Source organism: Polyodon spathula, unplaced genomic scaffold, assembly GCF_017654505.1.
Source record: "Polyodon spathula isolate WHYD16114869_AA unplaced genomic scaffold, ASM1765450v1 scaffolds_1601, whole genome shotgun sequence".
NCBI lineage: Eukaryota > Metazoa > Chordata > Actinopteri > Acipenseriformes > Polyodontidae > Polyodon > Polyodon spathula.
This window is the reverse complement of record NW_024473078.1, coordinates 1-125,000: the sequence shown is the minus strand read 5'-3', so window position 1 is coordinate 125,000 and position 125,000 is coordinate 1. Positions and strand designations below refer to the sequence as shown.

General features: G+C 44.8%; 4 protein-coding genes across 6 annotated transcripts; all 4 read left to right on the top strand.

The window, feature by feature from the left end:
- The first annotated feature begins 4,141 nt into the window (after positions 1–4,141).
- Positions 4,142–27,891, top strand: LOC121309965 (CREB-regulated transcription coactivator 2-like). Of its 3 annotated transcripts, XM_041243163.1 has the most exons (15): positions 4,143–4,327; positions 9,500–9,601; positions 9,815–9,928; positions 11,345–11,406; positions 13,160–13,234; positions 16,297–16,397; positions 17,020–17,046; positions 17,303–17,385; positions 17,545–17,594; positions 18,541–18,773; positions 19,905–20,392; positions 23,418–24,134; positions 24,981–25,067; positions 25,365–25,581; positions 26,467–27,891. In XM_041243163.1, exons 1-15 carry the CDS (start codon positions 4,172–4,174, stop codon positions 26,667–26,669), a joined length of 2,715 nt encoding a protein of 904 aa, XP_041099097.1. In that variant the 5' UTR covers positions 4,143–4,171; the 3' UTR covers positions 26,670–27,891. The 3 variants fall into 3 exon arrangements, with proteins under 3 accessions (XP_041099099.1, XP_041099098.1, XP_041099097.1); XM_041243165.1 differs by lacking the exon at positions 13,160–13,234 and having other exon boundaries at positions 4,142–4,327; XM_041243164.1 differs by lacking the exon at positions 17,020–17,046 and having other exon boundaries at positions 4,142–4,327.
- A 20,965-nt stretch (positions 27,892–48,856) lies between these two features.
- Positions 48,857–86,006, top strand: LOC121309963 (DENN domain-containing protein 4B-like). Its single transcript, XM_041243161.1, has 29 exons — positions 48,857–49,023; positions 49,388–49,702; positions 50,619–50,871; positions 52,649–52,718; positions 53,591–53,760; positions 56,316–56,557; positions 57,743–57,809; positions 58,362–58,420; positions 61,434–61,578; positions 62,371–62,546; positions 62,711–62,811; positions 63,220–63,435; positions 65,333–65,478; positions 66,350–66,483; positions 66,811–66,925; positions 67,865–68,071; positions 68,717–68,845; positions 69,401–69,551; positions 70,095–70,250; positions 71,359–71,566; positions 72,223–72,505; positions 73,191–73,295; positions 74,191–74,366; positions 74,868–75,036; positions 75,429–75,674; positions 77,977–78,082; positions 79,001–79,166; positions 82,228–82,286; positions 82,665–86,006. The coding sequence occupies exons 1-29, from the start codon at positions 49,016–49,018 to the stop codon at positions 82,808–82,810; spliced, it is 4,524 nt and encodes a 1,507-aa protein (XP_041099095.1). The 5' UTR covers positions 48,857–49,015; the 3' UTR covers positions 82,811–86,006.
- Positions 86,007–87,859: 1,853 nt separating this feature from the next.
- On the top strand, positions 87,860–93,265 carry si:dkey-6i22.5 (polyamine-modulated factor 1). Its single transcript, XM_041243159.1, has 5 exons — positions 87,860–88,197; positions 89,839–89,944; positions 90,240–90,340; positions 91,605–91,800; positions 92,194–93,265. Exons 1-5 carry the CDS (start codon positions 87,938–87,940, stop codon positions 92,209–92,211), a joined length of 681 nt encoding a protein of 226 aa, XP_041099093.1. The 5' UTR covers positions 87,860–87,937; the 3' UTR covers positions 92,212–93,265.
- Positions 93,266–104,033: 10,768 nt separating this feature from the next.
- Positions 104,034–122,463, top strand: si:ch211-57n23.4 (immunoglobulin superfamily DCC subclass member 3). Its single transcript, XM_041243162.1, has 14 exons — positions 104,034–104,121; positions 106,257–106,562; positions 108,070–108,214; positions 109,292–109,422; positions 109,755–109,892; positions 110,197–110,355; positions 117,310–117,475; positions 118,071–118,321; positions 118,411–118,575; positions 119,335–119,523; positions 120,184–120,300; positions 120,974–121,103; positions 121,792–121,927; positions 122,383–122,463. The coding sequence occupies exons 1-14, from the start codon at positions 104,034–104,036 to the stop codon at positions 122,461–122,463; spliced, it is 2,202 nt and encodes a 733-aa protein (XP_041099096.1).
- Positions 122,464–125,000: the final 2,537 nt, after the last annotated feature.

The following is a 125,000-nucleotide window of genomic DNA, read 5'->3' as shown; positions in this document are numbered from 1 at the left end:
GAATGGAATTGGTTAATATAAACTTGTATATTTAAGAAAAGGTTTTGATTCAAGGCGGCCATCATGGTAAAAGTGCTGTAACACAGTATCAATCTAGACAGTTAACTTGTGTCATTCTGTCCCTCTTGCAACTAATTTCCTTTCCAGTATAAATGTTTCTAAGTGGGAAGGACTATTCAATAAATGATTGAAGGGTACTTGTACTTTGCACAGGAATGTTTGTAATCTCTCACTAGATGTAATCATTAGTATTTTACAATGTATTACATTTGTTTTTCTATTATATTTGCATACTCTAACTGTTTAAACATTATCTATAGCCTACAGTTTAACCTATCAGGAATAGATAAATAATATTTTACCAATACAACACAAGAATATTCATGTTAAGTTGTTGAAGGGCACTGGTCTCTTAAAACCCTGAAGTGAAAGAGCTGATAAAGGTCTTTATTGTATTTTTTTTTGCATGTGATAGGTGAATAAAATATGTTGAACTCTGCCATTCTATTCATTTTAAGGTCTATGCATATATTATATATTGATGGACATTGCATAAGCTAATGAGCTGTCCTTTGTTTGGAATACCATGTTCCTTCTTAAAAAGGGTGTTTTAATATTAACCTTTAACAAAGAAAAACGCCTGCTTTAATGAATTGTCATGTATATAATTCAGTGCAAATTAGTTGCTTCATTGTAATAAAGTAATCACCCTTTTTATTTTAAAAAAAAACATTTCAATTTGATTTCTGTTTCTTAAAAAAATAATGTTTTCTGGCTAAAAGTAAAAAAAACACATTAACTTTGATTCATGTCCTAAGGGTTACTCTTAAATGAATTCACGATCTAGTTCTGGTGTACATTTTTATGGTAAACTGAGCAGGACCTAAAAACTGGGCTGTCGTCTGTAAGAGAACATCCCAAAAACTGGGCTGAATTCGGAAATGCACAGCGGTCCAGAATTTGGGACGTTATCTGAAAATAGAAAGAGGCCCAGAATTTGGGACGTAGCCTGAGAACAGGGGCAGTCTTTGTGTAAACTGTGATTACATCAGAGATAAACGAATGTATCCTGTAACAAAACTGTAATACTCTGCAGGGTATACATTTGAAATGAAAATAAATCACACAAACGATTATAGATATGTGCTATCTGAAAGAAAACACACCACCACAGAAAGCCAATTCTTACATTTGTGCATAACATGATCGTTTATATAAAGTATTGGTACAGCAAAATACCAGATTATATTTTAATTAAAATGTTCTGGAAAGCAAGTCTCTCTCTCTCTGATCGCAATGTTAAATGCCTCCGAGCTTTCCCAATGTGGTGACGTCAAATTCCTCTGACAGACCTCTGACCAATCAAAACTGGGCCTGTGTCATACCTCCAATTAGTAACCAATTCGCATCTAATAATAATCAGTCCACTGACTGCTGGCATCTGAAACGCTGTGTCCTGCCAGCTACACTTACCATTCCCTTTCACGCCTTTCATTCACTGTATCCTTCTTAGCACTAATCACTCTGGCATGCAATTAAAAGACTTGGCCTGCGCTGTTTGGGGATTTACTTGGTTGCTCTCAACTCCTCCACTTATGGGTTTAGTGGTTTTATAAAGAGCTTTTGCACAAATTAATGCCTTCTGTGTTCCCTCCGGATTGGGTTGTAAATTAAAATATTGAAATGTGTACCCACTGGCTGTCTTTCACTGTGCTCAATATACTGTTGCCCGCTGTCTGGGATTGCAATAAACCTAGTGTATCTATTTCAGTTTTTATGTAAGCTAACATAGTCAGGACTGTAATTATTAACAGAAGGGTGTTACAGTAGCGATGGGGAAAAAACGCATTTATGTTGATTCCTGCATTCTGTAACTTACAATTATATAGCAACCGTCTCCAGACAACTGAACGAAACAACATCAGATTTGACTATTCAGACTGTATCTTTTTCCCATTTTAAATTTCAACATGTTAACACACACAGTTGTAGTCAAAAGTTTACATACCCCAATGGAAATGTATAATTTCTAGAAATTTCTCGAAAACAAAGAATTTTAGGAGAAATCATTTGTAGCAAAAGTTTTGCTTTTGTGGATGAGGAAAAAAGTTACAAGGAATAGTTCTCTACAATTATTTATTTCAGCAATTTTTTTGGCAAAACTCCAAAAATGTTAATTCAAAAGTATTCATAGCCTTTGATGCTATGATAGTGTAATGGAGGTGTATCTGGTCCGTAACGGAATAAATGAAGACAGCACAGGTTGCAGTTCAAAGCAGTTCATACTGCTATTTGTATTGAAACTGGAATGGCAGGCAAAAGGACGCTCTCTTAGCAAAAGGATAATTACCTCAGTTAGGCAGCGCCAACAACACAACCACAACACAACACAACCCTGTGCTGCGTGCAGGCAGCTTCTAAATAAGAATTCCCCTGGAGCCCTATTGACTCACACACACACGGGCATTCTATAAAGAGGTCACTGTAAAGCGCCTGACACACAGGAAGGTAAAATCACAACTCTGCATATCCTTCCACTGTAGTAACATGCTTAAACATCAACCCTTTAACTATCACTTATCAAAGTAGGCATCTGAGATACAAAACAGCTATATTAACTTGTTGACAATTCACAGAACAAAACTTGGCAAGAAATACATTGTCAAATAAAACAATTAAACCCTGGCATAATTCTCAACCACCTGGCTGAGCAAACAGACACAGGTTTAAAAGCAAGAACAGGGCATGTTTTCTATTGCTGTTCTGCTGCCTGTCAAGCTTGACAGGTTGAAGTTGTGTTTAAAATTGTCCATACTGGGAATGCTCTTCACTTAAACTAATAACATCTGCAGGAATATATGTGCTGGCGTATATTCCCATTCAAATGCCTTGAAAATTGCATTTGCACCAATTTAAAAATTAATTAACAGCCAGATTTACTTAATGAGCCTTTCTTTTTACTCCAGCAAATGATGTGTTGCACACTTAAAATATTTGAACCCAAAGTTTGTGTTGAAAGAGTCATATTTCTAACACTAAAACAGTAAGAAGAAACACACACGAGTGAAGAATACTGCCCTCTTGTTCCTGCGTCTTCCAATGAATGCTACAATGTGCGCTTGTACTTCATTAGCACTTTCATATGTGATCGTCTTTTTCAAGTGATATAAAAACACAAGCATCTGAAACCCTCCGCTACAAAACTTGGTTTAAAGCACAACTGGACGTTCCAACAGGACAACAGTCCAAAGCACAAATCAAAATCCACTTCAGAATAGTAAAGAAGAATAAAATCAAGGTTCTGGAATGGCCTCGTCAAAGTCCCGATCTAAAACCGATTGAGAATCTTTGGAGCTGAAGGAGGCTGTACACAAGAGAAGTCCTCGGAGTTTCAATGAACTGGTACAATTTTGCGTTGAATGGTCAAGAAATCACTAGAATCATGCCAAAAGCTCATTACAAATATCCCAATAGTTTAAAAGAGGTTATTATTGCTAAAAGTGCCTCAGCTAGCTATTAATTTCATTTTTCTCGTCAGGGTATGAATACTTTTGAATTAGCATTTTTGGAGTTTTGCAAAAACACATTGCTGAAATAAATAGTTGTGGACGTCTATTGTAACTTTTTTTTTTTTCCTCATCCAGGAAAAGCAAAACTTTTGATACAAAATATTTTTTTCTATAATTATTTGTTTTCTACAAATTATACGTTTCCCTTGGGGTGCGTAAACTTTTGACTACACATGTATATTAATTGGTGCCCAGGAAAAATTATACACGATGGACTTTGAGTTAAATGATTCATTGTTAGTTTTTTTTTTTTTTTTCCCCAGTACAGTATTGCCTGCTTCGGGCTACAGTTTTTTTTTTTTTTTTCCAAACGATTACACCCGAAGACGACACGACTGATCGTCACCAACAAGCTCTCCTATGCAGCTGTAAATAAACTACATTTCCCAGCACCACCCTGGGGCGTTTAACTGCGAATGATCGGCCTCCGCGCAATGCGCTCTTGGGACTTGTAGTCTTTTTAACTCGCAAACCCCTCGTCTCACAACGAAGCTCCCCACAAAATGAACTACAAACCCCATGACGCCCTGCGCTGCGTTTCCAGGGCGCTCCCCCGTCCCTCCCCGCTGCCCTCTCCGTCAGATCGCTCTCTCAAGTTAAAGATGTCTGCAGCAGGCGAGGGCGGTAACGGACCCGGTCCCGGTTCGGGACCCTCTAACCCCCGGAAGTTTAGCGAGAAGATCGCCCTGCACAACCAGCGACAGGCGGAGGAGACCGCCGCCTTCCAGGAGGTGATGATGGGCATCACCTCGACCCGGGTAGGAAGACGGGAGTGCGGATGGGTGGGAGGAGGAGGCGGAGGAGGAGGGAGAGACAGTGCGAGAAGACAGGCCTGTGCTTGGGGTCTGATGAGCTCCGAGCCGGGGCGCTGCCTGGTTTCCGTGGCTCGGTTGAAACTCAGCCGCATGTGCTGTGAATAGTTCGTGAATTAAAGTATTTGGCGCTTGTTGACTTACTCGGCGAGGGCATCTTGCTGCGATGGTGACAGAATAGATCGAGTAAGAGCCCGAGTGAAGATCCCCGCCGCTGGGTTCACTGTCCAGCTTTATTCTGAGTAACCAGCCTGTTGCTTGTCTGCCTGCCTGCCTGTGTGTCTGTTACCTTATTTGAGGTTTGCAGCAGTTCAGTTTAACATGGCTATTTTTACACGCAGGAGGGGTTGTTTATTATTTTATTATTTTATTATTTGGCCAGCCCTAAAAAACAAACATCTCAGTCCCAGATTACACCGATTAGAGAGAGTTATAATTTTCGTGTTGTGCAGTCGCGGTGTCATTCTGCCGTGTTGATGAATTACAAACATCCGAGAGATACAAAATATTAAACATTTAAAAAAAAAAAAAACTGCGTTAGTCTTGAATGGAGTTCTGTTTTTGTAGCATTTGTTACCCAGACATCACTCGGATTTGAATTCTTTACAGCGTGTCGGCGAGTTGCCAGATTTTAGTAGCCATCATTAGAAAAAGACAAAATGCAAGCGCCGAGTTCCGGGGAGCGCTTATTTATATATATATATATGAGAATACCACCGATGACTTCACTAAATGTACTCTCCAGGAAAAGTTTTAAAGGCGAGTGCACACTTGATAGTTTCGCAGTGTGTTTAATTAAGCCATATGTGCGAGACAGTTACTATAGTCCATACAGAGGTGCTAGCGTCTTCCTCAAAGCAATCTGGAGAAAGTAGTATACACGAACCCCATATAAACTTTGACTCAATTAACAAGAACACCATTGGTCATTTGCACATAATTGGAAAGACTTCCCGTATGGTTTATTGGTGATCTAATTGTCTACAAAAACCCAGTGTATACAGGTTTCAACAGGGCAAATATATTGACATGACTCAATAATAATCACTAAATACTTACAAATTAAACTTACATTAAATATTAATTTTAAATCAAAAAAAGGAAAAAACAATACAGAGAAAGCAATACCGTAAAATTCAAAAAGCAGCTAATAATCCTGTTATAAAGGATGTAATTACTGTGATTACTTCAATGATATTATATATATACCAATAACAACTAGAGAAAGCTACAGAAACAAGACTAAGTCCTTCATTAAGTCCCCTTGCTTCAACAGTATCCAGTGTGTAAGTCCAATAGCACTCGCAACATTGTCATTTATTAATCAAGACCCCGTCTCTACTTGAGAGACTAATCTTCTCTATACCATAGAATATTAAGGAAGATGGCGTGCCATGATTTGCTGTAATATAATATCGGGCAATAGCATAATCCATATTTATATTATGCGTAGCTGCTTTGTGCTCGGCTATTCGTAAGGGCTCTTTCCGTTTGGCCTGTAGACACAAGACCACAGGGCATTTAAGCACGTAAACGACATGTATCGTATTGCAGCTGATAAAATCTCTTTTATATTTAGTGCCCTTGTGGGGCTGGTGAAGATCTCTTGTATCCGTTGTATTAGCGCAGTGTGTGCAGCGGCCACAGTGAAAATTACCTTCGGGTTTACAGAGTAAGCCAGTCGTTTGCAAGAGATTGTGGCGAGTGTAGGGTATGTACCACCCTGTCTCTGTAGCGTGCGCGTCTGAAAGTAATCCTAGGAGGCGAGCAAGTGAAAATATTAAGTTGTTTGTCACTTTCCAAAATGTGCCAGTGTTTTAAAAGGATGTTTTTGATTGCACTGGCTTGTTGATTATACTTGGTGGAGAAACAGAGGCAATGGTTGTCCACAGTTTTAGTTTCTTTGAATTAAAGTTCATCTATCAGTGTGTTTAGCTCTTAAATATACTCTTTCGATATCGTATAGTCTATAGCCCCTCTGTGTGTGAACTTCTCCCTCATCCTAATGGGTTTCGTTTCACACTCCCCTACTGTACTGCAGTTATCCATGACGGCCTCGTCCTGCCCATGGATCGAATCAGAGCCTGGATAACATGCCGGGGAAGGGAAACCCACTCTTACTCAAGTGCCTGGAAATGTTTTTTTTTTTTTTTTCTCCTGAAGCTACCAAGGCATAGCTACCCCTTGCATTCAATTGTGGTGCACAAGGTTTTCCTTAACTGCAATGATATTAAAATAATCACGTTGGGGGAGGGAGAGGAATGGCACGACACTGTGTGTGGGCGCTACAGTCATCGGTATTTATTCGAATGATTTCATTTTGCGTGCCCAATAAATCGATTGCTATTTGGAGGCTTAACTCGCAGCTGAGGTTTGAGAAGCTGTTGTACATGAAACAGCTTTTAAGAAAAATGCTGGATGGATTGAGGCTGTCTTAAATTTGGTACCTGTTGGGTTTCACTGGGGTTCCGAAGGACCATCTGTCACATCTCCACAGCACTTTGCTTTTGGGTTAGATTGGATAATTGAGTCCAAATATATTCCTCTGTGCTGTTTTCTAGAACTTCGGTTTAAAAAGGTATACTACCTCTAACCATTAGAGCCACACTGCTTCCCTCTCTCCCAGTCCCTCCTCGGCTCCACTAGAGCCACACTGCTTCCCTCTCTCCCAGTCCCTCCTCGGCTCCACTAGAGCCACGCTGCTTCCCTCCCTCCCAGTCCCTCCTCAGCTCCACTAGAGCCACAATGCCTCCCTACCTCCCAGTCCCTCCTCAGCTCTAACCACTAGTCACACTGCTTCCCTCCCTCCCAGTATCTCTTCGGCTCTAACCACTAAAGCCACACTGTTTGTTGTTCTTGTGCATACTGGCATACTGGTTCTGATCATATGGCCTCATATTATTGCAATAGATTACCAGCAGTGTGTATTGGTTAAGTTTTCTTGTGATAACTGGAAGCCATAATATACAGTACGTGTTTCCACTGTCAGGGGTACTGTTATAGCAATGCCATTCTCATCCCATTGCAGCTGCCTTTGTGCTTCCAGTCACTGCAGTCCAGAACCACATTGCACTTCCTCTGCAGTATCACTCCTGCATTGCCATAGATGATTGAGCAGCTGTACCACGAGCGCTTGCTAGTTTGACGTTTTTACAAAGAAATCTGTCTGGCTCGTAGCGACAGTGTCCTCTAGTCAGCTTAGACCTTTTAATTTAAAAAAGCACATTAATAAAATACTGTCACTAAGCTTGTTTGTTTAATAGTTTTTCTTTATTAGCTCAAAGCGGTTATTTGCCCCTCGGGGCAGTCCGGGGCATGTTTGCATGAGTTCCAAGGCTGATGAAGTTAAACAGCCCCCCCCACCCCCTCTTTAAACAACCTCCCTGCTTTGGTAGAGCTGCACAGCTGTCAGGCACAGTCTGTAATATCTGCAGGGCTGGCTCGAAGGACACATTGTGAAAGTGCTTCAGAGTGTGTTCATTGTACTGCACGTCTCAGGGTGGTATAAAAAGCCACTTTGTGACTTGGTGCGAGCCCCTCAGGTACATAGTGCTAGAGTTTCCAGTGAGTCTTCACTAGGAGCTATTGATTGCCACCACATGTCCCTATATGAAAAATGCACACATTATGGTAAAGGCGAATTGGATTTCTTAATGGTCCTTTATTTGCAGCTTGCAGGTACTCAAATGCTACCCAGCTGAAGTTATATGAAGGAATTAACATTGAAAACACACCGGTCGAAGCAGCGATCATTACTCGAGCCGCTGTTTCTCGCTTCTGGGATTCTTTTAAACAAAGCAAATGGTATGTTTTCAAGAGTCATTGTCTTAAAAGAAGAAAAAAAAAATCGGAATTGAAACTCCCAGAAGCAAGTCTCGTGTGTCGGCTGTGTTCCTTCAAAGAGAAGAGCAGCAGGAAAATAGTGCAAGAGACAGCCCTGTATCCCCTATGAGAAGTAATATTAATACCAGGTTTCATCACAACTGAATGAGCGGGTTTCTGTAGGAGAGGTATGAAGGTTTCCACTGTCTCCCTGTTGCTGCAGGCTTCAGTACTGCAATACAGTGCTCTCCTGTCTGCATGGGCTGTGGATGCACAGTTCATATCAAACTGTTATATTACTCTTACATGAATCTATCCCTGTTTTCAATACATGGATGCAGCAGGATAGCTTCAGAAAGGAGACTCAGTCAAGAAAGCTGCAGTTTAGCGCTGTCACGCAGGCACAGAGCAAACAAAACAGGCACAAGGGCCAAAATAAACGCTTTAAACAAAACAATATGCTCTTGTAGGCTGGGCATTCGCCTTCACTACAGATGTCAAATAAAACACAGATCAGAAACCGTCACTGAACTCCCTTCACCAAACAAAAGCCTATGCAGGTTGGCACCTACCCGGGCAGGAGCCGGTGTCATGCGGGTCGGCTACATGATTTCACACTGCTTTTGATAAAGCAGGGTTGACCTGGGTGACAGATACAAGCGCACAGCGCGCGTATCAATGCCCCGGAAGCAGCTTGTTACTGACGCTTCCATCCAAGCTTCTCTGGATTGAATCATCGGCCCAGATTTTGATTAGAAAATGTTTCTTCATCCCTGCTGCAAACTGACTCATGCTGTGTCTCAATTAGCAAAACTGTGGCTAAGCAGAATAAACAGAAATGTTCCTTGCGGCAGTGAAGCCTTCACGCAGGGGTGGCTGTTTGTCATTGCGCCAGCTTACAAGCGGCCATCCTGCATTTCGTCTCATTCAGCCCGGGTCAAAGCGCGTCGGCCCACATCCTGAGGTACATGGTTTCACACTACATGAGATTGTGACCCGGGTAGCCAGAACCCAGATACAGACCCTTGTAGGAGTGTGAAAGGGGCTAACGGATTTTGCTCCCCTTTTGTTCATAGCCACACCTGTGATTGTTGACAGAATTAACCCTGTCCCTTCCAGCCTTACTCCCAAAACACACCCTTTACACAAGCAGGGCTTCTGCCCCGCCACAGTGGATCTTTAAGAATTGAAGGTGGTTTTGTGGCATTGCATTGTAGAAGAGGTGGACTGGTCTGGAAGACAGTTGAATCGGAGCCTTTGTATTTGATTTGATAGTTTTCTCCGTTTTGTCTTCAGTTACAAGCCCAGAAAGTGCGGCTCGCCCGGTGTCAAGGCACCTACTATGGGGGTTCCCTTCCTAACGTCAACCAGATCGGGAACAGCACCAGCGAATTCCAGGTAAGCAACACTTGCAGCCCCCGGTAATCTCTCCGGGGGCCTGTTTTTCAAAACTTTGGGAATCGGATTTCCGTGTTTTTGATCTGGATTATATTGTGCAATTGGGTTTTTCAAAACATCAAAATGCGATCCTCTTTTGGTAATCCGATCGAACCATGGGGTGGAAGCTGCTGTGGCGTGTCTGACTGGTTCCTCTCTCCGTTGTGCAAGCAGGGCCCGTTCCACTTAAACCTGGATTCGGCTCGCGGCGCGCGGCACCATGGCCTGCTGGAGAGAGTGCCCCGGGAGCGGCGTCTCGTGTCTCCCCTGCGGCACTACCGCCGGCAAGTATCCTTCCTGCAGGAGCACGGGCGCGACGGATTGGCTTAGATTGAATGAAATTTGCCTGGGAATATTATATGGATCGAGCTCTCTACAGAAATCGGGCGCTGACAGTCAAGCGAGGGTCACAGCTGCTAATTTACCATTCTGAGTGAAACATGTGCAGAAGCGGCCGCGTGGGTTTGTGTGGATCGCTGTTGTCCGCAGAGTGAGAGAAGCAGAGCTCGTCACGAACCCAAGCAGCTGTTTTCACTCATTTTGTGTGGCATGCAACGTCAACCCAGTCAACAGCAATGACCTTCACCTGCTTGTCAGCACCTCTTAATGTGGAGAGCGTAATCACATCATGGTTTTGTGCAGCACTATACTGAAACCACATTGAATTTTGTACAGGTCATGGAATTTAAAGTTGAAGAAACATGTTTTGGGGTAAAACTAAGTACAGTTGTCCCACAGTCATTCTCCATTGCATTAAATCAGAGATCTGGGAAAGAAATTTAAAAGATCAAAACTGATATTTTGTGGGATGCTGCCGACACCTTGCAAAGGACCATACGGACAGCTGGAAATAAATAATCTAACTGCATTGCTGAAATCGTGGTGCACACAGGAAGGCTTCACCTTCCTTGATCATTGGATCACATTCTACAACAAGGGCTATCTATATAGGCGGGACGGACTGCACTTAAATAGAGAACCAATCTATGGGAGATACTGAAATTGAAGAGGGAATCTATGAAAAAGACCTAGGGGTTATGTTGACTCGGAAATATCTTCATCTAGGCAATGTGGGGAAGCTATAAAAAGTCTAAAAAGATGCTCGGATAGATAGTGAAAAGTGTTGAATTTAAATCAAGGGAAGTAATGTTAAAACTTTACATTTCATTAGTAAGACCTCATCTAGAATACTACGTTCAGTTCTGGTCACCTCGCTACAAAAAGGATATTACTGCTCTAGAAAGAGTGCAAAGAAGAGCGACTAGAATTTAAAAGGCATGTCATATGCAGACAGGCTAAAATAATTGTTCAATCCAGGGCATTCAGAACAGAAAATAGGAGGCACTTTTTTTACACAGAGAATCGTGAGAGTCTGGAACCAACTCCCCAGTAATGTTGTTGAAGCCGACACCCTGGGATCCTTCAAGAAGCTGCTTGATGAGATTCTGGAATCAATAAGCTACTAACCTCCCCTCACGTTTGTAAACTTTCTTGTATTTTAAATCTGAGGGCAGTAAATGGTAAAATAAATATCCCATCCCCGCCATTCTGTTTCAAGGCTGGTGACACCAGAGTTTTCATCACCAGTGTGTGCATATGCATTTTGTTTTTATTTGTGTGAGAATTCCCTTTCTGACAGTAGGCTTGTGCTAATGATCAGCTGTTGTTCCAGTCCCTGCATTGCCCTTAACTGCAGTGATTCAGATTGACAGCTCCCCCTACAGCTCGGCGTATTTATCACCGCCTCCTGATACCACCTGGAGAAGGTAAGAGAGGATACCCTCTTTGTAATGCAGGGCAACTGTTCAGAGGAACATAGCCTTCTTTTGCTTTCTTCTGCTGTTCTGTTGTCTGTCTGGCTGCTGTAGCAGTGGCTCTTTGACCTCTGCTGGTCATATTCTCCTGGTTCCTTAAATAAACAGCTTTCCCGTCTTGGTTCTCAAACATGCCTTCTGTCAGCTGGAGCACCAGAGTGTAACAGTTAACCAGTTCCTCTGCAACGCTCTGCAACGAGTGGATGTAAGAAAGACATCGGGTAGAAATGTCACTAAGAACAAATGTGCTGTTTTATTTTTCATAGACTGGACAGGATGTTGCAGGTGGACAGATTAAAGGTTACACGCGTTTGGTTAAACAGAGTCTGGCTTGGCAGCTGGTGACGCCTTGCTCTGAATGCCAGCCTTCATGACGTTTGTTTCTCAAAGTTGGACCTGTTATCACAGGACACAAGTTTGAAATTTGCAGAAATTGGATATGTGCACAAGATGGGTTTGGCTAAGCGCCGTGGGGGGTGCAACTTCAAAGCAGCGTGTTGGTCTTCAGCTCTCTGCTGTGGGGACAGAGTTTATAGTTGCATCAGTTCCCACTCGAGGACTGAGCAGTGGAAGATGAACGGTCTGATCAGGATGTCTCCTCTTGCATTTTCTTCTTCTCCTCGTTTCCTGCTCCTCTCTTTCTTTTCTCTGGGACGGGAGAGCTTTTTCCTCTTGCCCCCCGTCTCTCAATTCTTCCTCGTTTTTGAATTTTGCGATCAGCCTGCCTGATTTTAGAAGCATGTTGTAAAAGTGATTAAGAAATGGTTACCTGAAATGTGGCCTGAACACACGTGTGTTTTCATCTCATTGGTGTTGAATAAAGCAGAGGGCTTGCAAGTAGACTCAGGGTGCAGCAGTCAGAATGGGACACCCCATCCTGTAAAATCCAGCTTCCTTCATACAACTGGGCAAAAATTAAAGTAGATTGCCAGCACCATATAGTGCACAGCTGTGTATTCTTGTGAAAGTTTCCCACAGTAAAAGCATAGTGCAGTGTTATAAAAGCACAGGTAAGCATTGTAAATCCCAGAGAGGTCTGGTAAAGCATAGGGAAGCATTGTGAAGCACAGAGAGGTCTGGTAAAGCATAGGGAAGCATTGTGAAGCACAGAGAGGTCTGGTAAAGCATAGGGAAGCATTGTAAAGCACAGAGAGGTATGGTAAAGCATAGGGAAGCATTGTAAAGCACAGAGAGGTCTGGTAAAGCATAGGGAAGCATTGTAAAGCACAGAGAGGTCTGGTAAAGCATAGGGAAGCATTGTAAAGCACAGAGAGGTCTGGTAAAGCATAGGGAAGCATTGTGAAGCACAGAGAGGTTTGGTAAAGCATAGGGAAGCATTGTAAAGCACAGAGAGGTATGGTAAAGCACAGGCAAGCCAGTTAAAGCACAGAGAGGCATGGTGAAGCAGAGAGAAACCTTATAGAGCGCAGAGAGGTGTAGGTAAGCGTTATAAAGCACAGAGAGGTATAGATAAGCATTGTAAAGCACAGAAGCATGAAAATGGAATCTAATGCTGCACCACACCTGCTGTGTGTCCTGTGAAATCAATTGATTTATTTATCAGTCACCAATCAGATGAAAACTGAAGACAGCAAAACATACTTTGAGTACGCTGCCCAGGCAGAATCTCTTTTCAGGAGTCGATTTCTTAATTGCCTTTCCACGGATCCAGTCCCTTAATGCCCTGTTTCTGTTCATCACAAAGGAATTTGCAATGGCCCAGCAACTTTCCAATGGACAAAGGACAATTGTTCAGACTGCCTTCCTCCGCTCTCAACAGGTGAAGCAGTTTTATTTGTGCTTAAAGGATAATTCCCCCTCGGTGAGAGAAATGGGGAACTTTGCAGAACACTGTTCACAAGAAACACATGCCCTGATCCGACTCCCGCGTGGTCTGTATCGCAGAACTATGTGTTTTTTAAAATATTTGTATTTATGAATTATGGGTCACGATTTCTCCACTTGTTCGCAAGGAGAGAGATCATTTCTCTTATGAGCACTGTAGTGTATCCAGATCAGTCCTGGTGCTCTGACAGAAATGAGTTGTGTGAAGAGAGAGCCAGCATTGCTGCAGGAGAGAGTGTGGTCTGCACACAGTGCCGTGCTTAGAGACATGTCTGCTGGGGAACGCTTCTGATTAAACAGTTGATTCATTTTAAAAGAATGTTCTTTCCCCAAATCTACTCCTCCTACTTTCTAGACTGTTCTAGAGACAGCCAGCTAGAACACTCCTGGGTATATCGGTCTGTATTTTTAATCCATGAATCCAGAATTTGAGTACTAATCCAAATCCGTTCAGATTAGTGATTTGTACTGATCGTAGTCTGTGCCATACTAAACATGCCTTAGCCTGAGTTTTTATGATTTTCTATTTCATCAGACAAACAATAACCAGCCTTGCTGTACATGTTTATGTAACTTGGTGCCGTGAAAAAGTATTTGCCCCCTGTCTGATTTTCTGCATTTTTCACATTGTATTTGGTCAGATCTTTTTGTGTGTTGTAGTAGTATATAGAGGGAGTCTGAGAGAAAAAATGACACCAAAGTTTGGTGCTTCTTTCATTTGTTTGGTGTGCAAGGTAATCAAACATGCAATCTTCAGGTGTGAAAAAGTTATTGCCCCCCCTAGTTAACTCAACCCAATTAAATGATGATTAGGGTCAGCTGTTTGAATACTTTAGTTAACAATCAGGCCTGATTTGGACCACCCCTGCCTAATATAAATCTGACTAAGTTTGGCCCTTACCATCAGAGTGAAGTTGTCAGCACACAGGTTCTAGAGGCACATCATGCCACGATCAAAAGAAATTATTGAAGACCTCTGGGGAAAAAAAAGTTGTTGATGCCTGTCAGCCTGGAAAGGGTTACGAAGCCATTTCTGAGGCTCTGGGGCTCCACCAGACCACAGTCAGAACCATACTGTCCAAATGGAGAAAGTTTGGGACAGTAGTGAATCTTCCCAGGAGTGGCCGTCCTGCCAAAATCTCTCCAAGAGCAAGGTGTAAAATCGTCCAGGAAGTCACAAAGAACCCTAGAACAACATCCAGGGATCTGCAGGCCTATCTCACCTCGGCTAAGATCAGTGTTCGTGACTCCACCATCAGAAAGACACTGAGCAAAAATGGGATTCATGGCAGAGTAGCAAGACAGAAACCACTGCTCACTAAGAAGAACATGAATGCTCGTCTCAAGTTTGCCAAAAAAGCACCTGGATGATCCTCAAGAGTTCTGGAACAGTGTCCTAAGGCCAGATGAGTCAAAGTTGGAACTTTTTGGCCAATAGGGCCCCGTTATGTCTGATGAAAACCAAACACTGCCTTCCACAATAAGAACCTCATACCAGCGGTCAAGCATGGTGGTGGTAGTGCCATGATTTGGGGATGCTTTGCTTTATCAGGACCTGGATGACTTGCCTTCATTGAAGGAACCATGAATTCTGCTCTGTGTCAGAGAATTCTACAGGAGAATGTCAGGCCATCCGTCCGCGAGCTGAAGCTGAAGCGTAGCTGGGTCAGGCAGCAAGACAAGGATCCGAAGCACACAAGCAAGTCTACATCAGAATGGTTGAAGAACAAGTTTTGGAATGGCCTAGTCAAAGTCCAGACCTGAACACCATTGAGATGTTGTGGCAGGACCTGAAATGAGCAGTTTATGCTCAAAAACCCATAAATGTCACAGAGTTGAAGCTGTTCTGCATGAAGGAGTGGGCCAGAATTCCTCCACGACGCTGTGAGAGACTGATCAATAACTACAGGAAGCGTTTGGTTGCAGTTATTGCTGCTAAAGGTGGCGTAACCAGTTAGAGTCTAAGGGGGCGATTAATTTTTCACACGGGGGCATTGGGTGTTGCATAACTTTAATAAATAAATGAAATAAGTATCAAAATATTGTGTTATTTGTTCACTCAGGGTCCCTTTTATCTAATATTAGATTTTGGTTGAAGATCTGATAACATTCAGTGTCAAAAATATGCAAAAATGCAGAAAATCAGACAGGGGGCAAATACTTTTTCACGGCACTGTAATTTAGCTCTTAGGCATTTTAAGGTTATTTTTGGAATGATGACTAAGCTTTTTACTTTAGGAAATCCTGAGAGTAAAGGGTCTTGACTGTCGCTCTGAGCAGCTCAGTGTCTGATTCTGCAGCTGCTGACCGCGCCCATTTCGTTTTGACAGAGTGGTTAGGAGAATAGGTCAGTTGCTATTAGCGTGTGCCTAATTGTACATTCCAAATGTTATCCTCTGTTGAAATAAGACCCCATTCGTTTTAGTGGACTTTGTTAATGGTTATTGTAATGCGCTGGCAAATGAATCCTTCTGTATTAACCACGTGTGAAATGCGGAATCATTCACTTTGACTACATGAATTTCCACGTTTACTGAAAACCTGTTCTTGATGCTCTTCCCCTTACCTTTTTATGGTGTTTCTTGTTATTTGGAGTCATTCTTATTGCAATTGCTCATTCTGTTATATATAAAGGTGCTTTAACTACTTTAAGGAGCTCTTCTTCTATTCCAGTTTCCTGCCATAGACCTGTGTAGCGCAGGCTCGATCAGCCCAAGTATCTTTATATTAGTAAGTGCCAGCTAGTGGACAGCAGTGTATAGCCAGCAAAACAGATCTTGAGGTGCTGGTGGATCAGTAGGGCGCTGGCTCTTACTTTAATGAAGCAGCATGTGGGCTGAAGGGCTGCTCCTGAACTCAGGTGAAAGCACCTTTTAAACAGACAGATTATGAAACTAATTGCACTAAGAATGATTACAAACATCATGCAAAGTTTGAGGTGGCTTGCTGCTTTTGCAACGGGAATTCACTGAAAGTGTTTGCGGCTTTCCTCTTCAGAACAAACTCTGACTCTGCACTGCACACCAGCGTCATGAACCCCACCGTCCAGGACTCTTTCAACTGCGGCCCAGGGCTGGCACCCCAAAACAGGAGGAGCGGTGAGTCTGGCTGCCCGAACACTGCAGAGAGACTGAGACTCCGAGGGCTGATCTGGGGTCACATGAAAGTAACGGAGATTTACTGTTGTAAACTGCAGCATCCTGTATCCCAACCAGTCACAAGAATCCTCTAGCTTGTAGCACGTCCTGGACAAAGCATTTGAAACGTTTAAAGCACAACAGGTTCTGTATAAACAATATATATATTTATATACCAGTGTTGCGCTCATTCTAAATAGCCCTATACAAGCAAAGACATTCAACCCAAGGAAAGACTGGAACCTGCCCTGGATCAGAGTCTCTATAAACTGGCCCCAGATCAGCTCAGGGGAGCAGCCAGTCCTCTGAACATGACAATATAGCAGGAGCATGAATTATTCACATAGCCATACTTTCCTACAGAGACCCAAAGCTAAAACAATGTCCGTCCTTTCACACTGTGTATCTCGCAGATAGTCCTTTGTGTTCGGAGTGGAACTGGTGATCCAGTTTATCCAGTAGCTATTATATTTCTCCCCTGATCCAGGGTGTCCAGTATCCATTATATTTCTCGGTGCTAGAGCTTGGGTCCTACAGGTGGGGATTGTTAAAAGCTTGGATCTTTTTTTTTTTTTTTCTCCAGAGTTGGCAGATGCTGAAAGTGGCAGAAGTATGTGGTTTTTATTACTTTCTTTCTGATTTCTATTCACTTTGACTGGGGTGACCCTTCAGAAACATTCTCATGGGGAGCTAGTCAGTGTTTATGATGTGGTTTGCTTTCTCATTAGACTTTTAGCTAAGAAGTTCAACTAACATGATGTTGTTCACCCATCTGGTTGCACGGTCGAGAATCTCTCTGTTTAGCCTTTCACAGTGCCCTTTGAAGCTCGGTCCTTGTAAGTGTGTGTCTCTCTGTCTGTGTGCAGTGTACCCCTACCCAGTGCCCCCCATAGAGGAGAACGTGCTGGATGAGAGGAAGCAGCTACTGAAGCCCTGGAACACGAAGAAGGTAAGGAGAGTGGGAGAGCAAAATATAGGATTAGTTTACCACCAGTCATTGAAGAAGGTAATTGGTGTGGGGTTGCCAGAGAGCAATATGTACATTGGTGCCTGTTGTGTGTGTGCGCGCGCTGGGTGACGTTTATTAACTATCTTGTCTCTGCTTCAGTTTCCAATCCTGTCTTCTCGACCGAAATCCTGTGAAGTACCTGGCATCAAGTAAGTGTCACCCGTAACGATTCAAACGCTAAATTAAGAAACCCTAAAAATAAACGTCATGTGTTTTTATGACAAACGTTTTGTCTAGTTCTGCAATTGCCTCGGAAGTTCCAAGTTGCCTGCCGTAGATATATGTAACACAGGCTAGATCAGCCAGAGTGTCTTCATAGAAATAAGAGCCAACGGCATCTAGTGATCTGCCGCTTTGCAAACAAGTTTCCTTTTGTTTTGCTGGCAATACACTGGCTGTGCACTAGATGGCGCAGGTGTTTACTACTATAGCTATGGCTGCCGACATTGCAACTGGAACTGAAGAGTAACTCCTGAACCCATGGTCAAAGCAACAGAGTGTATTTTCAAAACCGTAAAAAGCACAATATTTGAGTAATTGCAATAAGCCAACGTCATAAAAAGGTAATAGAAGAAAACTAAGAAAACGGCATGTGATGCGAATATCCAGACGGGCAGTTCCTTGTATACCTGAAGACTGGTCCAGAACGCAGCTGCCACGCTGCTTTCTCACACTCGTCTTTCTCAGCATATTACTGCATTGCTCAGGTCCTTGCATTGGTTACCAGCGATTAATTTTAACATTGCTGTAAACACAAGATTCTTCATGAATTAGGGCAGAAAATGCAGAACTTTTAATTTTTCCAAAAAATCGTCTCAGATCGGCTGGAGCTGTTGTGCTCTTCGCTTGTGGAGCTCTGTTCCAGTTAACATTAAGCAGATTGAAACATTTGATTCTTTTAAGTCTAAATTGGAAACATTACTTTTTTAAAAGTGCTTTTCTATAATCGGTTGTAGCTGGAGAGTGTTGTACATATGAGCTCTCTGTTATGTTTTGAACTCGTGATGGGCACTGTATAATAATAAATGTGTATTGTATTGTAGCCTGCAAATGAAGGCTCTGCTTGCCAGTAATGCAGCCTCTCCTTCTCTTCAGTATCTTCCCGTCTCCGGAGCAGCATTCCAGCAGCGCCCTCGTCCCGTCCGCCCTGAACACGGGGGGCTCTCTGCCAGACCTGACAAACCTGCACTTCCCCTCCCCCCTGCCCACCCCCCTGGACCCTGACGAGCCCCCCTTCCCCAGTCTGAGCGGGGGCAGCAGCACGGGCAACCTGGCCAGCACCCTGACCCAGCTGGGCTTCGGAGTGGAGCCAGCCTTCCACTCGCAGGGTAAGACACCCCCGGGCTGCCCTCATCCATTCAGCAAGATTCCATCTGTTATGAAACAGCAGCTCGGTGCGGCCGTCAAATAACAGGCAGGACTTCATGCCGAGGGTCATGACTGCCGTTGGCCCCATACTTCAATTCCTCCAGCACTGTCCGGTAGAAAGCACTTTGCTACACAGCAAGTTCTAATGGAATGGCCTACCAGATGAAGTAGGACTAGTAAGACTAGATTGTGTTCTTTCAAATTAGTCATCCCCCCCCTGCCAGTAGGGGAGAATGGTGTGCTACCAAGGGCAAGCCTTGCTGGGCCAAAAGGCCTTTTCTCTCGTTCCCAAACTTTTCTAGTTTTATAAGGCGGAACACAAACAGCAGCCTTGTAAATATGGCTCCCAACTGCAAAGAGAGGCCATTGTATTGCAGTTGTCTAATGCTTTCTAAGAGTTCAGCTGGTACACCAGTGTGTAACTGTTAACCTGTCCTCCGGAGGACAGAAGAAATGCCACGTTGGTTCCTTTGTGATATTTCATATCGATATGATGCTGTGATATTACACCCCTGTGCCGAGTGGCTCTGTAAAACCCTATGACATGTGCTCTCAGTTTTAAATATTTTCTATTTGTAAGCCTGTTTTGTAAGCAGCAGTAGACAATGTACGCATGCTAATACAGCTATGACCAAAAGCATCACCTAGAATTTTAAATATTTTATTAACCCTTTACGGTCCTATGTCGGACCTGGTCTGACATTACAATTTTCCCTTTCCAGTCATCAAAAAGATGTCAAGCACAGGTCTCTAGTCGTTTTTTCTCTGGAAAAAGCCTTTCTATGGCCGAGTGAGACCAATAGGAGTGGATCTGAGCAATACAGAGAGCCCCTGCACCACAGCGATAACACAGACACAAAAAGAGGAGATAGCTGCGTCTGCAGCCATTAAATTTGGGATTGGGATGATGTGGGAACAACTTTAACACCATACTGGGTGCAACTAAATGCAGCAAAAATGTTTGAGTTAATAATACCAAATGACCAGGGAGTAGGCATTTCACGTAATGCCGAACTACTCTTTTCACAATGTGCCTGTAATATTTATTTATTTATTTATTTGTTTATTTATTTTTCTGTCTTTCTCTCCAGGGCCATCATCATTACAGGGTTCCTTTAGCAACCCCTCCCTTCAGTCGTCGCTAAGCAACCCCAACATCCAATCCTCTCTCGGCAGCCTAGCCTTCCAGACTTCCTTTAGCAACCCCTCACTGCAGTCGTCCTCCCTCAAGTCCTCCTCCCTCCAGTCATCGCCTAGCAACCAGTCCCTGCAGTCATCACTTAGCAACGCCTCCCTACTCTCCTCCGTCAGTAACTCCTCCCTTGGAAGTCTGTCCATCCAATCGACTGGCAGCAACCCTAGCTACAGCAGTGGGGTTGGCTCCTCCTCCTCTTCCTCCTCCTACTCTCCAATGATGATGCAGAGCCAGCAGCAGCCCCCGGCGGTGTCACTCAGCACATCGCCACGGAGACGGGCTCCGCTGAGCCCCCTGCTCCTCCCACTGGGCGGAGATTTGAGACGGCACCACCCCAAACAGTTCTCTCCTACCATTTCCCCTACGCTGTCCTCCATCACACAGGTAAATGGGGCAGCTTGGGGTTCGTGAAGAAATATATACTGTGCTGCACTGCATCTTTATACTGTACAGCACTGCATCTTTATACACCCCTGCATCTATATACTGTGCAGCACTGCATCTTTATACTGTACAGCACTGCATCTTTGTACAGCACTGCAACTTTAATTCTTGGTCTGATATTAAGAGTGGTTAATTTAGTGAAGTATATGAATAGACTGACAGAGAGGATATACGCTGGTTACCTTTACTGCTTAACCAAAAATATGCAGGCTGAATGTAGACGGCAGCTTTCATGTTGCTGTTTATTTTCTGTATTAAATTCTTCAGAAGGGTTGTTGGGTTGTTCGGGCTCAAGGGGACGGTGAGTTATTTAAACTCGTATTTGAAGGGTATCGTTGGGGCTCTAGGGGACGGTGAGTTATTTAAACTTGTATTTGAAGGGTATTATTAGCCTGGATCATTCCCCACATGGAGGAATGCGAGGGCAGAGTGGGTGGAAGTGGGCATTCTCCCCAGCTTCAGAACCCTTCTCACCGTGCCAGAGCACGAGCTCCACAGCTTGGCACATGGTTTATCTATCATCAACCACGCGTGGAGGGAACTGCAATCCCGGGTACAGGATTATAAGAAGGACTAACGTTTAAACACACATTCATTCATACATCACTTTATTATATGTATGTGTGTCCATATATCTAGGACATCTATCAGACATTTTTATTTGTTTTATTGAAGTTTCTAAGTCTGGGCATATGAGGACATGATTGGCATAAGTGTGTGAGTCGCACTTTCATTGTTTTTATTTTTTTTAGACAACCACTTGCTGTACTGGGGATCTGAGAGCCAGCTAATTCAATACAGTCTAGTGTAGAGAACTCAGTGCTGTACTGGGGATCTGAGAGCAGCTAATTCAATACAGTCTAGTGTAGAGAACTCAGTGCTGTACTGGGGATCTGAGAGCAGCTAATTCAATACAGTCTAGTGTAGAGAACTCAGTGCTGTACTGGGGATCTGAGAGCAGCTAATTCAATACAGTCTAGTGTAGAGAACTCAGTGCTGTACTGGGGATCTGAGAGCAGCTAATTCAATAGTCTAGTGTAGAGAACTCAGTGCTGTACTGGGGATCTGAGAGCAGCTAATTCAATACAGTCTAGTGTAGAGAACTCAGTGCTGTACTGGGGATCTGAGAGCAGCTAATTCAATACAGTCTAGTGTAGAGAACTCAGCGCTGTACTGGGGATCTGAGAGCAGCTAATTCAATACAGTCTAGTGTAGAGAACTCAGCGCTGTACTGGGGATCTGAGAGCAGCTAATTCAATACAGTCTAGTGTAGAGAACTCAGTGCTGTACTGGGGATCTGAGAGCAGCTAATTCAATACAGTCTAGTGCAGAGAACTCAGTGCTGTACTGGGGATCTGAGAGCAGCTAATTCAATACAGTCTAGTGTAGAGAACTCAGTGCTGTACTGGGGATCTGAGAGCAGCTAATTCAATACAGTCTAGTGTAGAGAACTCAGTGCTGTACTGGGGATCTGAGAGCAGCTAATTCAATACAGTCTAGTGTAGAGAACTCAGTGCTGGGGATCTGAGAGCAGCTAATTCAATACAGTCTAGTGTAGAGAACTCAGTGCTGTACTGGGGATCTGAGAGCAGCTAATTCAATACAGTCTAGTGTAGAGAACTCAGTGCTGTACTGGGGATCTGAGAGCAGCTAATTCAATACAGTCTAGTGTAGAGAACTCAGTGCTGTACTGGGGATCTGAGAGCAGCTAATTCAATACAGTCTAGTGTAGAGAACTCAGTGCTGTACTGGGGATCTGAGAGCAGCTAATTCAATACAGTCTAGTGTAGAGAACTCAGTGCTGTACTGGGGATCTGAGAGCAGCTAATTCAATACAGTCTAGTGTAGAGAACTCAGTGCTGTACTGGGGATCTGAGAGCCAGCTAATTCAATACAGTCTAGTGTAGAGAACTCAGTGCTGTACTGGGGATCTGAGAGCAGCTAATTCAATACAGTCTAGTGTAGAGAACTCAGTGCTGTACTGGGGATCTGAGAGCAGCTAATTCAATACAGTCTAGTGTAGAGAACTCAGTGCTGTACTGGGGATCTGAGAGCAGCTAATTCAATACAGTCTAGTGTAGAGAACTCAGTGCTGTACTGGGGATCTGAGAGCAGCTAATTCAATACAGTCTAGTGTAGAGAACTCAGTGCTGTACTGGGGATCTGAGAGCAGCTAATTCAATACAGTCTAGTGTAGAGAACTCAGTGCTGTACTGGGGATCTGAGAGCAGCTAATTCAATACAGTCTAGTGTAGAGAACTCAGTGCTGTACTGGGGATCTGAGAGCAGCTAATTCAATACAGTCTAGTATAGAGAACTCAGTGCTGTACTGGGGATCTGAGAGCCAGCTAATTCAATACAGTCTAGTGTAGAGAACTCAGTGCTGTACTGGGGATCTGAGAGCAGCTAATTCAATACAGTCTAGTGTAGAGAACTCAGTGCTGTACTGGGGATCTGAGAGCAGCTAATTCAATACAGTCTAGTGTAGAGAACTCAGTGCTGTACTGGGGATCTGAGAGCAGCTAATTCAATACAGTCTAGTGTAGAGAACTCAGTGCTGTACTGGGGATCTGAGAGCAGCTAATTCAATACAGTCTAGTGTAGAGAACTCAGTGCTGTACTGGGGATCTGAGAGCAGCTAATTCAATACAGTCTAGTGTAGAGAACTCAGTGCTGTACTGGGGATCTGAGAGCAGCTAATTCAATACAGTCTAGTGTAGAGAACTCAGTGCTGTACTGGGGATCTGAGAGCAGCTAATTCAATACAGTCTAGTGTAGAGAACTCAGTGCTGTACTGGGGATCTGAGAGCTAGCTAATTGAATACAGTGTAATATAGCTCTTTATAGAATCTAGTGTTAAAGGGTTGGTAACATTACTCGTTTCCTTGTAAGATTTCTGCAGGGCTCCTATTTTGCCATTTCTTTTCTGAAACACTGATAACTTGACCTATCTCTACTACTGCAGGGGGTTCCGCTGGATACCAGTAAACTGCCAATGGACCAGAGACTGCCACCGTACTCCTACAGCCAAACACACCAGCAGCCAATGCAGCAGCAGCCTTCCCAGCAATCCTTGCAACAGCAGTTACAACAGCAAAATCAACAGCAACAACAAAGGCAGCAGCTGCAGCAGCAGAATCAGCAGCAGCTGCAACAGCAGCAGAATCAGCAGCAGCAGCAGCAGCAGAATCAGCAGCAGCAGCTGCAACAGCAGAATCAGCAGCAGCAGCTGCAACAGCAGAATCAGCAGCAGCAGCTGCAACAGCAGAATCAGCAGCAGCAGCAGCAGAATCAGCAGCAGCAGCTGCAACAGCAGCAGAATCAGCAGCAGCAGCTGCAACAGCAGAATCAGCAGCAGCAGCTGCAACAGCAGAATCAGCAGCAGCAGCTGCAACAGCAGAATCAGCAGCAGCAGCTGCAACAGCAGAATCAGCAGCAGCAGCTGCAACAGCAGAATCAGCAGCAGCAGCAGAATCAGCAGCAGCTGCAACAGCAGAATCAGCAGCAACAACAAAGGCTGCAACAGCAGAATCAACAGCAACAACAAAGGCAGCAGCTGCAACAGCAGAATCAGCAGCAGAATGCGCAGGAGCCAATGCAACAGCAACAGTTTCAGTATCAGAATCCGCCCCGAACGCCTCAACTCAGTCAGTCCCTCGTCTGTGATTTAAACCTGTACAACGTGAGTCTCGTTCCCTGCATGTGGTTTTTGTTTTAGCTCTTGTGTGCCGTGGTAAAGATTCCAACTTTATCTGTTAAAAATCTATCTCTCTCGTACCTGCCACTTTGAGATATTTCCAGATGAGAGATAATAGGGTTCAACTGTTAAAACACACGTTTGTCCAGAAGTCTTTCTCGATGTCGTCAGTGTAAGTTCAGCGACAAACGTTTTGACCAGAAGTCTTTTTCAATGTCTGGAGAATTTACAGACGGAGCTTTTAATAAGACACCTGATTGTTCCAGCATCTTATTAAAAGTGCTTCCCTTTCAGTAAACAATGCAGAGTGTACTGAAACAACTTACAGAAGTGGTTGAAAAAAGACATGAATAGATACATGTAACCCAGGCTAGATCACTGTGTTAATAGAAGAGCCAGCAGCGCCATCTAGTGAACAGGTATTGCCAGCAATACATAAAGGAATATCTGTTACTGGATGCCCCTGGCTTTTACTTCTAAAAAGACACTTTTGGTTGACCTAGCCTGGGTTACACATGCCTGTGTCAGGAAACTGTAATTCAATATCAAGCTGGTGACGTCATCCTTTTGAGAATGTGAGAATAAAGCAAACCGTTCGGAGCGATTGGCAGCTTCCTCAGTCTCTCGTGTAGGCAACACGACAGAAGGATCTGATCCAAAGTGTCAGATCACTAGATAGCGCTGACTCTCACTTCTGTAAGGGCATGTTCTGTAACGGGTATGTATGGCAGGCAACTAGAGCCTTCGCATAGACTTGTATAGCTAAGTTGCCTGTGTGAGGTGCTGTAAAGTAGTCCAGCTGAACCGATTTATTTTCTTCTTCTTTTCTAGGAGTCGTCTCTGCTGAGCTCTCTCTTAGACGACCCCTATCTGGGGCTGCAGCTGACGGCCAGGCAGACTCAAGCCCTCTCCCAACAGGTACCTCTTCCAGGGCTCTGGCGGTTCAGACCGCTTCTGTCTGCAGTCTGCAAACAGACATTGCGCGCAGTCTGGATCACGTTTTATGTAGAATTGCTTTTTTGCAAGTGAATGCGCAGATTTTTAAAACCTGCTTCTCACGTTGGTCGCTTATTGGGTAGCCTCCACCATGAGCGTGAAGAGGTGGAGTTCTGCCAGCCCTCAATCCTAACTGGGACTGATGGAGACAGAGAGACGGTCCTGATTCTAATGGGTTTGGTCAGTCCTGATTTGAGTCTGTCGCTTTGTTTCTTTCAGATGGAGCAGTTCAACATGGAGAGCCATGCAGGGAGCCTGTCGCTCAGTAATAACAGCAGCGGAGGAGGTGGGTTCCCGGGGGAGCTGCAGGGCCAGGCCTTCTCCCCGCTGGAGTCGGGCAAGCACAGCAACCTGCAGGACCCCCAGCTCCTGAACAAACAGAGGCAGAGCTACACAGGGGGGCGCCATGGCAACGTGCCCAGCATCATCCTCACAGGTACGTGTTGCCTCTCGTGACTCCGGCCCTGTGCAGGGCGCAGCAGTCAGACCCCTGGCCGGCCCTGTGCAGGGCGCAGCAGTCAGACCCCTGGCCGGCCCTGTGCAGGGCGCAGCAGTCAGACCCCTGGCCGGCCCTGTGCAGGGCGCAGCAGTCAGACCCCTGGTGAATGAGCTGCTGCTTTTCAGAAATGTGTAGTTATGCCTGCTGTTTGGAGCGCGATCAGATTCCCTTCTCTGCACGGCTCACATTCTCCTGTATGAAACACAGATTATGGCATTACATTTTATCCTGACTAATTTTTATTAGACCTTTTTATTTATTTATTTATTTTTTGACAATGTTTCAATCATTCAGTCAAGTTCTGCTTCTTGCAGTTACTCAAAGTGTTTATTTATTTTTTTTTGTTAATGTTTTGATCAGTCTGTGTTACTCTGACTAGGAGTTCAGGAGCAGCACTTCAGTGCTATTGGCCTGTCATAGACATGTGTAACACAGGCTAGAACAGCCATACCCCAGCACCTGCTAATGCACAGCCAGTGTATTGGGAGCAAGACAGGAAGATACTTGACACTGACTGTCGCTTCCTTCTCGCGAGACACTTTGGCTGACCTGGCCTGTGCTGTGTCTATGACAGGCAACTGGAACTGAAGAACAGCTCTGAAAGGATGGCTTGCAAAAAAATTCCTATAACATGGTGTAGTACCAGCAGTTTTAAAATGAAAATGTCTATTGATAAAAACATGTTTTTTTCATAAGTGCACATTTGAGTTCTAGGAATGGCTGGGCACTAGCGGAGAACGTTCATAGGACTGTTTTGCTGGCTGCTTTAAATTGCCCTGCGATTGGCAGCGCTGGTTGTGACTGTGTGTCCTTTCTGTGCAGGAGACTCTCCTCCAGGTCTGTCCAAGGAGATCGCCAGCGCTCTGGCCGGGGTGCCTGGCTTTGAATTCGGCCAGTTCAGCCTGGATGATGCCCTCAGGATGGAGCCCCTGGCCCTGGAGGGGCTGGGCATGCTGGGGGAGGCTGACCTGGTGCTGCCAGACCCCTCCGTGGAGGATTCCTTCCGATCGGACCGGCTCAAGTGACAGAACCAGCAGCACTGAACGACCCATTCAGACAGTCAGTCAGAGACCTGCACGCTCACTCCTGGCTTTCAGAACTAACCTCGCTTGTATTTAGCATTTTATTTTTCAGAGCTCACTAAAGCGCTCACCTCATGACAGCCGTTTCTGACCAGCCGGAGATATACAAAGTCAAAGCTGCAGATCTTGAACCTTTGGCAAGCCTCTGAAGGATGCCATGGATCAGCATCAACGGCATGGCTAGGTAACCCCTTCCACCCCCTCCTCCCCACTCTGTGTGAAGAAGAGTCTGCTGCCGTCTTGGGCCATCTGTGTCGTCTGGTCCTGGTTTCTGTGCTGCGCTTAAAGCACCGGTCAGGCTTTACTGTGTTAAAGGTGTCGGGTATTAATTTGCTGTGATTTCTTAGCTTGATTTTCTCAGCCCCGGCTGCATTTGGTCAGCTGCTGGTCAGAAGCCAAGATTAAATAGAAAATGATCAAGCAGCAAAGCCATGTTACACGTGTTTGGTTGTTTTTTCTTGACGTTTTCAATCTCAAAATAGATTCATTTATTAGGGTATTTTGGGGGCCCCTTTTTTAAAGGGGCCGGGACATTGAGTGCTTTTAAATGTTCTTCCCCTGTAACTGCATGAAAATCCCCCAGCAGTAAACCTACAGGCGAGGCTTATCCACACTGTGATGAGGAGTGAGGTCAGTCCAGGCTTAGCAGGGGTCTGACTGCTGTTAGGGCTTTTCTACCTGAACCAGGGGAGTTCTGAACCCCAGGACTGGGTGCAGCAGCAGGGCCAGTATGAGTTGAACCCTGCATTTACTGTAATATATACTATTACAGGTTCACTTGTGTAACTAGAGTTCTCTGTAAAGCTGTGGGCTTTGTTCACATTTGGTTTGTTTGGAACCTAAATTCAGTTTTTGAAAGAAGAACTCGAGTAGCTAGTTTTTCTTCCACATTTCTCTGAACTGATTTAGCTTTCACATTGCAGTGAAACACAGACCCCCCCAAAGCTCTCTGTTCGGTGTGATTAAACCAGCCCATGAATCAAACTGTGCCTGGCCACCTTGTCAGGGCGTGTGTGCCTGTTTCAGGGTTGTAGGAATGCAGCTGGAAATCTACACAGCTGAACCCTTTCTGTACTGCATAAATATTCAAATTGCATAAATATTCAAGCTGTCTGGATGTTCAGTGCAGTGGGTTTGAGGAGCTCAGTGGTTAGATAAAGAAAGCGCTGGGCTGCAGTGTGGAAGGCAGTGGGTTTGAGGAGCTCAGTGGTTAGATAAAGAAAGCGCTGGGCTGCAGTGTGGAAGGCAGTGGGTTTGAGGAGCTCAGAGCGCTGGGCTGCAGTGTGGAAGGCAGTGGGTTTGAGAGCTCAGTGGTTAGAAAGCGCTGGGCTGCAGTGTGGAAGGCAGTGGGTTGCAGTGTGGAAGGCAGTGGGAAAGTGCTGGGCTGCAGTGTGGAAGGCAGTGGGTTTGAGGAGCTCAGTGGTTAGATAAAGAAAGCGCTGGGCTGCAGTGTGGAAGGCAGTGGGTTTGAGGAGCTCAGTGGTTAGATAAAGAAAGCACTGGGCTGCAGTATGGAAGGCAGTGGGTTTGAGGAGCTCAGTGGTTAGATAAAGAAAGCGCTGGGCTGCAGTGTGGAAGGCAGTGGGGTTTGGTAAAGAAAGCGCTGGGCTGCAGTGTGAAAGGCAATGGGTTTGAGGAGCTCAGTGAGTGCTGTGCTGCAGTGTGGAAGTGAAGCGGGTTCCAGCTCTTGTAACTTAGAGCTTTGATGTGATGAATTGTAGTTGATTTCGTCGGCTGGGCTCATGAATCGCTGGTTGTGTCACTGGGAGTGCAGACGAGACTGTGTGTCGGGGGGAATCTGGGGAGCAGACCCCTAACCCAGGGGCCTCTTTATAAGCCTGTATCCCACAGGTCTATCCTTTTCATATGCCTGTATGGAATTGATTTCCTATTTCCTGTCCACCAGCACTTTGAAAACACACAGCGATATTGTTCAGCCCAGCCCTGTGTTTTTCATTCAAGTGTTGGATGGGGTTGCTCTGACTGTTTCCTCTGTGCTCTTTGGAGCGGCGAGTCCAAGCGTCCTAATGTTGCACTGATTTGAGCAGGCTGTAGGTGCTCCAGTCCCTCTGGCCACCAGGTGTTGCTGTTGAGCAGCAAAAAAGAAAAGTAGTCAGGTCTCGTTTTGTTTTTTAATGTTGTATTTTGGCTGACTGTAAAATAATGGAAAATGGATTGATTTGAAGCCATTGGTGAGATTAGCTATCATCCCAGTCATAAAGGAGTGCTTACCCAGAATTTTACAATCCATTTGCTGTGCTATTATTTCTGGTCCCCCTTTGATGTTTGTTGAAGATCTTTTTGTTTGGATCGATCAGTTTATATCAGTCTTTGTTGAATCCGTTACCGGGTTATTGGAGAGAAGTTCAAGGTGCAGCAGCGACTATAGTGCTGTGACATCTGCAAATGAGCCCCCACGCTGTCCCCCAGACTCTCACCGGAATGACAGCATTCCTCATGGATCCCACATAAGCAGTAAAAATAAACCCTGCTTTGTACACAGGTGCATTCTCACCGTATAACTGTAATGCACCTCGCGGACTCGTCCAGACAGAATCACTGCAAAGAAAAGTAAAGATACCCAGGCTTCACAGCACAGGTGTGAGGCTGTTCTCTTCACACTCGGATCATTTATATTTAAACTTTATTATGACTGGATTATGAATGCAGTCTAATGAAAGCTACAGTAACACACCCTTGGCAGCTCTGCTAAATGTAACGGTTTATTTTCGTTTAGTGCGAAGTGTAATTTGAGCATGGTGTTGACTGTCAGTTTGTTTAGCGGAGACTGCAGTGTGATGGCCTTCTTGTTCTATCGGTTTTCTTTCAAAAAGTTATTTACAGTTTTCGGTAAGGTGTGTAATTATGATTTGTAACAACGACGGAAGCTTGCGTGTGCAGTGTCATGTGCGCTGGAGACATAAACCCTGTAGCGTGTGTGTTAGAGTTCAAATGCTTTGTCCGGGTTTTGCTACACATATTCTAGGGCACCGCGTTCAGTCTAAAATTGAGTATAAAATGCAAAGAACCAAAAGCTCTTCGATAGAAAAGGGGGGCCAGTGATCATATTCCTGTGAAATAGAGGGTCGCAGCCCTTGGGCAGCACTCCCTTAGCAATGCTATAGATGCCGGTGGAAATCCCATTGCACGGAGAACAGATGCAGCGAAATATCAGGTTCACATTCTTTGTGGGCACAGCCAACTAACATGGAAGTATTTCAACTTTTCCATTTAAAATTAACAAACGCATCCTTTTTTTACTTTGCTTTTAGGGATAATGTGTACAAAATGGCCTTAAGTGTTATTTGTATATAGTTTTTCCACATGTATTGTTGAATTATGCTTCAGGGGGAACACAACAAAGCATGATTTCATGGAAGAAGATTTTTACTAGATTTTGTTTTATTTTTTTTTATAAGGGTTTTAAACTAACAAGGAAATAATTCACTTGTAAATATTGAAGTGGGAGGTGTTTTCTAAAAACCTAACAAAGTATATATAAAAACGTGTTTTAGATAAAGCTTGTATATTCACAATATTTTACGAGAAACAATAAAAAGAATTTATTTTTTTGGGATATCAAAAAAGCACTTACAACTTTGAACGGTGTTCTCTGATTGGTCTAGTGAGATGTTTCACATGCCCCGCCTCCTGTTGCTAATTGGATGCAAAGGGAAGTGAGGTCAAACCTACTGCTGCCCCCTTTACCTTTGTGTGATGTGTGCAGTCATCCCAAGTGCTTCTTGGTGCAGTTACTCGAACTCTGGACTTGAATCCGTGCTGCTTTTACCCAAGTCCAGCAACAGCTCTTCAGATTCAGTGGCCTGTCTTTTTGTATAAACACCAGCGCCATCTAGTGCTCAGGTCTGTGTTGCCAGCAATGTGTTATTAAACTTACCAATCACTAGGTAGCACTGGCTGTTGCTTCTTATGTTGGCTGATCTAGCCTTGGATAAGTGTACAGCAGGCAACTAGAACTGAGGAGCAGCTCCTGGGCAGGGGTGAAAGCACTTTGACCCAGGCTTAACAATATTTGAGCAATTGCAAAAAGAGCCACTCACAGTGATTGCAATATCATAAAATGGGAAGGTGACCGTGAGTACCATAACAGATTTGCATTCAATACTAAAGTGGTCCTTGCCAGTTCGATTAATGAGGACTCTTGTTCTCCTATAGAAATCGACAGAAGAGCCTCATCGTTTTGCATTCGTAACGCAGCGTTCGATCTCACAGCAAACTCTTTTTAAACATCCTTAACCTTGTACAAGATTAGCATGCCAGGTCTGAGACCATGAGAATGACACTTGCTACACAAACTTGCTTGGATGCGCACCCCTATGCACCCTTATGCACCCCTCTGCACTCCTCTGCACTCTTATGCACCCTTATGCACTCCTCTGTGTGCTCCTGTCCTTCCTGTGCAGTTGTGTGATGTTATTTTGTTGTGTATTGCCTGTGTTTCTGTTTTTGCAGTATTTCACACTGTCCAAGGCTACTTTCAGGCCACACGAAAGCATGTAGCCCTGATATTGTCTGCCTGTTTAAAGACTTCACAGACAAAATCAACTGAATTAAGTGTTTTCAGCAATAGTGGTATACTGGCACGAAAAATAATTCTGACAGTTTTCAGACTTTCTTTATAGGCTTCTCTGAATACATAATGGATTTTGTACCAGTACACGTGTTGTGAGTCCTTGTATTCTGTATTGAGAAAATGCCTAACTTAAAAAAAAAAAAAAAAAAAAAAAAAGTTCAGTTTCTAATTTATTCAAATTTAATATAATAGACAGAATTTAAATATCATTGCCTGCATCAAAATTAAAATATACATGCCTATTCTTAATTGGTCTCGAATGCAGTCAAAAAGACATCAAAAATATGTTGGTGCTTGTAAAGCCTACTAGGAATTTATTAAACTCGCTCTTCTCACAAAATAAATAACAGATTTGTTTGAAGGTAACGTGGATTCCTGATTGAACCTGCATGGCTGGGTTCACTTTCAAAGTTAGGGGAGCTGTCCTGGAATTATTTTTGGTGCAACAGCCACTAGGGGGCGCTGTATGGCAGTTGTTTGGATTTTGAATGACGGTGTTGTAATGGGACAGGCCGCCGGTCAAGAAGATGAAATGTTTACTGTGGAAATAGTTTAACCCTTAATGGAACTACCATTAAAAAAAGAAACAACTTCCACAGTGAAGATTTCATTTCTAGCCGGACCGGTATCCTTTTTTTTGTTTTGTTTTTTTGTTTCATCTTCTGTATCGGTGACATTTTATTTATATTTTCTATTGTGATAACTTCCTTATTGCAGGATTAGGACATGTGGTGCACAGCTGCTGTTTTGTTATTCCTGACGGGGGTCGTGAATAGTGACCCTTGTTCTGGCTTTAGTCTTGAGGATCTGCAGTAGAAGTCTAGAATTGCGCCTCCTTTTACACTCCAAGAAAGGGCATTGTATTTTAATTGTAAATAAAGTCTATACATATATGAATATATTTTTTTGTAAAGAAATGCACTCTGCTCGTATAACTGTCTTTTTTGTTAGCTACCAAGTAATTTTGTATTGTTTTTTAATGAGGTGCAGTGAAATGGGAGGCTTTTTTATGTGTATTTTAAGTTGCTCTCTGTATGTGATTAAATGCAGCTTAAAGAGTTTTGAGAGTCTGGGTACTTTCATTCATGCCAGTTATCAGGAGTAGGTCTGGGTTCTGTTGCTCTGAATTTGAGTTATAATTTCTCTCCAAATCTTCACCTGGATTTAAACTTGCTCTGGAGAACCCGAACAGCCAGCACTGAACTGCCTTCCTCTCCCCATTGTGAGCTCAAATTGAGACCAAGAAAAAAGTAATGCAATATAAGGGGGCAGACAATGCCAGACCGACTCGGACTGATTGCAAACGCCCCAAAGTGGTAAGGAGAATGTAAAAAAAATAAATAAATAAATAGTGTGTGATAAGATTGCTGAGGGTTTGAGGACAAATAACGTGTCTGAAATTCCGCACATCAGGTTTGAATTGTGGTGTAGTACTTCAGGTGAAGGTGTGTTTGAAAATGCCCGAGTTGTGCCCACTGCACGCAGAAGGGAGGGGCTGGTGAACACATGCAGAAGACGGTTCTTTTTATGTATTGTCAAATATTCGAGAGAGATGGTATTTGGAAAAATGTTTTTTTATTAAAATATTTTAAATAAAATGTGCCTTTTCACTTTGTCTCTGAACTCGACTCTTCAGACTGTATTTACAAGAACCACATCGCGCTACCTTTGTGTCCCGGGTTATATTTTGACACCTTGACTCTTGTGAAATGCTGAATCACACATGGGTCATAAACCAACTGGGCAATACATTTCCCATTATTTACTCGGGAGCGTTTGCCAGGAGAGAGAGAGAGATTTTCTTCTAAGGGCTGCAGTGTATCCAGATCACACTCCCCCCTCCTGTAACAGAGCTACTGTTCTCTTCCCACAATACACCGCTCGCTTCAATCCGCAGCTCTGATACAGGAGGGAGCATGAACTGTATACACTGCAATGTGCACGAGAAACATGATCTTTTCTAGTGAATGTTCCAGAGTAAAAGTTTATAATTAAAAAAATAATCCATAGTATGAACAAAAGCATCGAAACAATTACTCTTCTATTATAATATTAGAGACACTACACGCACTGCATCTGTGAGATATGAGAGACGGTCCAGTTGCACAAAACATATGGTCTGTTTGTCCAGCTTCTACTCCAGTCATAGTATATCTGCAAAATGACATTCAATTACTGTAAAGCACGTTTTCTAAAGCTGAGGGAACATGAAGCCACTTTTTCAGGAACAGTGGCTTGAAACCTGGTTCCAGGAGAGTGGGAGACCTAGTTTGAGGCAGCTTTGCTGCCTCAAACCCTGGTGTGCCACACAGTGGCCTGAAACCCAAGTTCTAAGCCACAAAGTGGCTTTGTGTTCCCTCGGCTTAAGTGTGAGGCGTCTTCCCTTGATAGAGTTGCATTTTTCGCAAGTCCGTTCTTTCGGACAAAGAGTGCAAGAGAAGTACACTCTCATTTTGATTAGAAGTAGCTGCCGAACACTTGGAAACATTAAATCCAAAACGGACGCAACGCTAATTTACCGTGCTTGATCTGTTTCTGTAGAACCTGTTGTGGTTTACACTTTTCAAATGTCTTGTCATTGACATTCCGAGTGTGAGGTCTACACTCTCTACTGTTAGTGTAGCTGCCGCTAACAGTTTCCAGTTGACTTATAACTGTCTCTAGTCTTGCTACAGTGTGATGTGCCGTCATATATTGTGTCACCACAAAGCTCATGAAATCTAAAATAGGCCACAAAAAATAAAAGCAGTTGACCTGCTTTTCAACCCCCCACAGATAGGGAGTTGAATTCCACACTCAGGCAAGCAGAGTTGAAAGGTCACAGGGTTTGAAAGAAATGAGTGCCTGACTGTTAAGATTCTCCAAACAAGCTCAAAGCTAGGTAAAGACAGGCACAGAGAAACATGGTGCTAAGGCAGTACTGCAGGACTCAATATGTTGCCTAATTTTAGTTATTGATATCGAACAAGCTACAGAAGTAACTGAATCCTTGAAACTGCTGAATCAAGCCAGCAGAGAATTTCCATAATCGCTTCTGGAGGAAATAAAAGGCAGGATTCAGGATGTGGGTGTCCTGCTGGACAGCAGAGATCCGTGCCCGCCAACATTTGAGAGCTGTAAATAGGGGCACTTGAGTGGCATTAGGAGAACAAGCAGCTCACAGTGTTGGTAATAGTGAGTGACCTGCTTCCACTGGGGTCTGGCGACATGCCCCTCTCAGAACTAATGAAATGTTAACATAAAATATGCAATTTCTGGCAAATTAAATTAGTATTCTAATCATGTGTTCCCTTCAGGATAAGAGATAAATGAGATGGGTTAAGATGAAGAACTCCTGAAGGTTCATGCCTGCTGCCAACAAGACTTTTCACCTCACAAAGACTCCTTAAAAAATTTTTCTTAATATCTCTTCAGTTTTTAAGCTCCAGCACCCAAACCCATGTGTAATAATGTTTAGAATTTTTACCTTACATATTTTGTCAAGAAGTAATGGACCAAGCCATGAACGTGGTTCTGACTGCTACTGCTCCTGCTTGGAAATGAAACAAACAAACTCTAGAATAACAGCATGTCTTTGAATGGACTGTCTCTCTGAGAAAGGAAGAGGACCCCAGGGCTTGTACCAGCGCCAGGACAGAAAGGTGCCTACAACATTAACAACGGTTTAGAAGTGATGGAATTTTTTACGTTATGAGCTTGTAAGCTATTCCATGGTGCTGTATTTACATTTGTTTTACACATTAACTGAGATAAAGAATTGCATGTTAAAATACAGACCTCAAGCAATTAATTATTTGAAGAGTGTGTCATACATCAATGAAAACAGCGCGCCGCCCAGCCGATGAGGAACCGTGCAGAACACACACGAGGTTGTAGGAAGCCCACCCGCCTGCCTCCCCTCCTCCAGCATCCCAGACAGTGCACTGTTTTTTTTTCTCAATGAGCCACTTGCCCTTTTAATGTCCTCTTGCACGTTAGACGTCCCGTGTACTGCGGAGAGCTCTGGATCCCACTGACATGCCGCTATTATTATAACAGGATCGGTCAGTTTTAATCGTGAATTTTCATTTTGGCTTACACATTTTGTCCCCCGTAATATCTAACTTACAATAATAAAGGGCATTGTTTCTGTCTAACATTCTGGCTGCTTCGCATTGGCAGGTGCGATAGACGTTTTGATTTGATTAGGCTTTTGTTTTGCTAATCGCTGGTATAGAATGCGTGCATCTTCGCAGTGGCGCCGGGTAGCCTATTTACTCTGACATCCAAACATTGCAACACGGCCCGGGCATCAATAAAAGGTGAGGATCGGGCCAGTTAAAGATTATAATGGGATGAAGAGGAGCGTAGTCTATATACCGCTATACCGGAGGAGAGAGCGCACCTCAGTACTGGACTTCACATTGGCAGGTAGGTTTTTTTTTTTTTTGGGGGGGGGGGGGGGGTTGTATATACGTTTTTTTGTTTTTTTGGTGTTACATGATAAACTACAGGTAGATTGTACTGTAAAACACGAACGTGCTGATCTGCTGTGTAAGACAAACTTCAAATGACTTCACGTGTACCAAAAAATGTGGAAAAAACTAAAGCAAACACGAAATATTGTCTATTTTACGCACGACCAATCTGTGAATCTACTTCAGGTGAGGACTTGTTACGCAGGTTATGAAAATATTGCGAATGTCTGTATTGAAAGAAATATTAATAATAATAATAATAATAATAATAATAATAATAATAATAATAATAATAATAATAACACACATGCAAAATGCACCGAGCTTCTCCTTAAAAAGCACTGGAGTTATGTCGGGGAGGTGAGAGGTTTGTTAAAAGCGAGGTACATTGAATACCAAAGGCTTGATCTGTTCTTTTTCAGATCGTTTACACGTTTTACTTTTAAAGTAAAACAAACTGAAGATGAAGCCATGCATCTATGGACTTGTCAGTAGTATTCAATTCTGTAGGAGCTGTTCATACCAGCCACAATCACCTCAGGTATATTCATGACGCAAAATCAAAATAACAATTATTTACGACCTATTTATCAAGAGGGGTGTGTGTGGTTAAAACGACATCTCTACAACAGTGTCACGCCCGAAATGCAGGACACGCACACACCGTATTATTATTATTATTATTATTATTATTATTATTATTATTATTATTATTATTATTATTATTATTGTGCTTTTGCAAGGTTATCATAAGACACAGTAAACCGGTTTAAGCTAATCTTTCACTTCTAAACATTAAACAATGTTGTTAATATTATTACCTTTTTCGTTGTGGAAATACGACCCTTTTATTACCAGCAACTTTGGTTTTAAAACAAGAACATCTTTACCCAGCGGAACAATACATCTGTAAAAGCGGTTGAAATCGATGAGTTTTTCTCAAATACTCTATTAAACCCCATTGAGGCCAGGACACGACACTGCAGCTAAAATTGCAAACATCGGAGTCCTGTGGATTATCGATTCCCAGTCGATCATGCATTTTAAAATCGGTTCAAATTATCAACGTAATCATGTTTAGCAAATGAAAGCAGCTTTTTATTAGTCTAAACTACAATGCAGAAGGGCCTGTTATCGTCTGCATTCGTGGTTATACGATCTGTAACGTCAGTGCCTCACACAACCTTGGCCGATTACATTAGTTTATACAGATCTGTAACTTTAATGTGAGTAAGCATTAACTCAAAATAAACAACGTGAACAGTCAAACTTAAAAAAAAAAAGGTCATTAAAAGAAAGCGTGACCAAACGAAACGATTAGCCAAAAGGTAAATCAACGGCTGTCAAATCTAAACATAACAGCGGAGTGGCCCGGACCGCTTGGCAGTACAACCTGCACTGCGCCACGGTTTTGCTGGCACGGTCGTAATGCCCTGTCCACACGCCAGAACCGATCCCGTGAACCGTACTCGAACCCGTTCCGAGTAAAGCGGCCACACTGCAGTACCGCTTCGTGTTCAATCGGGAGTAACGCGTACACACACTAATAGAAAAGATCGGCTACTGTTCCTAGCAGCGCACTGGACAGTGGAAATGAATACCATAGCATCCCACCAAGCATTTCTGAAAAAAAAAAAACAAACAACAAACAAGTATTTCAGAAAAAGTAAATGTTATTTGAAACAGAGCTGACAAATTATCTGATTGGTTCATCCCGGATCCTACTTTCAATTCACGTTTCATTTTTGCTGTCGTCTAATTTAACGTTATGTTTTTGTTTTTGTGTTTTTTTTTTTCCCCCACTAGTTTAACAAAGATGTCATGACAGTTTTTTTAAGTATAAAAACGAAAGGGGAAACACTTTTTACACTTTGTTATTTTCCTCAATCTGGTGTCATGCTGCGAGGTTCTATTCCTCGCTATATTGAACAATAACTCTTCACGTACAAATTGATGTTTTTTTTTTTTTTTATTATTTCAGCATAGCTTTATTCCAGATATGATATTTAGACGGTTGAAAATGCGCCGGTCACCTGTGACACCCTGCCCCGTACTGGGGTTGGCGGTCACAGCGTACGTTCTGTGCACAATGACAGAAAAAGTTGTATTTTTACTTTGTATGTGAACATAAAAAATACAGACCTATATATATTTGAAATGTTGACCCATGCTACAGAATAATACCACAGCCTCCACAGAACCAGACGACAAACAGTAAATAATTTAAATAAGCATTACACGGGGACTCATCCCACATTTTGGTGTAAAAAAGTAGAAAGAAAAAATATAAGCCTTCTTCCTATAGGATTTACTTGTGACAACCGACCCCCTAAACTATGTGACAACCTGCCCATGCCAGACTTTACAAGAGTATTGAATTCTCTCAGGACTACTGGAGAGAACCTACTGGTTTTCTTTTTACATAAAAAGATATCTGGTTCTATTTAACATGGCCACCAGTTCAAACAAACTCCAATACTACTAAGAGTTATAACATCAATAACAAGACATGCATTTCTTTTTTACTTTGGGTTTGAAAAAAACACACATTCAGTGTTAGAATCACCTGTCTGCGCCATCTAGTTTCATACCTATGAGCACTGTGACAACCAACCCCTGTGACAACCAACCCGTGTGACAACCAGCCCCGGTCTCCCTTACCCATTGCCAGTATTTCGCCAAACATACTACAAAGCATTTGGGGATATTGGAGGATACACAAAGAAATGTGGTTCGGTGTTAGCGCGTCCACACTTCTGACAAACCGCGCTACCCGATGCAATCGAATTAGAACCGTGTTATTAAACGCTGCGTAGTGAGGACGCAATTACTTTTGCACTTTTAAACCGGTTTAAGTGCAACTAATAGATACGCTGTAAAGGCATAGTGTGGACAGGACACCGCAGGCCACAGAGTGCTACCGTGGTGACTCAATTGGTAAGGCACGACGGCGTGGGGTCCAGGGGAGTCAGAGAGCCGCGGGAGCGCAGGGTCTAGTCTTACTCCAGAGGCAGTGCGGTCCAGTGGTTAAAATGCAGGGCTTGTAACCAGAAGGTTACCGGTTCAAATCCCACCTCTGCTACTGCTTGACTCACTGTGACCTTGAGCGAGTCACTTCACCTCCTTGTGCTCCGTCCTGCAGATGAGATGCTAAATCAGTGTCCTATTGTAAGTGACTCTGCATATAATGCACAGTTCACAGCCTCCTCCCTCTGTAAAGCGCTTGGTGATGGTGGTCCACTATGAAAGGCGCTATATAAAATAAATATATTGTTATTATTATCATACGTTGTTTTTACAAGTTGACAAAACATAAGCAGTATTTTTCGAGTTTGAACTAGTTCCTCCATGCCGACAGTGGTCACTGTTTGCTTCGTCCCCTACTGTCTGTGACGAATCTGGTGTAAAGGGAAACGACGCTTGACCCTCCCCGTGGTTTGGTTACATGTAGATTCCCTGTAGGCGTAAGCGATCGCAGAGACAGGCAGAAAAAAAAAAAAAAAAAATACCCGTGCAACGCGAACATGGGAGAAAAATAAAACAACATGACCTAACAACTTTAAAAGCATGACAATCACGCAGGCGAATGGACTCTGCAAATCTGCAATAACCGGTAAGGGCGCCGCCTCAAGCCTGTATCTGTGCGTTATTGTTGGTTTTGCGTTCCAGCCGGCACACGGGTACGCTGTCAGTGCGCACACCGGAGCAGCGGTGAATGCTTCAATACTCGCACCGCGGCTCCGGGCAGCGTGCCTTCTCTTTATTTATTCATAAAAAACCCCCACTAACACGTTCTCTGGAGTGTGATTACCATGGTTCAGCAACCCGTTTAAACGGAGAGCGTGGTGTGGCTGTTTTTGTGTCTGGTGTTTTATAAAGAGTATAACGGTATCGTGAGGAAATGGTGCTCATGAAGTCACCCACCAGCAGTGAATTCCCCGTGTAGAAATAATCCAAAATAGCACGAATACACGGAGCACCGTGCATAACACGTCTTGCGGGCTTTTTCTGTGTTTATTTATGTATTTATATCTTAACCTAGCGGTTTCTGATAATAATAATAATAATAATAATAATAATAATAATAATAATAATATACCCATTTATATTTAAAGCACTGGGGTTTAGCATTTTTGAATTTGTTCATATAATGTTAAAGTACTGTATGCTAGTACAGAGCTGGCGTACAGTATTTTAAAATTATATGAAGAAACGCCTATAATACAGTATGTGAATGCGTGCTTATTATTGAAATGTAGCAATATACTGTATTTGGAATATTTAATTTACCGCACAAGCTGTGTGCCAATCCATACATTAATTTGATTTTTATTTATTTATTTTTTAGTGTAGGTAACGAGGGGTGAAAAAAAAGGCATTTTAATTCATTCCAAATCCCCGAGTCTAGTCGTGTTATGTAACGTGTCGAGCCTGATTGCTGCTGGAGAATGCGGGATCGATCCTTTGGAAACGGGACGCCTGCAGGAGCGATGCGTTAAATCGACTGGAACGAGTGGAGGTCTCCAAACCGATACGGGCAGCTGAGTCAGGGAGACGGTATGTTTGTTGTCGGACGAATCTTTTTTGTTTTGTTTTAATTGTTTTTAGTCCATTACTGTCTGTCTGACTGGTCATTTGCTGTAAATATATACCTGTGTTTTATTTGCTGAAGTGTTGGTACTGCGGGATCGCATTCCTATGTTTTTAAGCGTAGTGCTTTTGTAATGGTGTTTTGTTATAGTTTTATGACAAAATGTAGAAGCCTGTACACAAAAACGCCATGAAGTACTGCAAGAAGCCCGTCATTATTGAGATCTCTTACTGATTTCAACTTTGGAGGTCTATGACATAGCGTAAGCTATATAGCAGGGCTTCTCAAGCTCGGTCCTGGGGATCCCCTGTATCTGCTGGTAGCCGAGCTCGCAATCAATCAATCAATCAATCTTTATTTTATATAGCGCCTTTCATAGTAGACCACCATCACAAAGCGCTTGACAAGATGCAGTGACAACAAGAAAATCCATATTTCAAATAGAGAAATGCATAATAAATGATACAGTGGGGGGGAAAAAAAAAACATTATATACAATTACTTAACTATACCCTTAATTGAACTGATAATTAGCTTCGTTGTACATTTTTTTTTACTTGTTTTCAGCTGTTGAGCAGTTTGCATATTTCAAGTTAGCTATAACATTTTATAAGTAACTTGAACTGCAAGAAAACAATTAAAAAGGTCTAATTAAGCACATGATCGGTTCAATTAAGGGTCTAGTTAATTAATTGAGAGCTCAGTTAGAATGAAAACCAGCAGCCACAGGGGGTGCCCAGGACTGAGTTTGAGAAGCCCTGCTCCATAGTGGATGTTTTCTGTTGCTCTTCAAACGCAAATACGACACCCACCCGATATATATCGCGGATGTCGCGGTCCAATATAAATCCATTATATATCGAGGGCCGCGATATAGCGGGACACCCATAGAAAAACAAACAGGCTAACAAATAAATACTGTACAACCACTCCCCCGTTTTAATCAGCGATGTCAGGCTTCAGGACAAATCTTGCGTGCAACCTGCTTCTTCTCATTTTCGTATAAAAAGCAGCACGCTGTTTTAATTCGTACAGCGGACAGTAATTGCTTCATCAGCTTGAGGCTTGCTCTCCTTTCTCAAATGCACAAACCCGCTGCATTGAAGCAATGCATTCCCAGCAGAGGCTTGGTGCTAGGGAGCTGACGTCACTGCCTTGTAGCGTTTGCTGGTGCATTGCTGCCACACGTGAACACCTCGTTTGCTAAAATGCAAACCGCTTCTGCAAGTAGATATTTAATTTGCTCTGTGTTACTGTGCAGTGCGTGTGTATATGCTAGCAGTACGATATTAATGCCTTGTTTTTAATTGTTCTGTATATTGTTTGTGATGTGCAGTACGAAATAAAACAAACAGTAATTCTAAGTGCCTATGTATGTTGCAGCAAAGGATTACGGAGTTAGACAGTAACAATGGGGAGCCAACTCCAGGACCGTGATATATCATAATCCGCAGTATAGCGAGGGGCGGTATAACCGGGGGTGGGTGCGTTTTTAATTGCCATGTCTAGTTTTGGTGTCCCAGGTGTCTTGCATCTCTAGTGTAGCCTTATAATCTGGACGGGACGTATTGTACAGTCGAGGGCATTTGTGCGCCTCGAAAGCCAGTCTTTCGTTCGGCATCTCTCACTGTACACAATGCAGATAACATCACACCACAAGGGTTCATTTGATTGGTCTGGGTGAAGATTTGCACCGTGGTATTTAAAATCGCTCTGGTTTCTATCCCGCGCGTTTTTTTCCGCCGTGCCGGTTCTCCGTTCAAAACAGTGGATTATTTTATTTTGTTGCCCCACAGTTTACCGCATTTTGCTCCCAGTGTAATCAGCCCTTTACTCTCCAGGGGCACGATGCAGTTATTTATTGAGTGCAGGGTTTTAGCTGCCGGATCCCACACCCTGTTCCTTTTTATCTGACTGGTGAGAATGAAACCGTTTTTAAATAAGGAACCATGTAAAAAAAAAAAAAAAAAATTAACTGTAACGATATGTTTACAAGTGTGAGTAAGAAAATGACTTTTTATTACAAGCGCCGTAAACGACGGCAAAAACCAGTAATGCCGTCGCTCCTGTTTATCAGATTAGTCAGCCCGCCGCTGGTATTGTTCAAACCCAAACATTGTTAAAACACGGCGAGGCAAAGGTGGGCATGCAGCTACCGACACCAGCTATAAGGTCTTTCACGCATTCAATATTGAAAAAAAGTTTAATTGGAAAATTTGTTTCAAAATTTGCTTCTCGTTGCTTTATAGGAGGGGAAAAAATGGCACCCTCAGGTCATCATGCATCATTGCATCTTCCATCTACCTATCTAATCTATCTGTCGGTCGATCTATCTGTCATTGCAAACACACACACACACACAAAGAGAGTGTTTGTATTTGTCCACAGCCATGCCATGCATGAAAGGGTTCAGGAACTCAGCGCTTCAGTTCTAGTTCCCTGCTATTGACATCTGTATCGCAGACTAGATCAGCCAAAGTGTCTTTTAAAAAAAGTGCCAATTTGCATCAAGGTTTCTTTTGTTTTGCTGGCAATACACTTGCTGTGCACTAGATGGTGCCGGTGTTTACTACTATAAAGACACTGGCTGTCTGCGTTGCACCTGTCTATAGTCACCTAACACTACAGATAAACTGCTGCGTCCTGGTCCCTGCGATGCGTGTCGCATGGTCTGATTGCAGCGCTGGTGTGTAGTGTGATATCTGCAGTGCTACACGTTGCATTGTGACTGTAGATACACCCTGTTATTTCACAAACCTCCTTGCTGTAGCAGTTTACTGGGGAGAATGTTCCATTCAATCTGGAATTCCCCTCTGAGCCAATCGCCTGTGACACAGAGGTACTGTAGCTATGGTTACAACTCGTTCTTGTTGAGCAGCACCAAAGATTCTCGAAGCAGTTTCCTTCCTCTTTGGTGAGCTTTGTGTTCCTGACATTTCATAACTAGGGAAATGTGCAGAAATTCTAAACTGCCTGCAGACTTAAATCCGTGCTGCCAACGGTAGTCCTGTACCCTATTGACAGTGTTATGGCAGGTGTTTCTAATTATTTGTTCACCCCGTACCCTGACGTATCCTCTCCAATGTTTACTACAGCCTCGTTCCCGGGAGGATATATTTATCCGTTGCACACATGCTCCCCATGATTACAAAATCAGCTCTGGTTGGTGCTCAAAATAAACTACCCCCCCCCCCCTCACATCAGCTTTCTTAAGGAAGTCCCTCCTTTCTCCCCTCCTGCTTGTGACCTCTGATTTCTTGAGGAAGTCCCTCCTTTCTCCCCTCCTGCTTGTGACCTCAGATTTCTTGAGGAAGTCCCTCCTTTCTCCCCTCCTGCTCGTGACCTCAGATTTCTTGAGGAAGTCCCTCCTTTCTCCCCTCCTGCTTGTGACCTCTGATTTCTTGAGGAAGTCCCTCCTTTCTCCCCTCCTGCTTGTGACCTCAGATTTCTTGAGGAAGTCCCTCCTTTCTCCCCTCCTGCTCGTGACCTCTGATTTCTTGAGGAAGTCCCTCCTTTCTCCCCTCCTGCTTGTGACCTCTGATTTCTTGAGGAAGTCCCTCCTTTCTCCCCTCCTGCTTGTGACCTCAGATTTCTTGAGGAAGTCCCTCCTTTCTCCCCTCCTGCTCGTGACCTCTGATTTCTTGAGGAAGTCCCTCCTTTCTCCCCTCCTGCTCGTGACCTCAGATTTCTTGAGGAAGTCCCTCCTTTCTCCCCTCCTGCTCGTGACCTCAGATTTCTTGAGGAAGTCCCTCCTTTCTCCCCTCCTGCTCGTGACCTCAGATTTCTTAGCTTCTGGGTCATCTTACTGGCTGAAAGCATGTCAGTGAATGGAGGGAAGCAGCTGATTGGTTGATAACAGCAAAGAAGCCATTCAAGAGGTGGGGACAACGTCACCCTCCAGATGACAAGCAAGCGCAACACTAATTGAAAGCATAGCTTGCAAACAGAGGTTGCTTTAACCAATATCAGCTGTCATTTTTACAGTATTATAACACGTGCTTCTTTCATAATAAGACTGAAGCAACGAATGGAAGTGCACAGCTGGTAAGATGTGTGGAATTATTTGCCCCAGTGAACCTGCAATGATATGATCACCTGATATTTATTAAACGTTTTCATTTTGTCGAAATGCTTATACCAGAATAGACGTTTCTTCAGGGATGAGCTTGGTGTTTTGTGTCCAACACTGAGTGACTGATAGAAAGGCTGCCTGGAGTCTCAGCTTGCTCTGTCTGATTGCCGTTTCAAAAACCTTTCAAAAATGCATTTCAGCATTGATCAACTGTTCCAAACAATGTGACAGTGCGGACAAAAATGAAATGTTTACTTTGGCTGTTGTTTCCCCTTTAATGGAGCTGTAGCACAGGGTAAGTTGCCACATTCTCCTCATTTTCACATTCAATCCCCCCCCCGATCAATTCTTGTAAAGCGAGTGTCCTCTTTTAATAATCTCTCCATCACATCTTAAAATGCTGAACGTTTACAGCTACTGTCTTAGTTTTAAAGGTAAAAAAAACCGGACTCCTTATGCACTGATCCCATGTGTCTGTCACTCTCTACACGGTGAACGTGAGAGTTGTCTTGATTTTTCACCACGCTCTCCCAGCCTCCTCTAGACGTTTCAGATCGGGCTCGAAGCCGATAAGCCCTTGAATTTTATACAAATATATCTAACCTGTACATTCACTCTTTCTCATGCGTCCTTGTGCTCTGGCATTCAGACTGCTGTTGTGAAGCCTCCCCTCCTCTCAGACAATATTAAACTTGTGATAAATGAGACATTTGAAACGTAACTTTTATCAGCTGTCCCATTCAGGTACTCTGTGATTTGAGTACCCCCTGAATGGAGCTGCTCTGAACAGCCAAGTTATCTGGAATAAGGAGCCTTGAATTGAAGAGCATTTGCAGTGAAACCAGCCCTGGCGAGGGGTTTAACTCAAGTTTGAAATGAATTGCACTGTGCTGTGAAACCCCCAGGCAGGGTTTGAAATGAATTGCACTGTGTGTGCTGTGAAGCCCCAGGCAGGGTTTGAAATGAATTACACTGTGTGTGCTGTGAATCCCGCAGGCAGGGTTTGAAATGAATTGCACTGTGTGTGCTGTGAAGCCCCAGGCAGGGTTTTGAAATGAATTGCACTGTGTGTGCTGTGAAGCCCCAGGCAGGGTTTGAAATGAATTGCACTGTGTGTGCTGTGAAGCCCGCAGGCAGGGTTTGAAATGAATTGCACTGTGTGTGCTGTGAAGCCCCAGGCAGGGTTTTGAAATGAATTGCACTGTGTGTGCTGTGAAGCCCCAGGCAGGGTTTTGAAATGAATTGCACTGTGTGTGCTGTGAAGCCCCAGGCAGGGTTTGAAATGAATTGCACTGTGTGTGCTGTGAAGCCCGCAGGCAGGGTTTGAAATGAATTGCACTGTGTGTGCTGTGAAGCCCCAGGCAGGGTTTGAAATGAATTGCACTGTGTGTGAAGCCCCAGGCAGGGTTTTGTTCAAGTGGGAATAGTTTCTCTGCCTGCCAGCTGCTGTGTGATGTCAGTGGTGAAACGGGACAGGTTAAAGGAGGAACGCCCTTTCATTGTAAGTGATATCCGTGTTGGATCGCAGGGAGACGATGTGAATGCCTGCCTGTACTTGTTTTGACTGGGCTGCTGGTACCTCTCATGCCATGGCATTGATCACAACAATACTTTTCCTAGATATTCTCCCTTTCACTCTTACACAGAACCAGCATTACTGTTCATTTGATCCCTTCACTCTCCTCTAATTCTTGAGTGAAGAATAAGTGTGTTTTGTGGTTGATATGAATGTGTGCTCTTGCTAACTCATCTCATTTTTGTATTTTTACAAAACAGCCCATCGTTTAATTGATCACTCGATCCTAGCGTGCATCATACAAGTAGCCAAGCAGGACCGTCGCGTGCGTCGTGATGCGTGTCGTATCGTGACATCAGTGTTACACCCATACCACACCTCCAGTGCCAGTGTGGGGTACAGATTGTATTGTGCCCCTGTCTGTAGAGGTGAACTCTTGACTGCACTCTGCTCTTACTCATTTTCTGAGTCGGTCTAATTAACACAGGGATGGCAGCTCCCATTGCATAGCGGTTTGATCCATTCCTGGTTTTACTAGCAGTTTAATATGACACACCTGAGCTTGTTACCTGTACACACTTTTACTAATAGAGCTGGTAGGAAAACCTGGAATGGGTGAAACTGCTGTGCAATAGGAGTCTTATTCCCATCCCTGTAACATGCTAAACAAGGGGCACCCTAATGCACTGGGACTGTGTCACACAGTGAACACAAGAACTGCACCAGTCTCCATCAAACCGGTATATCTTTTCAGATTGCGTCTGACTATAATCCGATGCACTCTCTGTGCTGCGCGGTTGTTGTACGATCGCGAGGGCCCTCTGTGTGGCGCACCCTGGTTTATAACGTGGAATGCGTTTTACCTACTTTCTTGTCTTCTGTTTTTGCTTGTGCTTCTGTTTTAAAGTCGCACTGCTTTTGGCTTCGTTTCCAAAGGGTTTTGTGCCAGCGCAGGCATTGATGTTGCTCCACGCTGCAAGGGCAGAGAAGGGTACGCTCTCTATTACTGCTGGACCTGCAGAACTGCAGGCTACAGACTGGTGAATATGCCTCTGACACTGAGCTGCAAACCTGCAGCCACAGTACACTTCAGCAAAATCAGAGGACAGCTGCAAATGCATATTGCAGTAGGGATCTACTAGAAGGGTCTTTGTGACGTTCTTTAGCGCATTGAGAGAATCTAGGCATATAGCAGGAGCCTATGTACAGCTGTGGCGAAGTTTTGCATCAATTTTAGGATCAGGGGATCATTATTAATAAAACAATTAACAAATGTAATTAAACAATAATTGAATTAGCGCTTTCCAGCCCATGTCCTTCTGGGTGGTGTAGTCCTGTGTTCCACAGGACTACACTTTCTCTGTTCCTTGTCTGTGTGTGTATGTATATAAATATAAAGGGGCGGAGCACTCCACCGATTGGTGTGGAGGTGGTGATGATGAATGCGTTGCTCAAGTTCATCCCGCCTGTGCTCGATTTGGATTGAGGTCCTGTTGTTTGGGAGGCGTGCGAGGTGCCTGGAGGCTCTGCCGTGCCCCTTGAAGGATTCACACACTGTTCTGGCGCGGTGGACGGGCGCATTATGTCGCCCATTCTAGGTTTTACTACAAGCTTGATTAGCCACAGTGTGTACAGGGCACAAGGTGTGTCTTATTAAACTCACAGTAAAACCAGGAATGGATCAAACTGCTCTGCGATGGGAGTTATTTCCATGCCTGTACAGTATCTTTGTGTTTAAGTGTTTTATAGAGATGTACACTGTCAGTAATTATCATTCATTTGATTCTGTTTATTAGATTAACTTTCAAAACCTCCAAAAGTCATCTCCAAATGTCAGTAGAAATCCAAAGAGAAAAGTTAACCGTGTTACACTGAATTGATGTCAATTGCTTTTTGTACAGGTGCCATCTAGGGTCTTATTATCTAATGCCTTATTAAACTCGCAGTAAAACCCAGAGTGGATCAAACTGCTGTGCAATGGGAGTCTTATTTCCGCCCCTGTTGTTTTTAGGTAAAGTAGTTCATGTTCAGAGCAACCTGCCAGGTGAAGTGTATTGAACACTGGGAACTTGAACGTCTGTCCCATTAAATTCGATGCCCTTTGTAGGGAAAAGTGGTGCGACAGGAAGGGACGAGCCTTGACTAGCCAGTCTTCACTGTAACAAACTGTTCGATTGTGTTTCTGACCTGCTTTTGATCCAGCATTCAGCCCCTCTCTCTGTCTCAGTGATTCGGGCTGGTTTTAACCCCGCCCCTAACACAGGAAGTTGACATCAGAGCAGAAAGTATGCCTCATTTCTGACGCCCGTTCCGGCCCTGTCGGGCACTTCATTTAGAAACCTGGCAAACTAAGAGTCGCGGGCGTGTTGATGTTTGTTTGTTTTTGTTTTGTTTTGATGTAGTAGCGCAATAAAGGGAAAATGATGGCCTAATGAAACAATAAACCCTTGTTCTAGTTGCCAAAAAGGAAGACCAAGTGAGTTCTAAGTTATTCCCAGTTATGTATTGACAGAGACAGAGCACTCTCTGTTCAGAGAGTATACAAGCCTCACATTGTCTTTCTCTTTCCCTGCTGCAGCTGCACAGAGGGAGGCTGTTAATCAAGTTCAGAGGCGTTGGGAATAAAAACACCCGCTACACAGTGATCGAGGGAGAGAGAGGAAGTGAAAGTGGCGATAGCTAATCGAAACTTATTCAAAGTTTGGTGTAAAACCTGCTTTTTCTGGATGAGACTTTGAAACAAGGTGCGCGCAGACAGGAAACATATGGTGTGGTCTTCCTGTTTCCAGTCCTTGTGTGTGTGTTAGAGTTGAACCTGATTATCTGCAGTAACTTGAAAACAGTGGGGGGGGGGGTCAGTCAATTGCAGTGCGCTTCCGTACGAATCTGGGAACTAAACGACATGCTATCTGAGGATCAGCGGCAGCTAATCCCAAACTGTGTTAATACCAATTGCAATGTAAAAACACACCGTGCTGACTTGAGCATCAGCTGATCTGGAGCTTCAGCACAGACCTCGGGGTGACACCGATGATGGAGTGGGGGAGGGGGCAGACTTCATGATTACGTATGTCATCTCTGTTCCCTCCTACTTGTAAAGAAGATCTGTTACCAATGGTGCACTATTGCTGAAATACATTCATTCTGAAATTTAAAATTATCAAGACCTGTTGTAATTAATACATTGATTTCTTAGCAATAATTAGGAGAAAACAATATTAAATGAATGAATTGCTAATTGTACAAAGTTACCCACTCCGATGGGTTATATTACACCAGATCTCTTTAGCTGCATTGTCTCGTTTTTATCCACGCACACTCCAAATGCAATTGCTAATTAACCCCTGAATTACACTGTAGTAAAGGTTTTCTTTACAGTTTAGAAAATGTTTTTGAAGCGGGCGTGGCTGACGCTGCTGCTGTCTTTGCAGGGGCTGGCTCTCGGGCAGCATGACGGAGGAGACATGCCCCCAGCTGGTGGATTACTTCGTGGTGGCTGGCCTGACGCCCGGCTCCAAGCCCCTGGACGAGGAGGGCCCGCAGCGGGCAGTGCGCCCGGTGGAGGCCGTGACGGAGCTGGCAGTCATCGCGCGCTCGCTGGGCGAGGACGTGCCTGAGGGCTTCACCTGTATCGAGAAGACTCCGGGCGGGCACACAGCGGAGCTGAGCGCGGGGCTGCTCAACAACCCACACATGTACCTGTGCTACAAAAGAGGCAGAGACAAGGCGCCGATACTCGACCTGGGGTGAGGGGCTGGCAGAGGGGCAATCACTTAATGTTGCCTTTTATTTTGCCTAAGTTGAACAATCCCTATTTGGAGTGTCGCGTATCTTGCCACTCAAACACATGCTTTTCTGTAGAGTGAAAGTGATTGCACCTAACAGAGTCGTTCTCAATCATGCATCCTCTAAAAGGTCTTGTGTGCTTTTTTTTTTTTTTTATGAAGACAGTAAACCTCTGTTTTTATGTTAAAACATGATATCTGGTATCTAAAAAAATAATCTCTTTGAAAAAGCACCTGGGTAAAGAAAGCCTGGTTTGCAAGCCCTTGCCTTTAGATAGCATTACACTTCCTTGGTCACCCGAAGCGTGGAATTGTCCCCCACCGTCCCTTCAGCGGCTTCTTTCCGTTAACCAACCAGCTGCTTCCCCTATCGACTGACACGCTTTCAGCCAGGGACCCAGATAACGCTGAGGTGACCTAGGAAGTGTACCAGAATTTCTTAGAATTCCTAGTGTGGTACCGGGAAGGTAAAAGGTAAGTAAGATATAAAAGAGAGGAGAGGGTAGGGGAGAACTGTAGGTTTGGTGAGCAGTGGGAAATATCTGGTATAGCGGTGTTTAGTTCATTCTCAGTTACGTGTGCTATTAAGGGCTGATCCATTGTCTTTCAGCAGTTTGGTAGCAGATGAAACTGAGCTGTGTGCGTGCTTTTTGAAACAGTGAGACTGGAGTGGTCTTGGACTCCCAGTGCAGGCAGCCACATTTATGCTATGGAATCTGGTGGTGCTGGTTTGCAAACAGTTTCTGGTTCGTTAATAACAGGATCCTGTGGCTGGCAGTTGTGGTGGTGTTGGCCTGTTTAGTGTACGGATTCAGACAGATAGTGAATGGCTGGATAGAGCTGAGTAGTTACCCTGACTCTCCCACCCCACCCTCAGGGTCCTGTATGAAGGGAAGGAGACCCTGAAGCCAGGCTGGCATGTGATCGAGACCACTCCCTACAGCCACTCTGCTAACCTGGGATCTGGGGGTCCTGGGACCCAGCGCACCTTCATCACCTACCGGCGCGCCCCCGACTCGCAGGCCCTCAACACGCTGGGCGTGACGGACATCTCCCTCATCCTGCCCAGCAAGGGGGAGAGCGCCCCACACACCTACTGCAAGGTGGACAAGAATCTCAACACGGGCCTGGTGAGTGTCCCGGCTGCCAGCCTGCAGCTCTGGTGAGTGTCCCGGCTGCCAGCCTGCAGCTCTGGTGAGTGTCCCGGCTGCCAGCCTGCAGCTCTGGTGAGTGTCCCGGCTGCCAGCCTGCAGCTCTGGTGAGTGTCCCGGCTGCCAGTGCAGCTCTGGTGAGTGTCCCGGCTGCCAGCCTGCAGCTCTGGTGAGTGTCCCGGCTGCCAGCCTGCAGCTCTGGTGAGTGTCCCGGCTGCCAGCCTGCAGCTCTGGTGAGTGTCCCGGCTGCCAGCCTGCAGCTCTGGTGAGTGTCCCGGCTGCCAGCCTGCAGCTCTGGTGAGTGTCCCGGCTGCCAGCCTGCAGCTCTGGTGAGTGTCCCGGCTGCCAGCCTGCAGCTCTGGTGAGTGTCCCGGCTGCCAGTGCAGCTCTGGTGAGTGTCCCGGCTGCCAGTCTGCAGCTCTGGTGAGTGTCCCGGCTGCCAGCCTGCAGCTCTGGTGAGTGTCCCGGCTGCCAGTCTGCATACCCACTTGTAATTAAACTATTCATTGCATGTCTTACTCTATAGCATTCTGTATATGCTGTTGATATACACCATGTGACTGGATCATGCTGGGAGCTTGCATGAAAAGCAGGATTATAAATGAACCCCATCCAGGACGTGTGCTGTGTAGAGTGTACAGCTATGGGTAAAAGTTTTGCATCATCATGTAGAATTAAGTAATTTTGCTTCATGAAGTCGTGTGAAACCTGCTGATTAATGCTACATTTTGAATTACATACTGCTTTGTAGTTGAAGTTACAATATACCGTATTCTTTCGAATTTAAGACACAGCCTAAATTTCCCACGCTGTATTTGAGGAAAAAATAAAACATCTAATAAATATGCGTTTACAAATATACAGCCTCAGTTACACACATGGCAGTCTGCGGCCGTCTGCTCTCACACAGGGCATTACAGTTATTGCCTCTTCTCATTACTCACAACTGTTTTTATCCCGGTTTGTGAACTGTGGCATTGAAAAAATACAGGGGTCTGATCAGCATTTCCGATCTGTCCTAGCTGGTGCTGTTTGTCAGAAACGCTGAAATTGTAAAAGCTTCTCTTTGAATTCCTCAGGAAGTTTAATGCCGCTTCTTTGAAAGTGGCTGCCTGTATGTCTTGGATGATTCGAGATCGGGCAGTAACGATTTGGTTTGTCTTTTCTCGGCAGTCCGTCACGTTGCTGTTTGTGTACTCGGGTAATCTTCCGTTTCTGATTTTAATACAAGCATCGCTGTACTGTACTCGAATTTAAGACGCAGGGTATTTGAGAAGCAAAAAATACAATTATTAAATATGTCTGAAACCAAACGTTTTAGGTAATGCAAAACTTTTGGCCGTTTTTAAATGGATTTAAATGGAATGAAGCAACTGGTCAGTGCTGCCACTTAGGGTTCTCCAGACAAGCCCAGAGCCAGGTAAAGACTTTAGAAACCTGATACCTGATTATAAGAGCAGCACAACAGTTGCAAACCATTAAACAGTAAAAACAATATCGGGGTGCGTTTCAGAGCAGTCCTCACGCCAGCTCATGTGTAGGAGAGCCCTATGGAGGCCACGGGCCGCTTGGACTTTGTGAGTTCGTTGAGAATCCCGTGCGGAGCTGCACTGATCTGGGATTGAGCTCTGATTTAATGTGTGGCTCCAGTGCCAACACTCTCCTTCTCCAGGCTGGTGTTTTCTGCCTCTTCAGTGCGAGTGAACGAAAGCTGTAACCCCCACGCTCTTACCCACAGTGTCCTGTTGTTTTGCAGTGGGGTCCAGCGCTTTACCTCTGCTACAAGAGAGCCGTCGCAAAGGCCAACGCCCTGCTCTACGAAGCTGGTGAGTGGAGGCTGTTTGCAAAACCCATTGCTCTATGAAGCAGGTGAGTGGAGGCTGTTTGCAAAGCCCATTGCTCTATGAAGCAGGTGAGTGGAGGCTGTTTGCAAAGCCCATTGCTCTAGAAGCAGGTGAGTGGAGGCTGTTTGAAAAGCTGATTGCTCTAGAAGCAGGTGATTGGAGACTGCTTGCTACTTCTAATGCATCAATGCACTGATGTCACATACAGTATCTGTACTGCCTGGCCACTTTATTAGGACCTCGTCTAATATCAGACTGGACCACCGTCTGCCCTGATCACTTTATCATCTTGAAAGTAGGCATCGCTGTCAGGAGCAAGCGCAGCATTGTGGGGTGAACTTAATCTGCAGGAATGTTTAAATAAACTACAGCATTCATTTAACCTTCCAGAGTAATCGGGAAGCCCAGGGTCTACCAGGAGAACACCAGGGCGATGCCAAACCCAATCTGGGAGACAGGTGCACAGCCCTAGCCAAAGGTTGGGCATCACCCTGTAGAATAAACACATTTTGCTTCATTAAGTTGAATGAAACTTGCTGAATAATGTTACGTTAACATATTGAATTACATACCGCTTTGTAGTTTCCCATATACTTATCAACAAACTGACAGCTTGAAAAATTGACATTTCCGGCTTCCGGTAGACTTTTGCAATGTCATTTTGTTACGTGGTGTAAAATTAAAATTCAAAATCTACGTTCATATACATCTTATTTTTTTATTGTCTCGACCCTAAAATTGCAAAGCTTTTGGCCGTAGGTGAAAGGAACACGCGCTGCAGCTGATGCGCTTTCATTGTAAAGCATGCTGGGCGTGTGTTTTGAAGGCTTTGTGTTTTGTGTGCTGTGTTTCAGGGCTGCTCAGCCGCTACCCCGAGGAAGACACCGCTTCCTTCCCCCTGCCTGACTCTGTGCCAGAGTTCTGTCTGCCCATGGGAGCCACCATCGAGAGCTGGCCCCTCAACACCAAGTACCAGCTCCCCGTCTTCTCAACATTTGTGCTGACCAGCGCCTCTGCAGACAAGGTAGAATAGTGATCTCATCAGAATACATCACAAACACAGAACAGGAGATCAACCAGGTTAGAGATTCACCTGGTAGTGATCTCATCAGAATCCATCACACACACAGAGCAGGAGATCAACCAGGTTAGAGATTCACCTGGTAGTGATCTCATCAGAATCCATCACAAACACAGAGCAGGAGATCAGCCAGGTTAGAGATTCACCTGGTAGTGATCTCATCAGAATCCATCACAAACACAGAGCAGGAGATCAGCCAGGTTAGAGATTCACCTGGTAGTGATCTCATCAGAATCCATCACAAACACAGAGCAGGAGATCAGCCAGGTTAGAGATTCACCTGGTAGTGATCTCATCAGAATCCATCACACACACAGAGCAGGAGATCAGCCAGGTTAGAGATTCACCTGGTAGTGATCTCATCAGAATCCATCTCACACACAGAGCAGGAGATCAGCCAGGTTAGAGATTCACCTGGTAGTGATCTCATCAGAATCCATCACACACACAGAGCAGGAGATCAGCCAGGTTAGAGATTCACCTGGTAGTGATCTCATCAGAATCCATCACACACACAGAGCAGGAGATCAGCCAGGTTAGAGATTCACCTGGTAGTGATCTCATCAGAATCCATCACACACACAGAGCAGGAGATCAGCCAGGTTAGAGATTCACCTGGTAGTGATCTCATCAGAATCCATCACAAACACAGAGCAGGAGATCAGCCAGGTTAGAGATTCACCTGGTAGTGATCTCATCAGAATCCATCTCACACACAGAGCAGGAGATCAGCCAGGTTAGAGATTCACCTGGTAGTGATCTCATCAGAATCCATCACAAACACAGAGCAGGAGATCAGCCAGGTTAGAGATTCACCTGGTAGTGATCTCATCAGAATCCATCACAAACACAGAGCAGGAGATCAGCCAGGTTAGAGATTCAATATCAAAGTATTCATTTAATTAGTTATTTTTTGACAGTATTTCATTTTTCTAAATGATATGTTCTGTAAATGGGGAGCACTGTTTTAGGTCATTTTCGCACATTAGGTGGGAGTTGGAAGGTCAGGGGAGTACTTTACCAGCGAATCAGGAGTGTATATTGGTTGTTAAGGGGCAGGACAATGCTGGTGAGGCAGTTAAATACAAGATTGTTAAGTAGATGTTTTTCTGCGCCAGTGTCAGCTTGATTTCTGTAATACATCCTACTCGGTTATTTTTTTTTCTCACTGTAAGTTGCATGTTTGTAATTTCTTTGACAGAGAAACCAAAACTAAATCTCATAGATAGTAAGCACACAATGCATGTTTCTTTATTGAGGGCGGCCTCTATTATAAAGCTGATCTATGACCGCAGCGTTTATTCGAGGGTGGTTCCAAATTGAAGTAATATGGTATTTGAGTTTTAAACCACTTTTTCCTTTTCAGTATCTTTTCAGTTTAAGAGATTTTTTTTTTTTTTAGAGTTGATGCATATGTAAAACGGAGCAGGAAGTCTTTGCAGCTTGGCTGTGCTATTTATATAGCATTTTTGCGGAACGATATTAATGCAGCTCAGAATATTCGTTGGTCACGTTTTTATTTGTTCGTCTCAGTTTCGTTCTAGTTTTTAAACATTTTTGTTAAGGAAAATGTTTGTTTTTTTTAGTTTTTCTGGTTATAAACAGTAGCGAAAGAACATAAAAGCAAAAGTATAATTATTGCAAAAGCAAAGCAGCCCCGTACAGTTGGGGAGACAGGCATAGAGAGACAGACAGACCTGGAAAGACTATATCCATTGCAACTGCCTAGAAACAACAGCAAAAAAACAATGGCAAAAATGTAGAATAGTCTTATTCTTTCTCATCATATTCCATAGCTGTTAATAGCATAATTAATAGCATGGTTATAGATTGTTTATAATGACTTGTAACATGTTTTTAATCACTTGTAAAGTGTTTCCCATGTAGTTTAAGCGTTTTGTGTACATGTTTATGAATATTTGTGTGTTAGAAGGCCTGCTGCAGGTGTGCAGTAGTGATAACACTAAGAGCACAGTGGAATAGCTCTTTAAGAGCAGTGGTATATATTGTAGAAATAGTTATAATAGAAGAGGTGATGGTAAAAGTGGCAGGAGTGGTACTAGTTACAATATAATTAGACTTGCTACTATTTGATTTTTATAATCCCTATAGCTGTGCTAGCAGCAGTAATCCCTATAGCTGTGCTAGCAGCAGTAATCCCTATAGCTGTGCTAGCAGCAGTAATCCCTATAGCTGTGCTAGCAGCAGTAATCCCTATAGCTGTGCTAGCAGCAGTAATCCCTATAGCTGTGCTAGCAGCAGTAATCCCTAATCCCCTATAGCTGTGCTAGCAGCAGTAATCCCTATAGCTGTGCTAGCAGCAGTAATCCCTATAGCTGTGCTAGCAGCAGTAATCCCTATAGCTGTGCTAGCAGCAGTAATCCCTATAGCTGTGCTAGCAGCAGTAATCCCTATAGCTGTGCTAGCAGCAGTAATCCCTATAGCTGTGCTAGCAGCAGCACTCAGCAGTAACACTCCTCCCCTCTGCCCCTCCTCAGGTGTACGGCGCTGCTCTCCAGTTCTATGAGGCGTATCCACGGGAACGCTTGAAGGACAAGCAGTGTCTGCGGCTGGGATTGGTCAGTGTGATCGACCGCCGGCCAATCACCAGCCGCATGGTGCAGGTGAAGAAGAGCATCTGCGTGCTGTCCCACTGGCCCTTGTTCGACGTCTTCCAGAAGTTTCTAACCTTCATCTACCGCTACTCCATCTCGGGTCCCCACGTCCTCCCCATAGAGAAGTGAGTGTTACACTGAGAAAGAGGCAGGCATGAGGCATGGAGACTGAACTGCTCCCTCCCCCCCTAAGAGAAAGAGTGCTCCCCCAGTCCAGGGCAGGCTTGAATCGAGACTGAACTGCTCCCTCCCTACCCCCCAAGAGAAAGAGTGCTCCCACCAGTCCCCATGGAGACTGAACTGCTCCCTCCCTAGCCCCCAAGAGAAAGGGTGCTCCCTCCAGTCCAGGGCCTTGTCCAGGGCAGGCTTGAGGCATGGAGACTGAACTGCTCCCTCCCTAGCCCCCAAGAGAAAGGGTGCTCCCTCCAGTCCAGGGCAGGCTTGAGGCATGGAGACTGAACTGCTCCCTCCCTAGCCCCCAAGAGAAAGGGTGCTCCCTCCAGTCCAGGGCAGGCTTGAGGCATGGAGACTGAACTGCTCCCTCCCTAGCCCCCTAAGAGAAAGGGTGCTCCCTCCAGTCCAGGGCAGGCTTGAGGCATGGAGACTGAACTGCTCCCTCCCTAGCCCCCAAGAGAAAGGGTGCTCCCACCAGTCCAGGGCAGGCTTGAGGCATGGAGACCGAACTGCTCCCTCCCTAGCCCCCAAGAGAAAGGGTGCTCCCTCCAGTCCAGGGCAGGCTTGAGGCATGGAGACTGAACTGCTCCCTCCCTAGCCCCCAAGAGAAAGGGTGCTCCCTCCAGTCCAGGGCAGGCTTGAGGCATGGAGACTGAACTGCTCCCTCCCTAGCCCCCAAGAGAAAGGGTGCTCCCTCCAGTCCAGGGCAGGTTTGACCCATGGAGACCGAACTGCTCCCTCCCTAGCCCCCTAAGAGAAAGGGTGCTCCCTCCAGTCCAGGGCAGGCTTGAGGCATGCAGACTGAACTGCTCCCTCACCCCCTAAGAGAAAGGGTGCTCCCTCCAGTCCAGGGCAGGCTTGAGGCATGGAGACTGAACTGCTCCCTCACCCCCTAAGAGAAAGGGTGCTCCCTCCAGTCCAGGGCAGGCTTGAGGCATGGAGACTGAACTGCTCCCTCCCTCACCCCCTAAGAGAAAGGAAGCTCCCCCAATTAGCAGTGTCGCTTTTAAATGAACAATAGAATTCTGCAGGAAAGGAATGGACCCGTCGCATTGAGATTGAATAGAGGGTATTGGTTCCAGTAGCAGTGATAGTGGCTTCTCATTAACTATGTGTTTCAATGTTGTTCCTCACAGGCACATCTCCAGCTTCATGCACAATGTGCCCTTCCCCTCACCACACAGACCCCGCATACTGGTGCAGGTAAGAGCCTGGCGATGCCACATCTGAACCCCCAGTGCACCACTTCCATAACATGCAAGGGGCTGCCTCACACCATCTTCCAGACATGGTCCTGATGGGACAGCATGTGTGATGCATGATGAGATCAAATGATCCTGTACCGATAGGCTATTTTGTTAAGACGAAGGTGTAAACAAGCTTCAAAAACCAGAGGTAGAAGCTTAATCAGTCTGCATGACGCAGAGACAACAGGGACGCAAATAAGACTGCCGTTGCATTGCAGTTTGATCCAGTCCTTGTTTTACTGTGTTTTTAAAAACTCGCCTCACCTTGTTACCTCGACACTGTAGCTGATCAAGCTTGTAGTAAAACCTGGAATGGGTGAAGCTGCTATGCAGTGTCTTATTTCCATCCCTGTATTCAGAACTATAAAACGCCCTTTTCTTTCATTCAAGAACCATTTGTTGAAGTGTTATGTGCTATGTTATGCTTTTGGGCTTGTACCGCAATAGAGAGTCGGGATTGATGAATGCATCTCGTGAAACTGATTTTCTCTCTCTTTTCCTCTCCAAGCTCTCCCCCTATGACAACCTGCTGCTGTGCCAGCCAGTGTCTTCACCGCTGCCTCTCAGGTAAGGGCTGCTGCACCCTCCTGTCTGAGATCTCGCTGGAGGCCTGGGAGTCTCTTCCTCTCTCACATCTTTTCTCTCTACTTGCCTCTCTCTCTGTCTCTCTCTGTCTCGTTCTCTCATCTCTCATGTCTCCTCACCTATCTCCTCTCTATCTATCCTGTCTTCTCTCTCTGTCTCACATCTGTCTTCTCTCTCTCCTCTGTCTCACTCTCATCTCTTATGTCTCCTCCCCTATCTCCTCTCTCTCTGACACATCTCTCCTCTCCCCTCTCTCGTGTGTGTCTCTCTCTCTCTGTCCCTCTCTGACACATCTCTCCTCTCCCTTCTCTCGTGTGTGTCTCTCTCTCTCTGTCTCTCTCTGACACATCTCGTCTCTCTCTCTCTCTCACTGTCTGGTAGTGCATGCTGGGAGTGGTTTTGTGTGGTTGAGTGAGACGCTGTGAGTATCTCTCGGTGGGGGGATATGCTCCGGAGCAGATTAAAAGTTTTTTTTATAAAACACAAAGGGTAGAAGAGGTGTTAAAATGTGAACTTGACAATCCTGAGCAGTATAATTGAAGAAACTGTCCACAACCGTGCAGATACAAAATCAGAAGTTGTAATGGCTGTAAAAACTTTCACTTCTTTCTCTCTCTGTTGCTGGGTTTGATTTCATCCTGTTTCTCGGTGTGTTTTTTTCTTTGTTTTAATGGATAGCCTCACAATATGCACCTTTAATGTAAACGGGGCTAGAGATGTGTATAAAAGTAGTGGAGAGTGAATATTAGCGCTGGGGCTGCTGTTTTATTTTCTGAAAGCTGTGCATCTGACTCCCTCTTCAAGAAGTAGTAGTGGGAATGCTGTTAAAGTAAAGTAAAGATGAAAAGTCTCTTTTCTGTTGTATAAATTCGAGCATACATGGATGACATGATATAACAACAGCAGCCTGCACTAATTGGTTATTGGGCAAATTAACCAATAGCATTGAATGGGCACGAATGCGTTCAAGCCCGCTAAATCAAGCAGTGTCTCTATAATTAAAGGTAAAGTAGTGGATAAGAGGTTCTACATTAATGCTGAGGCAATACCAACAGTGTCTGAGAAGCCAGTGAAAAGTCTTGGGAGATGGTATGACGGGGACAACAAGCAGTGGAAGGGTTGAAGAGCATAGACAGCAGCGCTTTACCAGGCCAACTGAAACTCTGGTGCTTTCAGTTTGGTCTACTGCCAAGGCTGCTGTGGCCACTGACTGTGTACGAGGTTTCCTTGACAACAGTTGAGAAGCTGGAATCTTTAATCAGTTCGTACGTCAGGAAATGGTTGGGAGTTCCACGCTGCCTCAGCAGAGTGGGACTTTATGGTAAAGGAATACAAGGCAGCCCCAGCTCAACGGAGGAAGCTGGTAGTCAACGAGGTGCAAAAGCAGGAGGAGAGGATGGGGTGGATAAATGCAGTTTCCCAGGCCAAGCGGGGTGAATGGATGAGATGGGAGAGTGTGGAACAAGGCAAGATCGCTGGTGAGACCTATGGACAGTGAAACCGAGCAGGATCAGTTTCCTCATCAGGTCAACCTATGATGTTCTCCCATCACCACAGAACCTAAACCTCTGGGTAGGAGAGGAGCCATCATGTCCTTTGTGTTCATCACCAGCAACATCAAGGCACATTTTGACAGGATGTAAGGTACAGTATATCTTAGCCAAGGACGGTTTACTTGGCGTCATGACCAGGTGCTGCGTTGTTTGGCCTTAACATTGGAAGACAGGCATAACCTGACCAATAAGTTGCCACCAGTTCCATCAAAACATTACATGCAAAGGACAACATTCCTTCCGTCCAGGAGAGCAACCGCCAAGAAAAGGTATTCATTCCAAGCCTCGTCTAAGACAACTGGAAGCTGCTAGAGACTGGAAAATCCTGGCAGGTGTTGGTGAATGGCTTATTTTTCCACCACTAACCTTCGACCAGATATTGTCTTATGTTCTGGATCAGCACGTCTCGTTCACCTGGTAGAGTTAACAGTGCCACGGAAGGACGCTGTGGATGAGGCGTGTGAGACAAAGAAACTTTGGTGTGCTCAACTAGCTGCTGAAGCGAAACAGCGAGGATGGAGAGTCTGGGTTTACCCAGTGGAGGTGGGTTGTCAGGGATCTGTGGCACACTCTACAACCCGGTTTCTCAGAGACGTCGGATTCTGTGGTCAAGAGGTGCGGCGCACACTGAAGAACTTATCTAAAGCAGCAGCAGGAGGAGCAGCAGCAACTGGCTGTGGTTGAGACAGAAAGATTCTGGATGGGGATCTCAAGCACAATAGAAAGAAAGCAACGCTGATGTACAGGTAAGCAAGCTGGGCTGAGCTGAGTGGGGAGTGGAGGGAGGTGATGCTGGGATGCCAGCGTCACCGTCGAGCCCTCTTGAGGTAGCATGGGCTAGTCGACGAAACACCAAGGATGGAAGGTGCCCACTTGAAGACCCCAGAGATGTACCCTACTTAGCTCAATCTAGACGGTTGCCATGCTGATGCGCTGGGGAGACCGCACTGTGGTTGATCACCGGAGCCAGCATCATAGCTATTGTGTGTGCTGATGTGCTGGGGAGGCAAAATAAGCTGATCCCTGGAGCCAGCATTACACTTCAGCAATCAACCTCAGACAGAAGGATATCTACATCATCAGTTAGAAGGAAACTGACTTCTTATATGCAAATTTATGGAAAGTATAATAAGATCCAAAATGGAAAATTACTTATATGGTAACAGTATCCTGGGAGACAATCGACATGGTTTTAGGAAAGGGAGATAGTGTTTGACTAACCTGCTCAATTTTTTTGAGGATGCAACATCGATAATGGATAATTGCAAAGCATATGACATGGTTTATTTAGATTTCCAGTGATGTTGTAGGGGATAGTTTTCTGATTTGAGGAAATTCTCTTTTTTTTGTTTATTTTAAAAAAAATTATTTGTAAGACTAAATAAAGTTCTCTCTCTCTCTCTCTCTCTCTCTCTCTCCCTCCCTCCCTGTACCATCTCTAGCGGAGCTAGTTTCGTGAAGCTGCTCCAGAACCTGGGCCCAGAGAACGCTGCCTCTCTGCTGCTGGCTGTGCTGAGTGAGAGCAAGCTGCTGCTGCACTCGCTGAGGCCGGATGTGCTGACCAGCGTGGGCGAGGCCCTTGTCTCTGTGAGTTCAGCACAGGCACAGCACTGTCATTAATGCACTTGAACCATGGCACACCTGTGGAGTTGTATTTATAGTAGATCATACTGACCCTCGTCTCTGAGACCCGAAACGCTGACAGCGGGCCACATATCACAGTGTCAGATTCCACGGCTGCCTTTTATCTATCTATCTGTCTGTCTGTCTGTCTGTATACTGTAAGCACACTCTTAAACTCGGGGGAGACGTTTAAGGAGGATACAGAGATGACTCCTGTAAGTGGATTGTTCGTGCACTGGGCTTAAAATATATCTAGACGACTTTTAAGTATCAAGAAAATCACACAGACCCATTCAGGTTTGAAGTTTTAACGAATCAGAGCAGTGCTGGTGCTCCTTCGATTTATTAAACGCTTAAATGGACCACGTCAGATACCAGCTAACAGGCAGCCTGGGCGATCCAGCGCTTTACAGAGTCAACAGCATTAACACTGCGATACAGTTGTGGTTATCGCATATGTAGCCCTTAGACCAGACATGCAAAATGCTCACCGCTAAATCCTAAAGCATCCAATGTATCACTGTAAAGCTAACATATAATTCCTATACCTTATAGCAGTGCTTCAATATAAGATATAAATTCAAAATTGTGCTTACCTTCCAATATATGGAAGTGTAGTTGGAGAATGTAATGTAAAAACAAGAGCTGTCTTCGAAGGCAGAGACTTCTGAATACGATCAAACAGTAACCAGCTTGATCAGAGATCCTCAGAGGAGATGTCTTCCTGACCACGCCACTCTCACCCCCCCCTTCCAGATGACCTTCCCCCTGCGCTGGCAGTGCCCCTACATCCCCTTGTGTCCCCTGACCCTAGCGGACGTGCTGTGCGCCCCCATGCCCTTCATCGTGGGCATCCACTCCAGCTACTTCGACCTCTACGACCCCCCCAACGATGTCATCTGTGTGGACCTGGACACTAACACCATCTTCCAGTGAGTGCAGCTGGGGCTGGAGATGGAGCGGGTGGGTAGAGAGGGACTAGACTGGGGGTCTGTACAGGGTTCAAAAGGTCCACTCTCCCTGTACCCAGTCCTAGTAGAGGCGGGGTACTTTGGTACCTTGGTATCACTAACACCTGTTTTGTATCCCTGTGCAGGAGTGAGGATAAGAAGGTGCTGTCGTGGCGGGCGTTGCCTCGGAAACCGTGTAAAGCGCTACTGCACACGCTGGGGACGCTCCACCAGCAGCTGGAGAAGAGTGAGTGAAGAGAGTCAATGAGATCCACTGCTAGTGCTGGGGGTTAGAGTGGAGAGAGTCAGTGAGATCCACTGCTAGTGCTGGGGGTTAGAGTGGAGAGAGTCAGTGAGATCCACTGCTAGTGCTGGGGGTTAGCTTGGAGAGAGGATGAGATCCACTGCTAGTGCTTGGGGTTAGAGTGGAGTCGGAGATCCGCTGCTCACTAATGCACCCTCTGAGAGAAATGGATTTGGCAATTGTATTCTCTTATTCCTTCTCTTCTCTTCACTTTTCCCCATCTCTTCCCACAACCCCCTTTCTCTGCCTCCCCTTTTCTCATCCTACCTCTCCTCTCTCTCTCCCCACACCCCTCCTCTCCTCTCTCTCTCTCCCTCTCCCCCTCTCCTGTCTCTGTCCCTGCTCTCCCAGTGTACACCCCTGCTCTGGAGGAGGCTACCCTGGAGTTCCTGCTCACGGATTATGATCTGATCTACGGGCGCCGCAAGCAGCTGGAGCTGGAGATCCAGGAAGCGTTCCTTCGCTTCATGAGCTGCCTGCTGCGAGGGTACCGCTCCTACCTGCTCCCCATCACGCAGGCCCCCTCGGACCGGACCACCGACTCCAGCTCCCTCTTCAACCTGCAGGGTGAGTGTGAGGGGGTCTGTGTGCCTGCTGAGGGGTTCTACCCGCTCCCCATCGCAAGGGACAGTGCAGGGGGGGGGGGGGCATCAACCTGTACCTGCAAACCGTCCGTCTCTGTGATATTGGTGCTACACCGGGAATAGCGGTGCATTGATGGAATTGCTCCCAGTCTGGGAAAGAGAAGAACAAGCTCTTTCTTCAGTAGCAAAGGCCACTGGAGTGCTAGAGAGGAGCTGAAGGGTGTTCTGCACAGTGTCTGAATTCTTCACTGACGGTGCTCTGTACTGAGGGAGCCTGAAGTAGGTTTCTCTCAGAGTTTTCCTTTCAGCCCACAGCAGTCTTCTCCTATTGCAGCAAAGTTGTGTTAACATGCAGAGAAAGAATGTATTACTGGCACCAACAGTGGGAATCCGCAACCACTGATAATAAAAGCCAGGGGTTGCAGGGGTGTATTCAGAAACCTACTCCAGGTGGTTTTGATATATTTATAAGAATCTTAAATCAACTTTTACTCAAACGTTTTTTGCCATCGCAGGGATGGAAGTAAGATTCTTCTTGCACGGCAGTTTGACCCATTCCTGGTATATTAATGAAAACGCGGGGGGGGCGCAGCTCCACTACAATTAAAAAGCAATGCTACAGTGTAATTGCAGTAGTGTGCAATGCAACAGCAGGAATGAAAAGAAGACTCCCATTACATAGCGGTTTGATCCACTCCTGGCTTTACTCAGAGTTAAATAAGACACACCCAAGCTTGTTTACCTCTGCACTAAGGCGAATCAAACTGGTAGTAAAACCTGGAATGATTGAAGCTGCTGTGCAATAGGAGTCTTATTTCCTTCCTGCTCTGGTTTTGGGGGTGTGTGTGTTGCTGTGAAGGCTCTGGTTTTGGGGAGGTGTGTATTGATGTGAAGGCTCTGGTTTTGGGGGGTGTGTGTTGATGTGAAGGCTCTGGTTTTGGGGTGTGTGTGTTGCTGTGAAGGCTCTGGTTTTGGGGGGTGTGTGTTGATGTGAAGGCTCTGGTTTTGGGGGGTGTGTGTTGATGTGAAGGCTCTGGTTTTGGGGGGTGTGTATTGATGTGAAGGCTCTGGTTTTGGGGGGGTGTGTGTTGATGTGAAGGCTCTGGTTTTGGGGGGTGTGTATTGATGTGAAGGCTCTGGTTTTGGGGGGTGTGTGTTGATGTGAAGGCTCTGGTTTTGGGGGGTGTGTGTTGATGTGAAGGCTCTGGTTTTGGGGGGTGTGTGTTGCTGTGAAGGCTCTGGTTTTGGGGGGGTGTGTGTTGATGTGAAGGCTCTGGTTTTGGGGGGTGTGTATTGATGTGAAGGCTCTGGTTTTGGGGGGTGTGTATTGATGTGAAGGCTCTGGTTTTGGGGGGTGTGTGTTGATGTGAAGGCTCTGGTTTTGGGGGGTGTGTATTGATGTGAAGGCTCTGGTTTTGGGGGGTGTGTGTTGATGTGAAGGCTCTGGTTTTGGGGGGTGTGTGTTGATGTGAAGGCTCTGGTTTTGGGGGGTGTGTGTTGATGTGAAGGCTCTGGTTTTGGGGGGTGTGTGTTGATGTGAAGGCTCTGGTTTTGGGGGGTGTGTGTTGCTGTGAAGGCTCTGGTTTTGGGGGAGTTTGCATTGCTGTGAAGGCTCTGGTTTTGGGGAGGTGTGTATTGATGTGAAGGCTCTGGTTTTGGGGGGTGTGTGTTGCTGTGAAGGCTCTGGTTTTGGGGGGTGGGGGGGGGTGTGTTGCTGTGAAGGCTCTGGTTTTGGGGGGGTGTGTATTGCTCTGAAGGCTGTGTTTTTGGGCGTGTGTGCATTGCTGTGAAGGTTTGATTTTGGGGAGGGAGGTGTGCTTCGCTAGCTGGCTGCTGTGGGAGTGCCCTGCTTCACTGTGCTCCTCTCTGTCTCTCTCCAGGGTTCCTGAAGTCTCGAGAGCGCACTCATCAGAAGGTGTTCTCTGTTCTCACCCGCACTCAGATGTTCACTCAGTTCATTGAGGAGTGCTCCTTCGTCAGCGACCGGCACGTCTGCCTCGAGTTCTTCGACGGGTGTGTAGAGAAGGTACTGTGGCATGCGTGAGGAAATCCAGTTTTATTTGTCGTGTTTTAGAGGGAAACGCCACCTATGTTTCTTACCTGATTTTAATATCCCTCTGTGTGTGTGTGCGTGCGTGTTCTCCATCATTCTCTATTGCTTCTGCTTAGATAGTCAGTTAGGACGTCCGTATGACTCCATGAACAGTGGTGCAGTTCAGGTTTTTCAAGTCACACCCCATTGCATTCTGGTACGCGTAGTCCTGGTGTGAAAGGTATCTGAGACCGGTCAAACATACCAGAATGTCTTGGGGTATGAGTTGAAAAGCCTGAGCTATCCAGCGTTCATGGAGTCATATGGTAACCCTATCTATTCATGCAGCTCTCACTGACAGACCCACCTTGATAACTGAAAAAGTGGGGATACTGAACCCAGGCTAGTTGAAGTGGTGATTGGCAGCAGGGTTTGTGGCTACGAATCTTTGCTGAAACGAGACATGCAAGGATAATGATTTTTTTTTCTTGCCATTCTTCACCCTTTTAAGGTGCAAGTGATGTGTGTTCCACAAATACAAACTGTGCCAACTTTCTTATTTTTTGCAATGAGGAGCACGAAACCACGTTGCTGGATCCTCAGCTGATGCCCTGTCCTTGTACTACTGCACTACTAATATGTACTAACCCTATTTCATATTGTATTTTAGTATTTGCATTTTCTGTAAACTATACTGTGATGAAATATACATATTGTAACCCTGTAACACCTATAAGTCTCCTTGGATAAAGGCGTCTGCCAGATAAATATATAATAATAATAAAAGGCATCTGAAGAGCAGCTTGATTCCTTGTGTCCGTTCAGGGTGTGAGCCCTCGTTTCCCACGCTCTCTGTCTCTTGCAGGTGGATGTAGAGAAGCCGGGGCAGACGCGCCTCATTGACCTGGATGAAGCGCACAGCGGGGAGCGCACCGTGTTCATCATGCCCCCTGAGGAGCCACAGGGGCCTGACGGCTCGGAGTGCCCCGCCCTCTACAGGTAGCCCCTGGCATTTCATAATTCCAGTTCCATACTGGGACTGGCTTTCTGGGTTAGCTACAACCTCTTTAACACACCAGAACGACCAAGGCGGTCATTTTGGGAATTTAAATTTAAATTGCTTTAAAGATACATAGCTGTTCTTTCCTGACTTTTCCTAAATATATGTACTAATCACATAGCTACAAAAATTGGGGAGATAAAATAGTCATACCTATTCCTCCCAGGAGCGGTCAAATTGACAGATGCATACAAAATATGTTATAACAATTAAATGGTGCGGTGTTCGTTTGTATTTATCAGTCAGGGTGTGTGTTTCTGTTGCAGGTACGATGTGTTCCCTCCCCTCAGGATGGAGCTGTTCGACCAGCCCCAGGATCTGCTCAAGGTCCAGGCCCGAGGCAGCGCCCCCAGCAGCCCTGCCCCCCGCAGGACAAAGCAGGTACTGTCTGTCCTCTCCTCTATCCAAACACAGGGATACCGGGAGAGAATCATTTGATACAATACAATTCAATTCAAATACAGTATTTTTAACCAGAGCGGTTACTGTACCCGTTAGAAGTATGGGGTACACAGCACCCCGTTTATAAGGCAGCTCTTTATACTGTGGAACTGAGGCATCCCTATAATGGGTTTCCACCGGCCCCTTCATTCTCAGTGCACGATAGACGAGCTCGTAACTGTGGACCCTGAATCAGGGTGTAACGATACACCGCTGTCACGAGAGGCAGGTCTCAATCCAATCTGCATCGCGATGCAGGTGACTGGCTTCCTGTGCCCTGCTTTATAAGATCTAATGATCCTTTAATGACTATTTTGTTAACACTAGAACCGCTGGGTTTGTGCTACTTCCTAGAACCGCCAGTAGTCGTCATTTTGACGGGTACGTTTTAAACAGCTTCGATATGTAAATGAAAGACAAACTATCAGATACAACCAAAAAGATGCATTCCTGAACATCGTATCTTAACATTTGCATAGCAGAAACAACTTATTTATTTTCAAAATTGGTGCATATGATGCATGAGGTAAAAAAAATGAAAAACTGTAATAAAATAAACATTTGAAAAGAAAATATTGTGTAAACAGCTGTAAACTGGTACATACAAAATTGTAAAAACAAAGCCATTTATAAAAAAATAACATAACTCAGTTCCCTTTGTGTGACGTGAATGCGCATTCAGGGAAACATGCTTCAAAGCTGTGCTGTGATCTTGTATCCCGATACAGACCAGTGTTATGTCATGGAAAGAAAGCATCGCTTTTCATGGGTACGCTGTGAATCATTACACTCCTACCCCAGCTACAGCATTGTAAAGGGGAGCGCTGGAGGCTGGAATCGCTTTGCGCCTCACTGATAATGCCTTCACTGTGTCTGCAGGAGATCAAGCTGGCTCAAAAGCGAGCTCAGAAGTACTCCGCGGTTCCGGAGATGTGGTCCAAGTGTCTGCTGGGCCACTGCTACGGGCTGTGGTTCATCTACCTGCCCGTCTTCGTGCAGGCCGAGAGCTCCAAGGTGCGAGCGCTGCAGACTGCCTACGAGGTGCTGAAGCACATGGAGACGAGGAAGGTGGTGCTGCCGGACGAGGTGAGCCATGTCCCCGTGCTCCTCCTGGGAACCGCTTGCTCGGCTCTGAAAACACTTGTTCGGGAAACCGCTTGGCGTAATTACTGTTCCTGAGTTTGGCTTTTAACCAATAAACACTGATAAAGCATTTTAATCCGTTCGGCACTGTTTTAGGCCTCGGCTCCACAGCTGTCTCTTGCCGTTGCCTCTGCTGTTGCTGATGGACTCCTGATGCCTCCTGGAGCTGCCTGACCAGCAGGATTGCCCCTGCTACTGTGGCTCCTGCCCCACACACACACACTGCCATGCCTCTTTCCAATAGAGCTTCTCCCCTTTTCTAGTAGACTGATTTCAATATTAATGACAGTTGCAGCTTATTGTGATGACAAATGCTTTCAGGCTCATCCCAAACATGCCGAATTAGATTGAGATCTGTGGATTAAGAAGATGTCATGCTGCTCAAAACTTTCAAAGCTGGGTGCATTATCGTCTTGAAAGCAGCTATCAGGGTCCAGCATTGTTGAGTGAACTTGATCCGATGCCTGCTGCAAGTTCAGCTTTTGTCTGAGTAATCATGGGACTGGGGGTATCTTAGGAGAACCTGCCCTGCTAATGCTGACCCTCCTGGGATAGCCAGGTCCTGATTCAGTGTCTGTCTGCCTGCAGGTGTGCTACCGGATCCTGATGCAGCTCTGCGGTCAGTACGGTCAGCCAGTCCTGGCGGTCAGAGTGCTGCTGGAGATGAAGAGGGCCGGCATCACTCCCAACACTATCACATACGGCTACTACAACAAGGTGAGGCCCCTCATCCGAGAGACACTGAAGCACTGGGCATGGAAGCGGGATGGGGGGGACGGGGTGGGCTCTGTTGATCTGCAGTGGAGAGACTGAAGCAGAAATGTGCATTGCCAGCAATGCAAAGGGAAGAGTGATGGCTCATAGTGTTGCACATGTCTTTGATCTAGCCTGTGTTGCACACGTTTGTGTAAGTAAGTGCAGTGCTCCCTCTATCTGACTGGCACAGAAAAAATATACTGAAAAAAGTGAATTAGTGAGGGGCTGTTACACAGGACAATACAGGATTTGTAGAATTTACTATCAACATTGCTGCCTAACAGTGAAATAACCAACCTTGTGAATGATTAAACCATGCAATGTTTAAATGTATGGTTCTTTCCTTGAATCCCCCTTGCTGTTTTACGATGTTTGCAGTCATTCTGAGTTGTGCTTATTGCATGTTTTGATAAAGTGCCAGGTAGTTTTAAAGGAAATTGAATTGGAAGTGAGTTTTACTGGAGGTCTGTAATGTTTTAATTTCATGCTCGGTGCCTTTCCTCCACTGTCCTGCAGGCGGTGCTGGAGAGCAAGTGGCCCTCCACTAATCAGGGCGGCCGTCTGCTCTGGGCCAAACTGCGCAACGTGGTACTGGCCGTGGCCCATTTCCGGCAGCCAATCAAACAGTGGAAGCAGCAACAGAGGATGGCATACAAGGACCCCCCAGGTACGCCCTATAAGAGGTGCATATCCCCGGCAGATGGAATATGGATTTACATGCATCTAGGGTACAGCGAATTAAATTGTGAAGGGCATTCTATAGGTTGTATAATGGTGAGGCTGCACTTGGAATTCCATGTTCCGTTCCGGGCACCGCAGCACCTAAGGGGCATTGTAGCCCTGGATAGAGCCTCGCAAACAGCAGCCAGATGAATCCCAGGGCTTAAAGGAACGGGCCGTGAAGATTGAAGACTTGCTTGAAGTCTTTACAGTCTTACACAGGTGACAGACCCTAAGCAATACTTCAGGCACAGAAACCAGGACCAGAGGACACAGTTGGGAATTTGATGGTGATAGTCTTAGGACAGAGTGTAGGCGACACTTGTTCACAGAGTGGTGAGGGTGTGGAATGGGTTACCTAGCCATGTTGATGCTGAATCACTGGGATCCTTTACGTTTTGAGTTTAAGGAGACGGGCGGATGGCCCCCTCTCGCTCTGCAACACTCTTGCAAGCTTCAGGTCTTCAGGCCCAATCTGGTCTCTCCTCAGATATCACGGTCGATCGAGCCTCGGAGGCACGCCCCCAGTGCAGTCTTATTCGCCAGGCAAGCTGGAGCGGGCTGAGTGACGCCTCCAGCCACGAGTCCCTGAGCGGCCCCCTGATCAAGAGTAACAGCTTGAGCAGCATGCGGGGCCATACGGAGAGTGAGTGTCACTGAGGGGAGAGGGAGGTGTTCTCAACTAGCTACTGAGTCTTCCACATGGAGGAGGGTTTTTCGTCAAATCAAATATTTAAGTACTACTATGAATTACTTTACCCAAGGCTGTTGGTACTTAAACAGTAAATACAACGTGCTGTGATACAGGTGTGGCCTGACTTCTGAAGGTTCATGATCAAAGCATGTGTCAAAGATGTGTGCTAGGATGTTTATCTTCGTTTTCTTCTGTGCAAACAGTTCTGATTTACGGTTTGTTTCACGCGGTTGATTCAGATCTTCTTGAAATCTGCAAACTGTGTTGCATCCAGGATTTCCGAGGGTTTGGTAGGGTTACAGCATGTCGGTTCTGTTAGAGAGGAGACTGAGCAGAGGTCTGATACGTTTGGGACTGGAGATGCTTTATTTTGGCGTCGGTAGGAGCAGGGGTTTATTATTATAATTTTATTGTGTTGTTTTTTATTTTTTTGTAGACCTAATGCACCGCCCTTGATTCCCAGCAGCTCCCAGATATGCTTCACGTTCTCCTCTGTTTGTGGATCGGGGTTTCGTGTCTTACTGTTTTGAACAATACCAGCGGCGGGCCAACTAATCTGTGCAACAGGAGCGATGGCCCTGTTGTTCAGAGCACTCATTTTTCACTGTTTTGGGGTGCAAAAAATTAGTACCTCTTACTCGTCGCATCATAAAATATTTAGTTACAGCACACTTGCCATTCAATTCATGGAACAGGAAGGCATTATTTGGTACGTGTCACGTAGATAGTTTGCTTTTTGCAACAAAAAAAAAAAAGAAAACACAAATTAACGGCACAAATTAACCCCTGAGTGGGAGTAAACCAGAACCATAAAGAAGTGGTAAACTGTTTCCAAAGAATGTAATCTAGTAAAGCTGCATGCATCTTAATCAAATTCTGTCAACACCAAGAGACTAAAGAACAAATGATAGAGAGAGTTGGCTTGTAACTTGTGTTTCTACAATAAGCGAATGTCCGTATTAACTGTGTGACCTGTTTTGTCTACATGTAAATCCATTAACTGTGTGTAAATGTGTTCTCCATTTCACACCCCATAATAAGCTTTGTTTCCCTTTTGTAGAATCCAAGGACCTTCGGAGGGCCACCCTGAAGAATCTGGGCGCCCCCGGCAACGACAGCGGAGACGCTCACAAGCCCCCCAGTGGCCGGGTGCTGCAGCGCAGCGAGGTGTGCCTCTCCACCTTCTCCAGGGACTTCGCTGAGACAGAGGGCCGAGAGAGGAGCTACAGCTGTCAGCCTGGAGACCCAGGCGAGCAGGGAGGCGGGTAGGCCTCGATGTTTAATCCATTTGAAAAGATTCACAGGAGATTTAATTTGACTAAAAAAAAAAAAAAATGGTGTTCCAGTCTGTCTTTTATATAATTATATTTTAAAATAAATAAATCAATTTAAAAAAAAAAAAAAAAAAAAACTTTCACTGTTTAAAAAATATGAAACTGAGGTCTGGTTTTGGCCTGGTATTTTTGAGACCTTATTTGGATGTAAAAGTTTTACTGAATGTTTGTTATGGGAGCCCTTAACCACTGCACTGTTCTGCTTTCCATGGGTCTGTTGCATCCTCTTTTAGCATGACTGACATTCATTCTTTGATGGAAATGTGTGTATTTCATATATATTATATATGTAATACACAAACTGTATATACTGTGTATTTGTTTTTATTATTATTTTTCAGAGTACATCTTTTCAGATCCTTTTTTTTTTGTTTATTTATTAGTGTCTCCGAGTTACTGTTTTTTTAATTAAAATATTTCCTCCTAATGGCGCTTTTTTTTTTCAGAATTCTTTAAATATTTATTTTCGAAGGTGTTTTTTTAATATCCCCCACATCAGATAGTTTTTTTTTTTTTTTTTTTTCCCCCCCACAAAAAATAACCCTGTGAAATTCTGCCCCCCCCCCCCCCCCCCCCCCCCCAGGCACTTGCTTGCTGGAGCAGGAGAGCGGGGGCCGCGGGAAGAAGGCGGTTGATGAGAACTGTAACCACGTGGCGTCGTCGGGGCGGAGCCTGGCGGGAAAGCTGCAGCAGCTCCTCACCCCGACCAAGCACCGGGCCACAGTGCGCCGCACAGCCAGCGTGGATGACCGCCAGCACAGCGGCTCCGCGGGGCCCGTGAGCAGAGCTTCCGAGCAGAGGCAGTCACGCAGGGGCCACGTCACGGACAAGCTGCTGAGGGCCAAGGAGCGGCTGTACACTGCAGCCTCTGAGGTAATGCGCTCCGCATGCGCGCAAACGCAAAGAGATGAAAACAATTGAAATGCAAATTCTGCTCAGTATCAATATTGCACGTGGTGCTGAAAGAGTTAAATACGATTTCATTCCTTTTAAATGGCAAGCTCTTAATTGAAAGGGTCAGAATTCAGCTCCAGTGTCTGCTCTGTGTGGGCTTAGGAAGAGGCAGGAGATACTGAATTACCCAGCGAGGGAGCCCACATACTGTACAGCTGCTTTTTCAATATACATGTCTTTAGGGAGCCCATATACTGTGTACCTGCTGTTTCAATATACATCACTGCAGGGAACCAGCACGCTCTGTAGTTGCTGCTTTAAAATAATGCACTTGCCCCTCTCCACTTATTGTCATCTTATTGAAATCTACTCGTTAGTAGGGGTCTAACGATTCACTGTATCACAGCTCATTGTAGTTCATTGTATGAAGAATAAACGTCTTTTATAGTTGAATACTTTCTCTCCTTATTCGTTTTAATGTGTGTCGTTTTAACAGAATAGTCCCTCATTAAATGATCTTTGTGCGCCTCCTGTAAGCCCCCCAGGGTGGTACGTATCGTTGCAGTCCTTCTCATGGGTATGGTGTCGCTAGTATTGCAGTGCCCTCGTCTCCCTGCCTCGGTGCATTGGGCTCATGTCACTTCTCATCCTGTGTCTGTTGCAGAGCTCCCTGTCTGTTGGAAGCGACTTGGAAGTGTCCGACTCAACCCCCCTGACCTTTCACGCCAGGAAGTCGTCCGATTCCAGTCAGGAGGTGCCAGGAATGGAGGTGCGGGTGATTTCATACTGTCACAGAAAGTTTAAATATCCGTAGCTTTGTGTGTCACAGGTGGGTTCAGCTGAGATAGAGAACAGGTTTGTATGTTTCATGTGACTAAGTGGCAACAGGTGCTGGAGTCATGCAGTTTGTGAAAGCAGCAGACAGAGATCATTGTAATCCAGTTTGGAAATGTTTTAATTGTAGTTTTCAGGTCTGGCGACCAAACAATAATTCCCCGGCAATGCACACTAATGTCCCAAATAATAAACATGCAGGAGTGCTAGTGGTGGGTGGTGCAAGTTTATATTTGTGACAATGGTGCAGTGTTGTTTAGTGCTGGCCCTTGGCGACAGCTCCGGGTCTGCGTTAGCCATCTAGTAATGCACAAGACAAGAGAAAGAAACAAAACGCTCACAGTACGTTTTACGTGCCACGGGGTCTCTCACAGTCCTTCCTAGTTTATTTGCACAAACCAAAGCGAAGGAACAGGTTCCGATTCTCCGTCCCCTTTTATGCTGTCACACGTGTCCCCTTGGTAACAAGTGCAACCGCCTCTCCAATCTGCGGGTGCCGCGTCGTTTCCCTTCCGGGTCAATGCGTTACTGCAACAGTGTCTCGCCCCCTTCCTGGCTGGCCGACTTCCCTTCAACCCTGGGAAAGAACTGTCAGGCCAGCCCGTCCAAAGAACTCATCCAAGTGCTCACAGGTCTGGAGGGAGATTTACAACCAAGAATCATTGTATTTCTGTCACAGTCCTATATCTGAGTTTAGTGTAAATGCACAGTGAAGGGGTAAACATTTAGTAGCTGTGCACTGAACTGAGGTTTAAACTGACACAGTGTGTCTCTTCTTTGTCCTTTATTGTGTGTCTCTTTCTCTGTTTTTGTCTCTCTCTCTGTCTCAGGTGCTGATGTCGAGCTGTTCATTGTGTCGCAGTTGTAACTCTCTGGTGTACGATGAGGAGATCATGGCTGGCTGGACCTCCGACGACTCCAATCTCAACTCTAGCTGCCCCTACTGCTCTGGCAGCTTCGTCCCTCTGCTCAACATGGAGTTCAGTGCCCAACCGCTAGCGCCCAGGTACCCACTGCGCCATTACACAGAGCCCCCCCCTGCGACTTCACACAGACACTCTGCATCTTCCTGCAATTACACAGAAACTATTATTATCACATATCGTCCCGGTTTACAAACAAAGTTCTCATTTTGCTTGCCTTACCTTCCAAGAAATGTGTTACAGGTTCAGTTCCTAGGTCAACCGTGACCAAGGAAGTGCAAGACTGCCTAAAATCAAGGCCTGCAAACAGATTTCTTTACCCTGGTATAGTACCAGATTTCATTTTTTTAATACAAGTGCATGTCTACTGCATTACATATTTCTTTCAAACCCGGATATTTGAGACCTATATAATGATCGGAAGTGCAGGACAGGTAAGATTTATGGAATATTTGTCCGCTGCAGTCAGCTTAATTCAGACATGCCATTAATAGTGGAGGTGACATTTACATTGCTGTCAATAGGAAAGCGGGACTGTATCTTTTAACGGTGGTCTTGGTACTGGTTACTGTGTTTGGTTGCAGTTCTGTGACGGGCTCGTCGAGTGCGGAGATCTCGCTTGTTTCTGACAGTGTGGTGGAGCCCCCTGCTGCTCAGGACTGCTTCCTGCGCCCCTTGCACAATGGGCTGAGCGAGGAGGACTCTGCCTCGGACTGCAGCAGCCGCCTGTCTGACGGGAGCTCCATGTCGTTGGTGTGTATCTGCCCGGCCTCGCCGCCTTCCCCAGGGAAAGCGTCCCTTGCACAGTAGCTCCGAATCAGCTTGAAGCAGGCAGTTTATTCCTTTAGAAAAGGGGCAGAAGCAAGTTTGCTCCCCAGTGTTACTGCAATGGTTAGAGGTAAAGAGACACCAAAACCCTGCTGCTTGGGTTTGTGATGATCGCTGCTCTTCTTACTCTGTGGAGAACAGTGAGCCGCACAAACCCTCACCTGTAGAGAGTTAGATTTACCTTCTAAAGAATCATTAGTTATTGAGTGTATGAGAATCTCTACCTGTGTAAGAGAACACAATATTTACTGCTTAAGAACTTGTAAACAATATAAAGTGTCAGTTCTGAGCCTCCTGTCTCCTGGACTCCACCCCAGGTGCCCAGCAGCGCAGGGGGCCCCATCCAGGGGGTGACCGTGGCATACCTGAGCCCGCTGGTCCTTCGCAAGGAGCTGGAGAGTCTGCTGGAAAACGAGGGTGACGGGGTGCTGGCCCAGCCGCAGCTCATCGACAGCCACCCCATCATCTACTGGAACCTGGTGTGGTACTTCCAGCGTCTTGGGCTGCCCAGTAACCTGCTGGCACTGCTGTCCACCTCGCAGCCAGGCTCCCAGCTCACACAGGTAACACTGGGAACACAGGGAACACAGGGGGGCACGGGGAGGCTGCTGGTACTGCTGTCCACCTCACAGCCAGGCTCCCAGCTCACACAGGTAACACAGGGAACACAGGGAACAGGGGGGAACGGGGAGGCTGCTGGTACTGCTGTCCACCTCACATCCAGGCTCCCAGCTCACACAGGTAACACAGGGAACACAGGGGGGCACGGGGAGGCTGCTGGTACTGCTGTCCACCTCACAGCCAGGCTCCCAGCTCACACAGGGAACACAGGGAGGCACGGGCAGGCTGCTGGCACTGCTGTCCACCTCACAGCCAGGCTCCCAGCACACAATAAGGTTCAGTGCTGCAGTGCATTTACAGTAGGGGTCAATTTACAATCTGAAATAAAAACACATTGGAAATGTGAAAAAACGGCAAGTTATCAAAAGTGCCCTCCATTTGTGCCAAGTGCCAAGGTTGCCCGAATTGTTTCTTCTAACTAAGCTTGTGTTTTTAGTCTGTTGAAAGGGTTAAGATGTGAATCTGTGTAGCGTAGCAGTTATGTAGTTGCAGTGAAAGTATGACTAGCTATGGTTCAAATTCTGCCTTTTATTTATTTATATATATATATATTATAGCTACAGTTGGAGCCTTGTCACATATTCGGAATCACTGTCCTTTATACTCGGAATCGCTGTCCTTTATACTCGGAATCGCTGTCCTTTATACTCGGAATATTGTAAAGAAAAACATAAAAAGACACATTATCCCACCCTCTCCGACACACACCTTGAAAAGTTACAGAAATCCGAGATGTCGTTTGTGTTCGTTTTTATTCCACCCGTCTGTTCTGCTCAGTGTGTGTCTGCGCTGTCAGTGACAGGGGAAAAAAATAACTCTGTGCTGTCTCAACTGCGCCCCCTGGTGTATCTTTTCAATGGCAATGTCCACAATATCAAAATACTGATGTACTTCAGTTTCCATGTTCCAATAAAATCAATGTACTCAGCTTAACTTGGTGTGTGGTTCAGAGTTATAAACGGGACTTTATTGGTGTAAAGATATTTAATTAAAAAAACAGAATTTTTTTTTTTCTTCAAATCCACTGTTTGACCTGGATTATAAATGCAATAAGGGTGTCCGTATACGTTGAATATACTTCTGTGTACTTCTCATATATTCAGCGTACTCAAAGCATACCACATGGTTTATTAGGATTTCCAGAAAGCTTTTGACAGTCAATTCAATTCTCAAAGTGAATGCAGCAGGGATTCAAGGAAATGCATTCGCATGGATTAGGGAGTGGTTAACATGTAGAAAACAGAAAGTACTGATTAGAGGAGAAACCTCAAAACAGAGTGAGGTAACCAGTGGAGTACCACAGGGATCAGTATTAGGTCCTCTGCTATTCCTAATCTACATGAATGACTTAGATTCTGGTATAGTAAGCAAACTTGTTAAATTTACAGGCGACACAAAAATAAGGGAAAAAATTCTCCTATGAGTGTTGGGAACTACAAATGAGGCTTTTTGGATGATTTACTTTTGCTGCACCAATACCCTGAAAACACAAACTTTCCTTGCTGTATAGAGAGTCTGGCAGTTCTCATGCTTTGCTCATAACTTGGCGGTCTATCAGTACTTTTCGAAGCTACAGGGCAATTACAGTAAGGTTCAGTGCTGCTGTGCATTTACAATACTACGGTTATGCTACAGCGATGACCAAAAGTTTTGCATCACCTAGACTTTTAGGATTGAGACACCCATTAAAAAAAACTAACATAATGAAGATCTTTTATCACATTATTTAATCAAAGGAACTACAACATGATATCACAAAAGTCTACCAGAAGCCATGCTAGTAGTACAGTGTTTCATGTTAGATTTCACAATGTCACATTTTTCAATTGACAGTTTTTCGTGAAAATTGTGAGGGTCTGGAATCAACTCCCCAGTAATGTTGTTGAAGCTGACACCCTGGGATCCTTCAAGAAGCTGCTTGATGAGATTTTGGGATCAATAAGCTACTAACAACCAAACGAGCAAGATGGGCCGAATGGCCTCCTCTCGTTTGTAAACTTTCTTATGTTCTTATGTTCTTATATGGAAAACTACAAAGCGGTATGCAACCCAATATGTTAACATAACATAACATTATCCAGCAGGTTTCATTCGACTTTGTGAAGCAAAATGTGTTCTTATAGGGTGATGCAAAACTTTGGGCCAGAGCTGTGAGGTTGGGGGTGCAGTGCCTGGAGCTGGCTGAGGAGCTTGTGTTCTGTGGTGCTGTTGATTTCCGAGCTGACCTGGGTCGTTTCTTCTCAGACCTCCCCTGACGAGAGCTGTGCCGTGCGGGTTCGACTCATGTGGGATACCCTGAACCCCGACGTGGACCACTGGCCCCCGCTCTACATCCTGTGGAGGATGCACAGTAAGATCAGTGTGTCGGCGCAGGGACTAACATGTGGGGTGTGAGGATCCCGACTGTCTGAATGCTGTTCTACTTGCTGGAGATCTAGACCCCCTAACACCACATACACACCCAAACGTACAGCCTGGTAAATGAAGAGGGACCTGCATGAAGCTGGCTTGCTTGTAGGGACCCAGATGAACAAGGGAATGCAAACTTTGAACCAATACTCCATTTTTTTTAAATGCTTTCCATGTTTAAAAATGTAAGTTTAATTACCACCTTGGCTACTGGCTGGCCTGGCTATCAAGCAGAGTTTTGATAAAGTAAAACATGATAAAGCAAAACTGTGACCAAATACACAAGAACAGAGACTGCCGTGTTAGAATAAAACCTTTTTTTTTTTAAATTTGTAACTGTTTTCTGTTGCAATAAAAAGTTAGCCCCTGTTTTTATGACCTGCACCCTTTTGCAGATGTCTTCGTTTGGCTGAGAACTTGTTTTGTCCGTTCGGTCAAGTCCCGGTGCTTGGGATGTTTATAGCTTGGAGTTTAAACATCTTCCAGGTGTTCGTATTTTAATGATTGTCAGATTTCAGCTTGTCAGCAGCTGTACTGTTTAATCAGCGGGATGGTTGCAGTGTGATGTGATTTGCAGTCAATATTCATTCACAGTGTCTTCCTTGGTCACTTCAGTGTCGTGCATGTGTCGTCTCTCACACGTTGCCGTGCTTCATGAAAAGCTGCGGGATTCTCACGCATGCAGTATTTTATTGTTTATTGCCGATCGGTTAATAAAGTGACAAAGTGTATACTTATAATCTGTAGCAAATCCTGCTGTGTAAACGCTTGGGGAAATTAAACAGAATCTCAAGCCCCTCGCGGAGCTGGTGCAGTCTGCTGTGTGTCAGTTTCTCTCTCATTGCTCTGCTCTTGCCAGGCGGGGTGCCCACTCGCTGTCACGGCTGGCGGAGACACAGCCACCCCTTCACCCTGGGCTTCCTGGAGGAGGTGCTGCGCTGGGTCGGCATGAACGAGGTGCACAAGGCCGTCTCCCTCTTCCTGGAGACTGTCGGCACTCAGCCCGGACCCCCGAGAGTGCAGAGGTGAGGGGCAGGGGAGGTGAGGAGGGAGATACTGAATACAGGGACGGCCTATAAAAATATATCAGTAGCGTCTAACAAATATAGGGTTACACATTGCTACAACTGTTTAAATAACTTATCTGTAATTTATTTTCCTTGTCGACATAGGCATAGAAAGACAGAACTACTGTGGGTTAGGTGCTATTGAGTCAGGTGGACCTCAAGTAGGTCTTGATGCGTTTTAATGCCAAAGATAAACAAGATGTGTTGTTCCCTGCCTTTGCCTCTGTGCTGCTGGGCCATATTTCAGTTATCTGTAACAATATGTATGAAGTTATACAATTACCCACAGTTTTATAAAATGTAATGATCAACCCAATCACATTTTTCTCAGCAAATTTGTTTGAGGCATTTACTGTTGACATTAGTACAGAAAAAATGGAATGAAAAATATGCATAATAATTCAAATGCTTGTAAAACCCTGGAAGTCACCATAAATAAGGCGTTGTAATATTCATAATAATGATGACTGACTTGGCAAAGAACAAAACGAAGGGAATCTGCAGGGGCAGTTAGTAATTCGACTGCTTTTGTGACACTATCTTATCTGCGGTGACAGGAACTTCATTAATAAATGAGCCTCATAACGTCTTCTGAAATATCACCCAAAAAAGACAAATATGTATTGTATTTCGGTCATTTAAAGTGCAACATTCTCCGAGCTATTTACTGTTGGTCTGCAAGGGGCTGACATGTAGCCTAATGCACATTCGTAGTCTACATATTCTCCTCTTAAGAAAAATTGTAAAATGCATACCTTAGCTCTTCATTGAGCTGTTGCCAGGCAACCATCTTCAAGAAGACTTCCTTGCAAGTGGAATCATTTCCCTGTTGTCATTTCCGGTCTCGTCACACCGCTCTCATTGGTTGTTCTTAAGTTGTGCATTCACAAATGACCGTTGTTTCCCTGGGACTAGCAAAATTAAAAAAAAAATTTATAATTGTGACGGCAATTTCTGTGGCGCCCTACGGATTTCGTTTCCTGTGATTATTGGGGGGGGGGCCAAAAGATAATCTGGCCCCCCCAAAACAAAATATTGGGGGGGGGGGCTTGGCCCCCGCGGTTCCTACGCCTATGGGTAACAGAAACAGAAGAGAGACAGAAAAGCCAAAGCACTTGTCAGGTGTTTTGTGTTTAAATAAATAAATGAATAATTCCTTCTATTTCTTGCCTGCTGTTGTGAACAGACTTTAAAGTTATACGTGTAAAAAGTTGTCGGGATGTTAATGAGAAAATGACAGATAAGCTATTTAAATGCTTATAGCAACACGTGGTGACGTGTAACGCTGTATTGTTCAGAACCTCGTTACTTACTCTCTTTAATCCTGAATACAGGGCTGGCATCCAGGATTAAGGTCATGTGATTTTCTGCATTTCCGTTTCTGTCTTGCTGCTTGGTGCACTGCTGGATTCTAAACTGCCCGATACAAAATCACCCTTTCATTGCCACGTAGTTTCCACTTCATGTTCACAAACCATTCGATCTGGTGTAACAGATCAGGGCTGTGTTCCATGAGCAAGGCTCTCCATAACATGATGTTAGCAGTTATTGAGCGGTCTGTTATGAGTGAGCAGTTTACAATAGCAACACTGTGTCACTGTTGCTTTAAGCCAGTTTTGCAATGTATTTCTGTGTTTCAAAAATGTGATTGCTGTATTTTTGTAAAGCTGCTGACATCTTGATGCGCGAGTCAGATTTTGTCAAGTTATAAATAGTCCATGTTTCCTAGTCCGATCGTCACTTTTAAAAAAAAAATACGATAATCAGTTTTAAAAAGCTAAAATGACAACAAGTATTACTGATTACACATGTGTTGCAGTTCGACCATTTTGAACCTCCAGCGAGGCAGCTCTGAGCTTGTCTTGCTGCTGTTAGGAAGCGCTGGTGGCATGCGCGTCGTTCAGCAGGAAAAAACGTGTAATGCTCTGGGGCGCTCTGCCTATTGATTGCGCTCCAGGGCTGGCCTTTGTTCCTTTTCTAAATTCTTTAACTTAATCAATGAACCCTCCATCCACACAGTAACGCAGTTAACTATTCCAGCACCTGCTACTCCTGCCGTGGAACGGCCCTCCTGGCCCGTGATTGGATACCCCTACCCTTAGGTTAGTTCTAGTAATGTCATGAGCTGGCATCTCAGCCCACTGAACCGAATGGAGAAGCGAACCGCAAACCATACGCTTCAGAGACTAGCGTGTCACCGTTCAACTGGACAGCAAACTCTGCCGCAGAGAGGCCAGCACCGGTCTGAAGGCTGGTTCATACGAGCGCATCACCTTGCGTTCAGATAGTAGACGTTGAGGGCGAATTGGTGGATTTCAACTTCTCTGCGTCAAGTTGGCGACGTCACTCGCTCAACCAATCACGCGCCTTTCTCTTTCCTTTAGAATTTTACATGCAAAACACACTTTATCGCATATTATTTCAAATAAATTGTACTTGTATAGATTTTGCAGAAAATGTCTAAAGAACTAATAATGAAGCATGTACAGTACCATAAATAAACAGATAATCAGAATGAAAACTAACAACTCAGGAGTGTAAACAGTGTTTGATGTGCGTCTCTCGGCAGCCTGCGTACTGTGTTTACTGATGGCGGGATGGTTAAATTGAGCGGGTCAGCTCAACAGTCTGAGCGAATGTCAGTGAATGGTGGCACTTGCTGTCAATCACACGGTTTATTATTTTTTTGTTCAGCTGTGTATATAAAGAGGCGCTGCGGTTCTACAGTGTATAGGTTCAGTGCGGCTGTGTGCACGACTCCCCCGAACCCCAGGAGAGTGCTGTCTTTTTTTAAACCAATCAGAATGAACTAAGGCAGGGAGAAGATCGCTCAGTGTGAACTGCAGCCTGCGCCCGTTCATAGCGTCCATCTGCATCGTCTGCCCAGTGTGAACCAGCCTTTATACTGATATCAGCATTATTAACTCATCAGCTGCTGGAAGGAGATGTAGTATTATTATTATTATTATTATTATTATTATTATTAATATGCTGCTGATCTTTTTTCTCCTCTGTGTAGGAGTCTATATCGAGAGATTCTCTTCCTAACCCTGGCTGCAATGGGCAAAGACAATGTTGGTAAGGTCCATTTAGAGAACCATTTATCCACTGGTGAGGAAGCTTGGTCAGGACATTATATTGCGCAGGGTAGAAGTATGTAGGTGTGAGTATATCACATACATATAACTAAAAAGGGAGCTTAATTGACCTTCATAAAATTACAAATCTCAAAGTCACTACTGCAAAGTTAGAGTAGAAGGAGAATGCATAATGGAAGCTGGGTATAGTTTAGAACAGAAGGCAGGAAGCACTTCTTTATTCAGAGAGTTATAAGTGCATGAAATAGCCAGGTGAAGTAGCAGGATCTGACACATTCTGTCCTCTTAGTAGGCGTATGGTGGCTCAGAAGGGGCGATTGTTGATGGGCCAAACTGCTGCTTTTTTTCTCCCTGACAGTGGCTTTCGATAAGAAGTACAAGACTGCCTACAGCCGTCTGTGTGGCTCCCTGGGGAAGGAGGAACTGCACAAGAACAGAGTCCAGCCCCCCAGCACCAAGGCAGTGGACTGCCGCAAATCCTTCCTGGTGCCGCTGGAGTGCTGATCCCCCGCCACACCACAGGAGGGCACCAGCGAGTCCCGGCTCGGGGGCAGGCGAGCTGCGAGAGAAAAGGGGAGGCGCATTAGGAAGCGTCGAGGAGAGAGACAGCAGAACTGTGAACCGCCCCTCTCTGAGCCTGCCAAGGGGAAAAAAAAGGCTCTGTTACTGCAGGTTTTACTGTGGAAACCCAATAACCCTCTGCTGTACGCTTTGCTTAGTCTGCACCCCCCTGTTTTATTTAGATCAGGAGACCGCTAATTCACATGCCTTAGTCTTCATTTATTTCACTGCCCTTTTTTATGTTGTTTGCACTGAACAGTGGTGTAGCAGAGCGGGAACTCTAATACTAGGCAAGCTAAGTCACATGACTCCGCTCTCCCACACAACTGCCTGATTCAGTCAGTCAGTCCTTGTGATGCAACGAAAAGATTATTAGAAATTCTGTTACGAACTGGAAAAGGCTAAAAATGCTGACGAAGACGACAGCCACAGACAGTGCATCGACTAGTGTAGAAGGTTAGACCTTCACTATACCAATTTGTATAATAATTCTTGTTTAAGAAGATCATTATTTTAGTGGCATTCTGGTACCTTCAGATTTAAGACTTCAGCACTGGCGCTGAATCGCTGTTTGTTACGAATATATATTTTTATGTTTGGGTGCTTTGACCAGGAGTCCAGGAGCTGCTCTTCAGTTCTAGTCGCCTGCCTGCTGTAGACATAATGTAGTTTCTCTATTTTTAGTAAGCAACAGCACCATCTAGTGCACAGCCACTGTATTGCCAGCAAAACAAAAGGAACCAAAGTGGTAGATCACTGGATGGCACTGGCTGTTCTGTAAAGACAGTGATCTAGCCCATGTCTGTGGCAAGCAACTAGAACTGAAAAGCAGCTCCTGAGCTTGGATTCAATGCACATTAACACAGAGTTTAAACACAATGTGGGAACTGCAATAACAATCGCTCCCGATGATTGCAAACAGTAAGGTAAAGGAACAGTAAAAAAAACTAACAAGTGTAAAGCTGCTTACTTCATTGCCTTTTCGTTTATTTATTTTTTCTTAGACATGTTTAACAGATGTAAAACTGAACAAGGCTACGGAATACACAGCAAGTCAATGTTCTCAGGAAAGCAGTTTCGTATGGGCTTGGGAGTTTGTTACACGTTTGATCAAAGAGTTTGACATCCTAGTTTGAAAGAAATGGTGATACTTTTAAAAAGCAACTTTTTAACTTGATATATTTTTGCTGTTTTAGATCCGTGTTCGGTGTCAGTCAGCACATCTAGGTGGCGTTTCAAGCCTAAAGCAGCCCTGTGGCCTCAATAGAGCTCTTAGAAGCATGTCTAACTTCCAGCTGGTACAAATACAAAATATAGAGAGAACGAAGCTGACACCTTTTACATGCTTAGCTGATCTTGAATTGCTCTAAAGCCTGAGAGAGGAAACACTGAACCTTTCAGTGCCACCATGCTTTATAGAAACACAAACCAAGCAGGGAATGCCCCATTACACACACATGTGCTGGAAATGGCAGATCATTTCAACTCCTATATAGCAGGGCCAGATCCCTGTTTGTCACAATACAGACTGTTCATAGAGCTCATCTAATTAATGAGATCTACACACACAGAGATATATGTAGATATGCAGAGATTTATTCAGCACGTTTCAAAATTAGGTTTGGTTCAATTTTTGTATTTTTTAAGCATATTTCTGTTTGATGTTTATTAAGAATGCAGTTATACTAAAAGAAACGTGGGTGTTGGCTTGATCACGCCAGTACCCCGATAAGGCAGATTTCATAGAGTATTTTACAGCACTGTGAATCGCAATTCTGGTTTATCCCGGGATGACCACAGATAGCTAGTTGATGCAATCCGGGCTCCTGGTGCTGTAAAACGCTCTAAAAACAACGCGGATGTAAAGCTTGATCAGTCTAACCCCCAAGTGTCTTTCCGTGTTGTGACACGTTCTACCCTTTTTGAGTGTTTTGTATGTTTATTGAAGCAGGGAATGTGATGGGTCCAGCGTGGCTCGTATTGGAGCCAGCTGTTACTGCTGTGATCTGTGAATGCGCTGACAACGTTGTGTTCGGCTTGCTGCTAATTCTGTTTGGGCTTCTCCTCCAAGTAGAATCCAAGTCACTTCTGTATTTGCTGTACGAATCTGGATTATAGAAAAGAGCAGCGAATGTAAGATTTATAGCTAAAATCCAACCTGTCCTGCACTTTTCATTCACTGTGCGCAGTACCGAAATGCTGTAGCAGCCACAGTGCAATTATATTAAAATGCATTATCATCCATGGATTTCCACTTGGGTGGTATACAGCATTTTACAATCGAATCAATCAGTGCACTCTCCTCATAAAACAGTAGATTTTCTGTCAAGTTTTAAGATTCGTATTTCTGTTTACAGTTTAAAACTTTGCCTTTCAGCTAAGTCTGTTACACTTCCTGGGTTGCTTCACTTACCAGGGTCTTCTGAATCATGTTGCTGGCCGAAAGCGTGTCGGTCAACAAAGGGAAGCAGCTGATTGGTTAATTACAGGAATGATGCCACTAAAGGGGCGGGGGACAATTTCACCCTCGCAAGTGACCAAGGAAGTGCAGCAGTAACTAAAAACATGGCTTGCCCAAAGTGAGATTACTTTAACCAAGAGTAGTGGTTTCAGATATAATGTTTTCAAAATAGGTGCTAGAGCACATGATTCTTTCAAAGCTGCACATTGGTGGCCTGTATACAGCTGTGAATAGAGGTGGACAACTGGGAAACGAAAATTGATATGGGATTGTAGCATGGCACTTGCACTATCCATAGCGTTGGTGACAGCGTGTGGTTGTATTAATCCAAGCCACTATGTGTTCCATTTAGCTCTGTAGTTCTTAAAAGGGGAGGAGTCAAAGCAGAAGCTCTTCCTGTGGGTAGCTGAGGGAGCAGCTGTTTATTAGCACTGTTGTTTGTTTGTGTTAGCTGTGTTGATTTTTTATTGCTTCTCTGGTTGTTTTTAACTTGATTTAAGGTTGTGAACAAGCTTGTCCGCTGGATTCCACAGACTGACCTGGAAAAGGGAATGTGAATGTTTATTTTTGTAAAATATTTATTGAAGATGTTTTTTTTTTTTGTTCTCCTTGTGCTGTTCTGTAAATGCTACTGATCGACATCGCTGACATGCTTTAAATGTATTTTTTATAAACCTGCGTGTGTTTTTGAGTCTGTTTTCTATGGGTGTCGGGAAACCTCAAGGTTGACGGTCTAGCAAGGCGTGCCAGGGAACAGGGGCCATAAGATGGGAATTGTACCTACAAGTGAGCTGAAATATTTCCCCTGGAGGTTGGTTCACTTTAACTGCCACGGGGGGGGGGGGGAACATGTGTGTTTTTCATGTGTATCTAACCATTTACCTCACCTTAAGATCATTGTTCCTACTTTGCATCCATGTGTTAATAGGTGCTCAGCATTGTGAGATGTGATTAAAAAAAGACGGTATTGTTTAAAGATGGAGGTCACATTGGAAAATTACTTTAAAATTCAATACACATGAAAAAATAAGAGGCGATAGACTAATTTCTGCAAATGCACAATCAATCAATCTTGATTTCTTTAGTGCCTTTTGCAATAAACCGCCTCTAAGCGATTTACAGATAAAAAATAACAAATATATAACTTACAAAACAGCTGAGAAATGGTAAAAGATAAAATGCCCCTTTTAAATTACATATGTTAAAATAATAATGTTTTTAATCTTGCCCCCTGTGGTAATTGCAGTAAAGCTGAAATAACTCCCACAGTAAATATTTAATTTTTGTATGTGACTTTAGGCAGAATTCCCGTCTGTAAGTGGTTACAGGAGTAAGAGGCAACGCCATCTAGTGGACAGCCACATTGGATCAAGTTTCCTGTTCTTTAGCTGGCAATACACGACACATGGTGCTGGTAAAGCACTTGGAATGATTGCAAAAGTAAGGGGACGTTTAGAAACAAGACAGTGGAGTTTGAAGCTGCTTAATCTCGAAGGTGTTCAAAAAGCACACGATTGGTTTCAAGTGAAAATACAGCGGTGCTCAATCACAGCAGAGAGTCCAATTGCAATCAGACACAAAACTGCTGCTGTGCTCCAGCCCCCTGTCTGAGCTCTGTGCTCTAATGGAATTGCACAGTATTAAACTGCATTGTCCTTTAGCAATAGAAGAGAACACTACACACCTTGCAATGCAAGGATGCAAATCGTTTTGAAAATTGGTGCTAAATTATTAAACCTGTCCTAATCGAACCTCGCCCACAACTACACGAATCTTCTCTCTTGTGTGTGGATGGGTGGGTCACGTGAGTAGTCCAGACCCAATGAGAAATTCTCATATGTGGTTGCTAAGGAATAACATGTCTACTGGCGCCAGAATGTAGTGTTGCTGACCCTATAAGAGGTACCCTAGCGCTAGTAGCTCACGACATGGAGCTAAATTTGCACCCTGCGATGGAAATGCTAACCGATGGCTTTAGTTTAGCTGTAGTGAAGAAGCCCATTTTGGTATTTTGTTGTCATTAATGCCAAGTTTCCATCTGCACTATGAAACTAATCTGTACAAATCCTCTCATTCCCAGTGTCAAACTGGTTCTGTATGCAGTCTACAATGCAACCTGCAACCGGTCATCACACAACAGACAGAGATCACCTGTGTCTGATGTTTTTGTGTAAATGTCATTTGAAAATTAACTCCAAAGCCTCCAATATTTCCCAGATGGGACACGTTCTTCTGCCAACATATAAACTTGATCTGCATACATATATTAATTGTTTCCTTTGTCGATATTTTGCATTCAATTCCCCAAGGAGCCACTAATGAGACAATAGTAAAAAGCTTCAACCAATCAAAAGACAATAACTAATTTTCAAGGCAGCATTCCCAATGAGTGACACCGTCACTGGCAAATACGAGTTGAGAGAGCTTGCTTAGAGTCCAAAGAAGCGAAACAGCGGGGGAGGCGGGCGCTCACACTTGATTGACATCGGGCGGGCGAGTAAGAGCACACCCAACCTCACCTGTCATCCAATGAGCGTTCCGTGTTTGTCGGGGGGCGGTGCCTGCGTTTTGGCGGGTTGTTGTGAAGATTACAGGGAACGGAAGCAGAGATGGAGGAAAATAAACCCGAACCGGGACCAGAACCCGGGACTGGGAACGACGCAGATACCGGGGATGCGGCTGAGAAAGGAGGCCCCTCCGGGGTGAACGGTGCTGGCGGTGCGGACGGGTCCGGGAGTCGGGACAGCCAGCACAACCCGAACCTGTCGAGCGGGCCGGGCGGTCCCGGTTCGGAGCCCAAGAGGACCCGGCTAAAGCTGTTCAACAAGGTCATGGAGAAGAGCTTGCAAAGAGTAATCACAGAGGCGAGGTGAGGAGACCATCCCCCGCTTCAGAGAGGAAACCGGGGCGCAATAATAATCATCATCATCGTCGTTATTATTATTATTATTATTATTTTACATTGTGTGTAATTACTGTGCTGTCAACCCTAACGTGCGCACGGCTGCAGTTTTATTTTGTTTAACTTGTGAATACAAAATATCTGTTTACTGTTTCTGACCGGGACTTAAAAAAAAAATGAAGTTTGAAAACTTTCATGCCAGTTTCCCTGGAAACAAACAAGTGGCAACGTTTTTAAGTTTATCAAAAAGTCACCGGCGTTGACACTACGGTAATGCACCAGTGACGTGCAGTTCTGTAGTAATAGCTAGGAAAATAAATCCGCAATCTACCGCAAACGTAGTCAAGAAAGGACTGATAAAAAAATATACAGCTGACCTTTCTCTTCTGTTATTGGTAAGCTCCGTGTTAAGACCCGCTGAAACCAGGTTTATTTAGTGGTGCGATCGGGAACTTTAACAAGTGAACACACTATAAAAAAAGCAAAGCAGTCCTGAGTAACAACTGCGTGTGTTTGGACTGACCCAGAAAGAGGAAAGAGAAGAATGAGTGAGGGGTGTCCTTCTCTGGGGTACCCCCTCGCTAAATTATCGTAGTTCGCATTTAGAGGATGCCACAGTGATAAATCATTTGCTTTTATTAATGTATTAATTTAAGATTGAGTAATTTTAGTATTGTCTGTAACGATTCACAAACCACCATTTTCAACATGCTTAAATTTACAGTTTGGAGGTGCTGTAGAGCCACAACTAGGCTGCTATTTAAAAAAAAAAATCTGATTTTAAATCAAATCTGATTTAAATAAATTTAAAATAATAAAAATAAATAAATCGCCAGCCCTTGTAAGTATAGTTCAGTCAACGTGCTGTAATACGGCAGGGAAGGGGTTAAGTCCCCCCCCCCCCCCCCCCCCCCCCCCCCCCCCCCCCCCCCCCCCAAAAAAACACTTGAGAATGCACATTTGAGTATTTAATGGTTTTATTGTTTAATTATTAGTTATCCCCTACACCTGGTGTGTGTTGTAAATTAGAGCCAGGTGCAGGGTATTTAAAGAGAGCAGCCAGGCTGTTCAGGGCTGTAGTGTGAAGAACCTGGTTGTGAGCGTGTGCAATTCTAAAAAGGTGTTGTGAAACTGTATGTTATAGTTTGTTGAAGGGAAAACAGCTTAGCTGTCCTGTGTTAGTCAAGGAAGATCGTATGTATAGTTAGTGCTCAAAAAAGAGCTAGGTGTTTTGCTTGTGTTTGTATTTTGTTTGTTTGTTTGTGTTTATTAAGTGCGCACAAGCGCTGTAAACTTACATTTCCGTGTCCTGGGCCCTGTCTTGAAGGGGCAACGAACCGTGTGAGTTGCATTTATTTCACAGTGTTTAAATAACATTCAGTAAAACCATAGACTAGGCAGAGTAATGGCTGGCACAGTGCAGTGCAATGGCAAGCCCTTTTAATATTTAACTAGCAATCTCTGATACCAAACATTCTCAGTATTATTTTTTATCTCAAAATTAGAATGGTTGATATAAAAAATCATACCTTTTTGTATTTGATCTGAAAGACAGAATTGTGGATCTCAAGCCCTGCAATGTTTGACAGGCAGTTCCCTGTGTGTCAGTTTTCAGAGGTTTGCCCACAGCTTCCACCCGTTCTACAAGCTGCAGCCCAGTGTTACCCAGAGCATCCACAGGACCTTCATCTCCCAGCTACAGACCTCCATTCAGGTGAGGAGGGGGCTGGCGCTCCCTGAGAGTGATTGCAGCTGCACGCTTCTCCTCGTGACCACAGCCATTCACTCTAGAGGTCTCAACAGGTTTCTATAGAGATACCTGCTTTAGCAAACCCACTGTAACATTCACTTGAAACACGGAGATGCATCTTTTCTAAAATACAGTCTACTTGCATGACTAAGAATATGCATGGAGTAGCATGGTCAGATGATGCGATGCCACTACTTTAATTGCGTCCTGTTTGTGTCTGGCTGGCTGGTTGTGTGCTTGGCTCTGTGTGTCCTTGCAGGATGACATTTCCCAGATCATGGAGGAAGGGAATTTACATGCTCAGCTAGACGAGTTGGACCGGCTGCAGGAGGAGGGTTCAGACACAGCAGAACCAGCCTGGTGAGGACCGTGTGCACTTTCACATCGCTGGCACTGCTTCAGACACAGCAGAACCACCCTGGCGAGGGCCACATACACTTTCACATCGCTGGCACTGCTTCAGACACAGCAGAACCAGCCTGGTGAGGACCGTGTGCACTTTCACATCGCTGGCACTGCTTCAGACACAGCAGAACCAGCCTGGTGAGGACCGTGTGCACTTTCACATCGCTGGCACTGCTTCGGACACCGCAGAACCAGCCTGGTGAGGGTCATGTGCATTTTCACATCGCTAGCACTGCTTCAGAGGGCTCGAGGCGCTTCATTTCAGTTTGCACACCACACCATCAAAAGGGCATTGTGGCCGTAGAGAGAGAGTTCAGCAAAGAACAGCCACACCAATCCCAGGGTTAAAGGACCTGGCAATGAAGAGCGAGTCAAATAATTGAATTGATTCAGCCTAGATCAAAAAAATATTAGGGGTGGTGCAGCATTTATATCCTGAAAAAAAACATAGGGAATATAGCTGTATGTGTTTTTTCACCCACGCAAACAGATGGTGTGCTCGCCACATCTGACACTACATGAATGCCGCCTTAAACCTTCGAAGTTTCGCACTACCTTGCTGTTGATAGATGAAATGGGAGCCGTATTAGTCCAGAGATGATAGACAGAAGGAGAAGTGATACCTTGTATTGGACTAACTAAACAATAATTATTCACAAGCTTTCAAGACCTCAAAGGTCTCTTCAGGTGAAAGTAGGAAAGAGAGATTAATGCTTACATTCAAAGGTTGCATCAGAACTTTTAACAAAAAGAACAAATTTTGAATCGCTACAATTTTAATGTAAGGAAAAAAGCTGCAAGTCACACACACGTATATACACGCACATAATAAAACACAAGTATAATAAAAATATATATATAAAATATACATATAAACACACACATATATACACATTTTTGCAATGTATATAAACAAGTACTATACAAAATTCCTGGACTCAAAACAAAGGACTCGATCAGGATACTGATTTTCTACCTCATTACAATCTATAGTACATCAATCTCTCTTTCCTACTTTCACCTGAAGAAGAGACCTTTGAGGTCTTGAAAGCTTGTGAATAATTATTTAGTTAGTCCAGTAAAAGGTATCACTTCTCCTTCTCTTTTTCTACCGAACTACCTTAGAAGTTCCTGGCTAATGAACAGACCTTTGAACACAGCCCTAGTGCTCTGATGTGTGTGCTAGATTGAACAGCTTCGACATGTGTGTGTGTTTCAGGCGCCCTAGTGGGGTCCCAGAGCAGGATTTCCACTGCTTCCTGATTCCCTATTCCCTGCAGCAGCAGGAGTTCCTGCGCAAGGCTGTGAGGTCGCTGGAGCAGGAGAACGGCAGGCTGGCCCAGTCCGTGCAGGCCGGGAGAGAGCGGCTCAGTGAGGCTGAGAAACAGATCCAGGAGAGGCTGAGGGAGTGGCAGGTACTTCACTGTCTCGCACTAGTCTTGTCTCTTTAGATACGTATTTTGTAAAGCACACTGCTTTCACATTTCTTAGCCTTTGATTAACAAGATGACAGCATGGCTAAGGAAAGCAATTCATCTATTCCTTGCGTTGTGCTTGTTCTGTTTTCACTCCTCAGTGAAATCAGTTGTTTTGCTCATCAGGACTGCTGTCACCCTTTCCCTCTTCAGGGACTCGTGGGCTCCTCTCCCATCCTCCCTCGTGGAATAGCCACAGCACACCCGGGACTGTTCATGGGGTACTTTCTGTTTGTTCAACAGATGTCTCCCTGATTCACTTTTCTGCTTGAACGCTACACTGTGAAAACTGCCTGCAATCTGTCTTGACTGTTTTGTGTTTTTTTCTTTCAGGTCTCGCAGACGTTCTAGAGGCGCAGCAGAAAGAAAGCCTCTCCAAGCCAGGGCTTGAAACTGGGATCCTTGTTGGGACCTCGGTCTGGACAGTGTTTGGGTTGCTTTTCAAAGGGGGGGGTGGTAGCTAGCTGGCTTTGGGGAGGAAAAGCAATTTCTGCTACAAGTTGTATTCTATGCTACTAAGTGTTTGATATGTTTACCCCAATGCAGAAAACTTGAAACTAATCATTATCTAAGTGTGGTTCACACTTGCTTTTATATTCAGCAGTGCCCATAAGAACGGAACCTCTATTAATGTCAGGATCATTCTCCTCACAGCACATTTATACGTGTTGATTTAACACTGGGGTACAGTCATGCTGCCATTTAAAAGTGAGTTTTGAGATGTCAAAGTCCTGTCTGCTTCAGAGGGCATCTGCTGTAGGAAGCAGAAACCAGTAGGGCTTTTGATTAACTAGTAACAGCACATTTTAGCAGGAGATCGGAAACCCTGGGGTCTAGTTTATATAAAGGGGATGCCAATGTGGATGATGAATTTGTGGAGGATCTCTTCATGTTGATTACTATTGCAATAAAGTCAGCTCCTCGTGCTGCAAGGGGGGTGGTGATGCTGAAGGGGGTTGTGATACAGGGTGGTAATGATGCAGGGGGGTTGTGGTGCGCTGTGCACTGAAGCCCGCACTCTCATATTGTAGGTAATTGTAAGCTATGGGAAAGGGGCAGTGCTCAAGTTTACACTGTGTGCTCCTGGCTGCCTCCCAGATACATCCACCAATCAGAGCACAGCCTTGTGACCCAACTGTGCGAAAGTAAAGGCTGCCCTCGTCTTGAGCTGGAATCAAAGCTGGTTTCGAGTGCGAGTGTCTCGGTTTAGAAAACAATTGTTTAGCAGGCAGTGGGAACACATTAAACACTTGTATACGTTACTATATAGTGATTTAATTGAGTCCAGTGTTAACCCAAGCCTGGATTGAAAGGCAGTAATGTCAGCGCATAGCCTCAGCCATGCCTTTAATTGGGGACCCTGTCATGGGTCATAAAGCGTTGTTAAAAGATTTTATATGTTGTCTGTTCCATAATAAAAAAAATTTAAAAATGTAAATACTATTTTTAATTATTTATTAATTTTTATATATATATATATAACACACACACACACACACACATCAGGGCTTGAATTTCAGCACGGGATCACGGGAATTGTGCATTTTCCAAGTTGCTCCCACATATCTGCAACTTTCAGTGCAGGAAAATCCCGCAGAGATATTTTAAGACACCAAGCTACTGTATTTTTCACCAAATTTAGAATGTCTGAAACACTACACCAATCTCTAAGGAAGCGGGTGGCAGTGATGAAAGCACTGAGCTGCGTTCTGAGTAGCTCTGGTTAAAATAAATAAAAGTAGTCCTGGATATTTTAATTGCTGCAAGACTTTATTCTCTCTTACGTGATTCTCAGCTGCTATCTTTAAACATTATAGAAACTCAATACACTGCAGTAAGTAGACAGTTTTGGGAAAAAAAGTTGATTTTAAGTCTATCTAAGTATTGTTTTGCAAGCGGTGACTTTCGCATTAACTCGTACACACATATTACTCCGGCACTGTGAAAGCCACCTCATGGCTTCTTTAAAAGTACAGACTCTGGGCTTTCCAAGATGTATTAGGTGTGTGTATGCGGAACTCCTAGCCGGAACTACAATCGCTTGAAGTGAAGCCTCTCGTCATGTGACAGAGTTCACAGCTTAGGCTTCGTTTTCAGTCTATTGCTCCCTCATTGTAGCAGCTAGATTGAAAGGGGTGGGATCACTGAAAGCTTAGAAGCTCAGCTTCACCACCCATGATTAAGATTATTTTTTTTTGTAAAAAGATGTATTTTAACAAATTTACAAATAGTAATTTTAATTGCTTTTTAAAAAATGGACTTAGTTGCTGTCATATGCTGTAGATCACTGATTTGTATCTGTCTCAAACATGAAGCGTGTTATGACTGTCAAATGTATTTCTGTACAAGCTAAAATACCACATTTGAAACTAAATAAAAGTGGAAATCTAAAGATCAGTTACAAACGGCAGCATAGCTAGTTGTTCTTACATCATTCAATGTTCCATTTAAAATAAATCAAATTTCAGTCGCTGAGTCCTCCTCGTCTCAGGATGATTTTCTGATCTCCCTGTCACTGTTCAGGACCATGCCTTTCTATAGCAATTAGAGAAGCTTCCTGGCTTGTTTTTCCTGTTTCTTTTCTCTTGCTCCCTTTCTTTTTTGAATGTGAATGTGGACCGGTACTCTGATTTCTCTAAGTCGACACTGGAGTTCCCTACAGTCATGTTCAATGCTGCAGCATCGATTCCTCTGTGTCTATTTTATCAGTCTTCTGTTGATATTTGTTTTATCTCAATCATAATGATCACCTAAAGCTTTGTTAATAAACTATTCCAACCTTCTGAAAAGACTCCTCAGGTGTTAGCATTGCACTGTGCACTGAAGCCCACAGGTGAGGCATTGTGCATGTAGCAGCCCCTAGACTGATAGGCAAAGAACCCTAACACACACTTATCAAACAATACAGAACACAATACTTGAGCAACTGCAATAAGAAATACTCAGCGATTGCAGCTATTGTTAAAATGTAAGGGGGCAGAAAAAAACAGTACTGATAACACTGTAACAAAAAAATAAATAAATTTCCTGGGTAGTAAGTGTTATTTCCTAATTGCTTCTGCCTCAAAAGTATAGAAAATGGCTATTATTCCCCACAAACTTTGCTTTTGTGACCAGGACAGTGATATTTCAAAATATCACTATTTCCAATGGGAAAATGGGCAAATGTGTGTCTTTTCGTTCACATAAAGTCAGAAAAAAACAACCTATGAATCCAAATTAACATGTATTTATACTAAAGTAATACAAAGATGACTACAAAAGATTTAGAAGTAGTTTTTCGAGATTTACAATTATACTGTATTTGAGAGGTTAAAAACAGTGCAGACACATACTGATCATCATAGAATAACCACACCGCACCTGAGAGGTTAAAAACATAAAAAATTAAGCTGATCAGCTAATAGCCAAATACACTACAGGAGACTCGGAGTGTAGGACAGATGGACGCAATCAGCACAGGGTCTTCACTCAATGAGAAGCTTCTTTAAAAGAGGCTGCTGTATTGAAGGCTGCCCCAGTAATTGATCCAGTGCTCTTGCCTTGCTGTCTGGTGGGAGGTGTAGGCAGTGGATCAGTAATGGGTCAGGCGGTTATCAGCGGCTGTCTGCAGGCTCCCCACACCACAGCCAGGGCAGCACGTCAACTTGACCCCGGATCTCAATCAGGGGCTGCCATTCCATTGAATTGCTGGTTTTCAAACAGCACCATTGGATTTCTCACCCGCTTGGAAGGAGAAATGAAAAAGGAAAATACATCAAGTACTGGCTTACACAGGAGACCAGGGGTGTCCTGGAGGGCCACAGTGTTTTCTGCCTTTCACTCCACCTGATATACTGAAATGTTCTGAAAGCGGATTAGCTTTGGAGTGGTGTAATGGTGTGTCATATTATGAGTTATTTAAAGGATATTGCTGACAAATAAAGTTTGATCAGAAAAGTTTGGAAGTGAAAATTAAATTGTGCTAAGAACCTTCTTTAGCACAAGTTATTGGGAGGGTATGGAGGCTGTCTGTCTGTCTGTCTGTCTGTCTGTCTCACTCACATTTTTGCTAAAATCGAGGGTACTGCTTATATAAAAGCATCTGTTTGTCAGACTTACATGCGCACACAATGGATAGTGCTCACAGTGAGCTGATTTATCATCCTGATGGGTCTCATACTGAACTTACAGCTGGGGCAACGGGGATGAAAGTCACCGACATGCTTGTTATTATTAATCGTTTACTTTGCAAAGTTTTCACCCCCATGCCTGAGAGAGGGAGAGCGGCTTTCCTTTTAATCTGCTCGTCTCCTCCACTCCCACAGCTAATAGGGTTAACAGCTTGTGAAAATGACACCGTGAAAGGAGTGTGTGGCTGTGAATGGGGGCTGGGTTAAGAACATAAGAACATAAGAAAGTTTACAAACAGGAGGAGGCCATTCAGCCCGTCTTGCGCGTTTGGTTGTTAGTAGCGTATTGATCCCAGAATCTTATCGAGCAGCTTCTTGAAGGATCCCAGGGTGAGATTAAGAAGCTCTGAACATCGCTATGGGTTACCACGAGGTCATTATCTCTCTAATAGGATAAGAGGCCGGGGTTCGGCTAGCAGCAGCCAGAGATGTGTCCTTAATAAAGCTGTGAGACAGCCAAGAAGAGCGAAAATACGAGTTGAATGCGTTACACTGGGGAGCAAGCACAGCCAGGGGCAGTGTAGCACTCTGTGGCTCTGGAACTATTTTACAATGGGGGTGGGGGGGTGAAGCCATTGGACAAAACTGTAACCCTTGTATGTGATGGAAACCACATATTTGGTTGCTATATTAATAAAACAAATCATCATCTCTTTATCTATTTAAGTTAAAAAAAAACACAAGACCTTGCTTCAATGTTTACCATCAAAAGTTAATTTAGCATATAGTGTATCCATAATATATTGTCCTATTTTCTATGAATGGGATCATACACAAGGCCATTTGTACTGGACTTAGGATAGCCACCGCTGAGATACAAAAAATCTCTCTTTAGAAATCCTATTCACCCAAAAGGAAACACTGATAATAATAGTCCTACAACAGTATTGACAACCAGTTTATATTGTATTGCACGTCTACTGCAGTAATATTGTATCCTGATTTATCAAAACTTGTGCTCGAATGAACTGGAATTTGGACAAATCCTTAAATTTCTCACACGTGATTTATAATATCTATTAACAGTCATCAAGCCACTCCTAGCCATTCCAAAACATTCCAGAGCATCTTGTTTTGTCATCAGTCTTGTGCACGGGAGACGACCAGCTGACAAAAAATCTAACGAGCTTGACAGAATCACTCAGCTTTGTGTTGCCGTCCTTCTAACCCCCACAAAGTGCCCACGAGGAGGCACTCCTATCCCAGAATGCACTGGGTGGACTGTACAAACCAACTTCTACCCAAAGGATTGTGAATAGAAATGGAGTTCCATCATTCCATGCTTTCTGTTTAGAACCCTGATGGAGATGGGGTGCCATCATTCCATGCTTTCTGTTTAGAACCCTGATGGAGATGGGGTTCCATCATTACATGCTTTCTGTTTAGAACCCTGATGGAGATGGGGTTCCATCATTCCATGCTTTCTGTTTAGAACCCTGATGGAGATGGGGTTCCATCATTCCATGCTTTCTGTTTAGAACCCTGATGGAGATGGGGTTCCATCATTCCATGCTTTCTGTTTAGAACCCTGATGGAGATGGGGTGCCATCATTCCATGCTTTTTGTTCAGAACCCTGTGAATGGAGTCTTGAGGCTGGCTGGAGGACAGTCCTCTGGTCTCGGATGCAGATTTGATTCAAAGACTTGAATGACTTGCATTTCTAACTGGTCACATTCAAATCCCCATGCTGACAACTATCATAAAAGCCATGTGGAATGGCCCTCCAGGACTGGGAGTGGACACCCCTGCATTAAAGGGACCACCTATATGAAGAGGTGATATATACAACAGTTATATAGAAAACATGGGCTGTAAAGATGCAATGTAAAAGTTAAAGAACACCCTTTATTGCAGTAGGAACTAGCAGCAACCAGAACAGAATGAATGAGCCGCTGAGTAAATGCTGGGAGCTTCACTGGCAAGGTTTCTTTTCTGCTCTGGAGGAACACAGTGTTTATATTTGCATTTCGAACTGTCCATTTGTCTCATTCATGTTATTGACATTGACCTCTTCCTAACAGGCTCCCAGACAGCCTGATCTTGATTACTTTGGCCTCACCCATGAGGTCCTTTCATGCTAATTATCTGGAGCCCTGTGTACAGAATGGCTCTATAACTAAATACCATCAATAAAGAAGGAAGACCCAGTGCACCACTGGTTTGGTATTACCCACTCTGAGGGAGGTGCCAGCAATCACCAGCACTGGCCTACTGTTGCAACTTGACAAGTTAATTACTGTGTGAGGCAGTGTCGTGTCTGTGAAGAAGCCGAAACAAATAAGGAAACACGTTTTGGGATGGTTAATAATATGCACTACATTATAAATCCATGTGCCGTTCTAGCGCAGTACATTTGGTTTGGTGATCGTCAGAACTTCCGAAGATCCAGTGACTGGATGGGGAAAGGGGAAGATCTCATACCGGCAGCCGAAGCATGTCGTCATTTTGGGATGCTTTGTGGTCACTACAAGTCGCACTCGGCTTGGGGTCTGCAAGACGCGCGACTCCGCCCCGCTGTCCTTCCCCGCCGCTCTGCCATTGGATGCTTCGACAACCTGCCTTCAAGCCCCAAAGCTGTTATATCAATGTCCATTCATTGATCGGGACGGGTGGGGGGTGTCAGGGGAGGAAAACAATACCCGAGTAAGAAATCTCCGCTGCTCCCCCCCCCCCAGCGAGGAGGATCACAGACGAGAATAGAGAGAGAGACATTGCCAAAGCCGGAGCAGGCGAGAGAGCTCGCAAACCGGCAGATGCGGGATAAGAGATTAAGAACAAGAATTTAAAAGGAGAAGATAATGTTGTTTTTGCGGTAGTATTTAGCATTTTAAAAAGTTGTGTCTACTTTTAAAGAAACGCGTTCCTTGCTTATGTTGAAAAAACTTATAACTGTACACCACCGTGTTTTTGGGGGGTTGTATTCTGGAAGACGCTGTTTTTTTGGGGGGGTGGTAACGGATTTGGTACAGTCATGTTGCGGTCCCGCCTTTGGATAACTATATTCGTAGCGGCGTTTACTACAGGTAAGTGAACACTTCATTTATTTATTTATTTATTTAATCTGATGAGTTTAACCTACCTATTGTTTACCCAGAGTAGCCATTGCTTATGCCATAGATCTGAACGCCAAATCTATTGCATAGCTGCTGAACTGATAGGCTGTAAATCAAATAAATAAATAAATACATAATCTAAACTATGTCTCGATTCTCAGTCGCCTTGTAATATTGCCCCCGGTAACTTTAAAGTGATGTATTACTTCACAGGATGGAACCTGTTCAGTGACAGATGAAAAAAGAACAGAACCGTATCATTTGCCACTTGTTTGAAGTGATAAGTTCTTGTCTATATTTATTTGTGACAGGGCTGTCCTGTTCTTGTAATATTGTTGTGGTAAGTTCAGTGTTTAGATCACGATATCAATGCAATACGTTTCTAACCGCAGTGGCATTGTCAAAGGACACACGCTAATATATATGCACAGCTCTGTTAGATTTCAAAATGTCACATTTTTCAATTTGTGACAGTTTTTCGTTAAGTATATAAAGAACTGCAAAGCGGTGTGTAATTCAACATGTTAACATGACATTATTCAGCAGGTTTCATTCGACTTTATGAACATTTTGTTAATTATATAGGGTAATGCAAAACTTTTGGCCGTAGTATCTGTTTATATTAATATAGGCATGTAAAACGCAAGAGTTTCATTACCGTTCAAGTATAATTCTCTGCTGTTCATGCATTTTGGTAATACAGATTCGATAATGGTAGATGACGGCTTCTGAACTTTTCTGTGTACAATATTAGAATACTGTTGATCATGTATTGTTGGAGCCCTGTGTGACTCTGTAGAACTTTGAACTTCTCGAAACTCTACAGCGCGTCTCATTCCATCGACTTCAACATCTCAAAAGGCTTCTTAAAAGGTGAAAATCACATGTTAACGTTACCAAGCAGAAAAAACAAACAGCGCTTAAGAGAACCACACCTATATTTTAAAAGAAAAATGATTTTAAAAAAAAAAGTAATTTTAAGGCTGCAGGAGCCCAAACGTTTGTCTGCTTGGCTTGAGTTTTGGTACCGAGTTCTGACGGAGCGTTTTGAAGTAATGCAGTACAGTACTTCTCTTACTAAATGTGTCCATTTACTGTACACGAAAGACCATGTATTGTTTAAAATAGACCTGTTGGTTTGTAGAATGTTTCAGATATGCCCCAATCTGTGCATCTCCGAGCATGTCTGCGCTGAGCGCTGTGGGGGACGTGCGTGACTCGTTTAGGAAGCACGACTGTTTAATTAGCCTGCTAATTAATTAGTGGCGTTCGTGTGTGTACGGGGGGGGGGGGATTAAGTAATTGGTGTTATTGTTTACAACTGCATTGATCATGCACGTGTGATCATTACAATTACCCACAATTCAAATGCAAATTCAGCAAGTAATTGAGATCTGATTAAACGCGTTCTAGTCATATTCAACACTTGCATACGTTTGTTCGAATTGGTTTAAGGTTTATGTTTTATTCAATGAAAAACAAATAGTGTTGAAAAATCTATTCTTCTACAGTACAGTTAAGAAGGAAAGTTGTTGTTTGTCACAAACTGTGGCTATGTGATTTTAATTACAGTACACGGGACAAGCTTGTCCTGGAGATACGCGTGTGTGTGTGTGTGTGTGTGTGTGTGTGTGTGTGTGCGTGTGTTGCATATTGGATATTTTGAGCCTATTTCTGTTTTAACTGGTCGACTTAACACATTGATTAAGGTACCAAATAAATATTTTTAAATCAGATCCTGATATTGAAATCTCTTACCGGAGTGCAAGGAAACACGCGAGAGGAAATCTCATTGATCAATGGATCTTGTCTTTGGAGGGGTGCTTGCTATTGTTTTCCAGCTGACTCTAAATTCAAGAACACAGCGAAAGGTCTTTATTAAGGCCGGCCAAGGAGACCAACAAAATGCGCCTCATAAGAGCATAAGTCTGAGCACGAAAAGGCTGGTCCCTTGTTAGCACACCATTGTCCCTTACTGGGGCAATCTCATTTAAAAGCTTATAGTCGAGTCTTTTTTAAATGTTCGCTGTGTTTTAGATCCCGCTACTTCACCTGGTCGGCTATTCCATGCATTTATAACTCTGTGTGTAAAACAGCGCTTCCTGCCTTCTGTTCTAAACTCTCTTTTACTCCGCTTCCAGTTATGCCCTCTTGTTCCTTCTCTCTTTGCTAAATTGGGTTAACTTTATCTAAACCGTTATTGATTTTAAAGGTCTCAGTAGATTCAATGGAATTGAGGCTGTAACAATACAGCCCTGCTCTGCAATGCATAGAGATCATCTGTCTGTGTCTGTCTGTCCAGAATGTCACAAAATAGCTGCAAATCTCCAAGTGGAGGGATTGCCTGAGGGAGGGGGAGAGCCTAGCATGGGGGGCTGCAAATCCAGTAGATTAAACCCTTTAGCCTGCTTGTATCCCAGTCAGGTCAGATGGGGAAAGACCCCTGGCACAATGACAATAGCCCCTGGGCTGCCAGGCTGAGCCTCATTACCATGTGACTGGCCTGGACTCGGTCTCCTGATTGAGATCTTATTATGGGATGGAAATTCAGCAGCATCTGCTCCAGTGCTGGGATAACCCTCAGTGTGTTCTAATCCATGAACACATGATTCGATAAGCAAGGCTGTGCAGGTTCTCACTGCTCTAGGGTTTGCAATGGATTTGAATGGGCTCTGCAGCCAAGACGTCGTTATCTTGAGGCAGGTTGAGGCCCTGGGTTAGTCCGAGAACAGTTTCTTAAGGAGTGCTAGCCAAGGGTTTTAAAATCTCGTTTAGCGCTGGCAACATCATGACTGGTCTGAAGTGTTGTTTTAGGTTCTTAATTTTCTTATATTTTTTGGAGGGGCAGTTATTTCAAAGGCAACACTACAGAATTAAACATTGTGCCTGCTTCCTGGTGTGACCTACAGCACAGGACGTGATTACAGACCAGGAAGGAACTATTTGTCCTATCTCTTGCGTGGTTAAGTATTAAAAAGCAGAAGAGAGGAGATATATATATATATAAACAATGTATTTTATTACATTCGTCCATAGCAGTTTATGCACTCTGCTTTGTCATGCTGTTGACAGTCCAGTTTGTTTTGCATTCCCCAAATGTAGTTTTAGCTGTATGCTGTATTCTTCCTTCCTACATAACTTGCTTGCCAGTCTGTCAATCTGTCTATATGAAGCTTGGGATAATTACAGTACTAGATTTTCTTAAGAGCATCCTGTTAGTATTTCATAAATATTTTATGAAATGAGTGACCATATGGCTGTAGGTTCAAACCCAAATGCATTCTGGTATATGTAGTTCTGAATCTCTTAAAGAAAAGAGGTAGATTCCTGACTGCATTGGGTTGGAGATACAAATAAGCAGCTGTTTCCTGTTAAATAATACAAAAAGGACAAAACCCAGCATAACGCCATAGCAGCTTTGCTTCCTAAACCTGCTATGATTGAACGTGATTTATAATATATATGTAACCCTAAGCTGCTGTCAGTTAGTTATAGTACAAGTTAATGTGACTGTGAAATCTCAGTTTCAGGCAAGTGGTGCATTGGTAAAATGTGTGCCAGGCACTCTGTCAGATCCTCTATGAATGAATGCACATTTAAACACTCCTCTGTGCAGTAGAATGGGTGTTGCTGATTTCAGAACTCATCCGTGCTTTAGTTTCCTTTCTATCTTTCTGATCCAGCCATTTATCAGTTCTGTCATGCAAACATAATCATTTTTGACACCAAATACATTTCAATAGATTTTTCCAAAACTTGCACCACTCAGTAATATCAGTCAAACTCTACTGCACACTCTCAAGTTGTTTGTCACACTCTGGAAACTGGAAGTTTCTCCCTTCAGCAAAACATGAGTTCAAGACTCAAAAGTCAAATTAAACAAAGCAGTACTTCAGTAACTCCTGGAAGGATCACCTGTAGCTTGTCCCAGAACTGAGCTAATCACTTTTACAATGTCCAGGAAGCTGTGCGCCTCATTAGTGGCTCTGAGCTAATAATCCCGGCTATAATAATCAATCTTAAACAAAGCCGACGCTCTGGGGGCTGTTGTTCCAGCAGTTTGTTTGCTCTGCGCAGTCTTTCTGTTTAGTTTCTTGAGAGCCAGTGAGTTTAACTCCCATTAGTGAAACAAAGCACTGATTCCTGCGCTCACAGCTGCCAGCAGCCCAGCCCATCGGAGCTTCTTCCAGGGTCCCAGTGTCCTCTTTTCATGCCCCACATTCAGCTATTGTCTGGGAGAGGGCTCCAGCAGGTTTAACGGGAGATAATAGAAACAGGCTGTGAAAGAACGGGAATTCTCCCAGAGCACATGCATTTGTAATCCTTCACAAAGGCTGTGGCATTTTTAGAAGGGGGAGGAGAAAAAAAAAAAAAAAAAAGTTGAAAGAATTATAAATGATCACTTTGGTATTTAGCATTAAGCGTTCGCTGCATTTCTTTTGTTGAAGATTTTGTTTTTTATCTAACGAACTGGTTTTAAGTTGGACAGGTCCGAACAGCTCAGTAGTACACCTCCCAATCTCTTATGCACTCACTCACTATTTATTTCACCTCAGACAACATTAACGTTAAAAAAAATAGGAATACAAATTGCATTTCGATAGAGACATATTATTCCCTGTAAACCTTAAATGAGTTCTAAACCAGTGCATTGCAATTCCATCCAGTTCAAAGCAGACAATTATTTGCAGGCATTAAAAAAAAAGACTACTTGGAGGGGGGGTTGAGGGGGGGGGGATTCCAGTGCCATCAGTAAGTAGACGAATAAACACAGGGATTAGCCATTGCTGAATGCTGATAGCCAGTCTTATGCTTGCTGGAGCTTAGCAGTGCCTTGGCCACAATAGCCCAGAAGTTCACGGTCAAGCGCAGACAATAGAGGAGTGAGCGGCATTAGTGTCCGAGGCTCAAGCAGTCCCAGAGCGGCCCCTTCCAGCCAACTCTCCCATGACCCCCTTCAGTTGCGGGGTCGTAGGACAGGAGGGGATGTTCACGCCTGCTGTCTGTATCGCCCTGCAGATGAGCTGGGTGGGAGGTGGGGGGGGGGAGCAGACTCAGCAGCTGGAAACTGGAACAGCACCGTTTCAGGATCAAGTTCAAGCCCACATTCAATATGCAGAGCCAGGGGGCGGGGCAGCTTTGAGTCCTGCTCCGGGTCAAGGCCTAAGTCAATGGGGGGCGGAATTTAGAAAATATCAAATGGGGTGCAAATTGAGTGCATTGGCGGGGGGGGGGGGGGGGGGGGGTTGGGGTGGTGGAGTGGCATGGGAATCTTGGAGAGGAAAGGAAGCTGGGGTGTGGGGCTGGGAAGGTACAGATGGGTGAGGGGGGGTGTATTGGGACTGCTGCTGCTGCCTTCTCAAAGGAGCCTGGGCTATTGTCACGCACCAAGAGTCACAATGGACCCAGGTCAGCCTGGTGACCCCTCCAAACACAGCCATTGTCCTGCTATCCAGCTCGCCAGCTCCCTCTCTCTGTCACTCTCAATGGTTCAATAGCTGTGGGATTCCAGCCTCCTATTGTGACAGCCAGCCTACAGATCTGTTCTTAGGGGGGAGGAGGGGGGGGCAGTAAAAGAGCTATCAATCAGAATATCGGAATGTCAAGTGCACCCCCTACCCCCCAAAAAACCCAGCACAGCCACCCTCCCGCTGATCCATTGTGCCATTGGAGTCACCCCCACCCCCTTCTCCCACCCCCACCTGGGAATGAAGTCTTCAGAAAGGAAGCACTCACTGCTTTAGCCTTTGGTCTGTCCAGCACTCTGAGAATATCAGCCTGACTGTCTGTGGATGGGGTACCCCAATATTGTAACCATTTTAGGACCCCTGTTTTCTATAGTGAAAATAGGGGAGCTGTACAGCTCCTGCAAAAATCAGTACCAAAAAAACCCATCAAAATGCTAGAAAAACTAGAGAATTAACAGCACAGTATCCTTTCTCTGATCTATACAATTGTAAAAATGATATACAGTATTAATGACTAAGAGATGATCTTTATAGTCCTCCCTGCAGTCACATCACCTGCCCTTATTATAAAATAAATGAAAGCTGTCAAGATGTATTTTATCACCCCATAAACTTTTAGAACCTATTGTGGCCTTTTTTCACTTTTTTTTTTGTTTTGTTTTGTAAAGATCGCAAGTGTTATATTAAAAAGATACAGATTTAGCTGCATAGTCCAGTCACAGTGAGCAGGGTTAGCTGTATAGTCCAGTCACAGTGAGCAGGGTTAGCTGTATAGTCCAGTCACAGTGAGCAGGGTTAGCTGTATAGCCTTGAAATATATACGAATATAAGAACTTAATAAAATTTACGAACGAGAGGAGGCCATTCAGTCTCTCTATGTCTGTCCAATTCCTGGTAGCTGATTGATCTAGTGTAGCTGATTGATCTCATAATTTGGTCAATCGAGTCTTCAAGGATCCCATCGAAGGATCCCAGTGTGTGGGAGTGATGCTGGGCTCTCCCTGTCACTCTGAGTGTCACGCAGACAGAGAGTGAGAAGGAGACAAAGCGATAAGAGCTTCTTGCCACACTGGAGGAAGTGATGCAATATTCCAGCTGCACTGCGCTTCAGAGGGCTGAGTTTGACCATGTGAATTTGTTAAGAGGAACTCATCTGCTAAACAATACTTTAGAAGTCACATTTCCGCTGGCTTTTTATTAGTTTAAAAAGGATTACTCCGCGTGAAGTAAACTCTAACAAAACATGACCGTCGTGTGTTTGCGTGAATAAACTAAAACAAAATGTGCAGACTGTCAACACATCGACTGGAGAGACTCCGAGTATCAACATGAGGTGAACAGCATGACGGTATCGCACCCACACTCCACGCTGTCTTTTCACTGAGTACAAGTGGGATAGATATTAAAAGATCATATAGATTCAAAGAAGGACCTTAAAGTGAGCAAAGTTACACAAGTGGGCCTCCGTAGGGTTCAATACACATGGAAACAATAAAACAATAGAAAAGTCCTGCAAATAAATCCTTATGGTAGTTGCATTATAGGTGAACAACTGCCATAGGATGGATTTCATTTTGGGCCCTTGTCATTGAGCGCTCCTTTAAGGGTCAGGAAGACCCCAGTAATGATATGGGACACAGCAGCTGTACAGCATGTGATTTTATTGGCTGGCTTCACTTCTGGAATTCTCTCTCCTCTCCAGGATTGGCTGGCAGCCCTGAGCTGGCGTTCCTGGTGGAGCCCAGTGATGTCATCGCAGTGAGGGACCGCCCCCTCATGCTGGACTGCCAGGTGGAGGGGGAGGGGCCTATCTCAGTGACCTGGCGGAAGAACGGGGTTGCAATGGTGACGGGGCAGAGAGCCAGCATCCTGGTCAATGGCTCTCTGCTGATCCAGAGCTTCCACAAGCGGCGCGACGGCAACGAGACGGACGCGGGAGAGTATGAATGCGCCGTGCAGAACCGCTATGGCATGCTGCTGAGCAGGAGGGCACGCGTGCAGCTGGCATGTGAGTGACACAGGCCTCCAAGCTCACACCTTCAACACACACACAGAGACAGGGGAATACGCTGATACACAGAGCGCTCAGACACACCTTCAACACACACACAGAGACAGGGGAATACACTGATACACAGAGCACTCAGACACACCTTCAACACACAGAGACAGGGGAATACACTCACAGAGCACTCAGACACACCTTCAACACACACACAGAGACAGGGGAATACACTGATACACAGAGCACTCAGACACACCTTCAACACACACACAGAGACAGGGGAATACACTGATACACAGAGCACTCAGACACACCTTCAACACACACACAGAGACAGGGGAATACACTGATACACAGAGCACTCAGACACACCTTCAACACACACACAGAGACAGGGGAATACACTGATACACAGAGCACTCAGACACACCTTCAACACACACACAGAGACAGGGGAATACACTGATACACAGAGCACTCAGACACACCTTCAACACACACACAGAGACAGGGGAATACACTGATACACAGAGCGCTCAGACACACCTTCAGTTCACTTCAGTAGTGTCTTCAGGGTCACGAGAGCATGTCAGTCAATAGGGGGAGCAGATGGAAAGGGGCCATTGAAAGGGATGGGGAAATGACCAAGCAAGTGCTTCTGATTTGCAAATGCAGATTTCTTTAAACTTGTGCAGCACCAGATCTCATGTTTACTGTAATATGTGTTTCTTTCAAAACTCAACATGTGAGGCATAGAAGGGCACAATAATACTTCAGCTCTGATCAAAAGTGTTGCATCACCCAGACTTTTAGGATTCAGTCATAATTAAAAAAAAATAAAACTATATAAACATCATTTAGATCTTTTATTTAACATCTTGTAATCAAAGAAGCTAAAAGTCTACTGGAAGCCATTATAATAATAATAATAATAATAAATAATAATAATAATAATAATAATAATAATAATAATAACAGTTAGATTTCGAAGTTATTGTCCTTTTTTGTCAGTTTTTCATTCCGTGTATGGAAAACTCCTAAGCTGTATGTAATTCAATATGTTAACGTAACATTATTCAGCAGGTTTCATTTAACTTCATGAAGAAAAATGAGTTCATTCTATAGGGTGATGCAAAACCTTTAGCCAGCGCTGTACAGCACAGCACCAAATCCACCACTGCAGTCATTGCTTTGAGAAGGGGGTTTATTTGCCTAAATTAGACCTTAAATCTCCTTTTTTAACAACAAAAGAAGCCCGTTTTCTTTTCTCTTTAATATCCCCCCTGTGATTTTTATTGCCCCCGCCCCCACCCTCTTCAGGACCTTTCTCTAACCCGGGGGGTGCTGTTGACCCCTCCTCTTTAGCCTCATGCTGTCCGAGTGCTGTGTTAATAGAACTGAGTTATGGGTGACCGGGGTGGGGTTATCGCTGGGGGGAGAGGTTACCAAGGTGATGCTCTTTCATTTAAAGGAAGCCCTCCTTTGACACCCTGCCTCTGTCTGCTCTCAGCTCTCCCCAAGTTCCACACTCACCCCCAGTCGATGCTGGTGGAGGAGGGAGGCGTGGCTCGGTTTCAGTGCCAGGTCCAGGGGGTCCCAGAGGCTGTGATCAGCTGGGAGCAGAACCGCACAGCTCTGCAGACCAACGACCTGAGGTAAGGACCCCCACCAGTCTGAAACATCACCCAATCGATTCCTCTCATTTACAAGCGGTTTGCTGTTTCACTGAATCCTGGCCATTAAGCCATGTGTGAAAAATATCTCAAAGTACAGCCAGCACACCAAAGTGTAACCGTTAATCTGTCCCCCTGCAGCCCCTAGTGCATGTAATAAATGCACCAGCGTGGAATAAATGTTTCTTAAATCCACTGGGGTGTTGCAGGGGGGACAGGTTAAGGGATGCACTCTGGTGTGCTGGCTGTACACATGGGTGCTTTAAACTTTTTAACAGGTCACCAAAGAGTGAAACAGAACAGACAAGATATACAGAGTGATTATAAATAGAAAGAACCATGAATACAACTCTGCACCCATACCAAGCTGCTATTTCAGCTGCTTGCTTTTTGGTTGTTGCTGCAAGGTTGTAAATGACACAGCGGGTAGAATTCCTTTTCACGCACACAGGATCCCTTATAGGACCCTCATAGGAGGCTGTGTGGTCCAGTGGTTAAAGAAACAGGCTTGTAACCAGGAGGTTCAAATCCCAGCTCAGCCACTGACTCACTGTGTGACCCCGAGCAAGTCACTGAACCTCCTTGTGCTGTGTCTTTGGGGTGAGACGTTGTTGTAAGTGACTCTGCAGCTGATGCATAGTTCACACACCCTAATCTTGTACCTTGTAAAGCGCTTTGTGATGGTGCTCCACTATGAAAGGCGCTATATAAAAATTATTATTATAAAAGTTAAAAGCGAAGCAAAGTGTAACAGACAAAGTGAAAACATGCAAAAGCATAGGTAAGCATTGTAAAGCCCAGAGCAGTATGGTAAAGCATATTAAAAACTTTGCATTGCAAGGTAACTGCAGAGTATAACCATGAGAAAAGCATGGGGGAAACTTGCATAAAACATTTTTTTGTTTATATTCATAGATTGACATCAGGGCTGAAGAAAGAAATCATTTTACTGTACGGTCCTTTTAGAGAAAGGGAACAGGCGGTTCTGTTCCCAGTTCCGCGGGCGGTGTGAAACGGAAGGGGTTCGGGGAGCTGTTTCAGGTCTTGCTTTCCTTGCAGGTACACCCTGCTCCCCGCCGGCATTCTTCAAATCACTGGAGTGCGCCGCTCAGACTCTGCCCTCTACCGTTGCGTGGCGACCAACATTGCAAACACGCGCTACAGCCACGAGGGGCAGCTCAACGTGTCTGGTGAGCACCGTGACTGGACCCCGTGCGCGAGGACTGCTGAAGGACTTGTTAAGGGTTTCTGGTTCAGGAAACCATTTCTTCCAACAGGGTTATGTTCTCGTTTTTTCAAAGCACTGTTTTATCTAAGAGACAACAGTCCTTACCCCTTTATAATTATTAATATGTTTTATGTTGTTATTTCCGAGTACAGTAGTGTTAGCAGTAGCAGTTATTGTGATTGCTCATGATAATTGGCTTGTCGTATTTCCCAGTCCCTGTTAAGTATCTACTGTGGAATCATTTACACAAGCAGTTCATTCTTCACGGTGTTTCTGGTTTCATTTCTTTGCTAGTTACGGTTCCGAAGACCTACAAAGAGCCATTCATCCTCTCCGGTCCTCAGAACCTGACTCTCACCGTTCACCAGACCGCCATCTTGGAGTGCATCGCCACGGGCAACCCTCGACCAATCGTCTCCTGGAGCCGGCAGGGTAGGACAGAGCCTCGCCCACTTTACACACGGTTGTTCCTGTGATAGGTTGTGCTGCTGGATTAGCTCAGACAGTGAAACTCAGATTCAGAAACCCTGTGCTTAAAACTGCATGATAATATTGCTGATACCAAAAGAGGGTAGAGAATGGATTTCAAAATCATGGGCCGCGCTTCATTCAAAAGTACAGCGATGGTAACAGCGCTGGTACTGGTGAGAGTCAAGGAAATGAATTGTAAAGTTAGTTAGCTCTCCTTTAGGTTGGCACCTGTGATAACTGTCCAAACGTTGTGTCTCCCTGGCAGATGGGCGCTCCATCGGCGTGGAAGGGATCCAGGTTCTTGGGACGGGGAACCTGATGATTTCGGACGTGTCGCTCCAGCACTCGGGGGTGTACGTGTGTGCAGCGAACCGGCCCGGGACCAGAATGAGACGGACTGCGCTGGGGAGGCTCGTGGTTCAGGGTAAGAGGCGACTCCACAGCTTCTTCTATGAGAACTAGAAACCTGCACCGAGCCACTGAGCCCAACATGGCCCACTGCTGTGGAACTCCGAAAAGCTCCTTCAAACCCACTGAAACACTGTCCGCAGTGCTGGGGAAGTTACTTTCAAGAAGTAATCTGTTACACTTACAAGTCACTTGAACAAACTAGGTACAGTTACTTCACACAGTTCCAAACTGTTCCTTCTCAGACACAGTTTACAAGTTACACAGATATTTCCTTCAGGCCAGGCTGCAGCTCTAATTATTCCTTGAAGATCCAGCTGTCGAACCCACTCACTATCTCCTCTGATTACCATTTGAAGCACTTAAATGTAACTAAAAGCAACTCTGTTATTTTTTCACGTAAAATGTAATCCGTTACCGCATTTCATTACAGTTACAAGTTACTGAAAAATGTAATCAGATTACAGTAATTAATTACATGCAGTGCATTACATCCCAGCACTGGCCCTCCCCACTAAAGAGTCCTATGACACACTATGCTGTAGAACAATTCCAGACCTGGAATTGCTATCCTTACAATCAATAAGTAATCAAGCAGATAGTATCCCAGTCTATGGTAATGTCATGTGAACTCATCAAAGCAATGTGAACTCCGGTATTTCAAATCACCCTGAAGGAAAGGGTCGTGTAATTAAACTACGTTTAGATCTGTAACGTTAAACAGCAAATGACTAGTAGTATGAGGGGAAGCTGAAAGCATGCGCTTATCCAAGTCTTGATGTTCCTGATTAAGAACTAAAAGACCTGCGGTTCAATTCTCTTGAAAATGATAAACTATTAATATTATATCAAAGCATAATCATGTTCATAGCCTTTTTATAATTTAATGTGAATTATAACCCTATAGCTCTTAATACATACTCAACATGCATATGGATTAAGAGCACCCATCCATTAAACACTGGAGCTGCATGCTGTCATACTACAAGAAACATCTATAATCCAAGGACAAACATTTCGACTCAAAGCCTTGATTTTAGAAACAGTAAAAAAAAAAAAAAACTTAATAAAATCAACGACAAATGTTTCAACTAAGAAACTGAATACATTCAATGAGGTCTTTCTCAATGTCTTCAATGTTGCAAAATGACTTTGTTATCTGAATTGAGTTTGTTTATTTTAGCATTTCCAAACTTAACAGTATTGAGTGTGAATAACTATGGAAAAATGGCCTTGTGCCTATTGGATTGCGCTGCATACCGACAGACTGGAGAATTGCAAACGTAATACCGATCCACAAAAAGGGAGACAAAACCAAACCAGGTAACTACAGAACAATAAGCCTGACTGCTATTATATGCAAACTATAATAAGATCCAAAATAGAAAATTACCTATATGGTAACAGTATCCTGGTAGACAGTCAACATGGTTTTTGGAAAGGGAGATCGTGTCTAATTAACCTGCTTGATTTTTTTGAGGATGCAACATCGATAATGGATAATTGCAAAGCATATGACATGGTTTATTTAGATTTCCAGAAAGATTTTTACCAAGTCCCACATAAAAGATTAATTCTCAAATGGAATGAGGTAGGGATTCAAGGAAACGCATGCACATGGATTAGGGAGTGGTTAACATGTAGAAAACAGAAAGGACTGATTAGAGGAGACACCTCAAAATAGAGTGATAACCAGTGGAGCACCACAGGGATCAGTATTAGGACACCTTGGCTGACCTAAGCCCTCCCCACCTGGGTGATGCTCGGCCAATTGTGCGCCATCCCTTGGGAGTTCTCATCCATGGTTGGCTGTGGAATAGCCTAGACTCGAATCGGCGACCTGCTGGCTATAGGCCACATCCTGCACTTCACCCGGAGCGCCTTTACCAGATGCACCACTTTGGGGCTCCACATGTCACTTTAAACAATTTCATAATAAGTTTCTTTGAGTATGCACAGTGCCCCTCCTGCATAGCTCAGCTCAGGATTGTGAGGAGTGTGTTTGTGGGGCTGACCTTTCACACAGCCTCTCCTGACCCCTCTGTCAGGCTCCCCTTGAACTCCAGCCTGCATCGAATCCCATTCACCTTGAGAGAGCACCTCATTGCATATGCTGCTGAGCGCCAGGCAGCTGCAGTGTGGCGCTGGACAATAGAAGCCATCTGACCAGCCTCAATGCACAAGGAGAGTTGGGGGAGGTGTGTGGGAGAGGTGTTAACATTCCCCTCCGACCCCCGACCCGGACAGACCCAGCTGATGAATCGAATAAACTTGGCTGTTTTAGAAGTGGCCGGAGAGATTGATGACAGAATGGCAGTGTGGGGGACAAAGCGGCCGGTCGGGGGCGTGGCCTGCTACTGTCTAGCAGAGAGGCAGAGTCAAGATCAGCACTATTGAGAAAATCTGGATAATCAATGGTGTAAATCAGCACCCTTTCAGGAGGTACAAAAAGAGGGAACTTTAATTCTGAAGCTGCAGAAACACTAGACACAACTCTAACATACTGTATTAACCAGCGCACGCACACACACACACAGACCAGCGTGTGTTTAAAAATATACAAGTCAATGCAAGATCTTCACACAGCGTGTGTTTAAAAATATATAAATCAATGCAAGATCTTCACACGGCGTGTGTTTAAAAATATACAAGTCAATGCAAGATCTTCACACGGCGTGTGTTTAAAAATATACAAATCAATGCAAGATCTTCACACGGCGTGTGTTTAAAAACATACCAGTCAATGCAAGATCTTCACACGGCGTGTGTTTAAAAATATATAAATCAATGCAAGATCTTCACACGGCGTGTGTTTAAAAATATACAAATCAATGCAAGATCTTCACACGGCGCGTGTTTTCAGGTAAACGTTTCGCAAACACTGTCGACCGTTCAGCATTTTTATTTTGATCTGTTTACAAGTTTAAATTCTCACAGCCCGCACTGAAACCTGCCAAAGAAACTTCTGGGCAATGTATTTCTCTTTTGATTTCCTTAGCTCGAAGACTCGATCCCCTTATAAAATGTGTCTGTGGTATACTATAGTAAAAGCAAAGCAGAGCACAGCATGCAACCCGAGTGTAATCACTTGCAAAGCGGCCCAGCCCTGCACACAACGCTGCTGCGCTGTCTAAGGGAGACAACAGCAGCCACTGGGAGAACAGTACCACAGCAGGTCATATATATAAAATCCAATAGTATGAAAAACCAATAGCCACTGGTACCCCATTGTCGCTCCACAGTGCCACACCAGCATCAGACACACAGCGTGCACCAGCACGAGGACCACTGCTGTGCAATAGTGGCTCCATTCTGCTGTCAGTGCCTCTGTGGTCTGTTAAACAGTTCCCCTACTGCAGGGCTTCTTCAGGTTGATATACGGGCATGTTTCAAGGGTTTCTTTAAACACAGAGCCCTGTATATGAACCCTGCTGCGGTTTGCCGTTCCAGAGGAGCTGAGTGGCACTGAAGATAAACGAGCCACGCTGAACTTCAAGTGCGAAGGGTTCTCCCTCTCCCAACCCCTCTTGCCCTCTCCCTCTCCTCTCTCTCAGTGCTGTGAATGCTCCCTGGCCCGGCTGAGATTAATTACAGTGTGAGGAGAGCACTTCAGACCCCATTCAGAAGCTCTATAGCTGCTGGAGTCCCATTCAAGTAGAAAGAACATCAATCTTAACCCCCAACGAGCTCCTTCCACCTGCTCCACAAGCACTCAGGTGGATTAGAAACACTTACCAAAGCACTAGCTGCTGTGAACCCATAGCATAGCAAAGAGCACAGGCATTTCACTTTTATTACACTGTACAGCTATGGGCAAAGGCTTTGCAAATAGGATTTACACACAAAAAAACGATATGAACATAATTTAGATCTTTTATTTAACCTTGTGTGATCAAAGAAACTACAAAATGATATCGCAGAAAATCTACCGGAGGCCATAATAGTAGTACAGTATTTCGAAATGTCACATTTTTTGAAAATTACAACGCGATATGTAATTCAATATTTTAACGTAACATTATTTAGCAGGTTTCCTTCGATTTTTTGAAGCTAAACGATTAATTCTATAGGGTGATCTCACTGGGAAATTAGGGAAGATCGGGTGGCAAGATTTCTTGCAAAACCCTGTTTGAACAAACCCAGGTCTCCGATGATATCATTAGAGCTTCTGTTTTTCAGAGTTTATTTCATGGTTCTGTGTTTTATTTTTAATCCATGTATGGCAGGGCTTTTGTTGTGTATTCCATGTTAAAAGTGAAGTGTGGTGTTTAAAAGTTCTGGGGTTCTGATGTGCTGAGGCATCATGAGAATTGAACAAATCAAGAGACAGAACAAATGGGAATCGCAGTGAACTTCACCCTGAACCAGGTGAGACAACAACACTACACCTTGAACCAGGGGAGACAACAAAACTGCACCCTGAACCAGGGGAGACAACAACACTGCACCCTGAACCAGGGGAGACAACCACACTGCACACTGAACCAGGGGAGACAACCACACTGCACCCTGAACCAGGGGAGACAACCACACTGCACACTGAACCAGGGGAGACAACAACACTGCACCCTGAACCAGGGGAGACAACCACACTGCACACTGAACCAGGAGAGACAAGAACACCGCACCCTGAACCAGGGAGTCAACAACACTACACTCTGAGACAGGATAGATGAGAACACTGCACCCTGAACCAGGGGAGACAACAACACTGCACCCTGAACCAGGAGAGACAAGAACACTGCACCCTGAACCAGGGGAGACAACCACACTGCACACTGAACCAGGGGAGACAACCACACTGCACACTGAACCAGGAGAGACAAGAACACCGCACCCTGAACCAGGGAGTCAACAACTACACTGCTGAACCAGGGGAGACAAGAACACTGCACCCTGAACCAGGGGAGACAACAACACTGCACCCTGAACCAGGAGAGACAAGAACATCGCACCCTGAACCAGGGAGTCAACAACACTACACTCTGAGACAGGGTCCCTGAACCAGGGGAGACGACAACACTGCACCCTGAACCAGGGGAGACGAGAACACTGCACCCTGAACCAGGGGAGACAACAACACTGCACCCTGAACCAGGGGAGACGACAACACTGCACCCTGAACCAGGAGAGACAAGAACACCGCACCCTGAACCAGGGAGCACTCTGAGACAGGATAGATGAGAACACTGCACCCTGAACCAGGGGAGACAACAACACTGCACCCTGAACCAGGGGAGACACCGCACCCTGAACACTGCACCCTGAACCAGGGGAGACGACAACACTGCACCCTGAACCAGGGGAGACGAGAACACTGCACCCTGAACCAGGGAGACAAGAACACAAAATATTTTTAAAATATTGGATTTTGGAAAAAAACAACCCTGACCTATAGCTTTTGTAAAACCCAGAAACTTTTCAGTTAAAATATTTCAAAACTAAAGTAACTAATATAATATCTAATCCTCAGAAACATGTTTCAGAGTCAGAAAAGGTCATTTTTCACAGGGACAGCAAGTAGTGCCTTTTTTGTATCAAACAAAGCTAATGCAAGACCAAGGGGCCTAAGAATGGGGGGGTGGGGGGGGGGGGGGGGGGGGGGTTTACATGAATTCTCCAAATTGATGAATGATTCCATATTGAATAGTGCAGCCACCCCTCCAGCGCGGTTTCTATAGCAGGGTGGAGGCTGTATTCACGCTGAGGTGATAGATCAGCTCTGGAGCTCTAATGAGATGCAAGGGAAAGGCAGAGCCATTTAGCTGCCATTGTCCCCCATTGAGATCAATGTCATGCTCTGGCAATGGGGCACAGCTGTCCCACAGTCACAGGGGCTGGGCCGGGGGAGGGTGTGGCTACGAGACAATGGGACGGAACAGATGGGAGGGGTCAGGACCGAGTGGGTGTGGGTTTTTTTTTTTTTTTTTTTTGAAGTCTCATTTTGAGATGTAAAATACAGAAGATACTAAAAGGTTACTTCCGTTCTGTTTTTTTTTTCCATTTTAGACTTGAAATCCATTTTCTGACGTTTTCTTAATGTTAAAATAACGCATTTGTGTTCAAAAGCATGCCTTGTATTTTGCAATGGTTACCTGAAATTAACATTGCGCAGAAGGGCAATCTCCTTTTTGATTCATGCAGGATTTCTTGCTTCGTTTTTTGTCTAAATAGTGACTGATCAATGACAGCTCAGAAATATATTTTTTGTTTGTTTTTTTTTAGAAACCTTCAAGGCACAAATACTTTAATAAATAAATATCATTAAATACCACTAAATTCATGCTAATTATTAGATCAATAGTTGTCCGTCATGATAACTTTTATTTTAATTGATGCCTAAGCAGATATACACCAGAGAGAGTTTGAAGAATGAATTCTTTACCAGTAAATCTGACTCACAGTCCGCTTATCTGCGACCAAGCAGAGTTGGTTGCAATAGCACGTTTTTGTTGCCCTCTGCAGGATAGCTTTGGTAGTGCAATACTGCTCTTTATATGATTTCAATACTCTGGTCTATAGGAACCAGCGCGGCAAAGAAAATCTAAACGGTCCTCATTCACACGTTTAGAAATATTACATGAGAAACGTGATAGGTGAAGTGAGAAACGCTTCGGCTGGAAGACAGGAGCACTATTGAGCGTGTGAGATCATTTAGAAATGCAGTAATTCCTCTCCACATTGCTGGGTTCCTCGTACAGCAGGATTCACAAGCCAGCATGAGCAAAACATGACTGACAGTAAAGTGTGCGGGAGCGCTTAGCCTTGCCACATTGTGAAATTCATATTGATTTTAAAGTGTAACCTCATTTTTATTTAACGAACTCTACAGTTTTCTTAATGTTTTCTTTTTTTTATTATTATTCTGTTGTGCTATGTAGAAATCCGCCACTGTTTTACAGCTTTCTTTGGAAACAGAATGATTTTCCCAGCCCCAGTGCGTTACACCCTGCCTCTCTCCTCCTCGCAGCCCCGCCTGAGTTCCTGCAATGGCCGCAGTCCTCCTCCAGGCCAGCAGGGAGCAGTGCAGTGTTCAGCTGTGTGGCGCAGGGGGTTCCCGAGCCCCATCTCATCTGGCTAAAGAATGGCAAGATCCTGACTCCAGGAGAAAACGTCAAGCTCACCAGCAATAACAGGTACGGCCACCAGGGGCAGCCCTAACACTAGAATGCAGTGTGACACGTGTTTAGCAAATGGTTATTTATTTATTTATTTATCCAGTGTTTAACACGTGGTTAAGGAGTTTTATGTGACTAGCAGTTCCACGCTTCTGCCACCAGAGGTCACTGCAAACAATTTAGAAGAATGATATTTGTTGCCTTATACGGGGGATATAATAGATTTAAAAGCACTGGTTAGCGCCCCTTTAGCACTGTAAAGCACAGAGAGGTCTAGTAAAGCATAGGCAAGCAGTGTAAAGCACAGAGAGACGTGGTAAAGCATAGGCAAGCATTGTAACGCACAGAGAGGTCTGGTAAAGCATAGGCAAGCATTGTAACGCACAGAGAGGTCTGGTAAAGCATAGGCAAGCATTGTAAAACACAGAGAGGATCGGTAAAGCATATTAAAAAAATATGGCAAACCATAGAAGCATTTCCTGTCCGAAGATGGTATCCTTCAAACAGAGCTGCTTTGTGGTCACTGTGTTCAGAGGCAGTGCTAGCAGATCTCATTCCTCTGGGAGCTGCTTTGTGGTCACTGTGTTCAGTGAGTGAGTGTTTCTCCCCTCAGCACTCTGGCCATCACTCGCATCACCTCGGAGGACGAGGCGATCTACCAGTGCATTGCAGAGAATGGAGCCGGCACCAACCAGGCCAGCGCCCGGCTGGCAGTGTCCCTGTCCAGGGAGCTGCCGGACTCCCCGGAGAAGCTGTCCGCCTCCCCCCTCTCCAGCACCTCAATCCAGGTGACCTGGGCACAGCCCCCCACGGAGGTGACCGACGGCATCATCGGATACGTCCTGCACATCCGCAAGATCGGGGGTAGGAGCAGCTCTGTCCTGTCAGCCGGTTGATCGGAGCCCCAGCCCGCGCCCCCGCGTGACACCTGCGATTCTCTCGCTTTGTTTCAGAGCCGGACAGTCAGGAGCTGCAGGAGGCCGTCAGTAAGACCACGTTCCAGCATCTCTTCAGTAACCTGGAGGCCTCCACCACCTACTCCATCTACCTGAAGGCTTACTCCCCGCTCGGGGCCAGCAAGCGGTCCCTCAGCGTTGTGACAACCACCTTGGGAGATGGTGAGTCTGTGTTGCCAGGGAAACGCGAGGGTAGCAGGGTGGCTTCCTCTAAATGAGTTTTCTATGGCCCTGTTGTGTGTGCAGTTGCCATTTACCACCGCTCTCCAGTATACATTCACTTCCTTCCTGTGGCATAGATAATAGGTTCCACCAGAACTGTACACTGGTGTTCTAAGGTTCCCGTAGGAAACTGTGTGGGTCCTATTGCCTGTAAGACAGGAAGAAAGAGAATCAAGGAAACTTGCTGAGTGAAATGTGGAGCACTGTGCTGAGCGCAGCTGCAAGGTGCGCTGTTGTCAACATGTTTTTCCCCTCAAGGTACATTTGACCTTGGGTGTGGTCTGTGTCTGGAACAACATTGTTGAAATAAATAGATACTGTTCAGAAAGCAGAAAGTTAGATATTGTTAGGAAAGCAGAGTGTAAGCAGACTTCACAAAGTTCATCTTCACACACACGAAGTTAAGTAAGATATATAAGACAGGCACACATTAGGGAGAATGAGACAATCTCTCCTGATGACAGACCGTCTCCGTACCTGAGCTATCTCCCAGCACATCAGATAACCGATCATTAACTGATTTCTGTTTGTAACTCGGTGCCACATTGTTGTGTCTCTCGCTAAATGCTTTAGCTCTATGTGTGTAACTTTTGAATACTGAATCAATAAATGGAAACTCGCTAACCTCGCCATTGTGCGCACTGCTTTGCAGACGTCAGACCTGTTTCCTTAACTCTGTCTCCCTCTCCTCCCCTCCAGTTCCAGCCACGTGTGGCTTCTTCACTAAGGTGCTGAACTCCAGCGCTGTGCAGGCTTTCTGGGAGCTGCCTCACAAGCCAGGCCGCGTGCAGGGCTTCAAGCTGTACCACCGCAGGCTGCCTCAGCCGGACTTCCAGGGGCCACAGCTGCTCCCCAGCACCAGCAATGCCTTCGTGTTCACCCAGCTCGGTCAGTCCTAGCACAGGGGCTTTTATACAGGAGCTTCAGAAAGGGCGATGTGTCCTGTTTGAAAAGGGCTGCCAGTACAGCTGGAATTCGTTGGCAGACGGCACAGTCTAAGTAATAGAGATAACTATCAGCTGTGGCTAAAGGTTTATGTCTCAATCCTAAAATTCTAGGTGATGGAACACCCCAGTCCATAGCTATATTACCATCACTTCGTAGATCACACGTTTTCCTATATGAAAGATTATGTTAAACATGTATATGATTTGCAATGAGATTTCTTTTTAAACTAGTGCTTTAGCCACAGGCGCGTATGCAACGTCTCACTCGCTCAGATGTTCTGATCTCAGGATCTCGGTGTGTTTCTCATGTCAGGGGCTGTGATAATATTTCTCCCCATGTTTTTCTAACTGCTTCTTCCACAATCCAAAATACCAAAGCAATACCAGCACAACATCTTTACACATTATGAATACTTTCTCCCCAGTCATTTGCACCCCCATTGAACAGGCTAGTTCCAGCTAGTGGCAAACTCTCTCAATGAATATGATGTGTCTGTAAGAGAAATTCCATGTTCCAGCAGCATTCAGCACTGCACCCTTTCTCTCAGACGGAATAGAGGGTGCCCGGGGGTGCCGTGACTGTGCCTGTTCTGTGTTGCAGAGCCCATGGCTGTGTATGAGATCAAGCTGTTGGCTTACAATGGAAACGGGGATGGAAACGGCACGGTCCGCATCGTCTCAATGAGGGAGGAGGACAGCAGTGACAAGACCAGAACGGGTAGGCTGTGCTTCCATCGCAATACAAATCTGTCACCTTACCTGCCCTGTGCTCCCATTGGCTGCACGGCTCTCCCGTGTGCAGTTTTGAAAGAAGCACGTGTTCTAGAAAGCATTTTAAAACATCTGGTTCTACATTAGATTAAAGAAAGCTTCCATGCCTTATACGCAGGAAATCATTTGCACTTCCTAGCACTTCGGAGCAGTGTCTTCTGGGTTGATGTTACTGGCTGGAAGCATGCCAGCTAATAAAGCAGCAGCTGGCTGGTTAGTGGCAGGAAAGAAGCTGTTGAAGGGGCCCGGAGAATTTTACGCTCAAGGTGAAATGACCAAGGAAGTGCAACGCTGTGTGAAAGCATGGCATAGAAACAGAGATTTCCTTACCCTAGTGTAGTACTGGATATCATTCATTATACATTCTTTCAAGTCTTCACATTTTAGACCTATATAACAAATAGAAGTCCACAGCAGGTAAGATTCGTGCTCTTCGTTAGCTACAGTTGCTTTGTCAGGTAACTTGATGCTCCTGAACGCGTGGCCTCGATGGATATCTGTGGTACAGCGAGGTGCTGCCTGCACTCCCCTCTCTGTGTCCTGGCTCTGTTGGGTGGAGGGTGCTAGGCTGTTGCATACCCTGTTATTCCAGTCTCACTGTGTGTCCCTCTGTTCTGCAGGCAGCGAGGCGGGATGTAACTGCAGGCAGGACAGCGAGGGCTCCATGACAGGGATCGTGGTGGGAATCCATATCGGCATGGCCTGCATCATCTTCTGTGTGCTCTTCCTCATGTTTGGGTACCGGAGGAGGTGAGATGGGCTGGGGAGGGGAGAGGAGAGGAGAGAGACAGGGGAGAGGAGAGAGAGGAGAGGGGAGAGAGGGGCTGGGGAGAGGAGAGGAGAGAGAGGGGCTGGGGAGAGGAGAGGAGAGAGAGGGGCTGGGGAGAGGAGAGGAGGGAGAGGGGCTGGGGAGAGGAGAGGAGGGAGAGGAGAGGGAGCTGGGGAGAGGAGGGAGAAGGGTTGGGGAGAGGAGAGAGGGGCTGAGGAGAGGAGATGAGAGGGGCTGGGGAGAGGAGAGGAGAGAGAGGGGCTGGGGAGAGGAGAGGAGGGAGAGGGGCTGGGGAGAGGAGAGGAGGGAGAGGGGCTGGGGAGAGGAGAGGAGAGAGGGGGCTGGGGAGAGGAGAGGAGGGAGAGGGGCTGGTGAGAAGAGGAGGAGATGGGCTGGGCAGAGGAGAGGAGGGGACTGATGAGAGAGAGAAGAGGGAGAGGGGCTGGGGAGAGGAGAGGAGGGAGAGGGGCTGGGGAGAGGAGAGGAGGGAGAGGTACTCGAAAGAGGAGAGGAGAGAAAGGGAGAGGCTGTGGAGAGGAGAAGAGAGGGACTTGGGAAACAATAGAGAGAGGGGCTGGGGCTGTGGAGGAGAAGAGAGAGGGAGGGAGGGGCTGTGGATGAGAGGAGAGGGGCTGTATGCATGGCACACTGACGCCTGGCTGTTTCCAGTCTGTTCTGCAGGAAGGGGACCCAGGACAGCTGGGCAGTGCCGCAGGGGACAGAGGCGGCTCAAGGGACTCAGCTCAACGTCGGACACAAGAAAGGAGTCGGCCAACCAGCTGAAGCCATTGAGCTTGTCACACAGGTGAGGCCCAGTCAGGGTGCGCAGTGTCTCAGCTACCAGCAGGTGCACGCCTCTCTTTCTGATTTGCTGTATTGTTGTTGAAGTACATGCATGGCAGCTGTTAAAGGTTTGGTTCACACTAAAACCATCCAGTCCAAAATCGTACATGTGTATAGCCTCTAGCTTAGGTCTGTGTATTCTAATGCTGTATGCAGGTATGTCTTTATTTGTATTGTTTGGGACTGTGTTTTATAGCTGCAGTTTTGTGTTCTTTAGGGACAACATGTTGCATGTTTTGTATTACTGTATATAACACAGTATGCACAGCTAGTCCTGTCTCCTGTCCTGCAGTATACCTGTGAGCATGTATGAGAGGCTGAGAGGGGCTTCATGGTTTATAATATACACTAGAGGCAGAGTTGTGCCAAATTCTAATTCTGTTTTTTGTGTGTGTGTGTGTGTGTGTGTGTTCCCAGAACCAGTCATCAGCACAGACACAGCGTCCTTCACAGTGTGAGGTCCTGATTGAACAACACCAGCCTGGACAGCCAGGCTAAACACAACCCCCTCTGATACTCCCCTAACCAGCTCACCCCCTCCCACCTCTCCCCCCACCTGCCTGTCTGCCTCTCCCCCTGCCTGCCTGCCTCCAGCAGCCTGTAGGTTTACTAAGACCTGTTCAGCTCACTCTGCATTTTGTTAGCTGTAGGAAAATGCATGTAAAGAAGTTCTGATCACACTTAATACTCAAAAGATTGCTGTATTACCTGTATTGTGGTATCAGTAGTCTTAGGAGATATTGCCCTATACCGTGTCAGATTCACATGCTGTTTTCCCATCTAAGAATGGAAACATTGTGGAGATAAAGCCAAAGGTGATAAGCTGCTGATTGGTACAGCAATACCAAACACTGTCTCCTAGCTGCTATAACATTATAGCAGCCAAACAATGTGAAAACACCCTTTTATATTCACTAGAACTAAGTAACCAGATACTTATTTATTGCTGCTAAAACTGATTTAAGATTTAACATTTTAAGAGGTTTATTTTTCCTGAAAAAAAAAGGGAAATTACTTTATATAAACAATTCCCAGTAAATCTTATACAAACAAAACCAAAAATAAACAGCCTTGTTTGTGATACAAGAACCTGGCTACCAGAACTAAACAGTTTAGTGAGTTCAGAAGGCACACTATCTACCACACTAAACTACCAAACAAGTGAAGCGTCTGGTGAAGCAGGCAGGCAGCGGGCTGAGGAAGGCAAATGGGAGTGAGCCGAACCACTTTACCTCCAAAGATAGCTACCTCACCTGATGAGAATGTCGAAGCCAAAAACCACAATAGGGTCCGGAGCCAAGAGCGCGTCGCCGTGGCGACGGCCAAAAGAAGACTACCTCAAACCGGCAAGTGCTGATGCCAGCGTGTCATGTGCCAACCAACGCCTGTGTTTCCATGGATACCGAGTTCCGCCTTGACGAAATAGCCATGGGAGGCGACTCCCCCAACCACCCCCCCCCCAGGTAGCAATGCCTTGAAACCAAAAGAAATCTCTAAAGCAGAAAACTACACACTGTGGATCTCAGATGCCTGGTGCCTACACTCCTCCAGAGGGCCCTCCCAATGTAAATGGTTTAGAGTTTTCTTTTTGTTTGTTTTCGAACACACTCTGCGATAATTCAAGCAATAATATTATGAATTTTAAAAAGAAAATGTGTCTCCTGAAGGAAATACTAATGAGAGTCACATTGAAATTCTGTTCAGGTCTGAAAAGGTCCTTATTTTTGGAAAAAATGGACCACTAACTTGAACTCAACAACAGAAAAATACCAACGTTCAATGTATTGCTTATGCTGACTTGACAATAGATATATTATCTCTCAATTCTGAAGCACAATTGAATGAATACAATGTGTTTGCCAGACCAAAAGCATTCGGGTTACAACACACTACAGACAAATTCTCAGCTGGAATGATCCCGGGCCGTGTCCTGCAGTCATTGCTCAGGTCTCCAGTGACATCACCTTCCCCACCCCAACCTATCGGCTGACTCTACCCATGTGATGGCAGCCGAGGCTTCGATCCAGTTTCGCCAGGCCTTGGATGTCGTCTGTGAGTAAACCAGGTTTGACACTGCTTGTGTGAAAGGACTTTTTTGTAAACCTATCCAAATATTTTATATAAAACCAAGCTGAATGCTGTCCAAAGATGTAGATTTCTAACGGTGTTCATTTTGTATGTATTTTAAAACAACAGTAGGATTCGCACAGTTCTGAACTTTCTAAGGGAGCTCCAAGTAAAATGGAGGTTGATCATTTCTGAGTCAAAAAACAAGTACAACATTGTTATTGACTTTAATACTGAACTTGTTAAAACTCGGATGGTCTCTGAGAAACCTTACTGGATGCCCCATAGATTTTCTGTTTGTTTTTCTTTATAAAATAGTATAAAGAGAGATATCTTTTTTATAGAAGAGAGTTTCTATGTTGTTAAAATATATCTCCAAGGAAGTCCGCTTGCTTTCTTCTGTAACAGTAGAGTTCAAATGTGCCAAATACTTCTTAAAATGACCAAATACTTCTCTCATGTTTAACATTCGTAGTCTTTACCTTGTGTCACAATGAGCCATTACCAAAGCACAGGAATTCTGGGAATTTCTTCCGACAGTAAACACTGAAGGCAGAAGGGGACGTCTGTGTTTTTTTTAATTGTCCTTTTCAAAAGAACTATTTCCAGTTTGATATGTATGGAAGCAGCTGGCTCTCAGATCTCCAGTACTGTTCTTTCTAGTATAGCATTTTTTATTTTATATTATTGTTAAAACACAGAACAAGACAAACAAAACCCTGCCATAAAACATAGCTGCTCCACAGGAATTCAGGAATCTGTCAACTAAAAAAAAAACGATTTTGAACCCCAGATTCACAGAGACCTCCTCTGCTGTCTACAGTGTTCAAATGCTCCCCAGTGAGTGTTAAAGGTATACACAAGGTACAGCAGTATTCTTACATATAAATCTCACTGTTTCTCTTGCCTCTGTTTATATGTGAAACAAACAAACTACCAAAAGGAAAGTGTTGTGTGAAGGGAGAGAA

What these genes read in the sequence shown, in the direction of transcription:
- LOC121309965 (XM_041243163.1), top strand. Translation starts at nt 4,172, where the DNA reads ATGTCTGCAGCAGGCGAGGGCGGTAACGGACCCGGTCCCGGTTCGGGA. An exon ending in TGGGCATCACCTCGACCCGG is followed by an intron (nt 4,328 to 9,499) that starts GTAGGAAGACGG and finishes TTTTGTCTTCAG; the next exon opens with TTACAAGCCCAGAAAGTGCG. An exon ending in TGTGAAGTACCTGGCATCAA is followed by an intron (nt 17,595 to 18,540) that starts GTAAGTGTCACC and finishes CCTTCTCTTCAG; the next exon opens with TATCTTCCCGTCTCCGGAGC.
- LOC121309963 (XM_041243161.1), top strand. An exon ending in GAGTGCCCCGCCCTCTACAG is followed by an intron (nt 66,484 to 66,810) that starts GTAGCCCCTGGC and finishes TTTCTGTTGCAG; the next exon opens with GTACGATGTGTTCCCTCCCC. An exon ending in AATGGGCAAAGACAATGTTG is followed by an intron (nt 82,287 to 82,664) that starts GTAAGGTCCATT and finishes TCTCCCTGACAG; the next exon opens with TGGCTTTCGATAAGAAGTAC.
- si:ch211-57n23.4 (XM_041243162.1), top strand. Translation starts at nt 104,034, where the DNA reads ATGACCCCCTTCAGTTGCGGGGTCGTAGGACAGGAGGGGATGTTCACG. An exon ending in GCACATCCGCAAGATCGGGG is followed by an intron (nt 118,322 to 118,410) that starts GTAGGAGCAGCT and finishes GCTTTGTTTCAG; the next exon opens with AGCCGGACAGTCAGGAGCTG. An exon ending in ATGTTTGGGTACCGGAGGAG is followed by an intron (nt 121,104 to 121,791) that starts GTGAGATGGGCT and finishes GGCTGTTTCCAG; the next exon opens with TCTGTTCTGCAGGAAGGGGA.
- si:dkey-6i22.5 (XM_041243159.1), top strand. Translation starts at nt 87,938, where the DNA reads ATGGAGGAAAATAAACCCGAACCGGGACCAGAACCCGGGACTGGGAAC. An exon ending in AGAGTAATCACAGAGGCGAG is followed by an intron (nt 88,198 to 89,838) that starts GTGAGGAGACCA and finishes CCTGTGTGTCAG; the next exon opens with TTTTCAGAGGTTTGCCCACA. An exon ending in AGCTACAGACCTCCATTCAG is followed by an intron (nt 89,945 to 90,239) that starts GTGAGGAGGGGG and finishes GTGTCCTTGCAG; the next exon opens with GATGACATTTCCCAGATCAT.